This window comes from Poecile atricapillus, chromosome 1 (assembly GCF_030490865.1).
Source record: "Poecile atricapillus isolate bPoeAtr1 chromosome 1, bPoeAtr1.hap1, whole genome shotgun sequence".
NCBI lineage: Eukaryota > Metazoa > Chordata > Aves > Passeriformes > Paridae > Poecile > Poecile atricapillus.
Window position 1 is genome coordinate 98500829 of NC_081249.1, and position 144179 is coordinate 98645007.

Genomic DNA, 144179 nt, shown 5'->3' on the forward strand with positions numbered 1-144179 from the left:
TTATAGCATATAGGAGTGATTTTGGGTCTGTACTGATACACCCAAAAAAGCATGAAAAGACAGCAATTTAGGGAAATGAGCTTGTTCCTTATTATTAATACAGTAAGAATTAAAGCTTATTAGCAAGTAAAAAGAACATTGTTATTACAAATAATATCAAATATAAAATTCCAACTTAGCCAGAAATTAAGTAAGAAGTGCCCAGTCAAAAGGGACAAACCGTTTCCCAAAGATTTATATTACAGCAAAGTATAAATCAGAACTAGTTGTGTATTGCTTACATATATTTATAAATCCTTGATTCTTAGAAGAAACAATACTGAATAAAACCCAACCTATATAAAATTGTTTTATCTGTAGCTGTCCATGAATGCCTCTTGGTGAGCTTTAACCAGAGTCATCGAAGGGATTCATACAATTGGTCTTTCTCATCAGTGTAGCTTAGTTTTCTGTATACCCTAAAGAAAAAAAACCCAAAACCTCTGTTTAAGATGAGGAAGTAAATTACACAAAAATACTGTATTTGCTGAAACTCCAATGAACAGAATGAAATTGAAAAAGCAAGGTATCTGAACATCTTGACTGAATAGCAGCAAGGCTCCTTGTCTGTTTTCCTATGTGCTTTCAGATGGAGAGGAAGCTTTTCATGCTATGTCATTTTAATGCCTCACCAGTGCTACTACATCAATCTAAGTTATGTATATCTATCAAACTTTGAGAAGCAATCTTGGAATGTATTCACAACTAGTTAAAAGTTAAAGACACAAGTGAGAACACCTTGCATATTACTTAAGAAATGGCATAAATTTTCTGTCATATTTTGAACTAATTTGGTTTACATCTGACAAGTATAGCAGTAGAGCTGTAGGACAGCATTCACACAGAGCTGAAGAAAAGTTCATTAGATATGAACATTTCCTTTTCATAAATCTCTTTCATAATCATCTTCTAGATAAAGGCAATCTGGTTTCAGATAGAAAGACAATATTCCTTTTCTTTTCACAATGGCTCATTACAACATACAGCATTTTGCCACATGGCTTAGGCATTAAATTTCTGAGGGATCTGAAGCCATTAAAAGGGTTCACTGCTGGGAACCATAGAAAGCTAAAAATATCACACCACAGGGCCTCAGGAAGCTTTCCAGCTGACAGTCCATTTTGGCTACAAATCAGCAAACATGTCTTTGTGTAATTAAAGAACAAAGAAATAGATTTTACTCCAGATGACTTAGAAGAAAACTCTGAAATCTTGATTTCTCTACTTATATGCATTAAAGAAAGAAAAACCTTTTCCTTTAGAACAATAACTAATCTTACAGGAAAGGCTATTTTATATGGGGAGACAGGATAACAGTGACAAAAACCAAAAGGAAATCTAAGAACTGAGGAGAACTTTGCTCAGCTAAGCATGCATACTCAACATCACAGAAATGTCCTTGCATACTCATCAGCTTGTCTCCAATCTTCCATTATATAAAAAATAATCCAAATATAATCTTTATCAATACTGTATGCATTTGTAATACCAGCCTCTAAATTTCAATTCCATCTTTGCTTAAACTGAAACTTTTTTCTTCACATCATTAAGCTCTTCTTGTTAAATCCTCCATACAAGTAGTTTAAAAATACTTTCAGCCTTCCTTTGAATTTCTAATTCAAACATTGTCAGAAAAAGTTCATATTACCTCCTATGATCATCTCAAGCTTAGTGAAAATTTTTCTTGACTGATTTTGTGAAGCCAGCATAACCTTATATGACAAATTACACTTCTGGCAAAAAAGCACGTCAAAAATGTTTTGGTAAATAAAATTAGGAAATTTTTAGAGAGCTTTTAATGATTTTTAAATCCTTAGAATATTAAATGCTTGTAATTAAAAACCCAAGATATCTGAAGCTTGATAATCCTTTAAAAGTTACATATTTTCTATGAAAAACAGACATATTAGGCCAGTATTCAGGAAACTGGAAAGAGTGTCCTGCTTCCAGAGATCTAAATACACTGCCAGTAGTGATAACAGCAGGAGGAGAAGTCTGTATGTTCCAAGCAGAGCCACTGCTTGTTTACACAGAGCCAAAATGCCCAACTTCAGAGGCCAACTTTTGCAAGTCCTTTTAAATGACAATATGCTGCACTCTCTGAGAGAACTTGCAAGCTTAAACACACAACCACAATCAAAACAATTCCATAGCAGATCTAAAATAATAAATGTCTCTGTAACGAACACCACATAAGGACTACAGTAGGTATTCAGTTAGGTCATCTTATGTTCAGCAGCTCTCTGGCTGGAGTCTGTCTAGTTTTGACCACAGACACTTGCCTCTCAGTGTTCAAATCTGCAGGTGTGATTAGCTTGGGCTCTCCCACACTCATTTTCATTCTGGAGGTATGCATGTCACTTTCATGTCTTTAATACAGGCATAGAGAAGTAAGAATTCATTTTGAAATCTCTTTTTTAAAGAGGCTATTATTATTATTATTATTACCTTGAGTGATACTTCCTCACATTTCTGGGAGAGCTGCAATTCTCCATTGCCCCGGACCACCCATAGTGCTCACTTGCAGTCCTAGATTCTGGTGATGAAAAACAGTGGATGAAAAGGGCAAGAACAATGTTGAATAGCATGAACATTACAGTCTGTTGTTTAAGTATTAGCCTATTTTAACATTGGAAATACTTCAATGGGCAAATTTGCTTTAAGAAAATACTCCTGTGCAAATTGATAAAGTGTCTGAAACTAACCTTGCAGGGAAGTGCCAGGAATACAAAGAAAAGTTTTATCTGAAGAATCATGAGATCCAGAGCCCTGAAAATCAAGCAGCAACATACAACATTCATGAAAAAATATACTGTTTCACAGCTTGCCGCAGAAGAAATGTCTGTCAACTTGGAAATAAGTGTCTGATTTAAATCAACAAATCTAATGATTCCTGTGAAACCCTATAAAGATGAATTTGCTTGCTTCACCTTGTCCATCTATAAAATTAATATAATTTCAGAAGGACAACACCATAACTGAGTCATTATTTGAGACCATTTTAACCAGTGACATTGTCTATTAAAATAGAATCAAATCTTTCATTTAGAACCATTTCAAATTCATTAAGTATAGAGAGCTTCCTCACATGATCCAGGATACCCAAGCCCCCAGAGCTGTAAAACATCCCTACTGACCAAAAAGCACTGGAAGTATGCTATCACTAGTTCCAACAGCTTGCAGCTCTAATCCATTCTTAAGCCCTTCTCCAAATATCCAAAGGTGCATTTTTTTTTTTTTTTAACCCAAGGTTCTTAAATACCTGACAATGATAGCTGTGATCTTTAAAAAAGCTGGAGTTGTTACAGTTGTATGTGCTCAGAAAATCCATGCCAGCTGTTTGAGGACCTGTTTTACTGTGGAAAATCTCCTGATGTTTTCTTGAAGAAAAACAATGTTCTGGTGTAAGTTTCAGTCGCTTTAATGGTGAACAAGGAAGATAGTTTTGAGAACTTCCTGCTCTTTTAACTCTGGAAATTGCAGAATAAGTTCGGACAGGAGAATTAACAAGAGCATTTACAGTTTCAGGCATCTGTATTTCTTCATATTTTCTCAAATTTGAAGCTCTCTGAAACCCAGGAAATTTTGGAAAAAACTCCCTAGACAGTTTTTCATAGAGCCTGTCAAATTCTTTATCACACTGTTTAGTAGACCTCCCAATGTCACTTAAACTACGTTTCACTAAACTTCCTTTCTCTTCAAGGTTCTGAGAGTTTAAAAGAGGTCTCGTCAATGTCAAAGGCTTTTGGAATTCTCCAGAACACACTTTGTAGTAGAATTCCTCAAATGCATCTTTGTATTTATTGGGCATCTTTGAAGGACTCTGTTTCATAAAACAGGAGGAAAACCAGTCTTTGTGTTGGAAAGGAGTTTGTCTTTCAGAAATTATTTTTTCAGGATATTTGAACACAGTATTTGATGATCTTGCAGGAGAACAATTTGTAATAGGTATAGAATTGTTACTATTGCCATGGGAACTAAAAGAACACAATTCTGAGGTACCGACACAAAAGCCAGTTTTCTGAGTCTTACTCTCTTTCACAAGATGAAGCACTCTTGAATCTGAATTGGCAGTGGATGTTATAAAACTGGGTTCTGAGTAAGCAAATTTTTCACTTCCTGTGTATTCTGAATTCTTTGGTGAGGCAGTAGGCTGTAATTCATCTTCAACTAGAAATGTCTCTTCCATTCTACCCATAACATCAGGAAAAGCAGTGTGTTTGCAGACTACTTGGCCCTTGCTAGATGTCAAATGTTGCTCTGAGTCAGAGTAGTTCACTTTGATTTCATTTGTATCAGTGTAAGCATAAGGCACCAGACCAGAAGAATTACTAATGAGGCAATTGTCAAAACAGAATTCTCTGCTCTCATTTCCAAAAGCTGGATTCTTGGTTGTCTTCACTTCTACAGCTAGATGTGCTTGGTTGTCTTCACTTCTACAGCTACATGGGCTGTGAAATGCTCTCTTTAGTTTACAGGGTCTGGACCTTGTCATTTTGTCTACAGTGATATTGAGTTTTGGTCTTCTAAAATGCCATCTCTTGGACCTTAAGTGTCCAAAAATGTGCTTTAACACTCTTCTATGAGACTGCTTTGCCATGAGCTTTGTAAGTATCTCTACCATTGCAGGATACAAGTCTGCGAGAGTTGTATTGCTCCAGGAGCATCCCTCATCTGCAGGCAGGTATTCTCCATGGATGCTATCACACAAAGTCGTGCTCACTTCTGGAAAAGGTTGATGTCTGGGGGATGTTATTGTATTTGATGAAATGGGAACATGAGAATGCTGCAACTGTAGATATTTGGATGAAGAACTTTCATTTGACAACTCTAGCTCCTTTCTGCAAACAGCAGCTTGATTGCCTATTCAAAAAAACACAAACAAAACCCAAACAAAAACCCACGAGTCAAAAAACAAAAACAGAAGTCAGAAAAAAATCCAAACCTCTTAAGGCACTTCCAGTAATATATTGTATGACTTCAAAACAACTGCATATGATCCAGATAGCCTTACAGCAATAGCATATCTCATTAAGTGTTAGTGCCAAGCTAAATGGATGATTAATATGCCATCAACCAGGGAAAAAATTAAAACACTTCCTAACTATATGGAATTCACATATTATAGAGGAAAGAAATTAAATGTATTGGAAAAAACCCCGCTATTCAAAGTAGCATAATATACAGATACTCATTGCAGAGGAAGACTTCTTTGACCTTTGTGACTCCTGATCAGAAGTAATAGCCTGATCCAAAAAGTTTTGTTATTTTTTTCCCATGTTCCTTGAAAGCTTTGTACTTGGCTAATCTAAATGCATCTTTTGCTTCCATAAACCATGATGAAAATAATGCTTTTGGTAGTTGTTAAGCTTAAAATATTTAAACAAGAACTCTTTGGCTTTCCCCAAGTCTGGAAAGCTTATGAAGAAAGTTTACTAGCAAATACCACTTAGACTACCAGTTACCAGCATACCCAATGCCACTGTATAACAACCCTTGAATTTAAAAGAAGCAGCACTAAAATTATTGCTGTCAATGAGCTAGATGCTGCTGAATTTTGTAACTACACATACTTGTTGCTGAGGCTACGTAAGAAAAGCTGGATTTATGTATGCATGTTATTTTCTGTTTTTCAAATCCATTTTGCCATAAGAAAAATCATGTCTCACCTTCCTTTGAAATCCAGCCTCTCAAACTGTACAGTTCGAAAAATAATGCCTTTGAGATTACAAGAAAGGAAATATTTTTTTCTGATGGATTTTAACAAAACCACATTTAGTAACTAATATATGGGACCAACAGAGAAAAGGCTTAACTGTACCCAACAGTTCTTGCAGTGGCGAAGTTAAACGATGACCTTTCGACGGACGTGGAGGTGTTATCTGAAAAACAAATAGACAAAAAACCAATCTAAGGTTCTGAGGGTTTTCCACATTAAAGATTACATCAAAACCATACCTGTGACTCCCTCTTCCCGTGCTATTCTGGGTCATGTCCACTTATGGTCTTTAGGGGCTCAGCCAAGTTAAGACAAAGTGGAAACCATCCAGTCTAAGACCTCAGTAAGAAGTTAGAGGAGTTCATAGTTTAAGCTTGCAAAGCTATTCCTCATTTTTTCAACTGCTACATTATGTATCAGTATTAATCCCTTTCCCAAATATAAGAAATTCTCCATGGATATACACACACACCTGAATAATCTAGACATCTCTGGCAGCCCCAGCACAAAACAGAAGCTGAACTCTGTATTGTAACAGTTCAACTCTGATCTTCCTCACCCCACACAATGAAAACAAAGTTAATTCATTTTTTTTTTTCGCCAACAAAACTCAAACTTAGACTTCTTGGAAAACTTACAGCTCAAAGACCAACCAAAGCACATCAAGGTTCAAAGAAAAAAGCGTAAGAGTAAAAAAAAAAATAAAAAAATCTGTAAATAATTTCCTCTGTTTCTTACATATCATAGCTGTCAAAACCCTAAGATCCTATGATATTTATGCAGACATCAAGAAGAACAATGGGAGAAGCACAGAGAAGTTGTGTTAGAATTCATTGTGCTACCCAGTTAAAGAGCTCTTGTTCTATTCTAACTAGCAAATAACTTTGGGTAGGAGAAACATGTTACCGTTATCCATTTGGGAATATTTCTCTCATCACCTCGTACTATCAAATCCACTTGAACTCTTTCTGGCTTTTGTATTTGTCCATCATCTACATTCAGATTCTTGGAGGAAAAGAAAATTATTAGAACAGATAGAAATTATTGGCACAGACAACTCCAAACAGATTATTCAGACTTACTGCAAACTAATATTCTTCAGATGAGGATATGCAACCAGCATCAGCTTATTTTTAATGTATACATTTTATGCAAAACTCATGCCTCCCCAAAAAACCCCACAAATCCCACAAAGGAACTACATGTGAAGAGTTATCAAAAGGAATAAATAACTAGTTTATTCAGGGAAGAGCACACAACACCTTAAAGGTCCAGTGATAAAAATAAACCAATAAACCACCCAAATAAAGAAGTGAGAAGAAAGGAAAATGGTTGCAAAGCTCTGACAATTGCAGGAGTAAATCTTTCATATATTCTTAACATCCCACAAGAACTCATATACAAATTAAGGTGTACTCTGCAAAGACCCTCTACGTAAAATCAAAGAGTTTTGTAAGATAAGGCAATTCTTTAGTTAAACTGTCACTTCCTTAAGCAGATTATATTAGCTGTTGTCAGAGAGAGGACATAGCACTGTGCTAAACAGGTAAGGAAAGTAAATCCCCTTTTTGGTAATGGTATTTGAGCAAGCAGAACCCAGAATTTAAATGGCTGCACACACAAAAAGTGTGTGTTACACTTTTCTTCAAGAATGGAAATACTCTAGGGGTATCCTGACCATTGTCTAGTTTGAGAAGCAACAGCAGAAGATCCCAGTCTGCTTTCGTTACAGCAGCCATTATTTCACACTTCCCATTTCCTTTAAATCATGTTACCTCTTTCTGCTTGAATCCCAGGTGAATGACCACACCTTTCTAGAAGTGCTTTCACCTCATGATCCACCTGATTACTCTTTTTCCTTACCTATAAAAACCTTTCTCAGAGTTGCCTGTTGATGCAGTACGTTGTGTATGGCTTTCTCTGGCCTACTGGTATGACCAAGACAATAACATCACTCCTGCTTGGTCTTTGGGACACTGTTTTACTGAACCCTTCACTTGCTAAAAACGTGCATTAAGATGCAGACTGGATCAACTGTATCAAGCCTTCTGGACCAACTCATCAGGCATGTGTAAAACTACTCAAATACTTAATAGGTTCTATTGAATACAAAATCATTATGTTTAATTAGACACCCAAAAGTTTTACCTGGAGATCATTTTCTTTAAATTTTCTTCTTACTGAGCCTATATCACCCCTTTCTTCACCTGCAATTTGAAGGTAAATATTAAATATAATATAGTTGAATCCCAAACAGAAATGTCTTAAATATGCAAAGAACTGTGCATGTCATTGGCTAGACTATTTTCATTCTGGAAAATATTTTTCTACACTACAAATTTTAGCTGTATTACATTTCCATTTCATTTCCAATGGAAAAGCATGGTTTGCAGGTTCCTAAGTGACTGGAGTGGAGCAATGAAGTGGAAAGAAAGCTTGTTTGCAGTCCACTCTTTAAGATTTCTAGTAAACATTCAGAGAGTAAAATATTTTTAAAAGCTCTTTCTTTTATTGCTCTGTAAGATTCATTATTCATTAATGCATAATTCCCGCTATGCTACTACATATCCCAACAAAGACAGCAAGGACTTCCTAGCACTTTCTCTTAGAAGCTTCCTGTTGTCAACACCTGCTTACAAAACACCAAGTGAGAAAGAAGGCACACTTGAGAATATAGAAAAGCAAGCCCGAATCTTTTAACTCAGTCTTTAGGTATTTGATGGTTATTTTTGTGAACGACACGCAACAAAACATTTTTTTCCTAGATGTAGGTAGACATTCCAATACTACATTAGCTAAAATCAGCCATCTGTGAGAATAAAATATGTGACTGTACTTTAAGCCCTGATTTCTGAATTGCCCTGGACTCACCAGAGGGAAACAAAAAGGAGAGAATAACTGTGGAAACTGTGAGCGAAAAAAATCTTGGTTATGATACCCACCACATCACGGCCTTGTCATACTATTCTGAAATTCTATTACTCTTTCTGCCATACAAGCTTCTTCCTCCAGTAGAATTGGGCACAAAGCTGTCAGATTGCTTCCTAAATGTTCAGCAAGATGAATGGACTTGACTGCTGCAAAAATTGGCACTTCTTGAGATAAAGACTCCTGTCTCCAAGAAGGGTTGACTCCATCATGCCAATTACAAACTATTAGAAAACTGCTTGTTTCAAATAATGAGCTGATTTGTATACAAGTGGAATATTCTTCTAAGTATGAATTGTCAAAAAGCTAATTTTAGTATCTCTTCAATATGCTGGCAAATATACTTTCAAATCACTGGAACTTCAGTTATTAGCAGAGGGCCATGGCACAAATTGCAAAAATAAAAGTATTTTCTCCAGGGAATCTGAAAGTGTTTTTAAAGGCTAAAAGGGAAAACCAGTAACACCTTTGCACCTCAAAGGCAGAACAGAGAGGAAAAAAGGAAAACTTCCACCTTTCTTTCCCAAAAATATGACCTAAAGAAAGCTGTTTCACAGGAGATGCATCCAAATACCAGTATTACCTAAGTCACGACTTATTTATCCCTTTCTCCAAAGAAAATCATTTTTCTTTGATAGGACCCTGCTAGATGCATGCAATTGTTCAGATATACTCTGCCATGCTACCTCCTATGAAAGTAAAGAGGGTAATCCTAATAACTCTCCCTATGTAGAGCAGACTAATATTTGCAGGTCCAGGTGAGAGCTGTTCCACTTGACCTTTACCTGGTTTTGCATACTTTCAACAAAAAATAGTGTGTAATACCTGGAAGAAACTCTGCATTCACTGAGAAGTGTGAAGTATTCTGTGTGAATACTAAAAATAGAAAAGACCTGCCTAAACTAAAATTTAAGCTAAAAAAGCTAAAGACAGACTTTTTTGTTAAGTTAGTATGCCCTACTGGTAACCCTTTATATATTAAAAAAACCACCAAAACAGAACCAAGAAAAAAAGCCTGAAAAAACCCACCAAAACAACCATAACCCAAAAACCCACACATCCCAAACACCGTGGTGACCTCAATTTTTTGTGTGAGGAATCCCATCCACCATCCCTATGAATGTAATTTCTACATCTTACAGTATTTAGAGATAGATGGAACTCATGAAGGTTTCTACATATCCTCTCCAGTCTCTTCGTACACCGCTCAGAAGACAAAGGTAAGTGGATCATCATTTATTGTATGCTGCTATGAAAACACCATGGTCTGAAGCACTTCACTCATTTATCTCACAAGAGCAGAAGTCAAAGGACACTTAGAAGCAGAACTAAGAGTTATTGCTTTCAGTGAGCTAAATGCTGCTGAATTTTGTAAATATGCATACTTGTTGCTGAGGCTATGTAAGAAAAGCTGGATTTATGTACGTATGTTATTTATTATCTGTTTTTCAAACACATTTTGCCATAAGCAAAACCAAGTCTAACATTCTTCCAGTTTAACTAATTTTTTCTAAAAGATTTTAATAAAACCACATTTAGTAACTAATATATGGGACCAACAGAGAAAAGGCTTAACTGTACCCAACAGTTCTTGCAGTGGCGAAGCTAAACGATGACCTTTCGACGGACGTGGAGGTGTTATCTGAAAAACAAATAGACAAAAAACCAATCTAAGGTTCTGCGGGTCTTCCACATTAAAGATTACATCAAAACCATACTTGTGACTCCCTCTCCTTGTGCTACTCTGGGACATGTCCACTTATGGTCTTTAGGGGCTCAGCCAAGTTAAGACAAAGTGGAAACCATCCAGTCTAAGACCTCAGTAAGAAGTTAGAGGAGTTACTAGTGTAAGCTTGCAAAGCTATTCCTCATTTTTTCAACTGCTACATTATGTATCAGTATTAATCCCTTTCCCAAATATAAGAAATTCTCCATGGATATACACACACACCTGAATAATCTAGACATCTCTGGCAGCCCCAGCACAAGACAGAAGCTGAACTCTGTATTGTAACAGTTCAACTCTGATCCTCCTCTCCCACCATAATGAAAACAAAGTTAATTCATTTTTTTTTTCCCCAACAAAACTCAAACTTAGACTTCTTGGAAAACTTACAGCTCAAAGACCAACCAAAGCACATCAAGGTTCAAAGAAAAAAGCGTAAGAGAAAAAAAAATAAATAAAATAAATCTGTAAATAATTTCCTCTGTTTCTTACATATCCTAGCTGTCAAAACCCTAAGATCCTATGATATTTATGCAGACATCAAGAAGAAGAACAATGGGAGAAGCACAGAGAAGTTGTGTTAGAATTCATTGTGCTACCCAGTTAAAGAGCTCTTGTTCTATTCTAACTAGCAAATAACTTTGGGTAGGAGAAACATGTTACCGTTATCCATTTGGGAATATTTCTCTCATCACCTCGTACTATCAAATCCACTTGAACTCTTTCTGGCTTTTGTATTTGTCCATCATCTACATTCAGATTCTTAGAGGAAAAGAAAATTATTAGAACAGATAGAAATTATTGGCACAGACAACTCCAAACAGATTATTCGGACTTACTGCAAACTAATATTCTTCAGATGAGGATATGCAACCAGCATCAGCTTATTTTTAATGTATACATTTTATGCAAAACTCATGCCTCCCCAAAAAAACCCACAAAGGATGGGACACAGAATTTAAATGTCTGCACACACAAAAAGTGTGTGTTACACTTTTCTTCAAGAATGGAAATACTCTAGGGGTATCCTGACCATTGTCTAGTTTGAGAAGCAACAGCAGAAGATTCCAGTCTGCTTTCGTTACAGCAGCCATTATTTCACATTTCCCATTTCCTTTAAATCATGTTACCTCTTTCTGCTTGAATCCCAGGTGAATGACCACACCTTTCTAGAAGTGCTTTCACCACCTCATGATCCACCTGGTTACTCTTTTTCCTTACCTGCAAAAACCTTTCTCAGAGTTGCCTGTTGATGCAGTACGTTGTGTATGGCTTTCTCTGGCCTACTGGTATGACCAAGACAATAACATCACTCCTGCTTGGTCTTTGGGACACTGTTTTACTGAACCCTTCACTTGCTAAAAACGTGCATTAAGATGCAGACTGGATCAACTGTATCAAGCCTTCTGGACCAACTCATCAGGCATGTGTAAAACTACTCAAATACTTAATAGGTTCTATTGAACACAAAATCATTACTTTATATTAGACACCCAAAAGTTTTACCTGGAGGTCAATTTCTTCAATTTTTCTTCTTACTGAGCCTATATCATCCCTTTCTTCACCTGCAATTTGAAGGTAAATATTAAATATAACATAGTTAAATTCCAAACAGAAATGCTTTAAGTGTTCAAAGAACTTTGCAAGTTATTGACTAGACTGTTTTCATTCTGGAAAATATTCTACTGTACAAATTCTAACCGTATTACATTTCCATTTCAATTCCAATTGAAAAGCATGGTGTGTGTGTTCATAAATGACTGGAGTGAAGGAATGTGAGGAAATCACTGCCCTATCCCTACGAATCTAATTTCTAGATCTTACAGCACTTAGAGGTAACTGGAACTCTTAAAGGTTTCTACAAATCCTCTCCAGTCTCTTTGTGGACCATTCAGAAGAGAAGTGTATCATCATTTTATTGTATGCTGTTATGAAAACACCAGGGTCTGAAGAACTTCACTAGTTTATCCCACAAGTGCAAAAGACAAATGACACAGAAACTAAGCTATAGATGCCACTGAAATATTTTTCCTATGTTTCATTGAGCAGGTAGAAAAAAAAGTCCTGCTTTCTTAATTGGCAGAAACTATTTTATCATTCAAATACTTATTTGAAATTATCCTCTCAAACAATAGTGGGAAACATTTCCCTCAACAGCAAAGTAATTGTCAGATTTAGAGGCAGCTATGTAGATGGGCAAGCTTATTTATTACCAGAATACTTAAACCCCAAGCTAACCATTTACCTTTACTGCAACTTCTCTTTCAGCTATTAATTGCTAGCTACTGCCTAGCTACTGCATAGCGTAATTTTTTAAAAGTAGTAGAAGTTTTTATTTGCTCAAGAATCAAAAATGTTGAGTAATACCAGTTTTAAATATTTGAAAAAAAACCCCAAAGACAGTTGCCACTGATTAATGCAATCAAATAATTACTTGGGAATATAAGGTCAAAACTTCCCCAAAAATCTTCACAAGACTGATGTCAAAACATTTACAAACATTACTGAAGAATTGTTGCAACTGACTGCAAACCTCTGTTTACCACTCCCCTAATATTTAATGTATCTATTTCAACTACTAATAAAACTTCTACTGACACCTAGGCCAAGGTTTTCATTTCACTGTTCCTTTCTTTATTAAAAAAGAACGGTTGAACATATTTCACATTGACTTTCTAATGTATCAGGGAGTCAGGACTGAAATTTCAAAGAGGAATATGAATATTGATTTCACAGAACTACCTGTACCTCACTCTTGCTATTCCTATTCTCTACCTTCTGAAAGGGTACAGAACATGTATAAAAACTAATTTTACTACATTAGAAAGAGATGAAAAACTTATTTGCAATTTTCTCAAAAAGTTAAAAAAAGGATAGATAAGTAGTAAATTAAAAACCCACCTATATCAGATGTATCCACACCAGAGTTCTCAGAAGATTCCTTAAAAGCACATGAAAGGAATTTTAATACCTTGTAGCTTAAGCTATATTAATTAGCAGGTAGAATTTTCTTCTTTTACTACTTGCTCAATTATTTTTGGGGCTGGTGGTAGTAAAACACAGTTACATTCTACAAATTCTGTCCAAATCATACCATCAAATCTATACACAAACTTGCTTTGAGTCAAAAGAAGCTATTCTAGACTACACAGATTTTACAAATAATTTAAAAAGTTAAACCCACATATTGTCTAATGAAAAAGGCACTTGAAACCTGTATCCAACTGCTCTTTCCCTCTTCAAATAAACCTAATAACTCATCCGAAATCCATGACTGATATCGTGGTACAGGACCACCTGCTTCTCAGTAATTTCTTAGCTTTTGACTACATAACTACATTTTCCCATAAAGGCTGGTTGGAGCTGGAATGGACCCTAAAGATCATCTAGTACCAACCCCTCTGTGATGGCCAGATTGCTCCAAGCCTCATCCAGCCTGGCCTGGAACACTCCATAAAAACAATGTGGTGTGTGTATGCAATTGTGGTGCCATACCTGATCTGCTGTTGAGTGTTCATCTTCAAAATCACTGCTCTGTTGCTTTGATGTTTCTTAGCATGAATGGGAGGGAAAAAAAAAAAAAAGTTCTATTACTTTTATAATATTTATCCTCTCTTGTCATTTTTGTTGTAAGTTTCTTTTATTTTTCCCTCTATTTCTATCCTATCACCTGTGGCTCTAGTAATTGGTTTCTTTTCTGACTCACTCTGGTCAATCACACTACTGTGAAACACAAACCAAAGTACTCCAGCAGAATTCTTATCACTGTTGAACAGTGCAGAAAAACTCTTTTGTGTGCTTTATGTTCAAGGCACCTGTGCATATCTTCTAACACTGTGTGTGCTATTTTTACAGCAGAATGTGATATCCTTGGTTGGCTCAAGCAGCTTTCAAAGTTGTCTCTTCAGCATTTGATTATTCCAAAATAAGTTTATTATACTTTGAACTTCTTTGCATGAAATTGAACCAATTTTACTTTATCATCTGAGAGTTAATTAAGGGTATCCCCTCTTCTCTTATTTACTGAAATAAAGTATAAACCAATAATTTGCACAGGACAAATCCTGTAAAAAAACCACCATGTATCCCTCAAGTTTGGACACAGACCACTGATAATTATTCTAAGCAGAGTTTTCCAACCAGTGGCTATAAATCCACACTCTCATAAAATTTGTCAAGCATATAACTAACAGGCTCTGGCTTAAGGTTGTAACCATCTCTGGAAATTCATCTTCGTTATTTTGCAAGACACTACTGTAATACTTCCTTTACAATATAATTTTTTAGAAGCTGAATAATGCATTTTCCAAATATATCTGGGTTGAAAACACAGGAAATCAGAAGAACACAGCAGTGTACAGTTGAAATCCTTTCCTGAGCAGGGTCGATGAAACACCACAGAGGATGTTTTGTTTCAAAAAAATTCTCAAGGAAAGAAACCATTTTAAGCGGCTAATATATGACAGTATCACTTCTCTTGGAGGTTGAAATTTAACATACCTGGTCCTCTCTTATTGAGAGATGCCATTTATTAAACATAAAAAGCTCACCACTCGAAAGATTATCATTTTAATCAGTAAAACTTGATGGGAGTGCTGGACATTCTATCCAAATACTAAAACTTGAATCCAGCAAGATTCAGAACTGTGAGCTGGAAAAACCAACACTGGTTATATTCCAAGGGGAGGGGTTCATTGATAGGTATTTGGTTTAATGTTTACACTTAATGGCACACAACTTTATGTATGTTATTTGAAAACACTTAGGTCTAATTAAGAGTAAATGAGTAAGTAAAATTTGTACATTAGTTTTAATAATTCAGACAGAAATATCTTTTTTGGGTTGAGCGTTTTAGGCGTGTAGGTTTGTTTTCATTTTTTTTTTTTAAGGCTAAGAGCAACCACAACCAGACAGTTCCAATGTTTACTCACATATCTTTGTGTTTCAAATGAAGAAATTCAGAGCAAGATATGGTTTTCTTAAGCTGGATAAATTTGATGAGATTCAATTTTTTATGGAGTATGTAAATATACGTGTATAAATACAAATCTATGCAGGCTTGTTTTCTTATAAGGAAAGCTTTTCACCCAACTTTCATATTTAGTTAGATATTTCTTCCCAAGGATAACTTAAAATAAAATTAAATAATAGTTTTCTCAAGTTACATTAGAAGTTGCAAAAATACATATTACCCATTTTTCTGCTTGTATGTCATCTGTAATGCAGTACACTAAATTTAAAATTAACAAGATCAAGAACTTGTAGCATTAAAGAACTCCAAATAAACTGAGAGCTTGTAAGACATTCAGACCCTGAATTAGTTCAGCAAAGATTAGCAAAATATTTCTTCTAAAAGACTTTAAATACCATAGCTTTGAAAAAAACCCTTTTTTCCAAGTCTTACTATAGCCAAATTTTTGTGCTACTTAGCCCCATCAGCTAAATGTAGTAAGAGAGTCTAGACCATCTGAAACGTTTTGTACCAGACCCTTATTTCCCAGTTCTACATTTAAATTTCTTAGGCTGATTCAAAGCCTGTATCTCACCACTGTATGGACAAATTTTTTTGATACTGTTGTGGAGGAAGAGAGGTGCTAAGCAGGGCTTTGTCCTCTTGTGTTCCAAATAAAAGTTTCTTAGATGAATGTCATAAAAAAACACCGTAAAACCCACACTTCAAAACCTTGAGAGACTAGAGCCCAGCATGCCTTCACAGTACTACACCGGAAAATTTCCCCATCATTTATCCCAGTAGAAATATATATATTTTAGTGGAACATACAGCTCCTTTTTAGAAAAATGTTCAGACATTAGACATCCCTCCTAAGGTGTACGATTTTAGATTTTGGTGTACAGACTTGTTTTCATTTCTATCCTGGGACTTGATTTCCAATGAAGTAACTGGAGGCATCCCGATTCATTGAGTATACTGAATAATTTGCTAAATCTTTGATAGTCCATTATGCAACTTTGTAAGATTTTTTTTTTTAGAACATATTTTTTTTAATATGCCCACTTATCTGGTAATTTTTAAAAAGCTAACAACATTCATTTCTCCACTACATGCACATAAGTCAGGGTTGGAATTTTTAAGATTTGATGATTATCTGACAAAATGGACAAATACAACAAAAAAAAAAATCTTTGATTACTTGATAAGGGGTGGTTATTTTAATCAACTTGTTATGATAGCACCATGAATTATAATGTATTTATTCATCTTAAATATTTTGAATTACATTTCTGAATCCTTATGAACATAAGTACTGCTGATTTAGTAGAGGGTTTCTCACACAAAACCCAATGAGCATCCTAAAGGGTTTAGCATGAACCTGAATATCTTCCTTTAAGTCAAGACTCTTTGGATAAGAATTTATATCTATTTATATATAATATAATATATTTATAATATATTTAATTTTTATATATATATAATAGCAGGGTTTTTTTTAAAACACTTTACCTCTATTCCTTCGTCTATCCTTCTGCAATTAAAAAAAAAACAAAACAAAAAACAAAAGTCAGAATAATCTAGGAACAGCAAAATAACGTTAACCACTGCCTTTATATACTTTGGTACATCCCACAACTACATAACCATTTGATTTCCTCAGGTTTCCCATGGTCTGACCAGAAAAGCCAAAAGTATCTAATAAAACTCACCTATCATTCACTTTTGCCCTTACTGTTTTTGCTAAAATCACTGCAAAAACATACCTTGGTCCACATAAGAGTCTAAGACAGACAATTTCCCTTACAGTCTGTAATGGATTTAGTCGGGAAACTTGTGCAGCAATGCTTAGGAGACTGTGCATGAGGTATTACCAGGAGTAGAAAGGGAACCATAAGTACAGTGTATTTTTGGTCTCCATTAAATCCACTTTTGTTCCCTCAGACTGAATTTCAATCCTTATGCCCTCTGTGGGATTCAGAACAGCTTCTGTGTTAACTACCAAAGCACACCATACAGGCCATGGGTTTACCTGACACAGCTGACTGGTAAGACTGCAAAGATTCTTTCTTTACTTTAGCATTATTTCACAGGGAAAAAAAAAACCTAAAGATGAAACCAAGAAGCCCTGTGGAACTGGAGAGCTGATTACCTGAACCAAGATAAATTGATCCAATGCATTAACTTCAATGAAAATATTCTGATGAGTTCTAAAAATACACATTCCCAACAGACAGCAACTTAAAAAAATTCTCCAAGTTTACAAGTGGTGCTAACCACTGATAAATGGTTATCTACTGTAGTCTAATGCATCTGAAAAATCTTAAACTATGCTAAAACCCTATTTTAAAGCAGATATTGTCCTCATTAATACGTCTGAAAATATATGGCACAGCAAGATTAGAATATAATCCTATCTATCTATCCATACATAAAGAAATATTGCTGCATTATGGTTACATGGTAGGACTGTATTATTAAATACCTTAAATAGTTTCTCCTTCCATTTTTTAACATCCTTCCTTGACACTTGCCCCCATTGTTTTGGTCCTAGAAAAAACAAAGAGTAACAATATTAACACCTTTTCTTTTAACACCACCTATACTGACTATCACTCTAACAAACAAATACTTAGGAAGAACATATTACAGAAAAACAAAGCATTATAAAATCTGAACAGTCTCCACCACATTTGCTGAAATAAAAAATTAGATAAAAACAAACCAGGAGAATATGGTAATTCAAGTTAATTGAGAAGTCAGGCAAGGCAAGAAAACATGCTGAGTCTAACAAGACTGAGCTAAAATCCAAAGAGCACTACAGCCCCATATACTACCAAGAGGGGGGAAAAAAGGACAAATGCTTTTGGTGTTTAGATTTTAGCTGATGAATGCAGAATACATAGTATCTGAGGTAAGTTAAAGGCATAATTAAGGCTCTACAGGACTGAGATCCATATTCATTTCATATTGAACAGAGGTCACTAACCCAAAAGCATAACCACACCTTTACAAATGCAAAGATATCTATTACAGTACTCTATGAATGTTTTCTCCCTCTTCCAAGGGATAATGCATACAAAATGTAAGCCTGCCAGTTTGTAAAAACCTTTGGTGCACAGCTGGTGACTTCTGCTGGGTCTGTCCAGTAAGATATGTTATAAATACAGGTTATAATATTGGCTTTTTGCAAGTAGTAAGATGAATGTTGTATGTATAATGTTAGAATGGCTTTGCTGTGCGAATGCAGTTTTTTTCTCTCCTGCTATTAGCAAAAATTTAGGCATAAGTGGTAATAGTTGATATAGTATGTTTGAACTGCCTGTGGTTAGGATAACCCCAGCTGAACAGATGATGGGGACCCTGCTGCTTATCAACACTCACTGTCTGTGGAAAGGAGCCAAGGCCCAAATTAAAAAGGGGTAAGAAGAGGATTAAAACCACAAGGCAAGAAACACACATGCTCTAAAAAGGTGGACCCAAGAAGTGACCACGCTACACAGTTCCTGGAAAATGCCAACTAGTTAATAGAAAAGCTTGAATATGCATAAAGGTCTATGACTATGCATCAAGTGATGCAATTAGAAATGGTATATAAAGGGTGTTTCCAAGACACCAGGTGTGTGCTCTTAGCAGAGTGCCAAACACCTGGCCATTTTAACCCTTTGCTTTATTGTCTCCTATTGCCTTTTTTTTTTAATTAAACCTTCTAAAATTTACTAGGAAAATGAATGCTGTTTATCACAGAAGAATTCAGCTTTCAGAATTCTCCTTCAGCGAGAGAAAGACAGAGAACCCTGAACCCTTGCTTCCAGAGGCAGAGGAAGATCCTTGCCTTTATACTAGAACAGCTCATCCTTAAAAATTGCACCCCATGAACTAATGGCCCAGGGGGAAAAAAGCAGTTGTAACAAGACTGCTCTGTCCATTGACCCATGTAGACGCAGGTTTCTGGTGAGACCACAACCCATAAAAATTAAAACCCATAAAAATTAAATATTAAAAGAGTTCACAGAAAACTCTCCCATAGAAAGGACTCCATGGCATAACAAAATAGACTCCTTTCCTAAGTGAACTGAAAACAAAAAAAATTAAAAGTGACACACTGACCAAAAACCCCATGTTCTCGTCTTCCTACATTGTCGGTGAGAAATAAAAAAAGGCTGGGGGGAGGAAAATTATTCTAAAGGTTTTAGTTCTCTTTATCACCTTTTTGATTCTGTTAATAAATTTTCCTTCATACCTTTTAAAGTGTTTTATCATCTATAACTGTGTTTTTCTCCTAATCCTTATTACACGAGCTTTTTAATTGTTCTTTCCCCCTCCTGTGCTTAACTATAGCAGAGGAGAATGAATGTTTTTTTTGTAGATGCACTAGCATTTAGCCATTGTAAACCCACAACAAGGTATCATAATCCTCACTTCATTGATAATAAAACCTGCCGAAAACATTTAATTCCCCAGAAAAACCATCAAGATACTAAGTCACAGGTCCCAGTAAAACCCTGAGCAATATATTTTAAAACAACAACTTTTTTTTTCCTCAATAAGCTTATGGAATTAAGCATTGTTGCTCTACAATGGATCAACCATTACAATGAAAAACTGGATAAATATTGTCATGGGCTCACATGGTTTAGATTTATGTTAAGGACATGGGAAGACTCAATAAAAAGTTAAAGAGACTGTCAACCTACTCCACCCTGATGTTTGGCAGAGCAGTGTTCAGAATACTAAGTGGAGATGAAAACACACAATCCATTTATGCGTATCAACTCTTGCTAATGTCTCCATTTCTTCGCTTCCTCTCAGTCTTCTCCATTTTGATTCTTCTTCTTACAAGTCATCCAAACATTACCCATTTTTATCCTGAACTTTGCCAATAACTATTGTCTTGTCTAAAATGGAGCATGCAATAGATGAAAAGTGTACATATAAATAAACTCTTGGTGTTATACCAAAGTCTACACATGAGATATCATACCTAAGTGAATGGAATTCAGCATCTGTTGCACTTAAATATTCTATAGCTGCCAACACTTGCACGCTTTACTAAGTCTAAACATACAGTATATAAATTGTAGCTTTAAGGAGTTCTTACCGTCAGGTGTATCATAAGTGAGAGTATCCATGGAAACAAGTAAGTCATCTACAAAAGGATGATTATACTAAATAAAAAGAAGCATTAAATATTAGAACAAACGATCAAAGCAATATCTTTAACATCTGTTTTACGTATTTTTTTTAGGACAGTTTTATGTTTTACCCTAAGCATGAAGTATGTTGTTTTATTGGCTAAAGCTACAAGTCAGCAATGTGGAGATATTAACTCCGGTTAACAGAAGTGATAAAGGAAACCGCTATGTTTGCATGTGTGCAAGCCATTCAGCCTCAAGGCGCAAGTCAGCCAGCGTCAAAACAGGGTTCCAGAGAGTTTTCAGAAGCAGTTAAGTCGCTCTCTTACAGTTTCACCCAAACTTCCACTGTAAAAGCAGCCGCCACCTAGGGCAAACAGCTCATGACATGTAAAAACATCCAATGTGCCACCAGCCGAGAAAAAGCTTCTGGAGCCACATTTGGCCCGGTGTCAGCACAAAGCATGTCCCGAACGGGAGAGCCCACATCCCGGGATAAACGCGTTTGTCTGTGCAGGGAGAAGGACTATTCCCACACTCTAAACACACAATGGCTTCTCAGGGAGGATTCAGGGAGGGAGCCCCCCACTTTCTGTAGTTTCATTGAAAAGCCCGGGCTAACGCAAGCTAATCGGGGCTAAGGACGCTATCAAGCCAGCTCGCACTTTTGGCTAAGCAGCGTATCCAACGCTGGCAGTCCCAGTTGGTGGCTGCTGTGTGGCTGTATTCCCGGAGCTGGCCCCTGACAGCCCGCTCCCGCTGCTGCCACGGCACCAGAGTGCGCGGCCCAGCACACACGGCACCGCCGCTCCCAGTCCCCGCTTCCCCGCCCGCCTCATGGACGGCTCCCGGAACCCGCGGCCGCCCCGGCCCCGTAGCTCACCTGCTCCAGGATGCGGTTCATGGAGGCCATGAAGCGGGCGTTGCTGCGCCGCAGCCCCTCCCGTACCCCCGTACTCCGCTCCATGGTGCGGGGCGCCCCCGCCGCTGGGACCCCCACGCCGCCCTCAGCGCGGCCGCCGGCTCGCGCCCCGATTCAAACCGCGCGCCGCCTCCCCGTCGCCACCTCCTATTGGCTCCCGCTCAAACCGGGTCTGGCGCCGCAGCCAATCCAAGCGCGCGGTGGGCGAGCTTTGCATTGTGATTGGCTGCTGGCGCTGGTGCGTGCCCGATCAGCCCGCCTCCAGGTCCTGTCCTCGGGCGCCGAGGCGGGGGCGGAGCGGGGTCACTGTTCCCCCGGGCAGCGGGCTCCGCGCACCCGGCCCCACGCACCAGGCCCCGGGCCCACCGGCGGGACGCGCCGCCGCAGGGGACCCAGGTGCCTCGGGGCTCTTTCCGGCCGGGGCAGCTCCTGGCAGAGATTTACAGCGCATTGTGTCTCTGCGGGATTCGCCACAGACGGCCAGAGGAGTCGGGGCTGAGGAATCTGGTGGTCAGTGGCCGGCAGTCAGGCCCTCCTCAGTCCCTCTCCAGCTGGTCCCCTGAGGCTGCAGGCTGGAGTTCTCTGCGGAGGAGTGGAACTAGCAAAGTCAAAGTGTGACCTGCCCACTGACACTGCTATTTTGGATACCATTCCATTCCTTCCCAATATTCTTCAAGTAACCATTGGCTTCTATTCACAGAAACAGAGATTTTTTTAAAAAGCAAAATACCATCAGCACATCAAATTCCCTAGGACCTCCCATTATAAAACCATTTGCCATTTTGGTAATGTAAAGACGTGCATTTTTCATAATTCCTTATTGTTTAAAGATGGTCTGTATTTACTTAGTGGTGTTAATTATTTTTTTTTTTAATGATAGGACTTCAGAAAAAATGCATAATTTCATCCACATTTAAGCATTCTTACTAGTATATGAATGTGAAATTTTCACAGCTGACAAGTTCTGCAATAAGGCCTTACCCTGTTTCTGGCAGGGCTTACCCTTTTTCTGGTTCTTCATTAAGGTCTTACCATTTTTCAAGGTATGATTTTTCTGCCACTGCTGCATGAAATACTGTACTCAGTGGATAAATCATATGTGTGCTGAGCAAGCCTGCTAGAAGAGTACTGAAGTGTCAATTTGCAGGAAGATAAAAGATGAGTGTGGTAATTTCAAGGTGACACAACAGGTCCCACTCCTACATTTGTCACTGTATTTCCACTAGGATGACTGCAGGACAAATAATCTTAAAAAACCCACAATATAAGTGAGGAACATCTAATTCTATAGGAGTTATTTTCCTGATACACACCTGGGAGTAGATTTGTAGAAGCTCTCAATGCTTTCTCTTTATATTCACTTTTATGGAAGCTGTGCTTTGAATATATTAAAGCTTATATAAACTTCCTAAGATTTAAAAATAGGGGAGAAAAAGTGTAACTACCCTGGAATGAATTAGAATCTCTATATCATAGGCTGACAAAATGGATGGGCACTCAGTAGTTTGAAGCAAGTCTCTATAATCTTTCCTTTCCTATCAGTAAATATACTACTAATTTTGCTCCTTGAATAGATGGAATATAATTTCTGTGATACTTTCAGCATGGCCAGATATTGGGATAGTTTGGAATAGTAGTAGGGATTTATTAGTAGACGAGTAAATCCATACATACTCAGGGCAAGCTTTACATGATGTGCAGAGAATGAGACCTGGAGCCGCACATTTAGGGAAGGATAAAAGGAAATAACAGGTAACTAACTGTTCAATACTTCCAACTTTCAAACTGGTAATCATATGGGAAAAAATGCATCATTAAAGTTGATTTTGGGGGAAAAAAAAACATTAGAATATCTCCTGTTTTTCACTGGAAGGTTTAGGGTCATCATGGCCTTCATGGTGGCATTCTGTGGTCCCCTTGAAGTGCTTTTATATAAGTGATAATTTATGGTTGAAATACATTGCACACACAGGATGAGATTAATTACTTTCCTCTGACATTTCCTAACATAGGGCTCACTCACTTTACAGCCTTGATGTCTTTAAATTCCTTAATGAGTAATTTCATACTAGAAATAATAGAAGTATCCTCTGACTTATTTTATATTTGAGGTAATTGCCAACCTAGGAAAACAAGGTTATGATCCAGCTATTTCAGTTTTATACAGAAGTTACTTTTGTCTTTTTTGAATTCATGGTACACCTCAGCAGAGTGACAGGAGCACTCAAGTGCAAAAAAGTTTCTTCTACCACCTGTATGAGAAAATGAGATTGACATTCAGCAGTTGTGCATGAGAACTGTCCTAAACCAGCAGTAACTGGTATATTTGATAAGGTGCAGCCAAAAATTTTTAAACTGCATGGCCTTAAGAACCACAAAATCAACAAAGACTAGCTAACACTTGGGTCAGTTTATGTAGACTGCAAAGCAAGATTGTGGATCAAACTGCTGACAAGCTGAAGAAAATGGCACAATGTTCACTGTTTACTTAGTAATAAGCAAACAGTGAACATTGTGCCATTTTTTACTAGGAAAGAGAATGTATTAATATGATACAGAAATGGACATTTCAACAAGAAAACTTCTTTGGTGCCTGTGTAGCACCAGTAGCTCATCATCTGTTCTGTCCAAGCTCTACATCTTCTGCCTTTCTGTTGAGTAGATCTGTACAGAAATGTTTGACAGAAGATTTAATTTCAACTATTCTTTGATTAGTTTGACTTGTAGAAGAATAGTTTGTGGCTCTGAGTTGAGTGTGTTATTGTTTACACTATGGTTTACTGCTATGCGTAATTTTTTTATTCATGGTGTTTATTCATATTTGGAGAGGCCTGTGTCCTCCCCAGATAATCATTTAGTCCAGCCTCAAGCTGTATTTTATCCCTTTAATCCATTTATAACTTTTTTTAAAAAAATAAATCAAAACAACTGCACTAAGTGATCATTTTTACTATTCTGCTCTGAACTCCCTCCAGTCAGTCAGTATCCTTGACTCCCTAGGCATCTGGAATAACAAATAATTTTCTGAAAGCAACCTGCAAAGAACCATATAAAAAGCAATTTACACACCTATTTTCTGTAAATGTTGATCTTCAGATACAGCCCAAACTTCACATTGACTATTGAAATGACAAACTCCTCTCTCTTCAGTATATTTCTTCTGGATTGCATGCTGTTCTCTCTCTTTGTACAAGGGAGGATGAAAGCATAAAATAACTGCTCTTTTCCAGAAAGCCTTGCACAGCTCAGCTTGTGTCAAGCCAGTGAATATAATTAGAGATTCAAAGACTGAAAAAACACTGAGAGTGGAGGGGGGAGAGCTGTGGAAAAGGGAAGCGTGAGCATCCCAGGAAAACATGGCATTAAGAGTCAGCACAGGCCAGGTGCTGCAGCAGGCACTTTGTATCATTCCCTCTGCAAGGAGCCTTGTCTTCCCTGCTCCCTGAGAGGTGGGAAGGAAAGCACTATTCTACTCCTCCTTACTTACAACTCCATCCAAAGACATAAATTAGTTTCTTCACATAAGGCAGTCCCTGCACGAGTGTCTGTTACACAGACAAATGTTTCCAAACCTTATCGTAATTAAACACACCCAAGCACTCCATAACTCTGCTTATATAAAGCATAAAAGAAAAGAAAACATAAAGACAACCACACTTGGCCATCAGGAAGGCATCAAAAATCTTGCTTGTCAAGTCAAAAATGTTGCTGAGCTTCCAAACACAGTCCTGGGATGAGTAACACTATTTAGGTCCCTATTTCTGAAAATTGTGTGCAGTCCTGATGGAAGCACACTTGGAGCAGGATCTAAGGCTGCACTTGCTGGATCACTTGTTTTCTGAAGGCTTTGTACTGCCCCCAGTTGTCAAGAGCATGTGTAATTTTGCTTGGGAGTAATTTTATTAGTTCCAGTCTAATCATTCCTCTGCCAGAATGGCACTGCACTATTTTCATTTTTTGGTTCTGACCTACTGGATCTGTCCGGGATGAAGCTAACTCTTTATAGCAGCCCTTTGGTGCTAAGTTTTGGGTTTATGGTTAAAGGAAGTGATGTTGGTAAGACAATAATTGTGTGGCTATTGCTAAACAGTGATTGCAAACACAAGGCTTTTGCTTTTTTCCCCACTGTGCTACTCCTCTCCCACTCCAGTGAGAATGAGTAGGCTGGACCTGTGGATAAGTTAGGAGGAGACCCAATAAGACATCTGGCCTGCATTCAGCAGAGGGATGTTCCATGTCATGCTCAGCAATAAAACCTGGGGTAGAGGAGGAAGAAGATGAGTTTTTTTGTTTTTTTTCTTTCATCTTGGCCATTACTTGGAGACTTCTCTTGTGGGAAAGAGTGAGTCATTGCCTTTGCATCATTTAGTTCTCACAGGATTTTTTTCCCCCTTCTGTCACTTACTCAAGTGTCTTTGACTCCTCAGTTTTCTTACATTTTCTCTTCCTGTTCTCTCCTGTCCTGGGGTGCATGAGGGTGCTTGGCTGCTGGCAGGACTCAACATACACCGGGTTATTTCTGCTTTATAACCTGGTTATTTCTGAAGCCTTTTGGTCACTGAAATATATCTGACTACCAGCTCATTTATAAAGACAAGTCCCAAGTTCAGCCACTCTGTGGACAGAGGAATAAGCAATTACTAGGACAGAATTCACCATTGAAATGGTCAATCCTTTTTCCATCACATGAAGGAATGCAGAAGTCAGAACAAAAGAAATTCTTGATCATTTAGAACTAAGGGTACAAAGCTCAGGAATCTGATCTAATAGAACTGTATGACCGTTGAAGCAAAGGATGAGAATTCCCTTAAAAAGGAATGAGCAATTCTTGTCCCTTTCACTACTCACCCTGTCCTCAGTTTTCAGCATCTGTTGAAACTGTCTGGATTGACTTTTGCTCCAATCTCTTCACTCTCTCTGGTGTTTTGTAGAAGTAGCTCTGTAGCTCCTGCTTAGGTTGGCAAAGAACTGTGTCACCAACATGCTGAACAAATGCCACAACGCAATAGTCACATCAGGCCTCTCTTGCATAGATATCAAACTGCTTCACAAAACATGGGAAGAATTATTAACCTTGCCTTGATAGACAGAGAACCCAAGGCACAGAGTTAAGTGATTTGCCCAGAGTTTTTCACATGCTGTGGGCACATCACTGCTGTAAGTGCACCCTAAATTCTGGTCCAGCATCCTCCTGCTTGACAGTATTGACATCTAACTAATCATGGCCAATTCCCCTGGGTGCTCTCACCCATGTAAGTACAGAAGGCTCAGGATCTCCCCGCTGGATGCTGAGGTATGAGGATGTTGGTCCTCCTGAGGCATGCATGGTTGCTTGTGTCCCTTTGAACCTGCTTTTGAAGGAGAGGAAGCAACCACTGTGTGTGACCCCATTTGTTCTTGCCAGCTTGCACAAATGGTGATTGCAGTCGGGTACATTGGAGGTGATATAAAAGCACATTCATCTGTAACAGAGACCACTAAAGGATGTCCTGTAATCTTCACTGCTACCTAACCTCTGTCCTGCATGAGCCAATTAAATTGTTTTAAAATGTTTGAACACAGCACTTATTGTGATCAATGTCATCCTGTTGATCAGATCAGTGGGAATGAAGAATAAAACCCCATTTACTGAACAACAAATATTGGCTGTGTTTCTGAAACAGGCCAAGGGCTTATTGAAAACAATATTGATTGAGCCAAGAAAACATCGAGCAGTTATAAAAGTTTAATCATATTTTCATTCAAGCCTGCCTTCAGTGCCAGGAATTAAAATTCTCCCATCTCCTGAGGATGGAAGGTACATTTCCATAATGTTCTGTAAGCTTCCAATGCTTAGCATCTGTACTAAATGGTGGAATTATTCATTGCAAGCGATTTAGCTGAGATACACGGTGCTTTCTGCACCAAGTGTACAAATTACCCACAAACAAGCCGTGATTTCAAGAATGTTTCTCATTTGCAATTTTTTAACAAAGAGCTGGGGAGGCCCATGTTAGCCCACGAGGTACTTTTGAAGTGGTTAGAATAAATATTTGGTCTTCATGATTGAACAACATATGCCTGGTCCCTCAAATCAGATGAAATTCCAATGATTCCTTAGCTAGAAAATATTGGTTTCATTACAAGGATGTGTCTATGTCTTAATTAGAAAACTGCTCATAAACATTTACAGTTGGCTGAGAGAACTACTGTATGCAGGGAGTGAAAGGCCATGTTCAGAATGGCACAAGTGCTGTGGCAGTGTCTTGTTATAGAGGCTCTATGGGGTTAAAGAGCAGAAGAAGTGCTTGCCAGGAGAAAACTTGTAATTGGAACAGGCTGTTTTTCTGGGTTCTGGTTGTCCCACTGCTGTGGAGAACAAAACTAAAATAGAGCTATGTCTGAGCTACTATTTCCCTTCCCCTTTAAATCCTCTGCTTCTCTTTCATCTATGGCAATCTTTATGGAAGTCAAGTGTTGTTGGGTGTGTCTTGCAAAGGGAGATGTGTATGTAGCCAGGGCAGTGGTGTTTCAGTGGCTTCCAGATAACTGAGGCTGCAGCATTAGCAAGGATGGTAGGGTTACAGAGGTCATGGACACCTTCTCTACACACCAGGAGGTCCTCAAACATGCTGCTGTGTTCTCAGGTATTTTTGTATGGCAGGTACCTGGCAAAGTCAGAGTTATGTGGTATGGATACCTATGTGTTGTAAAATTGACTTATATCCTACACAAAAAAGGGTGTGCTGTGAATCCTTCCCTTTGCAAAGCTTGTAGGAATTCATGGCTACAGGGTTAGGCTACAGCATAGCTTTACAGACCTGTCCCTTGTCTCAGTACTCTGACTCCTGATGACTGTGAACTGCAAAATGAGGAGTTAAACCTGTCTGGGCTCATAGGCTTCAATTTTCTGTCTGGGCTGTCACTTTTGACATGCAAAGGACAGTTGCATTGCTACATGGAATTCTGAATTTCTGTCCTTCCTCTTTCTGCCCCCACCCTTCAGTTGCCTTCTGTGAGACCTTTTCAAGGAAGTGGAAGGAAATTTCATATATGAAGAATACTTTAAAATTAAGATAGTGTCTGTGTGAAGGTGGCTGAAAAACTGGGGTAAAAAAAATAAAATAAAAAAATAATTAAAAAAAATAAATCAAAAGGGTTAAAAGACCTGGCAGCAAGTGCTAGGTAGAAAATAAAAAAGTGTGATGCATTGGTAGGGGTAGCTTGGGTGCAGGTAGCTACAATTAGGAACAAGGTCAAGAGGAACAGGGAAAGCCTTGAAAATCTTGAACCATCAGATGCACACAGGGTGGATGCAAGGAGGCTCTTTTCTCAAGGCAAGAAGAAGGAACAGCGTCTTCCTACTTGAGAAAAAACAGTAAGCAACACAAAACCAACAAGAAGATATAAACTAATTCTTCTTATGATCTATCTGGGAAGGAAAGAATCAAAGTAGCAAGTCCAGAGCACAGGGCTCTGCAGAGCTGGGGTGTCCTGAGGCACCTTGCCTACATTAATTTATCCAATCCTGCGTCTCACACTCATGGATTCATAGTACAGTATCCCTAGCTCCAGCTGTATGCCCTCTGCACAAGCCAGTACAGTGCATCCTAATGGAACCTGTGCTTGGAAATGCTCCATTTGAGGACATGTTCCCAGTCTACACTGTTATACTGTGTTCCTTCACATCATCCAGCAACCCAGTGCCTATTGTGTAACTCTGAGCTGCCTGTGTGTTTATTGTGCTGCTTGGACAAGATGAATGTTGTGCTCCCTGTAACTTAACCCAATATGCTCAGTTAAACATTCAGTTTGCTTTTTGGCACAATTAAATCAAATATTTGAGAAAGAAAACAAAAGTATTGCTTTTTCTGCCTTACTCTTACTCTGCATGAGGTTAACATTAATTTGCTTAGACATTCCTTTGTGATTAGAGGATGTCTGGTAAGGTCAACACTATAGGTCAGACCTACAGAGTGAAGTGGGTTTAAGATTGTCTCAGCAAGGAGATGGGTACTGGGAGGGAGCAAAGGAGCTGCTAGTGAAGGATTACATGTGTTTCAAAGGATTACACGGATTAGCAGTGTGTGGAGAAACAATAGCCAATCAGGAATCATTTACAGATATATAGTAGGATTATTTATAGAGGGGAAATTACAGCTGGATTTATACAGCTCACTGTATCTGGTCCCCAGATTATGGAGGTTGTAGTGATACTGAGTCTCAACAAAATCTCCTTTAAGAAAAATTTTGCTTATTTGGGCTGCTCCATCTCAGTGCTCTCCTTTTTCAGTATCACAGAAATATGTGGAGATAGATTTTTAGCCAAATACTAATCTCACAAACTCCACAGAAGTTAACTAACACCATCTGTGGCAGCTTTTACTGCAAATTGCCACAACGTGTGAAATGCTTCTCAGTGATTAGTAGAGCCTTGTCATGGGAATAGTGTCACAAGGCCTCCTTGCACCATGGCTCTCATTTCCAGATGTCTCTGTTTTAGATATATAGGAAAGGATGCTTGATTATATCTCTTCAGTAAAAAATAAAATTCTTCTTCTCAGCGTGCCTTGAATGTTAATGCAAAGCAGAAATGAAAGAAATTAAACCAAGCAGCATGAGTAGCACATATGTAAGTAAAAAGTTTTCTCTATCACGAAGCTACTCCCCAGATGCTGAAAAGCCATTTTTGTCTGTCTCCTCCTGCTTGTTCTCAGGGTCTGTTTCCCTCTCCCTCCATCTTGCAGTAGTACTTTAGACAAGGAGAAGAAAGCAGAAAGGATTTTGAGGGGGAAAACCCTACCTCAGCAACAAGCAGACCAAAACAGTGAGAACATGAAAAAGGACATGAGCAATCAGTGAGTCCAGAGGAGAAACACCAAGATAATTAAAGGGATAGATCCCATCTTCTAGAGAAAAGGCTAAGAGAATTGGGATTGTTCCTAGCCTAGAGAAGAGAAGGCTTTGAGGTGACTTAGTTGCAGCCTTCCGCTACCTGAAGGGTGCCCTCAAGAAAGATGGAGAGACTTTTTACAAGGGCAGGTAGTGACAGGACAAGGGGGAATGGCTTCAAATCAAAAGAGGGCAAGTTTAGATTGGATATTAGGAAGAATTTTTTTTTCTCTGAGAGTGGTGAGACTCTGGAACATGTTGTCCAGAGAAGCTGTGAACACCCCATCCCTGGAAGTGTTCAAGGCCAGGTTGGGTGGGGCTATGTGCAACCTGGTCTGGTGGGAGGTGTCCCTGCCCATGGCAGAGGGTCTGTAACTAGGTGATCTTTGAAATCCCTTCCATTCCATGATCCTGTGATTCTGTGATTTGTTGGATTGTTACCCCCTAACTTTCATACCTGCAGGACAGTAATTTCTTACACCTCCATCCTCTTTTTGTCTGTTTTAAGACCATTCATTAGCACTTCCCTTTAGTGCTGGCAATTGCTTCTTGCCTATTGTGCATATTTGGCTTCTCTCCAAAGGTGTGGCAGCGTATGGCACTTTTCTAGAGAGGAGGCTGTGAAGGTTACAGCAGAACACATCCTGAATCTGAGTAGGCACAAATGTGACTTCTACAACAATTAAAACCACCAGAAAAGAGCAAATTAAGATTTGCAATGGTGGTCTGCAGAGGTATTTACTAACCTTGGCAGACAGAACACGTTTCTGGGAGCTTCCCTTTTTGGGGAGCAAGACTATGCATTTATTTTGCTTGAGTTTTTTATAATTAAGCTTCTCAAGATGGTGGGTCTCATGTGCTGACCTACCACTACAAGAACTTCCTCTTTCCACTGATTATTTAAGAAAAAAGCAGTTCCTAGCTTGGGTACTTGGGAATCTCACCATCTTAGAAAATGAAAAAAATTGACTGATTCTTTAAAAGCTTGGATTTTTTTGTGTATTTTTTTCATGACTTAGAAAATGACTAAACTATTATATTCTTTCTTAGAAGTAGATTGCTAACTGACATGACCATTAGAGGCTGAGCTGGTAAATAGGATATGAAAGGGAAGACTGACCTAATTAGAAAATAAATGAGGACAAAGGAAAAATGACTCTCTTTTGATATGAGCACCCTTAGTATAATAAGAACAGTAAAAACATGTTTAATTGCAAGTGTTCAACTTTTTCTTCCATTAGCAGCTTTTTAAAAGTGGGCTGTATTTTAAATCTGAGGGGATTTGAAATACTCCAGGATAGAAGCAGTTTGTCAAATATTTGTAGTTTAAATAAAAAGAGAAGAAAAAGTACAAACTCTTCCAATATTGTCCAGAACCATTAAAGCTAAGTGCCAGAGGTATGCTGCAAGTGTAAAAATACAAAAAAAAAAAAGGAAAAACCCACATAATTTTATTGCTTTGGGGATGGTATGTGAATAGATGGTAAGAATGAAAAGCTGTCCCTGAAGCCTGATGGGAGTTTAATCTCTTTTGATACCCTTAAAACTGTGTCAGCCCTTTCCATGAATATTTCATTGGTTTTTAAAAGGAAAATGATCATGATTCTAATACATCACCTGTTTTTAAAAAATGTTTTCAAAATACTTCTTTCATTCCTTCCCTACATCCTTCAGCATTTTCTCACAGAAGTACTTTCAAGGTTAATAAAAGTGCTATAAAGGGTTAATGAGTGCTATACAAAAGGTTAATAAGAGTCTGAATAAATCAAGAATTTGATATATTCTTTAGATGATAGTGGAAAAAAATTCTGTTCTGGTTTGTAATCAGTGGATCATTGCAAAGAACACTGAATTATATGTTCAATGTCACAAATGGACTACAAGTTCATGTATCATTCTGAGTGTATTCTGAGTTTTCCAGGAAAGGTGAAATTTAAAACATCTGTAATTGCTGTGTATATGCAAGTGACTAGATGGCTCATGGGATAGGACAATAAGATAGTAACCATTTTCTCTTTATGTCAGTTGCTCACACTCAGCTGCCAATTGCCATTCAGAGAGCACTTGTGAGGAAGAATTTACTGTGTTTCCTAAATAAATAGCAGTTTTTCACAGCATGGAAAATTCTCCATGCCAACACATCAGTTGCTACCTTACTAACTTGCACAGCTAATGAAAATAATCTAGAGAGGAACAATGAAAAGTATCTTTGTTTTATTGAGCTGTTGAACATTCTCAGTGAATAAACAGAAGATACCTTGAATGGTTAGTTCCCTTGGTATTGGAGAAATCAGGTGCAGTACCGATGCAGAAGAAACTGCTGGGCAGGTTATCACTATTTCAGATTCTTTACTTGTAACGTTCTCATGTTGGAAATCTGATTTCAGAACACTATTTTAGTTTGTACCTTTGCTCAGGAGATGATAAAGAGATGGCAGGCTAATATGTCTGACACCTTTTGAGCTTTACCTTCAGTGCTTTTTTGGAAAAATTTTTTGGCTCTATTAGGGCAGCAAGGAAAGCCAAATTTCAGACAGACCCTCAGATTAAGTACCATATACTTTCTGTTTTAGTTGTGCGCTTCTTGTCAAGTATTGTCTGAGGTACAGAACATGAACATGCCTCTCCATAGCCTCAGCCTCTTCTTTATTTTCCTCTTTTTCCTTTTACTTTGACATTTAGACTTACCTTTAGAATATGTCCCTTAGGGACAGAGATTGTCACATCATGATATTCTTTCGCTGAGGCGTGATCTTTGCTAACTCCTTTTCCCTTTTTAAGGTTTCTTCCCCTGCTTCTTTTCCTTTATGTTTTTTGGGTTTCCTGTGGCTCCATCAAGTCCTCCCTCCCAGGTTCTCCACTATTCTGCACAGCACATGAGTTTCTGTGAACAGTGCAGCTTGAAATGAGACAAAAAACTCAGGCCTTAATTTCAAACTGGAGGCAGATGGTTTAGTAACTCACAAGTTGTTGTTTCAATACAGTGTTGTTTTTAAGCACAGTGAAAACTGCCTAGCAAGATGTCTTGAATTTTCTTATAGGTTGTGGACTCCCCATCCTTGGAGATGTTCAAGACTAGGCTGGATGAGGCTCTAAGTAAACTGGTCTAGTGGAAGATTCCCTAGAATCTTTTCAAGCCAAACACTTCTATTACTCTACTGCAGAGGAAGTGGAAATAAAAGTTGAATAGTGATATAGCAACACGTTTAGAATAACTAAGTTACCTTTGATGGCTGACTCTTCTGTCACATGGCTGCTGTCAGGCAAAAATCAGTGCAGGGCTAAGCAGAAGATGTCACTTTTCAGGTCGATCCACGTAGTCCAACAATGATCCAAGTAGCTGAAGTCTGACTCCTTGCCCTGCACAGCGCCACCCCCAAGAGTCACTCCCTGTGCCTGAGAGCATCATCCAAACACTTCTTGAGCTCTGGCAGCCTTGGAGCTGTGACCAGTGCCCTGGAAAGCCTGTTCCAGTGACCAATCATCTTCTGGGTGAAGAACCTTTTCTCTCTTGTGCAGGGCTCCTAAGCAAAAGCACCCTGTGGGCTCAGGATCATCAGGCCAGCAATGCCCTAAACCACTCAAGAGTTTGCTAAGGTGTGTACATAACATGCACTAACACTGGGCTTTCTTCCTTTTCTGCTGCCCATCCAACCAGCAGCAGGCGTTCTGATAGTCAGGTCAGCTTACAGCATACCTTTGTGACTACAAATCACCTCCAGAATGGTGAGTTGCAGCTTCATGTTGTTTCAGAACAAGATTTTGGGAAGAGGGGTCACACTTGGCAGGTTTTCCATGTGTCACCTGATTTTACTGATACACTTGATGAGCAGCTGACAAGTTTAGATAGAAGTTATGGCCATAATGCATTTATCTCAAGCAGCTGTCTATCAAATTGTGTTTAACTAGTCAAAGGAAATGTATGTTAATCAACTTAAAAAAAAATGTTGGTAGAATCTTATGTATGGTCACAAACTTGTGGAGTTACTGTAGATAAACAATTTTTGAAATGATGTGCCACAGTGTATACATTAAAATACACAGCTACTTGCATCTTAATTACACAGGTTTCTGCTAAATGATTTTAAATTAGTGTAGGAAACGAGCATTTCAGCTACACCTTCCTAATTTAGTCTAAATTACTCTAGTAATTTCCTTACATACATTGTTTTATAATGCAACACAGAACCTTCCCAGAATTGGTAATTCACTCCATATAATTATAGTTTCGCAGAAAAATTAGGCAAATTTAAATGGAAATACTCCTTTTAAAATCCACTTATTAAAAAGTGTCAGTGTATATAGATAATAGTTATTTTTCCAAGTCTATCACTTCATTAGTTTAAAACCAAAAATCACAAATACAGCTGTTTCCATACACCTAAGCTGCTTAGATTGGACCATTTTATTTTAAATATTGTAAAGCCAGATCTGAAGGACACCATCCTCATAGTCTTTAAATACAGAAGCATCAGACTAAGAACAGTGACGTTCTGAAGCCTGAGTGTGAGCAAACTGACAGTAACATATTTATGTGTAAAAAATTAATAAATACAAGAACTTAAAATTCAAAGCACCAGCAATCTCATACATAATTTTATTTTTAATTTTTTTTTATTAAGGATATAAAAGATTCAAATGTCAGAACTATAATGTCAGAACTGTTTATAATGTCAAGTGATCCATATTGCATATTCTTTCTATATTCCACTGATCAACCAGAACCTGGGATAATAATCGTAGATGATGAAGTACATTTCATGTGCAAATGGACACGGATTTGAAGTGAATTTGGAAGAAAAACTATTTTGTATTGAAGTCTTAATAACTGTTTTGTTTAATCTGCACCATTCCTTGAATGAATTATTTTGCTTAATTCTGGTGTTTCTAAGAGTAATTACTGTGATGCCTGCAGGGCATTGTCAGGCAAGGAGAACTTATTCTTATGAAGTAATATAGTAATTTGATAAAACTTGTTACAGACTTGAGAGAGAATCAATCCTGATAGAACCAGAAAGAACTATAGTTTTCCCTTTGCACACATTTCATGCCTTTCCATTTCAGCTCGTGGAGTTAGTCTTGTTATTTACAAAGTAAGGTTTTGCTTTGAGCCTGCTTTTCTAAAAAATGAAGAATATGTGATCATGCCCTCTGCAAATTCCTTCTTTGCTGTCCTGACTACCACCTTCAGAGATGATTGCAAGTCAGTTTGACAGGAGGTAGAGATCTCAGAAAGATTCAGTTGCTAAAAGCTTTTACCCAGGTATTTGGGCAGGGCAAACATACCTAAATTAGTCAGGGAAAGGCTGTCTGTTTTGCAGAAGTGCGAGTTACCTTATACCCCTTACCTTTTGTCTCATGCAGCCATGACAAAGAGCCCAGTAAAAACTTTTTTTTTCAAAGGAGGACATACAAGCCAAAGGACACAAATCTCTGGGAGTGATTACAAAATGATTGGGGTTTTGCTATTCTTTGAACTTCTAATTTCGCTTTACAAAGACAACAGAATTTAATTCCAACACTTTTATAAAAGGTTAATTTGAAAGAAGAGTGTCTGAGCCCTGGAAAAAACATCAAAATATAATATTATTTTAATTAATAAATGTAATAAAATCAAGAGTAGTAGAGAGCTTGTTAAGGAGGATAAACATCTTGGGAATATTAAGATAACTGAAGTGTTTCCCAGAGAACTTAATCCAATTTTGAGTACTGATTAGAGCAAATGTTAGGTTAATACAAAGCGGGCTTTATTCTTAATTCATCCAGATAGAACAGAGTCCTACCTAAAAGTTTGTGCCCACACTTTAGATAGTAGGTTAAAGAACACATTATTAAAAGAAAAAAAAAATTTAACTTTGTGTCTTCTAGAAAAGTTGCAGTTCGCCTTATTTCCATTATTTTATTGATTAGTCTGAACAGAAGAGAACGTGCTGTTTTCAGTTTGGATAGTGGTAATTTTCTTCATGGTAGCTGGTATGAGACTGTGTTTTGGATTTCTGACCAAAACAATATCGATAACACGAAGATGTTTTCATTACTGCTGAGAAGCACTTGCGCAGTGACAAGTCCTTTTCTGCCTCTCACCCCACCTCGCCAGCGGGTGGGCTGGGGGTGCACAAGGAGCTGTGAGGGGACAGAGCCAGGACAGCTGACCCCAGGTGACCACAGGGATGGTCCACAACATGTGGAATCACGCTGTGCATATAAAGCTGGGTGAGAAGAAGGAAGGGAGGGGATGTTCAAAGTGATGGCATTTGTCTTCTCAAGTCACCCTTATGCTCGATGGATCCACATTTTCCATGGAGATGCTGGACATCTGCCTGCCTGTGGGAAATAGTGAATGAATTCCTTGCTTTGCTTTGATTCCATGCATTTTCTTTCCATATTAAACTGTCTTTATCTCAGCCCACACGTTTCACTCTTCCAGTTCTCTTCCCCATCCCACTAGAGTGGAGTGAGCTAGCCAGGGTTTGACCACAACGTGTTCATAGAGATCAAATAAGTTACTTTGCATCAAATACCTTTTCTATTATATGCAGGCAAAAGTTGTTGGGTTTTTTTCTTTTTTCTGTGGCTGCCACAGTCATTAGCAAGGGAAGGAATAAAGAAAATAAAAGGAGATACATGAAGAGTGAAAATTGTTACTTCTGGAGAAGGCGGCTCAGTATTGCCCAGGCAGGCTTTGACAACATTAAGCTCTCTGAATACATCAAATATTATCTTCCTTGAAATGATGAAACAGACACCACCTCCATGACTGGATCCTTCAGACACTGTTTCTCCTGCCGTTCTGTATGACTTTGAGTACGTTGGAAAGGTCAAAACTTTTTGTAATCAATTCCATTAGGTCCTCGTCTTTTTCCACACCATTGATAAACTCTTCTAAAGTCAGTTCCCCTAAAAGAAAGTCAGATGCACTTTAGAAACTGAGAAACCCAGCAATCCCTCTAGTGAACAAAAAACCATTCCTGCCAGATTAAGTCCCTTAGGAAAGTTGCTGATAGGCAAATGCAGGTAGGTATTTGCTAATGTTTTCTCACTTTGCATCTGTCAGATCCTAGAACTCAAACCCGCTTGTTTTTCTGTTAAATCATGTCAAACCCAGCTTTCACTGAAGTCTGAGAGAATTATAACTGCTCATGAGTGTGTGTAAAGTGGCTCTAATGAAGCCTGTATCAGGGCTGAATTTAGATGTACTGGCCACTTCTCACTGAGCTAACTGGAATTTATCTTAGAGCTGGTTTTAGAAGAGATTAGGGTGAGATTTGCTAAGGATTAGTGGGTATAGTCCCTGTGTTGACTACTAGGATTATTTAGAGCCATGATCAGATGTAGCAAAAAAAAAATTAAAAAAATTAGCTAAGTACTTTGGTAGATAAATTCTTCCAAGGAACTGAAATGGCCATTTAGAATGTGGGTTTTTGGGCTCATGTCAAAATCAGCTAATAATTTGCAAGTTTCAAGACAACAATAAAATGTATTTTATTGAAGAGTAGGAATATTGTTTAATGTTCTTCCTCTTTTCCTGCTCTTTTCCCTGTCAGCAAAGGGTAGTTTTAAGCACGTGTCTGTTTGCATAGTACACAGAAGTGTATGCAGTTCTCTTTCTAGGGGTTATTGCAGTGATACTGTTTTACCTTGTGAGGAAAAATAAATATTGGTTTAATAAGAAGAGCCAGATTGTTTCCTCTGAGAATTGTTTAAATTTTCTTGTTAAATTCACAACAGTGAATGATTTCATAATAACATAAGAAATGACAAAGGCCAGGCAAGGAGGAAAATAGATGGATAAGTTAAGACCCTGGGGTGCAGGGGAGCAGCAGTTCAAGTCATGTGTATGTCTGGTGAATGCTTAGCATGCTGACTTTTGGCTGTTTTCAGGTTTAAGTACTCCCTGTAGGTGGTTTAGGTTTTTTTTTGTGTCTTGGTTTTTGTCCATGGCAGTCTTTGAAACTTCATCTGACATGAAAAAGGAAAATGATCGGATTTGAAAAATGTGAAAACCACTTTCTAGCCATAGTCAGTAAAGTTTGCTTTCTGTTTGGTCACATATGTCCTTGCTACACTGGTGACAGGTTCATATGAAGAGGAAAGCCATCATTTGACAGAAATCCTGGGTTTTAGGCTTTGATGAAAGTACTAAAATCCTCTCTAGGAGCTGGCATGCAGAGCTCTGAGGATGTTTGTTGTTCTTTTTTCAATAACAGCCTATATAATCATTCCACAAGCAGAATCAGAACAAGCCATCTCTGTACACTTGCATGCATCATCCTGCTTTGTCACTCCTGCACTCACTTTCTCTGGACTCTCCTATCCCTGGCACTCCTCTGAGTTCCCTTCTCCTTCCCTCTGTATTGCCTTGGACTCAGGTCTGTGCGTGGATGAGATTCCTGGGCTCAGCACATGGACATGCTGCACCATTTTCCTGCTTATTCAGGTCAGCTGCTCTTGGATTCCCTCCTCTTGATCCCAAGCTGTACATTTTGAGGTACCAATAGCAGGCATACAGACCACACTGCAGTTGCCAGATGAGATTGCACTGGCAGGCCCAGACTCACTGCTGCTGTGATGGGCCTCAGATTTCTGTGAGATAATGAACATGAATTGCAAAACCAGCAGGAAATTTAAGAATTGTTCTTTATAACCCATGGGATTATTTATGGTATATTAATGTAAGGAAGGGCTTTGCAATTTATTTGTGTATTTGCACTTTTCTTTAATAAGCTACAGGGAGGTAGCATAGTTGAAGCTTAACTTGATAAAACTTGGCCCATTCCTCAAGTCAAGCTAGTCCTATTGCTTTCCATCAATTTAAAAACTAAGAAACTATGGGAAACAGTTTGAAAAAAAAACACTATGAAGATAATCCTGAATATGTCATGTTCTGGATTTTCCTTGCTAAAATGTATGACACAAATGACGGTCTAGCTCAGATAAAATTATTACTTGCCAGTATGAGTATGGTCAAAGCAGTGAATAATCACAGAATTTGGGTTAGATTTTGACTGTGTTATTTGGACTCCTTTCATAATTTGTCTTCACCCAAAGAGCGGGCCAAGGGGGTGGGTCAAAAAAATCCTCCACTAATGCATCCTCCACATGCATCACAAGATATCTCCTTATACTCTGTTTATATATTGCAAACAACTTTTTTAAAAATAACCTCAATACACTCAATAATACCATAAAAATTCCCCTCCATCTGTTAAACTGCCCAAAATTCCTGTCTGTGACCTGACTTTGCTCTTCTTTTCTTTCCTAATGCTCCTAATTTATCAATGGTCACAGCAACTGTAAAACATGGAAGGAGTGTCTTCATGATTAGAAGTATGAGGGGGGACATTCATCTGTAACAAATTTTCAATTGGAAACAACTCTGAAGCAGTGAAATGAAATTATAGTTTCCAAATGCAAGAAAAATTGGCTTAATCTAGTATCTTGAGGAAAATACAGGAGCACGCATCTTAGCTCGTGTTGACAGTCAGCCTTCAAGGAACATCCAGGATGACACCAGTCTTTAGAACCTGCTAGAGAATGTGCAACCATGCATCCTATTTGGTGTTTTTAAAAGGATTTTAAATAGATGACACCAACACAAATATGTTACTCCCCCACTGCCAATCACACTTTCATTTTGCTGTGCAACCTGAGAACTGGCATTTTGGATGAACGGTGCAGGACCTCTGTTTTAGCCCTTACTGCATGTAATTCCTTTGCCAATTGGCTTACACTTCACTGTAAAGCTGAAGAAAAAAAAGGGCAAAGAAGAACAGATTTGGCCTTTTTGTTGTCTAAACCAGTCATTCTTCAGCTGCATGCTCAAATCCATTCTTGCAGAGGGAGGCCCTTCCAACGCCAACAAAAGCAAGATTCTTACCGTCATTGTTCACATCTATCTTCTGAAATATCATGTTTGTGAACTCTTCAGCAGTCATGTTGGTGTAGCCATTAATAGCCTGGATAGCCTGAGGGCAGAAATACAGGAAGTTCTTTCAGAGTTTTTCCCATCAAGTTGTGAAAACAATACATTGGCAGAAGCAGCACTTGAACTGCAACCCTTTAGTTCACAAATCCTTTCAAAAATCACTAAATAAATAGCTATTTCAAGTAAAACTTCAGTAACGAGGACTGGAAATTTAATTAACATAACACAGCCTGGAGATTACAGACTAATTTACATATCTCTGCAGGTCTGAAGAAACATGTGGCACCTCTGCTCTGTAATACACTTTAGATTCCACATCAGCATTTTTATCTGGCCCTAGAGAGTTCTGTGCCTTCAGAGAGTGCCCTTTGGTCTGTGTGATTTAAATGCAGTATTGTTTTTCCCAGCTGAAAGCACATGCAGAGAAAGCCTAAGCCATTTTTCTATTAAGACATATTTAATTTAGTAATCACCATCAACTGGAAGCTGACAGTTTACTTGTCCTCCAGAGAAGTTAAGAAAATCAAAAAAATACCCTCTACTTTTTTTTTTTTGTTTGTTTGTTTTTTGTTTTTTGTTTTTTGTTTTTTGTTTTTGTGGTAGAAGGACTCAATATTTGGAGTAAAGTGTAAATGTATGTTTTGCAAAATTGTGTCCCATTGACTGGGAAAATATGTGCATATATAAACATGCATATACATTATATATTTGGCACACTATATATTTGGTTTTTCTGCACTTTAATTATGTTGAGGTGAGCTGTGTTATGTAAGATAAGTCACTGTATGTCCCACTTGTTTCTTTTGTTGTCTCTTTCCTAATAGTATATTTATAATATAATATAATATAATATAATATAATATAATATAATATAATATCCTAATATTTTAAAACAATCTAAGTTAAACTTATTTAGCACCGATATGGAATTCTTGAATTCTTGAATGCCCCCTCCAAATGCCCCAAATTCCTGTCTGTTTCAAAAAGCAGCAATGATTTTACAAAAAATTGTTACATAAACCTGTTTCTGTTACTAGTTCGTACTTTTGGTGTTTTATATGTCTGACCCTCCTGCAGTCTTCAGCAGAAAGTTGTTTCCCTTCCACAGTTAAATTTATTGCAGTGTCAAGTGTAAAGCAGTGGTTCCTGAAGTATTTGAGTCACTGACTAACACAGAAGGCCCTTAAATAGTAAAATACTGGGTATTGAAAGGGTGCACGGTTATCTGGAAGGAATTTTGATGGTTGGTAGTGATATGCTGGTCCAGAGTCTGCATAGCTGTAGAGACAGATTTCATTTTAATAGCACTTCTGTGTTTCTAAATTAATGTCTCAGATATGACACGTCTTTTTTCACAAGCTCTTGTTTACTGATGCTTATTTTAAGCTGGGCACTCCTTAATGGCTGCGAGCATGTTTGTTATTTTTTTCTTTTAGGGCCCACCATTTTTAATCTAGTCTAGGTCAATGACAGGTTTAAGTTAAAGTCCTTACACTCCAAAAGAGATGAAAACACACAGAGGTCTAAACTGGTTTTAAAACCATGTAAGTTAAAAAATAAATATTCTTTACATTGAAATGATTTTAATATTAATTCTCATTTTGGATAAAGCCCCAGACAAAACACTGTTGATTCATTGGCTCTGGGAGAAAATTAACGGAGAATATTTGCGAAAGAAAGATTTCATTAGTCTCAAAGGATAAATCTGGAAGATTCAGCCTCTCCTTCTACTTTTAGAAAGCTGCTCTTTATGTGATCAGCTTTATTTGTTTGACCCAGTAGCTCCATCTGGCTGCAGTTCCTTTCAGTTTTGGCAGCAGCTGTTTAAAGTCCCTAACAGTGACTGGTTTGGCACCAGCAGTAATGCAGAATCCAGGAAAAGTAGGTTCCTTGTTATGATATTAAAACTCTACTTAGGTTTGATACTTTCTGCAGGAAAACTTTGATCTGTAGTGAGTCCTGTACATTTAGGGAGCAGTATCGAGTCATATATATTTGTAAGGAACACTAACATTCCTTTTGGATGAAAGCAACTAATGAAGAGCACAAAGTTATTTTATTAGAGCAAGTTGAAAATTATGAACATAATTTTAAAGAAAGAATTGCACTTCTTTGGTTTTATGGGTTAGAAGTGGACCCATTTTCTGCAAAATTTTGAAAGTATTTTTATCCAAATATCACTACATGATTTAATAGTAAAATTATATTTCTATGATTTAGTTTTAAAACAGCGATAATGGTATTTGTAGTAAACAAATCTAAAAGCCTTTCAAAAATTAAAATATTGTAATATTTTGATGACAGCTATATTTTTCTTGCTGCAAGTTCAGTTTGAGAAGCCTGTTTTCCATGATAGACTGGCACGTATATTTGTAACCATCTGTTTTATTCGTGATGCTGCTACAGTTCCACCCTGCCTTATAGTATAGTTTATCACAGTAACGTTTCTACTGTTTCTACAGTACTTCACTATTTTGTCTATAGAACTATGGTTTAAAGTAAAACACTACTTGGATGTGTTCAATAAGGAAAAAACTAATGTCAGGAGTGTCACTACTAGCCACTGTTAATTCTGGTTTTACAACCATAGAACATTAGATAAAGTACTGACAATCCATTTACGGCACATGATGAACCACTGTTTCAGGGGCAGTGCACTATATCAAATGCTCTTGCTACTGATCATAACTTGCTTACCCTGAATATGCTTAATAGTTCTTTTTTGTCAATGCATCCGTTTCCATCAGCATCGTATAGCTTGAAATACCATTTCAATTTTTGGTCAATTTTCCCTCGTATAACCAAATTTATGGCAGCTATGAACTCCAAGAAGTCTATAAATCCGTCCTAAGAGAGAGAGAGAGAGGGAAAGAAGAAACACACTTATTTAACAACATTTGTTTTCTGTTCTTTCTGGCAATTGCACAAAACAGGTCATCAAATTCCCCACAATACACATTGATTTATGAAGCACCTTAACATAGAAATCTTCTGTGGTATTAAAAAAGGATAAAAGGATGCACTCAACTGGAAGAGCTATAGGAAGAGGAGATGTGGAGGAGAGGGGCAAATCTGTTCTGAGAAATTTTTACTGACAGTTTTTAAGAAGTAAAGAAAAAAAATTTGTTTCTTTAAGAAAGTTTAAGAAAAGTTTTTTAAGAGAAGAGTTTCTTTAAGAGACTACCACGTGAAACAGAGGAGTTTGGGATATATGGTTTGGTACTAATGAGATATCTACAGTGGAGTTGTTTACATCTAGACTGCAGAACTGTGTATGATTTCCAGTGCCACAGAGCTGTTCCAGGTGTTATTCATCTGAGAGATCATGTAATAAATGCTTTAAAAATGTAACCAACCCTCTGGCATGAACCCTAAATACTGTGGTTTACCCAAATAAAAATCAAGTCTCTGTGATGAACATTTTGCATGGGATATAAAGCCTTCAAGGTATAAACCAGTCTCTAAATATTGAGGATTAGGGATATTCATAGGAAGAGAGCATTTCAGGTTGATTTGATTCATTATTTTCTTAGTGCTTTGCTCGAGCTACTGATAGAAGCCTGTCAAGGAAAGGTCTCCATAGTCAGGTTCTTCTGTTTCAGTAAAAATGTGGTTAGGATGGAAGAAACAGTTGCTGAATTTGGAGCATACTTGCTCCAACTGTTTCTTATGTGCATACAAAAAGAATTAACAGCTGGTAAATTCAGCCTTGTGATCAGAATCCAATTGGTCAGAATCCAATTGCTCAGAAGACTTTGGAAAGACTTATCAGTTTCAGATGGCCTTTGACTGAAAAGAGAAGGTTGCATGAGTATCCAGTAGCTTTAGCAAGTTACTCAGTTTTATTGTCATATATCAACAGACATCTTGCCAGTTGAGGTTTACAGCAGGCATTAATTGGTCCTCAATATTATACTACAGGAAAAGAAGACCTGTAAGGATGCAGTGTGACTTATTGCCAAAATCAGAATCCTAAAATCATTTAGGCTGGAAAGACAGGTCATCAGGTCCAGCAGTTAACCCAGAACTGCCAAGTCCTGTGTCCCTAAGTGACACACCTTAGGTTTCTTTTGAAGACCTCCTGGCACCATCAGTATATTTTTGTGACAAAGAACCAAACGTGAGCGTGCAAAGAATGATGACAAACAGGAATTTATAAGGGCTAGAAGATACTGACATTGAGAACTCTGCTGACCAGCCTTCCATTGAAAACAAATTAAAATGTCAAAAACCATCCCCACACATCTACCTGCCTAGATTCAATCACAACAGATTGTGGAAGTGAATGTGGGTTATCAAAGACTGGATATATTTCTTTAAATAAGAGATAAGAGTCCATCCTCTTTTTTTTTTTTTTTTTTTTTTTTTTTCATTCTCCTTTTAGATTCCTCACAGTTGTGCCCTCATGATGCTGATCTGGGTCAGAGCTCCTGGGAATCCCTTGTAATACTTGTTTTGATTTCTGTGCAAGGCTGCTCAGCAGAGTGGCACCTAAGAGATAAATCAAATGTATTCAAACACATTGGATTCAGCCTTCACACAGAAATGGTGTGTGCATAAGTCGTGCAGACTGACCATTGCTCCACAGGCCCTCTGCAGGTTCTCTGGTGGTTTCTTGTTTTACTCTAGTTGCAATCACAACCAAATGCAGCAAAGACACCATTCAACCACTGTTTAAGATTAGATTAAATTTGACAGTAACTACATATAATTTTCAAACAAAATTAGGCCCAGTATTAAAAGCAGATGCTTAACCAAAAATGACATATCACGCACTACAAACTTAATCTTCTTTTTGGCACATTGGCTTAAATTTCCATTCTGCAAGTATTATTTCAAGAAGGATCTCATAAAGTATTATACTGGAAGTCAAAATGTATTTTGCTGATTGCATTTCCAATCTGATTTGATATATCTATTAAGAATGTGGTTAAATGCATTTTACATTACTGTTTTTTTACTGCATTTCATACTGCTTATTGCAACTGCAGATTAATTTTAGGATTGCTGGATGTCCATGAACAGATTAATTTTCTTCTTTCTCCCTTACATTTCACTTGGGATTTTGGAAAATATTATTTTGTTTGCTTTCTTTCTGCATCTTGGTGTCACTGTTGTTGGTCTGACAAAACATCAGAAGTTTGGACAATGTAAGTCCAATGTGTTTGGCTATGTAATTCTGATCTGGGGGATTATATGGTCCGTCCCAAATGGGAAGAGATTGAATGCCAGGGTCAAAAGTCTTCCCTCTCTGAAAAAAACCTGGGAGAAATTGTACTTGTCAGGAAAGCTCTTACCACTTTCTGCAGTTGTGCAAAAATTACTGGTGACATGGTAGCCAGCAGCTGGTTTCTGTTTCTCAGGAACAGAAATATTGAGAACGTAGACATGTTTGTCTACATGATGTGGAACTAGAAGCATTTCATAAAAGCATTGATGAGAAATGTTTTTCTTTCTACACCAAAAAAACCCCATTGAAGGTAAAAAAGAAAACATTATTTATGGGATGCAGAAGGCTACAGTGATCTTGTTGTACACATACAGAACTTTCTGAGATAAATATGGCACTTTTTACAGTAGCATCTCAAAACACAACATTAAACAGTGAAAAACATCATAACAGTAACCTAGAAAGATCATCCTGTGGTTCTGTGAGTACAACAAAGAATACAATAAATGTGTTATGATGTTATTAAAAGAATACTGCAGTGCTGATTTACCCATCTGCTGTTCTATAATCATTCTCAATACAAGTATCTAGGTAGGTGTTTTGTGTCTCTGGGCTCTGTAAAACACCTCTCTGCAGCATGCACAGCAATGTATCTGTTGCCTCTTAGGAAGTCATTAATTCACAAGCAAAAGGCTACTGTAAGAATAAAAACATAAATTTTTAAATAATGCCCAACAACATAATAATCAGAGCTGATTATAAGTGGTGGAAGCTATAAATTATTTACTTTTGGTGTTTAACTCTGTAATTGTCAAATATTTGTAGTATTTTTATTAAATGGAATTAATGCTATTGAAATCTTATTCATCAGCTTAGGATACAAGACAAATTTGGGGGTGTGAAGGTTTCTTTTCCATGTCTGTATGGTGCTGGCTCTGCCTTCCTTGTCTGCAGCAGATTGCCATGGGCACATGTGGGATGGTGAAATCCCGCACCCTCCCCTGCCCAAATGAACAGAGGCATGTGGAGTCAGTTCACAGGGTACCCTTCTGGGTATGGTGTAAAACAGAGGGACAGAGCTCTCCTAATGTCTTCTGAGGAGTGGGCTGGAGACATACCAAAAAATGGGTTCAGAACTTACTTTACATGTCCCAAAGTCTTCTGTGTTTCTATACATAGTAAGCTTCATAAAAATGTAGACCCATTTTTATTCTTTTAACAGTTTGACTGGATGAACAAGAAGTTTAAGGACACATTAGGGTCATTCATGTGTTTGTGCCCTTTGATACTGTGCTTTTGCTTTTGCTGATGAGTGGTTTTTTTTAAGCCACTTGCAACAGATTGATTCACACAACAAAGACAAAAGAAGGCTCCAAAAATGGAAGGAGAGCTTGCTGATGGTATGAAATTGGTCCTCAGGGCACTCCCATCTGTGACTGCCTAGGGTCCAGAGCCCATTTCAGTTTTTCATTAGCTACTGGATGTCCTGAGGAGAAAGAAATTTAATTTTGTCCTTTTATGAGAGGTTTTTGCTTCAGGCTGTCAGTCCACGTACCTTTACTGGAGGCTGCTCACCATTATTTGGTGAGGACAGAGATGTGTGTCCCCTGGGGCAAAGCTGGGCAGTGAGGGACTGCCACATTATACAATGGCCATTAATACCCCAGCCCTGGAGCTGTAGGAGGGCATTATCCTTTGGCTCCCAGAACAGCGCTGCTAATCTTCACAGATCCTTAAAAAACTCTTAGGACTTCAAACTATAGAGATTAAAAATAATTGACTTGTCAGCTATGAATACACAGCTCATCTGAAACAGCATCGTTATCCAAGGTTGTGCCAGAGTGATCTGAACTTGGTTTTTTTGTCTGCCTAGCTCTTCCCTGGGAGTGATTTCCTGGAGTGACAGGGATCCCTTACAGGGATAGTCAGCCACCTCACACCACATGCTGTGGCCACACATGTGGAAAGGGACAATTTCTGGCCCTGAAAACCCTGTGGTGAATAAACTCATCATCTTACGTGGACCACTGTGGGCTCTACCAAGACTCTATACACAATAAGCAGTGCTTTGTTTCCAAAATTTGCTCATTAAAAATTTCTAAACTCAATCTAACTGCAGAAGAACAGATCAAATTGTTTATCAGGATTAATAAGTGTTCAAACATAGATGGTCCAGGTATTTCAAACCTAGGGCTTAGGTCATTAAGCCACCTTCTTTCCCAACTGCCTGTCTTTCAGAATAGTCCTTAAACCTCTTAAGGCAGAGGGAGGAGGCATGGGTCCAACAGCTCAGAATAACTGTGAAATTTATAGCTAATCCTATGTGCTTCTTTCTTTCCTTCTCTCTGGGTCCAATTTCAAATATAGCACTGCTTTCTCTGTCCTCAGATACCTAAAGGAGGATTCATTTCACTCCGTTTCTTCTTCCCCCATTTCATGGAATCAGAGAATGACAGAATCATGTAGATTGGAAAAGGCCTCAAAGATCATCAGGTCTAATCACCCTTGGTTTGTTTTTGCTTCTGAGTATTTCCATCAGTTCCTCAAAGGTTGCATATGCAATTATTGAAGAAATAAAGAGCTACTTGTAACTCTTACTTTGATACTTCCCTAGGATCTTATATTGGAGTCTGGGCTTGGACAGAGCTCCAGGTACCCCACAGGCTATGGCCAGACTCACAGGTTTCATAAGTAAACAGAGCTGGCATTTGTCATGGGGCGGGGGAGACCTCAGCAAGCAAAGATTATTAAATAAGGATGAAGAACTAAGCAGGGAATTAGGAGCTGCAGATCGTTAAGTGGTTTTGTAATCGTTGCATTCTCACTGTTACATAAAGGGATGAGGCTGTATTGACCAGACTGTTACACAAGGTTCTGCTTTGCCCAGATGAAGAGGACTTGCTAGGTTTGGGGAGTCAGAAATTACCAGGACCTTTGTGTTGGAGGACTTGGAAATGCAGAGCCAGCTACGTGTCCTGGCTCTCAGACTTGCAGGCTACCCTGGTAAAACCTGGTGAAATCCAAAATATCAAGATGACAATTTTGCTTCCTTAAAATTAACAACTACCCCCTTACTCCCTGCCATCGACAATTTTCTTTCAAGACTACTGGAGAAGACAGGGAAGTCACCAGGCTGGGGCTTTTGGTCAGGAAGGCTGTACTGAAAAGACCTAGCCTTCTGCTCTCTGCCATCCTCTCCTGGATGTTGGGGTTTCAGCACTCCTTATTTTCAGCCTTTGCATGTTCTTTTAGATACATCTTTCCCAACTTAAAGCAGTAGGCAAGAGAGGAAAAACACTAAAAAACACAGCCATGACATCACATTTCCCAGCAAATTTGTTGCTGACAATCCTAGCAAATTTTTCTTGTTTGACAAATTCAAAAGCATAGCAGGACAAACCTCCAGGAAAAGTTGTCTTGGTTTGAAAGAAAGATGTTTGCCAAGGAAGGCAGGAAAAAATATGAGCCCCTTCCCTCTGAATTATTATAACTTTGAAATTAAGGGGCTTTCAGGCAGAGATATGGGAAAAGGAATAACAGTTCTTTACTCGTGTGCATAACAAGGCAAACAAACAACAACAGCAGCAACAACAGAGCAGGAATCCCAACTGCAGCCTTCTCTGGGCTGTCAGGCCCTTTCCCTTGGGTGCAGTTCTGGGCACAGCCAGCAGGGGCGCTGGTGGCTCCGGGCTGGGCAGGTGCGCTGATTCCCCCACAGCCACAGGGGGTGCTGTGGCGTGAGTGCGGTCAAGTCTTCCTCACGTGGGCTAAAACTTTTAGATCATGACTCAAAATTCATAACATTAAATCCTACAGTCAAGAATTCAACTGTACTTGCAGTAAGCAAGTGATGATTTTAATGATAATGTGGGCTTATAGTTGGTAATGACAAATTATTTCAGCATTACTATCACAGCAGTGTTGGCTTCAGACTTAGGCTCCAGCATCCCAGTGACCCTGGGTTTTACCAGGCACCTTCTTGCCAAAGGCTCCAGGACAGACCGTGGCTCCCGGCTGCAGAGTAGAGCACATTCCTCACCTCTGGTCCCGTCCTGACTGGGCCAAGGGCTATTGCATGAGTGATCTCCTGCTTGATCTGGGCAAAGGCTTGCTGCTGGAAAGTGGGCTCCACTGCAAATTGTTCTTCCTGCAGATAACCTGGTAAAGAGGGCCCACAATCTGGCTGTACTCAAGAATGTGCATCCTCCAAAAACCTATGGCTCCTAGGAAAGCTTGCATTTCCTTCTTGCTGGATGGTGGAGACATTGCAGTGATCTTATTGATGATCTCAGTGGGAATCTGATGCTGTCTGTCTTTACCTCCAGATCTTTTGACTTTGTTCTTGATGGTGAGGCCGGATTCCAGCAGAATCCGGATGATCTTTTCTCCTTTCTCAAATACTTCCACTGCTGTGTTCCCCCACACAATGATGTCATCAATGTACTGCAGATGTTCTGGAGCCTCACCCTTTTCCAGGGCAGCCTGGATCAGTCCATGGCAGACGGTGGGGCTGTGCTTCCACCCCTGGGGCAGTCGGTTCCAGGTGTACTGCACTCCCCTCCATGTGAAGGCAAACTGAGGCCTGCATTCTGCTGCCAGGGGAATGGAGAAAAGTGCATTACCAATGTCAGTAGTGGTGTACCACTTCGCTGCCCTGGACTCCAGCTCATACTGGAGCTCCAGCATGTCCGGCACGGCAGCGCTCAGCGGTGGAGTCACTTCATTCAATGCACGATAGTCCACAGTCAATCTCCATTCTCCTTCAGATTTACGCACAGGCCAGATGGGGCTGTTGAAGGGTGAGTGGGTTTTGCTGACCACCCCTTGGCTCTCCAGTTCTCGGATCATCTTGTGGATGGGGATCACAGCATCTCGAGTTGTTCTATACTGCCGGCGATGCACCGTCGAGGTGGCAATTGGTACTCACTGTTCTTCCACTTTCAGGAGTCCTACTGCAGATGGGTTCTCTGATAGTCCAGGCAAGGTGTTCAATTGCTGAATGTCCTCTGCCTCCACAGCAGCTATTCCAAAAGCCCACCTAAGTCCCTTTGGGTCTTTATTAGCCATTTCGAAGGAAGTTCATGCCCAGAATACACGGGGCCTCTGGGCCAGTCACAATAGGATGTTTCTGCCACTCTTTCCCAGTCAGGCTCACCTCAGCTTCCAACAGAGTCAATTGCTGTGATCCCCCCGTCACCCCAGCAATGGAAACAGGTTCTGCCCCCACATGTCCTGATGGCATTAGGGTACACTGTGCACCAGTATCAACTAAAGCTTCGTATTTTTGTGGCTCTGATGTGCCAGGCCATCGGATCTGCACCATCCAAAAGACCCGGTTTTCCCGTGCCTCTTCCTGGCTAGAGGCAGGGCCCCTCTAGCACTGATCAACCTCTCCTCCTCCCTGGCCATACATGCTAGAGGTTCCTGCAAGGGATCTGGCAGATCATCCTCCCTTCTGTAATATCTGGCAGTTTGGTCATGGGAGGTTGAGGCTACCTTCACTTTACTGGAACTTTTCTGGTTAGTGTTTCCCTCCCTGAGTTGATTCACCCGTGCTGCCAGGGCAGAAGTGGGTTTCCCATCCCACTTTCCCATGTCTTCCCCATGGTCATGCAGAAAGAACCACAGCTCAGCTCATGGGGAGTACCCCGTCTCCCTAGATAGGGGACATCAGGCTCTGATGTTGGGGTCTGTGACTCGCACTGGTGCCAGACCTTACCTGCACCCTCACCTCCACAATCTCCTCTCTAAACTCCTCCTCGAGGTCCTAAACCAAAGCAGACACATGAGCCTGCACTGGGCCGTTGCTCATACTCTCATAATTTCTGATCCTGTTGGTGACAGAACCCACCATCTCTCGGTTGTCCATGGCATTAATCATTGCAATGATGGTGGTATATTGGGATGGGTCACCATAGGACACAGAATGATTCACACTGGCATGGTTCACTGTATGATAGGAAAAACGATGATTTTAATTTTCCAACTCCAGTATTTATATATTCTTGACAATGACCAGGGATTGGATAGTCAGGTTACCACCTTCCCAATCACACTGGTCGTGCGAAACATCCATTAAAAGACGTTTCTTAGAAAGAATGTATAAACATCTATGTTTTTAGTTACTTGCCTGGGAAAGTGGCAAGAAACTATGAAAACAAGATCAGAAGGTTTCATTTTCAGGGCGACAGGGATGGCCCTGGCTTTGCCATGTTCCACAACATCTGCCCTGTGCACCTGGCCCTCTCAGGGTCATTACTCTACTGTCCATCCCTTCCATGAATTCCCCCACCTTGGCCATTTCTTTTGTCTCTCTTAGGTACCAGTCATTAGTGTCTCTTACCAACAGATGGGACAAAATTCCATGAGAAAGAAACAAAAGGAAAAATCCTAACCCCCAACAAAAGTACATTGAAGGCATACATATTTTCTAGAGGCAAAGATGTTCTATTTGGCAGATTTGGACGCTTCTGTATAATGCTCTGTGAATCTCAAGGGATGTATGAAAGAGCTCCTAAAAGATACATGCATATACTGTCATTGCCTAAACTACTTGTATTATTATGGTAGACTATTAATAAAATAACTGGTATATTCTTAATTAATATATAAATAAATAGAAAAAAAAGACAGTTATACCTTAAAAGAAATCTTAAACTTAAAATTTCTTTAAACAAAAGAAGCACCTTCCTGAACTGTTTCACATCAAAATTACTTTCCCTGTTATCTTCATCAAAATTCAACCAATAGTGCTTAAAAATAATTATGATTAATTGTCCAAAGTTAATCTCCATTGCCTATTCATATAATGTGACAAAATTACAGTGTTACCTGATAATGGTATGCTCCAAATGCTTTTTAAACTCAGTGAAAGCTGCAGAATGCAAGCTAATTTGTTTACACTTAAATAAACTTTTCAAAGAAACCCTAACCTAATCCAGACTAGCAATGTGTCAAGGCTGTGTGATGCAAGGAAAATTCAACTGGAGTATGAATCTGTAACACTTATCTACTCAAATATTTTAAAATTTAGATTTTAAAGAGAAACATTTTTTTGTATATTCAGGTTACCCTTTTGGAAATGCAAAAAACCTCACCAAAAACAAAAACAAAGAAGGCCACTGAATTCTGCAGTGCTGTAATAGAGATCTGAGACAAGCATTTCCTTAATATCCCATGTAAAGTACTGGCTTTTCATGCTTGACCGTTCTATGCCATTACTTGGGAATTACCTCTGGTCTAAAACTTATAGATCATAACTCAAAACTCACAGCATTAAATCCTACAGTCAAGAATTCAACTGTACTTGCATTAAGCAAGTGATGATTTTAATGATAATGTAGGCTTTTAGCTGGTAATGACACATTATTATACCATAAGTTTTTATTATCACAGCAGTGGGTCCTGTGACAAAACAAGACACACTAGAAAACAAGACTATGAAATTGCACAAATACCTGTGTGAAGTACTTATAATATTACAGAATCCTTTTTTATTTTGTTATTTTTTGGAACCAATGCATAAAATTGAATGTAAAAAATTTGGGAGGGAGTTTAGAAGGAGAAAAAAATGCATTCTTTATTATAATCTGTAAATAAAGAAAGTAGTATTTGCAAACAGGTGAAATATACGTAGAACATGGAATTTTTTATCAGGACACTGTACCTTTCAAAGGCATTTAAACATACTGAGAAAAATTAGGTAACTATACTGCCTTGAACACAGCAAAGCATAATTTAACCTCCTCATTTACAGTAATCAGGCTAGTTACTTTACATTTGAGATAATTTTATGCAACATTACTCCAAATTAAGGAGAAGCAAATGATCTGGCTTTGTTGTTTTTGTTGCTTTTGTTGGATTGTGTCTGAAACTAATGGGAACAGGATTTTCACGTCACCTTCAAAAAGTCCAAGTTTATCAGGAAGTAAGAGCTGTAGATTTTTGTTAATTCTGACAGAAGAATTCTTTCTAAGATATATCTAGAGCCTTATTTTCTTCAAGCCCTTGGTTTAGAAGCTGATTAATTTTTCGACATACAGGCTTTTATTGCTGACTGCAATGTGATAGCAACGACTATCATAAAACAAAAATAAGCTTTCTAGGCTTTTCTTGTTGTGGGGACATTTATGAGAGTGACAAAGCCTTCAAAATCAGAAAAAAGCAAGAGTTAGACTTCTCTGGGTGAAGGGGAAGTGCTGGGCCAATACAAGAACCATGGAAAAGAATAATGTAAAACATCCCGCCTCTATACAATATCAGTTTATATGGTTCTTGTCCCCATAGTGTAAAGCAAATGTTGCTGCTGCAACCTTGTTGCCTTGGCTAAGCTGGTTGGTTTAGAGTAGGGTAAGAAAAGTGTCCATTTCAAGCTGAAGGTATCCCTAAAGTTAGGTGTGTTGCTGAACTTGTGTTTGCTCAATTATTCAGAGGCTTACAACACAAAAGTGAAAGTAGTTCAGGAAAGTTTGGGAAAATATTTCTCTGATTATCCTCCTTACTTTCTATTAACTATTATACCAAATTTTATTGTGTCAGCTTTGGTAATGCCTGCAAATATGTAAGGATCTAGCAAAGGGGCTAAGTGGTTCGTTAGGCAGCCTGACAATTCATATCACAGCTGCTATGCCCAGTTCTGTGGACACAGCAGAGCAAGACAGTCTGGGAAAGGAAGTCCAAAATTATAGTTTCCATGAAAGTTAGCAAAGTTGTCCTGAGCCATCCCACAAGAAGTGGAAATGCTTAAGATTTAGGTTCCAGGTAGTTTCAAAGCATTTCTCTCTAGCACCCATATTTTTCATCCTTTAAGAGCTCTCCATACCTTCTGTGATCATGTGGAAGGCAGCTAACACATAGTGCTAGGTAACAATTGCTCAGTTGGGCCCTGCAGTCTTTAACAAAATAATATCTTCACCAGAATCTCTAGATGCTTCATAGAGGTGAAAATAGCATTCCTCTCTCTCTCACAAGTCTTAAAGTGGAAAAAGTGGAAGGAAAAAAAACAACTGAAAATCAAATGAAGACTAAATGACAATAAGCAGCAAAAGACCTCTGAAAAATATGACATCTTTCTGTGGACATTTGTATGCTTTTCATGGTATATGATGTGCAACCACTGCTTTGAAAGAGGATTTCATGGCCAAATGATTCTCATTTCCTTCTACTACAATACCAAAGATGGTGCACTTGGCTAACCACATTCGTGTCCCTATAACCAAAAGAAGATAACATCTATTTATATCCAGAACACAAAATCAGATGCTGAAAAGTCTACACGAAAATTTGAATTATAAAGACACAGCAGAACAGTGGGGAAGGAGCTAGGATGAGAAAAAAAGGAAAGGTAGTCTGCCTCCCAACACTTCTTAAGCTTTGTTCAAAATACAGGGAGTGAAGGGAAACAGTTATTCCTCAGGAAGAGAAAAGGAAAATAAAGAAGATTTGACTTGAGATTTAGTTTACATTGCTACTATGTAGTCATCCCTACACACAACAAAGTTCTATTGAAATAACATTTTTGCATTTATTATGCGTTCTACATCAAACATCCCTTTAAAACTTTCTTCTTTATATTTTAAATGGATTCATTTTAAAATCTTTTTTTTATCATTCTAATCTGCATAATGATGTCAGATGAACTCTATCAGAGAACTACTTTACATTTTAAACGAAAAACACAAAGTAGAAAAATGATTAAAGATTGACATCAGTTGGTGGCTCCTTATCTAAAGATTTATAAAACTGCTGTGGAGTGTCCATTTTTGTGCATCTACCAACTTTATCTTTGCATAAGAAGGAGCAGAAAATAGTGTTCTCTGACGTGGTCTGTCCAATGCTTTATAAATTTTAACAGAAAATCCTTGAACTTGCATAATTTTCCTTCGGTGCCACATACCTATTAATCTTCTTCACTCTTCACAGTAACCCTACCTTTTAAAATCCAATTTTCTTACAAAGCAACAGACACTTATTCCTGTAGCTAGTTTCAATTAATGCCAAAAGAAGTAAGAGAACTACAACAGCAGCATCCTATTTTCAGTCCATTGCTTCACGTGTTAAATGGCTATGCAAATTTTGTCCTTCAGCGGTCATAAGAACTCAATCAAACAATCAATCAGTCAATCAATTAATAAATCACAGTGTTCAATTTTTATTTTTAGTGGTGGCATAACCTATCTGCAAGCTAATGGGAAATGAATGACAGTGATCTGGGTTTCTGATTTAAAGAAAGAAGATATTTCAGAATAAGTGATAAATAGTAGCAATTTTTCCTTATTTCTACCTAAGAGCAAATAACACTTCCAATGTATTATGGATACACCAGACATTATTTTTCTAGATATGTTTTCTGCTTTAATATCGATGAAACCTCGTTTTGACTTATATAATAGCACTGAAATATGATACACATTCTCACTGAAAACCAAATACACACCACTATGCCTGGCAATTGCTGAGATATTGTAGGAGAACATTACTGTTTTGTCTCTAAAATTCATAATTAGGGAACATGAACTAGGACTGCCAGTTATGTTTGGACTGAGATGCAGGGGAAGGAAAACAAGTAGGAAGAATTAAATGTGTTAGTATGTGCTTGCAGATTTATCCTTTTTGTATTACAAATAGCTTAAGGGTGAAGAAGACTGAGATAATTTTTCCCTAAGAAGGAACTCTTTAAATCTAAGAAAAGGAATTCTTTAAAAAATTAATTTGGCTCCACTTGTATTTTAATAAACACATTATTTTTAAGTTTTCATTGGAAAGCTGTGGCAAAAGATAAACCTACCACTTATTATCCTGCCAATGTCATTATATAAATAATGCTTACAAGTATTAATGTATGAGTCATCAATAAAACATTTGCTGCAATGCTACCTTCTGCACTCCTTGTGATAATCTCAAGGAAATTTGCAATTACAGTTCTGAATGTTCAGAACCTTTATTTTTCAATGGTGTTAAGAATGATGAAGAACAGCTTTCAAACTTCACTAGCACACTTATTTGTTTGCTTGTTTGTATGTTTAATTATTAGCAAAGCATCCCACAAAGGGCAAGGAAAACCTTCACATGACAGTCCCTGTTTTTAAGAAACTTAAAAAATTAAGCAGACATCTGTGTTCTTGGGGTATAGGGTAATTTAGTTATGAAACCACTGGTGGTCTGCACAAGAGACACCCTAGGAAGGGTTTGTGTTTGTTTAGTGTGTTCCTGAGAAGAAAAGTTTTCAGACACAGCCTTTGCCACTAACCTTGCACAGAAACAGGCCCTGCCTGGAAATGGCCTTTGTGCATTGAACAGGTGCACTCTGCTGAGCCAGAGTCACAAATACCTGTACAGTGCTGACAGGTTCACCTGTACCTTACAGCTGTACCTGTACATCACAGGTGTGCCTGTACCTCACAGAGGTACCTGTACCTGTACCTCACAGCTGTACCTGTATCTCACAGAGGTACCTGTACCTCACAGCTGTACCCATATCTCACAGCTGTATTTGTACCTCACAGCTGTACCTGTACCTCACAGCTGTACCTGTACCTCACAGCTGTATTTGTACCTCCCAGCTGTATTTGTACCTCACAGCTGTACCTGTATCTCACAGCTGTATTTGTACCTCACAGCTGTACCTGTACACACATCAACACGAGATAACTGCACCCAAGAAGCCAAACAGCCACAGCACCATTGCCTGTTTGGCATGAAATGATCTGCCTGCTGTTGAGAGCAGAGGAGACCACAATCTACACTTGGCATTAAATTGCTCTGTGAAGATTTCCCTTTCCGTGTCATTTGTCCACTGGCCATTAATTTTCATGAGTGGGGAGGTGAGGTACTTTTTTATCTCCAGAGAATGATAAAGTTGGTCATTGAATTCCTGTTACTATTTGTATTGATGACTTGAGTGAAACGAGTTTTGACTGGGCTTTCAATCTATCACAAATTGACAAAAATTGTTACCATGCTGCTATTATTCCTTCTAAACTATTTTCGGTTTACTGGAAATTTAGGGTTTTTACTGGAAATCCTAAGAGGGAGAAGAGTGTCTGTAACTGGCTTCAGCTGGAAGCAGCAAAGCTGATGAGAAGGTGAAATTCATAACTTTAATTACATCCCACAGTCCCACTGGCAGCCTCTGAGCCTATCCCACACCTTACATGCTAGAGGTTTTAAACTGGGCACACATGAAACAGAGAGGAGAAAATCTACGCACCTTTCAAGAGGGTTTTACCATCTTGTTCTATGTTCTATACCTCCAAACATGGATGTCCTCAGATTAACTCAAGGCATTAGGCTGCTATAATTGGAATTGTAGATTAATCACAGGACTAACTCTTTAGCAGAGCTTTATGAGCAGATTCCTATTTTGAGAAAACGGAAGCCTACATGTGAAAAATATATTTTATGCCGAGAAGACCGTATTAAATGGCTCAAGTTTTCCATAATGGGTTTCTCTAGATTTAGATCAACTGTAATCTAGTCCCTAAACTATATGATTTTTATAAGCTTCAGCAATAGAAGTCATAACAATTTTTAAATGTAAAATTCCGCTATTAAGCCATGGTTAGAGCAGGAAAAAATCAGGTCATATATCTATAAAAAGTCACTGGGGGAAACATGGGAGAAGGTTCAAGTTTGCCAACCATCTAATTATAACAGCACTTATATATGAAGGCACTTTTAAGATAAAGGAAATAATTTCTCTCAAGAAGTTTAGTATACTCCACCAATCACTGAGATAGTGACCCCTTTATTAGAAAACAAAAACCAGAAAAGAATGTGGTGGATAAGGAAACAAAATTTTGATCTTCATGCCTCAGAAGCTGTTAAAGCACTGAAGGAACTGAATGCAAGCAAAAATGACCAAATTATTTCTGAATTTGTGCATTATGCACTTACATCCACTAACTTCTGTGCCTTGGAGATGAAAGATTCTCATCTGTTTAATACAGCCTAAATGTTCTACATAATGTTGCAGACCCCATATTTGACAATAATAGCTGCCATTTGAGAGCCCACAGTGTGATAGCGCTAGTCAGCCATCCATTGACCATTCTTCATGCATCTTAACTAAAAACTTTTCAGGATAAAATCCTACATTTTTCCCAAAAATCCTGGGGCAGACAAAAATCTGTAGAAAGGTTATAGGGAAAAAAGCAAGTATATGGAATAAAGAGATCGTCTTATTTTACCCCATCAAAAATATACAACATTCCTTTCTTCCCAACCTAAGAAGCTGGCTGTTGCCACTTTATTCTCATCTTAATCCCCTAAAAAACATCACAGCCATGTACTTGAAAAGCATGTGATAGATGCTTCTTGTTTCTAAAAGTATTCCTTAAACATAGTGGCCATTCATCTTGGTAATAAATGAAAATAAAATAAATTTATGAAAACAGAGTGGTTTTAACAATGCTAGAAAAAGAAAAGGATTACAATCATTATACTGAATAGAGATTAAAATACAGCAAAACTGTAAAGCTCTATAAAAAGTTTCTATGGGCACAGGATATAAATTTTGCATCTTAAATTGCTCTTTTGCATTTTTTCCTGAACAGAAATATCTTTGGTCTCAAATATGCCAGTTTTAGTTTTGTTTGCCTGACATCCTTCCCTAGCAAGGTTGATCCTCTCAATGTCTAACATACCTTTACAAATGCTTACAAGCTATTGATCAGCACAGATTTCTGAGCTTTTCTGCACTTTAGCTTGATTCCCAGCTGCTCTATTGTTTAATACCTATTGCTCTACTCTGTTTTTCTGGCGGTTTATTTCCTCATTTTTATTTTAGCTTGGAAACTAAAAAGCTTGCAAATCTGCAGGTTGGGGTGTCCTTGCTGTAACCATGGTTCAACGCCACAGCACATGGAAAGCTAAAATTTTTAGTAAAACTAGTTATGAAACACATGAAAAAAAGGATATCCATAGGGACTGGAAGACACCATTTGGACACACATGACATTCTCTGGTGAATTTAATCAACAGGACACTCCTCACTGGTCTGGTATCTGTGACCCCAAGGATTACAAAATACAGACAAGGGAAATAGCAGTAGAAATGCTTTCTCCTATGTTGACTATACAGCCATACCCTGCAGTCCCTCAAGGATTGTGCTCCTGAAACTTGTGATGGTCAGCAATAGGATGAGTGATGAATGAGTTTTCCTGCAAGACTGAATTCCTGATCATTACCCTGGTCATTGCCTCATTCTCTAGCCTGTATTGATCTCAGCTCATCTGAGGAAGATGACAAAAGTCCAGAAGCATGCAGCAAGGAAGTTCCTGGTAAAAGAGGGAGTTCAGTCACACAGATGAGGGAGCTGAGATATTTCAGGACAGTGATCCTGAAAGCTGTTCTGAAAAGGCAGTCTGTTCTCCAGCTGACAGCCCTGGTGCAGCTCTTCATGCCCCTCTGTTTTTGATGCCACCCATATCTCCCATCTACATTAAAAATGCATATTAAGTGCCCCCAAGCATCTGTCCTCTGCTTCTCATAAAAGCAGCTGTTTTAGTGTCTGTCAGCTTAACCACCTCACGTACTAGCGATGATAGCCCTCAGAGCAGAGTTACACAACTCTGTAACACCAGATAGAGAAGCAACAATTAGCAGATGACTCCTGTTTTAATTGTCTTTGGTCACAGCCATAGCAAAGGGTGAGAAAATGCTCTTTCTGCAACCTGCTTCGATTCCACTCTCCTCACTTTTACATTAATCCATAACCTGAAGGTCTCAACAAACCTGAAGGTTTCACAGTACTGCAGAGCATGTGCCCCAGGCCACTCAGCATTGCAATGACTGGAGGGCTTAAGGTGGTCAGCTCCAGGACCTTACAAACACGAGGCAGTGCTCAAGACAGACCTAGAAAAGGATGCTAGACAGAAGTACCAGATGACTCTGTCTTCAGCCTTGTCTGTACTACTAAGGAAAATATATCTTGTCTGTCTGGGAGCCAGTTACATCACAGACAGCTGATTGCAATCATAAGCAGTTATTGCAGCAGAAAGGAGGATGAATTAGAAGTATAGCCTGGAGAAACTGCTTGACCTCTTTATTCAGTAACATTTGGTCTTGTGGCTTGTACGCTGAGTGTGAACTCCTCATCTGAGCTGTTTTCCCCTCTGCCACATGTTCAGTATAGTACTCTGAGAAAATCCATTTAAATCCATTTATATACAATGCACTTTATCTTCAGTTAAGTGCAGACCATATTTCCCCTTTGTCTAACATTGTTGTTAGAGCTTACTAACTTTGAGCACACCAACATTTTAATATGCTTATATACAAGCACCGCATAAGCAATAAATAGAAGAATAACCAGTGAACTGGAAATTACATCTCTTTAAGAATTGTTCCCTGATATTTTCTGAAGTGTCCTCAGAAAGTACTAACAAAAGTCCTAATCCAAACGATCAAAGCACAGTCTCACTTCTTCACCTCAAGTACACCTTAATGGCAAACCTGTCCACAAGAGCAGTTTTGGGAGGATAGCACAAGGAAGAGCCTGCAGGGTACAACTCGCAAACAAAACAATAGTATGAGATTAAAGAAAATAAGGTTTACCTGGTTCAGATCAAAGATATCAAACACTCGTTTAATGTATAGGTCTCCCTGTGGATCCAGCCCTTGAAGATCCAAAAGTTTCTTGAATTCATGCAGACTAAGCAGCCCAGATGGACATTCTCTCATGAATTTGCTGTAATAATGGTGCATCTGTGCAGGGGGATCTGGTAATGATTCTTGGGAGCCCATGTTGCTACCCAGCAAGCAACCCTTTTCATCTGTTCACATTTCTATCTCCCAGGTCCAAAGTCTTGCTCATGACCACACCTCGGGTTAATATGGCTTTTAAATGACTACGTTAAACATCTTACAGCGTTTCTATTTTTGTGTAGTGCATATCTCTACTCATGAGATTACCTTTAATGCCCAGGTCTAAAATAGACGGGATTTCAAATTGTGGCTAAAGTAGAAGCAAAGAGCACCATGGTCAAATTATAGTTCATCACTCTTCCTTTGACTACAAACACACCTGTTATTAAAAAAATAAAGAGGATATTGTGAAAGTGATTGATTTAGAATTATATGCAAACCATTAGCAACACACAAGAGTCTAATTCTGGAATAGTTGTAAGGAATAGATGTAATTTTTGCTGCAAATAAGGATGGAAAAGCTGAGCGTGCAAACAGCAATGCCTGTTATTACATCTTCTTTGCTGTAAGTGGATTAAGCCTTTCTAAAAATTGAGCCCTTTGGACTCCTCCTTGATGTACTTTTTTATCATAAATATATTTTGTGGGATCTTGTATTTATGTGCAAATTGCATCCTATTTTTTCCCTCTCAGCATGGATTTCCAGATATAACCCACAGTTTTGGTCACCAGCCTTGTCACAGAATTTGAGTGGAAGAGGAATCTTTTATAGTAACTTCCTTAACAGGAACCAACTTAGTTTGGTAAGTAAATTAAAAACAGGTTTGCTCTTGGTCAGTACTGTAGCCCTGCTTTTTATTTTATAGCTTTCAGGAGCTGAATTCCTTCTTCCTCCATAAGCTCAGGGAAGGGGTTAGGTATCGGTAATACTTCTGTACTGATTAGCTTTTATACAAGGAGATGAGCAGCTCAGGAGCAGTACTATAGGAAAAAGAAATGAGGAGCTATAAATACCAGTACAAACATACAGGATGTTAGTAACGCAGAAATGAGACACTGCCACTCATCCTTTTAATTTATAATCACACAGTGGAGTTAAAGAGCACAGTCCTGTGAGGTGGTGAGTGCCCGTGAAAAATGACAACCATCCTCCAGCCTGACTTCAGCCAGAGAGCAATCAACATTTTAAGATCAGGTCAGTTTTTGAGAAGGACTCCCATACTCCTTATGGCCTGTGCTTTAGCTCTCTGCACAAGGACATCAACAAGATTATTATCATATACTTCAAAATATGGCATACGAGTAAGAAAGCTTGAACACTTCTCAGGTGCCGATGAACCTCTGAAGATCAAACAGAAAGATACAGACATTGCCATCAGTTTAGCCAAAACTGGTTCAGCAGGCAAAGAACACAGAGCAGAGTGGATAGTTGGCGTGTTGCCTTTCCTCCTGAGACCACGTCCCAGCCCTAGATCTGCTGTGTGTTCCCAGTGACAGAGAATGGGAACACACCCTGTGCCGGCGTTTCATCTGCAGGTGTGTGCTGGCTGGCTAGAATGCTGGGGATGAATGAAAGGTGATGCAAGGACAAGGGACATGAATGGAAAGCAGACAAACCTCTTGGGGATGCACAGTCTGATGACAATTCTGAACTTTTTTGTTCAGCACTCATGCCCTGCTCCTAAAAGGAATGACCAGTGATGGTGTCAAACCACAAAGACAGGTATTGTGGTTTAACCCCAAGTGGCAATGAGAGTACTGTAGATAGCTGGCTCTCACTCTCCCACCCTGCCCCGGCTGGGATGGGGAGGAGAATAGGAAAAAACTGGCAGAACTAGTGAGTTTAGATAAAAATTGTTCACAAATTGAAATAAAATAAGTATAGTAACTAATAATAATAATTCAGGAGAGGAATAAAACCCAAGAAAAACCAGTGTTATACAATACAATTACTCACTACCCTCTGAGTGATGCCCAACCCGTCCCTGAGCAACAACTGGCCCTTCCCAGCCAGCTCCCCTTAGTTTATATATTGAGCATGACATTCTGTGGTATGAAGTATCCCTTTGGCCAGTTTGTGTCAGCTGTCCTGGCTGTGCTCCCTCCCAGCTTCTTGTGCACCTCCTCGGTGGCAGAGCATGAGACACTTGAAAAGTCCTTGACTTAGGATAAACACTACACAGCAACAACCAGAACATCCATGTGTTGTCAATATTACTCCTACTAAATCCATAACACAGCATGGTACCAGGCACTAGGAAGAACATGAACTCTATCCCAGTTGAAACCAAGGCAACAGAGTATCAGGAACAAGACTTAAGAAGGCTGAAAATTTGACATGATATGGTTAGGTTAAGTGCTATCCATCAATAAGGCACCCAGTGCTAGTCATCCTTCCTCTTTTCTCTCTTGGGCAGTAAGAGCCCCCTCTCATCTCTTCACAAGACCTTGTGCAGACACTGGATTTCATTCTAGGCACAGGGAACCTGGGCATTGCTCACATATAATGTTCCCTCTCCCCTCCCTCCTTTTTTCTCCCCCTCAAAAAACCGAACATTACTTCTGCTTGTTGCTTCCAAATAGCAAGTCTTGGGGAAGTGTGCCCACACTGACTGAGGCACACAAGAGACTGCTGCAATGCCTTTAAGAAGAGCCTTAGAGGTCTGATTTCTTGTCATATTTTGTACATTCTGGAGAAAGACTTAAAAGAGAATGTTAAATTAAAGTTGGTATGCTTTTAAAGTAATACCTATTTTCTGAATCCCTTTGGTTTAATAAGAATAACTAAAACACCTGTAAAGACAGCAAAAATGCCTGGGTAAAAAATGATCTGATTTATAGTTCAGTCTCACAGCATCCCTCACCACTAGCAGGGGGCTAGAATGGTGTAATTTAGCTGATGTAACACCTGACATAAAACGAAAGGTGAGTTTTATGGGGCACAAAAAGACTAAATTTATAACCCTCTGCATAGTCTGATGGCTCTTAATGAGCTGCAGACAAAGCATGTGCTGAGATAGTAGAAATTCTGTAGAAATCACCTGTTCCAAAAACCAAAGGCATTGGAGCATTTCTATTTATAAATAAAAATAGAAAAATTGATAACATGGAGCTGAATGGAATAAATTAATATAGCAAATACATATATAAATATGCATTATGTATATAAATATAAATAAAAGAATGCTGAAACGATGGGTGTAGAGACTAGTTGGTATACGGAAAACCCAGTGAAACAATTCTTAATGAGCTATCTGTACCAAATAAAGCTGATTATAAAAGGTGAAGATAAAATTACAGTATCTATTGAGATGCCAAGAAACTTCCTGGAATCTGTACAATATTCTAGGAATCAAAAAACCCATACAAACAGGCAACAGTGGGACTATGCACTTACACTGAAAATGATAGTCCCATAATAAAGATTGCTGGTTCAAGGACAATCAATGCAACAAAATGGGCAGACAGAAAATGCACATTGCGGGTAAAGCAAAACTGTCTCTGTAGGGAACCATTAGAAAAAAAAGATCAGATTCCTCAGTTCTGCTCTAAAAATGGTATAAAAGCTTAGTTTTAGAAGGGATCATGTAATTTAGATTTCTTTACAAGTGAAAAAAGGTAGTTTTTTGACAGAGGTTGAAAATAGAGGTTGAGCCTTTTAAAAAAAATACACATCACAATAAAACAAAACTTCCCAGCAGAGCGATCAGGAACTAACTTGAAATATAAAAAAGCAGAAACGTAAAATAATAAAGATGACTTTCTCTTGGGTATTGTTAAAACAGTGGTACCTTGGCAGTAGGCAGCCCATACTACATCCCTGTGTTGTGAAACAAGGAGGACACACATCTTTCCCCTCTGATGCTTGCAGCTGAGCGCTACCTCTTTGAAGTGTCATACAAAAAAGAGAACTGCTATTGCAGTGGCAAATGCCAAGTTTTACATGTATTTGAATAAAAAAAGCTTATCTACAGATTTTTGTCTAAATTCATGTAATCTTTGCCAATTAACTTTTTGCATCTGCTCCAGCTCAATCCAGCTCCACTTTCTGTTTCTATCCTTGGCAATTTCTGTGTGGCATTTTCTCTGAAAAAAGCCACACCTCTTGCCTGTGTGACTCAGTTCATGCTTCTATACTTTGCTGCATTTCTCTCTTTCACCATCCCTTTCTTTCCAGCACTATCAGATGCTGGATCCTACCAGTGCTGTGGGCATATGGAGATCTGCCACTGCTCATTTCAGTGGCAGAGGGGAGCTGTGTGAGCAGGACCAGAGGAAGCACCATTGCAGGCATTCCCATGTCCCTGACTTTAAAGCATGGTTCCCTTCCCCCTGTCCTGCCATCTCCCTGTAGTACCTTCCAGCTCCCCAAAGGCATATGCCACTCATCATCTGTAGCCAGCTTCAGAGGCCATTCACGTCCATGTCTTAGGGTAGATGCAACCCACCTCCCAGCTCAAGCAGATCTGGGTGAGGTGTTTTCAGAGAGACAACCAAGACAGCCCAAATGAGAGACATCTGGACAAGGCACAAAATTTTGGAAAGAGAAGACTGTCCTCCCAGAAGAGGTGGTATGGCCTATCGTAGTCAGAAAATTTACCTATGGAAGTTTTCAGTGTTAAAAGTTTTTGCTTTTTTGTTGTTTGCTTATTTTGATTTTTAAGATGCAAACTTAGGTCCCAACCATCATCACCTTCTCCATATGGACCACTCTACAGTTTTCTAACTATTTGAATGGGTGTTTAACTTCTCAATTCTACATATCTTCTATGCATTGTACAAGGAAGAAGACCAAGTTGACCTTTCCTTCTTTTATCTTCATCAGAATGTAGCTTGCTTTTAAGGGCTGTACTTCTCTCCTTTATAAATCAGAAAGATTTTGCCCCAGTGAGACTAGTGAGAATTTCTACTGGAACATAACCCCCTAATCTGAGGTAAGAGGACTCAAAAATTCTTTCTAACTCAAGCGTGAGGATGGGGAAAAGAGAGGTCATTGCTGCTTTCTGTGGTGTTTAAACCCTGGCACCACTGTGGGACACACAATTGCTGAATTAGCCTCTCACTGATCAAGCACTGGACCAACTTTGCTAGTTCATAGCCACATTCCTTGTGTGTCTGCTGCTATAGTTGTACAAAGAATTAACTTCTTGAGTTTTGTATAGCTTTAAAACTGAAAAAGAAGCCAGTGATCATTAAAACAGTACATCTATAAGAGCCTATTATATCCAATTTCTTTTTGTAGTACTGCTTCATTATTCCTGACATGGAAATTATGAGTATAGCTCAATGATACACATCTTGGTGATGAGAAGATGAACTGTGCTTATCTTAGTTTTGCAGAGCCCAGTCTAGGAGGGTTTTTTTTGTCATTAAACCAATTACAGATGTAATTTTGTGGGTGTTGTTAGCCACGCATGCTATAGCGCGCCCGTATCTATAAATAACCAGCACACCGTGCATAACGAAATAACAAGTCTTATCCTTCCCACAGAACCATTTGTAGTGCCATTCCTTTAGTTTTAATGATTATGGGAAGTGCTCTGAGATACAATTTTACATTTTCCATTTGGAGTTCATGACTTAAAACGCAGACCCACTGCTGAAGCTGTTATATTCATCACAGTTTCTAGCTGCTGAAGAGGTGCATCCTCCTTTGTCAGGAGGATAAGTCAGGAATACTTTCTTTTAGTAGCTCTTGTGAATTCACTGATTTTCCTAAACTCAGGATGGGCAAGAGCTTGGGCTGCACCTTGTCTGGTGCACCAGGGCACTGCAAGTGGGACTAACAATCCCTGCTACCGCTGCTTTTCAATGTTTCATTTATTAGAAATGAAGGGAGAGAGTCCCCTCATCCAGGGAAAATCTGAGAGGCCAATGAAATGTCCTGGCTCCAACTGGGAGAACTAAGAAGAAAAAAAATCACCGAATTTTTCCATGCTGATGAACTAAATGTGGGGGGGGTCTCCAGAAATCTTCATGTTAATGGTAATAGATCCAAATTAATGCTCACCCCAACAATGTTTTGATGCCACAAGCTGTTTTCATGAAGGATTTCAGCTTAGACAAATTGGATTTTTCCACTTAATAATGCTACATATAGATCCTTTAACAACTCTAAATCCTGGCTTCCTGTTTTTATCTGCCCACACAGCACAGCTATTTGGAAGAAATTTGAATTTTATTTTTTTTTCCTACTAGCAATAGAATCCCCAGAGTTAAGCACTTTGGAAAAAGGAAAGCCAAGCCAATAGAGTCATCAGCAAACATCTAATTAAAAGAGGAGGCTGTCTTCCCTAATTAGGTGCCGTTGTTTTGATTGGAGACGTTTTCCTTCCTGGTGCCTGAAGTCTTTCCCAAGGTGAGCAGACACTGAGCCACTGGCATCTCCTAGTGGCCTGGGCTCGCAAGACAGGGGCTCGTGTTCTTCCTAAAGAGCGTGGTGATATTTCTGTCCAGTAATCCCTCTTCCAGTGCTTTTCTGGGACACTGGAGAGGCTTTGTGGAGACACCTCCAGGGGTTGGATCTTGCGGCTGCCACTGCCAGCCCCCTCTCCCTCTCGCTGCAGTGGGCAAACAACCCCGTTTATTCCTGCGTGTGGTTTCCGTCCAACTCAGCTCTGTTTCTGGTGGAGCATTAATCTCTCCTCTTGTTAAGGTCTTAACTGTCTTCTCAACACTTTGTCTCCATAGCTGGCATTTCAGTTTCACAAGGGCTTCAATTAATGTACAAAGAAGGGATGAGGTGCTGTTTCCTCCTTCCACTCCTTGAACACTTATTCCTATCTCTTTATACTTGTGCTAAATATGAAAATTTTGTAAATTTTGCTTTTTCTTTTGCATTTCGGTTGTTTCTTCCCTCTCCTCAAAAGCTGTTATCTACTTATTCCTGTCTATTCCTGTTTTTTGGACTGCACTTTTTCCACTCCATTTATCAAATCTTTCCATTTATCTTCTTGAAATGACAAAATCTTTTTTCTGATCTATGCAAAAGCTGGAGCCTGCCTTCCTTCCACTACCTAGTTTAAAAAGTTGTTTTTTTATAAGAGGTGAATAGAGAAGTAAAACATCTGTATAACTCTTTTACAGGATTTCCAAATAAGAATAAAAATGGCAATGATAAAGAAGAAAACCAGAAAAGTTTCATTGTAACTGTCTGAAAATTCAGCTCTGATCAGAAAGTTCAGTTACTTTAGAATGGTGGAGGAATTAATTTTTGAAAAAGAGAGTGAAGACAAAAATATTCACACAACCTACCAGCAGTGAAAGGGGAAAACCTGAGGGTCTTAAGGCTCTCATCCAGCCCCACCTACAAGGAAACCAACTCATTTAGGAGATTTTTGAAGAGATTGTCAATAGATGGGTCCTTCTTTGTCTGGAGTGACCTTGACATGTTCTCAGGTGCTTCTGCAGGGACTCTCTTGAAGACAAAACATGACATTTATGCTCATGTTGTGTAAGAGCTTGTGTCAGGTTTGTGGCCTTGGTACTCTTGCTAAATTTCAAATAGATCACACAGCATCATTAGCATTGGGAAAAAATCATTCAGATCTCACAGAAATCTCTCACAGACAATATCAGGTTATTTGAATACAAACATGGGTGAAATTCACAAAAGAGCACCTGAAGAAAGGGTGGAAATCAGAGCTAGTAAAATTTGGGAAGGGGACTTTTACTGAAAACAGACTCTTAATGACTCTCCAATTAAAAACACACACTTTGATTTAACATGATATCCACACCAAGCATGGTATAAGTAATTTTCCTAATATAATCCTAAGGTTAAAAAGAACTAGCAACATGTTTTTATTTATATAATTTTGAAACAGCAAGAGCATGGAGAGACACTAAAAAGGAGACATATTGTCTTATTTGAATAATCCACTTAACACACATGTTCTGTTCACAGGCTCAGGGATGGGTTTTCAGATAATAAAGTGATAAAAATTTGAAAATTTAAAGCATAGCACTTTTGTTATCGTAGAAACTGACAGAGTCATCTTCAGCAATTTCAGGTTCAGGGAGAAGCTTACAGACACCTAAGTTTGTTGTTTGCTTGGAATCTCACTTCCTAAAATCTATACACATGCATGCTGCAAGAAATTTCATCTCAATTTCTTTTCTTCAACCACTAATGTCACAGATCTGGCAGTGATTTTTACCACCATGGCAGCAGAGAAAATACGATCCTCTTTCAGAGAAAATTAACATGCAGAATTTGTGGCAGAGTGTGTTTGGAGGGGACAGGGTGAAGAAAGCAAAAGAAAACTAATGCTGCAGTTTTCAACGTCAAAATAAAATGGCATTATGGCTTTTTGCATCTGTACATGTTATGCCACTTCAGAATCTTGATTTATGTGAAGGATTTTTTTCATAAACTGATTTTAAAAAATGTCTTCTGTTAAGAAAGAATTAGTTTCCACTGACTCAGGTAAGTCGTTTTTCCCTTGATGTATAGGGCAGGGCAGAGAGACTCGTTCATCTAACTTGGAAAGAGCTGAGTCATCTTGAAGTAAGATCCTTTGTCTCAGCTAAGCATGGAAAGGAGTCTTGAGTTGGCTTTCTGCATTAAGACCAGAAGACAAATGCTTTTCCATTGTACTCTGCCTGAGCCATGCTCTTGTTAGAAGTGTTGATGCAGTTGGAATGACCAAGAATACTATGAGGATACTGTTATTGAGCAAGCCATGCCAAGCCATAAAACTCCCAAATGCATTTCTCTTGGCAAGCTGCTATGGCCACAGTTCCTTCTGCTTGTTTTGGAAATCAGTCCCCTCAGCCAGCCTGAAGCCACACAAAATGACTTCACAGGAAAGATAAAATGCAACAGAGAAATATACACATCATGTTTAACTAAACAGATGCAGTGTAAATGCCAAAGAGGAAACTTATCAAATCCTGGCACGTAGTTGGAGAGGTCCTGGTTCCCGTTTGCCACAGGGGTTTCAATGAGGCTTTCACAAGACTCCATTCAAGGCAGGAGAAGAATAAAACTGATCTACAGCTTATCTTGATACTATGTGTTGTATCTGTATAATGTCGCTATACTGTTGCCATTTAATCAAAAATAGATTTTTTTATTAGTATTTAAAGGGAAAAAATAAAACATTCAGATAAAATATTCTGGTTCACTTGATGTATTTCTGTAAGTGTTTAAGCCTTTCCAACTACTAAATTATACAAATAGATTGGGCAGGGATTAAAACTTGCCAGCTGCTTTTCTGGGAATGGAAACCCCATTCTTCATCTTATTTCCACCTCCAAATGGATATAGACTATACAATCTTATGTAATTGACAATTGTAAATGTGCCACTCCTGTTCTGCCTTCTAAATAACTTTGTCTGGTCCTATTGCTGCAGCTGAGCAACAGCTCAATTAAGAAAGTGCACAACAAAATCTATGCCTCAGATTAGTAGTGGCTAGTGGAGGATTGTTACAGCATCTTGCAGAATAGGAAATGGATATCAGATATTTAGTGGGAGCACATTATTAAATAATGAGGTTTTAAGCTTAGCGTACGTAGTGGATTTTATGAAGCCCTAAAGGCGAAATCATTGTTAAATTTCATCAAAATGGGGGGAAGACTTCCAAACTGATAAAAACCTGAAGCATCTTTTCCTGTCTAACATGGAACATTAATTAAACAAGCCCTTCTGGGAACTGCAAAACAAAAGCCTAGACCCATACAAACTATGTCTTTTGTCCCCTAAAACACCAAATGCTGGTACCCCAGTTCCATCCTGTATTTTGTCTGGCAAAAGGAAAGAAGTTCCTGATAATCTTCTCAGCCAACTGTTGCCTTAAGCAATGAATAAAACCTTAATTCTGCATGAATGGGGCATTCATTCTGTGTGTGTCCCTGCTCCCAGCTGCCAAATTTTATGAAAATATTAGGAACTGATTAACTGAAATGCCTACTCTTTGAAACTTGGTGGAAATATACCAACTGATTAAAAAGTTCAGGGGACATCAGAGAAGGGGATGAGAGATTGATTAGCAGTAAGACTCAAACTGATATGTATGCAACCTGACAAGTTTAAGGCATACATCTTAATATTCCTCAGATAACTTGAGCAAACTACTCCATGGGTGATAAGCTACTTGTAGTGGGAGAAAGGCAGCTAAAATACCAACAAACCAAAATACGTTCTTCCATAAAATAAGAAGCCAAAATCCCCAACACCCTACACTTTTCAAGAGCACTGAGGTGTCAAGAACTTTTTGCAGTACACATTAGTGCTAAACTGGAAAAGCTCTTAGGTGAGCTCGGACACTGTCCGGGTGCACTGTCCAGGAAGGTTTGCATTAATAAAGCTTTTCTGGGGAACATAATGCTTTTCTGGGAAACTTAATGCAAATTTTTAATTGAAAAGAACACTGGAAATTAACAATTTCTGCCAGTCAGGTTTCATGTTTGTAGACTGGAAATTTGTTCATCATCTGTAATTAATACATTTATTGAGTTCGGTGATACTACTTAATCAAATTTCAGTATGTTTAACCACCTGGTAATTAGCAGTGGGAAGAAAAAAGCATGCAAGGAGCCTGATTTTATAGGAAGAGTCCTTGAGGGTTATGGAAGAAAGAATTACATAATTTCAGAAAAAGAAAGCTGAATTGGGAGTGGAGATGTGTACGGAAACACAAGAAAACATTGTAATAGAGGTACTGTTGCATGTAAAAGCACACAAGGTATCTTTTATGAAACAAGTATAATTAATGCCATAATGAAGAACAGAAAGGCAGTTTCTAGAAAAGGAAAATGTCGGGAGCAGTTATGGCTATTTGGACCAGTTTTAACCTGCTGTTAATTTGTGCAATGCAATAACAAATTTTTCATTACATCTCTGAACTCATTGAGATAAATAATGTGGGTAGAGAACACTAATGCTTTATTGTTTTTTTAAAACATTTTTTTAATTCCAAGACGGGCCCATCTGTTCTATTAGGCGATATCTGAGTTCATACTATTGACAATTCAGCCTAAGCCTAATTTCTGTGACGTGTTTAGGAATTACAGATGACTCTTCACTCCTTTTGTCACATTTGGTAGAAAGCATTACCTTGGCTTAAGTGGAAAATAAATTTGGATGAGTCTCGTGGCTGAAGGAGCCTGTATGAACACTGCATTGGGATAACATAAGATAATAACAAAAGACAACATAAGCAATGCGTCCAACAGCCTCTGGATGTGTCCTTAGGAGGAGCAAGGATGTTAAGCAATAAAATTGGGATGACGGATCAGAACCAAACAGACGTGCCTTTGGAAAAGAGGGATTGACTTCTACCGAATTAGGCCACAGAAGGTGTTCAGAATGAATCCCGTGACAGAAGGAATCTTATTGTTCCTATGTTGCATAATCTGAACGTATTAATACCTATAGATCCCGCTGAACACTCACTGCCTTACAAAGATTTTTCAAGCAGCTGTATAAATAAAAATTTCGGTTATTAGTGCACACTGAAAATAATAATAAAAGTCTCGTTTTCAAAGCCATCAACACATATTAGAATGGCTGTATGAAACTTTCAAATTGGAAAAATGTACTGGGAACAGAGCATTCAACATTGTTTGCCAGCCACTCTTGTTTATCTTCTCAGAGTTTGCTATTGAATCACTTCCATCACCTCTGAGTAGGGAGCTTGCAGCTCTCTGAGACACGTGCACCAAATGATACAGCCATAAGAAAGCGGGGAAGTCAAGAATGAATTCTTACCTTATTCATGTCAAATGTGTGAAATACTTGTTCAACATAGTTGTTAGCTTCAGGAGTAAGTCCGTGTAGATCCAGGACATGTTTAAATTCATGCAGGCAAAGCTGTCCGGATGGGCACTCCTTCATAAACTTTGTGTACCAGTGGTGAATTTCCATAGCATTAATGTCATCTGCTGATCCAGCAGCACCCATTGCATCAATCATACCAGGTAACCTTTTTCAGTATTTATTCATCCAAATGTTGATTCTTGCTTCCCAACAATGATCATTCAAACACCAACTCTGCCTTTGAGAGCAACTTTAAACCTCTTACAGATCACTACCAAGATAGACTCAGTAAATATAGCACCCTAGCAAGATTACTGGCACCCAGTTTTAGTCCCTCATGGCTTTACATGGCTAATTACAGTCTTTGTGCACAGTCAGTCTGCAGAGCCTCAGATGAACTGATTATACCGGTTCTCATCTTGCACTTGCATCTGTGGTGCTAAAGGTATTTAAACTGGGTGAATATTGAAAAAGCAACCTGCAGGAACTTTGAGGGCAGTTTCTAAACCTTAATATTAATAATTTATAAAGTTTTAGCTAAAACTTAGAACCATTTTAATACTTGGACACATTTTGTGCAGCTGCCTTGGAGTAAGTGACTTTTCATTTTTGTTATTTATGTATATATGGTAATCCAAATCTTACCTTACAGGTCAAAACTGCAACACAGTTTGACTTGGATAACCTGGAAACACTGAAAGTGGCCATACACTAACCACAAAAAACTTGTGTTTAGACAGCAGTTGTACAAGCATCTGAGTCTCCTGTAAGACAATGTTGTCCTGAAAATTGCTTCCCCACTGCCATTGCTCTTTCCATCCTATCCTATCCTATCCCTTAGGCCAGCAGAAGTGTTTCCAGTTGCACTTGGGAACAAGTGCTAAAACACATCCAGGCAAAATCTTGCAGTAAGACTGAATACCAATAAATATAGTTAGCTTTAGAAAACATTGCTTACATTTTTGCATTGTCTGATGACACAATACTGTGTTCTACAAGAGAACAGATAAAGTGAGGGTGGAAAAGGGTGGCCAGCAGCATGGGGGGTGCAGGACTCCTGTTTCTGTGTTTCAAGTTGTTAGTGGAAATTTGTAGTGTCATGATGTCTGTGCTGTATTGCAGTACACAGCAGTGCACAGTTTCACAGCATTTAAGCCCTCCAGCAGACACTATGGCACACAGTAGTTAGAGACTAACCTGGCAGAATGTAAAAATACAGCTGTTACACCTAAGGCTACTGCAAAGGTGGGTCCCAGCAGTGGCACTGCAGCGATGTCTCACCAGAGGGAGGTGAGCACCGCTCCAGCAGCTTTGCTCTGCAGAGCAGGGTGCAGCCCTTTGCCCTCCAGTGCTGTGCAGCTGCATGGGATGAATTTTCTTCTGGGCCAAGGCTCCTGCTTGCTCAGCTGCAAAAGCAGTGTCAACAGCCAGCAGACAAAGGCAAATTCAGTCTCAAGACAGTGAAGGAACTTCATGCTACTGTTGGACATGTCATGAGCCCTGTTTTTCAGCTGCCAGAAGTGATGGGCACTGTGCTGGTGCATCCATGGGCTGTGCACTGCTGGCAGGGCCAGCTGGGCAAGCTGCCCCAGTTCATAAGGTTTAGGGTCATGGCACGCAAGTTCCCGTGGTCCTCCAGTATTTTTGGGCAAATAAAGAGCTGTGACCTGCTAATCATGTAAGATCAGAATTGCAAGATATTTTTCAGAAACGGGTACAAGCCTTCAGTGTGAAAATGCAACAAGCTGGGCTGCTGCTGGAACAGACTTTCAGCACGTATTTGCACCTGCATTGCATAAACCAGGGTCTGCAGCCAGGTAGGGCAATGCTGCTGAGGAGGGAGAGAAGGGGAAAAGGTTCACATGGATGCCTGGAGGACTTCAACAGAGATATATACTGTAGTTATCATTAAAAGGTGATTTTCCCCTGATCTCTACCCACTTCTTGCATCACTTTGAACAGTTTCCCCAAAGCAAAAATAGCTGCCCACTAACATCCTGTTAGTTCCAAGATCAAGACCTTCAATACTGAGAAGCAGCAGGGATTTTCTTCATGAAATAATGAATAAAATCAAATCTGAAACATGTGAAGTGGTATTTGAAAATATGTCTCTTCAAAATATCCTAGCAGGCAAAGAATGCCATATTTTTAATAACAAAGAACAGCAAGCAAAAGAAAGGTAGCTTAAAATGGCAATCTTCAGTCTTTTATTGTTTTTCATGAAATTTAAATTTTCAATAGTTAGGAATTGGAAATGTCAACAACAGAATTTCCAAGTGTATATCTACCAGATTTCTTGTTCAATGAAAAGAGGAAGTTTTAAAAAACTAAAATGTTCCTCAGAATTCCTCTCCCCCCACCCCTCCTGCCCTCCTGAAATAACAGCAGTGCTCAAAGGAAAAAAAATCAAAGGTTTGAACCACAGGTTTCAGAAGATGTAGACAATTTTTTTTTAGTAAATAAGGAGGCCTGCAATTGGTTTTGTACATTTGCATTTTCAAACCTTCTGAAAAAAGCAACAGCACAAATGGGAATATTAAAAAGTAAGCTACCTCAGTCCTTGAAATGTGCATATTTCTTTCATATGGCATGGAAGACTCTCTGAACTCTGTTGTTATTGTCCTTCTGGAAGACAAGGTTAAAATGTCAGAAAAATCTACATTTTATTTAAATAACTCTTCAAGATAATCATCAAGCTATTCTAAATTATTTATTTGATGAATCTGAAAAAAACTCATCAAATTTTAAGGTGGAGCATTTGAAAAAATAAGCGTATGAACAAGCATGACATGCTTATTAGCAAAGGTCATTATTTAAAAAGAATTAAGAGAAAACATGAGAAGACTTGAAGAAGCAGTGCAATAAACAAGACTAAAATGGAAACATGCAAGCTAGAATTAGGTGCAAGTAGGAGAAGAAGCTGCTTTTCAAGGAGTTCTTGGCCATGCTCCTGCTAGAATAGCTTTACTGAGGGATTACAGTGATAAAATGCACACAGATTAGAAGGGCTATGTTGGCAACACTGTTCTTTTTAGCCATTTAATAGCCTCACTTTCACTCTGAGGAAAAGTTGCATCTCTATTTAAAGCATATTTTTCTCAGACTTACTGCATGTCCACATCCATTTTAGCTGGGGAGTACATTTTTTCATGGGTCTTACCCTCCAACAAAGTCCAGAAGTAGAATGAGGAAGAAAGTAGAAGCAGAGAACTCTCATTGGAGGTCTGCAAGCAATGTAATACAAAAGGGAGGAAAGGCAGATGGAAAAGAAAAGCAACACCTATTAGAGGGACTGACAGGACTTTGCAAATGCAAGGTGAAAGAGCAGATGAATCAATTATGTATTAAATAAAGAGCAGATGAAAAAATTATGTATTAAATTTTGCCATAAATGTGAGCCCTGGAAAGAAACAACTGAATTTATGCATAACACTAAAAAACAAAATTTAGGTCCAATGACTTAAATCCAGCATCAGCAGTTATACACACAGAAACCCACTGCCTGAGCAGTGTCTCTGTCAAAGAGGCATGTGCTTATTTGACTCTGAATATGATTGTAAAGAGCCACCCAGGTCACCCAGCCCTGTTCCAGATGGCATTTAAATAAAAACCCTTAAGGGTGTGATAGACTGTATCTAGGAAATTTCAAGTTTTCTATGCATGATGCTATAAAATATAGGGAAAAGTTTAATGAAACATTTGAAAATTAATTAAACTGCTTAACTGCAGACAGTGAGAACAACAATATCAGGACAGAGACACACATCTATTATAGGGAGAAGCTTCAAGAGACTAAACTCTGAGCCCAGCTTTTCCCCAAAGCAAAGTTCACACTGAGTCTCTCTCATTGTCATATATTAGCACCACCTTCCTCTGCAAGCCACAGGAATAGAATATTTGGACTTAAAGATGTAGGAAGACAGCACCATTTCAAAGTTTTATCTGATCCATTTACTACAGTGACAGGCAATGCTCTTATCTGTAGACATAAAAACCACAGGTCACTGAAATGAAAAGTCATTTTCCTTTAACCTCAAGGCAGCCTTTCTGGAATTCTTTGAAACATTCCTGTAAAATAATTTGAGGATGAAAGGAGAATGTTTGTGCAATTATAATATGGAACTGATTAGCACAAGGTGGTAAGGAGGCTAAAAGTAAATATAAGTTTAAAAAAAGCAGGTCATTTTGGGGAGGAAAAGCCCATTGAACCCATCTGTTGAAGCTCTTTGAATGAGCAGCCATAAGCTGCTGGAGGCAGAGAGGGTGACAGGGGTGCCTGTTCCCTAGGCATGTGCTCCTGGATTTTGCCAGAGACAGCAGAGTGGAGACAGGAGAGTGAACCTGAGTATCTTAGACCTGTCTAGTGAAGTGTGGCTATTTTTATACCAGACATGACCCAGAGAGCATTTAACTGGCTTACCTTTATCCAACTGCTGGTCAGACTGACTGACTGAAGATCAATCATTTTGGAAAAATTATGGTGCCCTGAAGGTCCTGTCTTAGATGGATGTCTGGGTACAATGCAGGAAAACCTGGTTTATTTGTAAATTGCATATTTCTTATAAAAGCATTCAAGTAAATTATATTTTCTCTACAGTTTCTATTGGCATCCTCCTATATTTTTTTCACACAGTTTTAATGCTTCTTTATTAGGACATTTTATAATTTAATTTGTTTGTAAGCTTCTCAGTGTGCTTGCTTGTGAAAATATACAATTCTGAATACACAATAATTAACCTGTAAATTAGTGCCTTGTTATTGTTTTAGGTCCCATATCTGTTTTCTTACATGACAAAAATATTTATGCAGAAATCTGTCTGCTACCAGGTCATGAAGCATTAAAGGACAAGGTTCTACTGATATCAACTAATAAGAGAACAAATTGTGATAGCCTACACTGAGGAGATGACTAGATGGAAATTAAACTTTTAATTCTTCCTCTTCTCTTTTTATAACTCATAATAATTTCTTGTGGTTCTCAAACTTCATTAGATGCCGTTTAAAATTAGTTTTGTAAGTGGGTTCTGAATTGTTGTTAAGGTTACTTAAGTAATATTCTAATGCTACTAAAGCCCTTTATAAAGTATTAAGGTGACACCATAATCTTTCTGGGACTCTTACGCAACACACACTACTCTATATAAAAAACAACAACAGCAACAACAACACAAAAAAACCAACCATCCCCTTTCCTCTCCCTAAGTAGGAAAAAGAGATAGGACAAATAAAACTTATTTCTTCTTCAGAAGCACAGTAAATATAATAAAATTCACCAAAAGGAATTAATGAAACAATTTAAATAATATTTAGTAAACTATTTCATAAACTCAATTTGAAGAACATCTATAACATGCTTACACCACCTCTAAAAGAATTCTTACATTTAATAAGTCACAATTTAATTTGATAGAAATAATTGCATGTAATCTGTCAGTCCCTCCCTGGCACAGAGTCTGGGATTATCTAAGTGGGAAGATTTAGTGCAATGTGAACAGGCAGAGGAATTCATGGCACACAAAGCATCATGAACCAGAGAGACTCGGTGGGAGACACGAGCATGCTCATGCTCAGTGCAGCAGGGGATGTCTCCCTATGAAAAATCCAAAGATGGATATCTGTGCTATCTGTGTGCATTTGTGCCTAATAGCTGAGCTATTACAGCTTAATGGCTACTAGCTCTGGAAGCCCAGAACCAGCCACATTTTGCTTCTTTTGTTAAATAACAAGAAATACTTAAAAATTAAATATAATTTAATGTAATTTACCCTGTGAAGGGATTTCAGTAATTTTGCCATCTTTCCCCTCAGACTACTAAATTTTCCTTGAAAATCTATGTTTGCAGTTGGCAGCTTTGCTGAAGTTTGCAAGCATAGTCTGCTTTGTGGATATGGCAATGGATAGAATTTTTCTCTTTCATTTTTAAACAGTATGAGATCTTTTAAATCTAAACAGACTGTTTCATTTTATATCCTGAATATAGGCAATCTGAAAATCCCTTCAGAATATATTTCCAATGAGAACTACTGAGAACTCCTATAAACATTCATCAGCATGTAGAGAATTACAAGCTAACAAGCTAATAAGTAACTGACCATGGTTAATAATCCCTAACAGAGGACATGCAAAGAGTGGCCTGTAAGGTCCATCCATGTTTCGTGCCTGGTCAGCAGCAACTGATGTAGAATGAACTTGTGTGATTCCAGTAACTTACTTTGTACCACATCCAGAACCTTTGGCCAGCCCCAAAGCCAATTTTTTACGTTAGTGAGTTCAGACTGAAAAAACCTGGTAACTTTTGTTACTCCTGTATTTTTCTGTCAGAAGGATCCTGAGAAGTTGAGAGAAAGATATAATAATGGGATAGGACAAAGAAAACAAAAAGGAAAATAATATCTATTTATCTTACTTTCAGCATTTGATATTATGTCCTGCGAGGCAATGCACAAAAATAAAACCAGCATGGAATTTAATTTAAAAGAAAGATGCATGAAGGTCTTTCAACATTTTATAGTTTATATTTCTCAAGAGGAATTTCATCACCACTGTGTTATGCAGCTCTGATTGTGCTCTAAAGCTGTCTCACGCTGCCACAGCAATCTCAAGGTAGCTCTTGGCTGCTGTAATTCTTGACAAACTTTTAAGATATGAAAAAACACCAGCAGGCACAACATTTATTCAAGTGTTTTTAAACTGTGTATTGACAAAGAGTATTGCTTTGTGTTTTAGTCTGAAAAACTGATCAAAATACACATAGAGAACTTAGACTGAGAAGCTGCACTCTATGAGTAAGAAGGCACAACTCCAGTGTATTTAGAGGAGGAATGCACATGCTTACTCAGCACATGCAATTAAAATAATGGCAAGGAAATCTGCTAGAGTTTAGAAAGCGAAGACCATTGTTTCCAGACATTTTTGCTGATCTATTGCAGACCTCTTTTTTGCATTTTCAAAGTGTTTTCATCATCATTGAACAGGTCATAATACCAGCATTCACTATTAGGAGTAAATCACTTGAACTCTAAGCCCTGAAAAATTTGACTCAGGCTTGTAATCACAATTTGAAAAGAAACTGAGGAGAAAAAAACAGATTGGGGTTCCAAAGCTGTCTGAAGGTTTAATTTAATGAAAAGAAATGTGCTCTTTAGCTTAAGAAGTGGGAGTTTAATATTCTGTTAGTGAAAACAGGTAGGTGTTTGTGGAGGCCAGGGGTCTGCCAGCAGGGTGGTCATACCTCAGCCCTGGAGGGACAGAGGCAGAAGGGGAGAGACGCCCCTCTAGAATGGAGTAAGAAAAGGTTCCCAAGGGGCTTTTGCAGCCACATGTTGGTGCCTTTTGGGTTCTGGTGCTCTGACAGTGTGTGGGGATTGATGTCACCCTTGTTCAGACCCCATTTACCATTCATGTACCCTTCCTAGAAAGTTCTTCCTTCCCTTTGCCCTCATTGGCTCTGTTTTGCTGCATTGTTCCACCCCTGTTATCCCCTTGGCCTGTAGCCACTCCCCTGCACCACTTTCCTTTGTCCCTGTTGGACCTCAACCCTCAGATCCGCCCCTTTTGTTCCTCATTTAACCCTGTGCCCTGAGCCTGAGTTGTGTTCTCATCCCTGAACTCGTTTGGGGCTGTGTTCTGCAATAATCCAGCTGTTGGTTACCAAAGGGGAGCCCATCCCTTTGCCTTTATTGTCAGCAATCTCCAGCGGTGCTCTCCAGGCCCCGAGAACGCTGCTCACTCTCTGGGATCTCCTTGTGGCACACACCGTAACAGGAGGTTCCTCTCAGGGGCTGGACTAGGACTCTTCAATAGACTGGTTTTCCTTCTATCACAATTCTTAAAAATCACCATGTTGATATGATTGGTATAAAACATAAGATATACAGAGCAATTCCTCTCAGTCTGAAGAATTACTCAAAATTAATCCTTGCTTTTGCATTAATGAGTCTGAGACCAATTTTCCAGGCTGTTAGCAAAAAAATTAATGCATTTACTCCTCCCTCAAAAAACCCACAACAAAACAATTATGTGAAATACATTCTGTCTTCATTAATCTTTTGCTAGTTTCGACTGCCAAAATATTTTGCAACAATAACTGAAAGGTAAAGCCATGTTCAGGTTTTCTGAATTGGGCTTGACCTGTTTGTCTACTTCACATAATTTAAGAAACCTCTTTGAAGTATTAAACATACTTTTGTTAATAAATTAAAGAATATAAATAAAATAATGTTATTTTTCTTGCTAAGAGCATCCACAAAGCATTGTAACATCTATTCAGTAGTCTTTAAAGAAGATTTTTTACCTGGACATAGCATGATTTCAATTGTGTAGGAGGAATCTTATTTAGAAAGAAAAATAATTAGTATTTAAATTCACAAGGTATTGTGTGTGTATAAAAGGAGTCAAAAATTTTTGGAAAGAAGAAACAACTGAACAAAAGCTAATAGAGAAAGGAGAGGACAGTAATTAAATTCAGGAGGGTATAGAAGCCCTATCTGAGCAAATTAACTCTTTATCATCAGCAGGTATATAACAATAGTTGATTTGTCCTCTTATGCCTTAAAGGTGACCTTGGAGTATTTAAAAATAAGAAGTCTGCAGTACTGGAGTAAAAGGCCAGGACAATAGATAAATATGTCCTCTAATACTATTACAAGTTTCATATTATTTGATCTGAAAGGAAACTCAAAAGAAGAAGGGTAAAATGCTGTTTAATACTTCAGACCAGTTCCTGGAAAAGTTTAAAAGCCTGAAGTTTTTTTTCTGTGAAAAATCTCCAAGAATGTGAATGTGCACTTTGGACAAGCAGCTACTGACATCTCCCAGTAACATAAGCTCCCAGTAAGCACACACAGGTAGTAAACATTTTTTTAAGTCAGCATAGACAAAATATGGAAAGGTGTCTGTAAAAAAATTCCTGGGTCCTTGATGGGGAAGCAATTCAAACTTTTCATGCAAATATCTGATCTTTACTTTTCACCTTAAAGGTGAAAGTACTTTTCACCTTAAAGGTATCTGAAGGCTTTTAATTCTAAATCAAATTAGCAGTTTGCAGAAGCTGCAGGAAAGCAACTTATTAATGGGAACAGAGTGAGCTGCAGCTTCTCTGAGCGGTGCTGTAGCGCTGTCTTCCGAATTCATTGTACATCTGCACAGTTGTAGAAACTATTGGGTGGCAATTTGTCCACAGAGGCAAAACATGGCAACAAAGCACATGCAACTTGGGTGGTAAAAATAATCAAGCTGAGTAGCTTGAGTAGCAGCCTGGCTCCTCAAGTGTAACAATTTCTGTTGTGATTGTGGTGGGTTGTTTGAGGCCAGCTGCCAGCTGCCCACCCAACTGCTCTCATTCCACTTCCTCAGCAGGACAGAGGATGAAAAAGCTCAAGGGTCAAATTAAAGAGAGGGAACTCTCATGAGGGAAAGACTTGATTTGGAGAAAATGAATTTAGTTTATTCTCCATTAAAACAGAGTACCGACCTAAGAAGGAAAGACAAAAAGAAAGAAAGACCTTCCCCAAAGTACCTCTTCTTGGCATACTCAACTTCACTCTCTCATTCCTGACTCCTCTTCTCCCTCCTTCCAAGCAGTGCAGGGAATGGGGGCTGTGGTAAGTCCTTAACAGCTCCTCTTTGCCTCTCCTTCTTCTGCATTCTTTTCCTCTTCTGCAGGGTGGTTCCTTCCCATGGGCTACAGCACTTCAGGGATCAACCTGCTCCAGCATGGGCTGTTCATGGACCATGGCTCCTTCAGGGCACATTCACCTGCCAAGGTGTGGTCCTTTCCACAGGCTGCAGTGTGGATACCTGCTCCAGTGTGATGATCTCCTGAAGAGAGAAACTCTGCTTGGACACCTGGAATATCTTCTCCTCCTTTGACCTCGGTGTCTGCAGGGCTGCTTTTCACACCCTCCCCTCACTCCTCACTGAGTGGGCTGCATTTTGTCCTTTCTCACACAGACTGTTCCTGAGGCACTGCCACTGTGGCTGCAGGGTTCAGCTGTACCTTGTGGTCAGTCCTGTGGAATGAGCTGAAATGGCTGTGCTCAGCATGGGGCAGTCCCCACCACTCCTCACCAAGGCCACTCTGCAGCCCCCCACCAGCACCCTGGACATTGCTTCAATCACAATTTCAGTGCAGCTGAGGATGGGGACAGAAGCAGAACCAGTCTGCATGGAAAAACAGAAGAAACCAATCACTTCCCATAAAAAACTCACTGGAAAAATTGTGACAATACCACAGTCAGGGTCACCATGGTTTCCCATGAAACTGGGACTCTGCATTTTGAGTGAATACAATCAGACACTGTCAGTTCCCCGACTACAAACATAAGATCTCCTCCAGGTGTGCAGGAAAACTGTTCTCTTCATAGCCCGTGTTTGGAAAAAAACAGCAGCAGATCTCTGAGAAGTTCCATGACAATAAAAGCAAATACACATCAGTGATGAAGATTTCCAAAGCACCAAGGCCAGGAAAGCCATGTCTTGGTCACTCAGTCAGGGCATCTTACTAAGAACCTTGTAATGCAGCTATCCCCTCATAAAGGGCACTGAAACTGTGCAACAAATGAAACCAATGCCTTCAAATGCCTCAAGGCTTTAACTTGGAGCTCGGTCAGGGCTTTTATGGAGAAAAAATAGAATCACACATACAAAGTGTGCTTGCACGACTTCAATGCACACCATTCCACTAGAAGAAGTAGCAGAAAATGCCCTTAATGGGCAGTTTTTATTTAGTACACTTTTAAGTAGCTGAAAACTTCTCAGTTTTATGATAATTAATTCTGGGTTCTTTCAACCAGCTGTATAAAGTGGAACCAAACCATCTGGCCACCATAGTGTATAATTTGCTGTGATTAAAATGAAAGAACTGGACTGCAGGCCAACTCTTTTTGCTATCCCAGTCTTCACACTGTATCTGTACTATCTGACACTATCAATGTGTCTTCCACACAGTGCCAGTAGTAGCAAAGACAGCTTTTTTAATTTTAATCCAATGATGGAAAGAGTCTGTGTTTTAAAAAAATAATTCCTTTATTTCAGATAGGAAGCTGCAGCACAGAAAGAGATTTGCCTTAGAGCTGCAGTAAAACCATGCTGGTGCCAGTGTGTGTGCAGATCTGACACCTGACTTAGTCACTTGTCATCTTGGGGATGAGGTCCCCTGTCACGACTGTCTCCATCTGTGGAAGGGCTGATGAAGAGCTGCCTTCTGATGTGATGCTGCTGTGAGGCTGCAGCAGCTCCCACTGGACATTTTAGGCTGTTTTTACTCAAGGCTCTGCCTGCACAGTGGTTGTGAGTTTGGCAAGGAGAGTAGCAGAGAAAAGGGGTGAAGGAGGAACTTCTCTCAGTCAGAATATCCATGTTGCCCAATCCACATTGCCTAATCACTCTGCTTGAATTACTGAATGTCTTAAGATGGATGCAAAGCAATCAAGGTTGTCATTTCAATAAATGAAGTGCAACCAAAATCACAAAGAGAGGTTAAACACAGCTAGAAACTGTACTGCAAGCTTGTGTGAGAGCTTGCCTTACACACTGAATTATTATGGCACGGCACTCAGAGAGCAAGGGGAAGTCAGCTTTGTGCAAGCTTAGTGTTACCTGCAACAAGTCTGGCACTGGTGGCACTTCAGATGCCTGTGCTTCTGGCCTTAAGGCTCTTGTCTTTTCCCACAGAACTGTGTTGAAAGGCTGGATTGAGTGTATTTCTCCCTATTGGCAGAAAAAGCCACCTTAGGGAACTGCTGGTACTTCTGGCAATTTTATTGGACATCTGCTCAGTTTCAGGCACATAATAATGATAAGCCTGCTATATCATGATTATAACACACATTTGAAGAGACTGCTTAATACATGAACTAAAATCTGACAGTTCAATTGCAGTGTGGTCTTGCTCATCTACAAACTGCATTTACTGAATAAAAGATTAACAAAACAAACCAGCAGTTTTTACTCTGTCAAAATCAATAAAATGTTTTTGAGTGACTTCAACATTTTTTATAATTAAGAAACTGTTTTTCTCTCTCAGCAAATAACTTAGAGTCATATATTAACAATCCTAATTGGCCACAGCAGCTATATTCACTGGAACAGAAATATCACCATTTTGTTAATAATTACCTTCAAAACTTCTTCATATCTCCACTTTTTTATTTCAAAATTTGATAATCCTTAAATAAGAAGCCTGGTAAAGTTTTAACATTTTAATCTTAGTTCCTGACTATATTTTTTTTCTTTACTTGAAGAAAAATCTACTAAACTCTACTTTATCCAGTGGTTCAATGTAAAAGACTCCTAGAGGGCAGAAACCTATTGTGAGACCAGGTGCTCTTTAGACCTGACTCAAAGGCCTGACATGAGTTAACAGGAGTGTGGAATATACCTCTGATTCTGTCATTTGGTTAGTATACCACTCCTTTTTTTTTCAGGGGTCTGCTGGGTTTGCTGATAAATGGGCTGAATGTATCTAAAACTATTACTGCTTCTGTCTTTAGAACCTGACTTAACACTTTGATTTTTACTACAGACAAGACAGTTTTGTGAGACAAATCTGCCAAGTGAGTAAATTTGTTATTTTATCCCTATGTAAAACATGTAGTGCATCACAAGCCAAATTAAAAATGCAGTAAAAAGTAAAAGAGAGTTAGAAAGACTGTTTAGATAACACTGCTGCCACAATGCATCCATTTTAAATTCTCAGTGCAATGTTTCAAAGCTATGCTCTCAAATCCTCATTCCTCCTCCAAACCTGGTAGAAACACATCTGCCAAAAACTTACATATTCAACTTATAAAATTTCCTGAGCGCTGAGTTCAGCACTAAACAAAAGATTTCCTCCCTCATCCAAGGACAAACTGCTTGCAGCTTATTCAACTCACTATCCAGGAAAAGGAACAGTCTCTTGGCCCCTAAACACCAGTCCTGAGCACCCACAGGAGGCATGACTATTACTGGCTTCAGAGACAGTCATAAGAGGCAGTAAGGGATGAAAATCCTCACTTCACCCTGCTAATTCCACCATTACACTGTGCTGATGTGACAGGAAAAGAGCCAAATACCTGCCACTTTCATCCTGCTGAAGTGCTGAAACAGGGATTAGAGTTATATAATGTTGTAAAATAGGAATTCAGCGTGCGAAAGGAGGAATCTCTCAGTTCCTTTCCTTATTAAAATCACTGCTCATATGGATGAACAGCACTGCCCTTATAGAAACAAACAACAGCTGAGCCCTCAAAACTAACTCTCACCCAAGCATAGTGTTACAAAATCATATTCCAGAGTGATCACTGAGTGCCTGAGAACTTCTGCTTAGTATAAAATTGTAGGGCACATGCCCTAGACTGTTGGAAACAGAGGTTTATTATCTTCCGGGTATTTTTCACAGTGCTCAAATTTTGTTTATAGTTGCCCATAAGGCTCTGAAACAGACTGAAAAAGATTGAAAACAATCTGTACACAAGGTGAGCACAGCAGAATTTCTAAAATATTTGCATAGGAAAGCTTGTCCTGGATGAGAGGTTGGCAGTTCCAGTGTTGTCCTACAAATGCACAAGGAAGACCCCAAGATCCCATGAATGCTGTCACTGCACCAGCTTCCATGTGATGCTACAGACTTCTTCAATACATTAAATTAGCAGAGAGCAGAAGAAGAAGAACTTAAAAGCTTCAAGAAAGTTAGAGGTCCTCTTCCTCAGCAGCTCTTATGGCTTCTTAGCTGTCAACATGCTAAAGATACCACAGTTGGTGTCAAACTAAAACTTGAAATTAGAAAGACCACACTGTCCTTGTTTTTGAATCAGGGCTCTGGAATCAGGTGAAACTTCCAGTGGGTTGAGAACGCTGTTCCCTGGGCTCTGGGCTGGGGAACTCTGGTTTTCTCCAACCCTGCAGCACAATCCTAAAGCCCACTTGGTCCAGAAAGCAGGGAGCAAGGGATGACTATCCCAGGCACTACAGCCAGGCAGAACAAAGTTAGGCATAACAGCAAAATGATAGCAAAGAGCTGACAGAAAACTTGCTAAGTTCAAGAAGGTTTGAGCCTTTTCAAATGATGGTGGTACTAATACTTCTCCAGAAGAAAAAGGGTTGGAAGAGTTTGGAGGAAGTAGAGTGAAAACAGCTCAGGTAGTAAATGTCTGCTTGTGCTTTGGGAACAAGAGTATATGTTTCTTGGAAAAGCATGGAATCCTTGACAGCCTGGCTGTGCAGGGTAGAGTGTAATACTCACAGTGCAAGCCAGATAAATGTTGATTAAATTGTTTGTTTTGCCTACTGGACTTCAATAGTATCAGTCAGGGATGAACAGAAGTCATCCTTCAACATATTCTTTCATCCAGCAGGAGACAGATGCTTTTTTAGCAGGGAGACAAGTGAATTAGAGTTGTAAATTTTATTAAAGAGCAAATAAGAAGTGTTTGGTGGAGTAAAACCTTAGAAATTAATTAACCTAAATGTGGAAAAACAAATAATTAACAGATGAATAGGCACTTTTGCACAAAAATAAACAGACTAAAACTTTTAAGAAACACCTAGTGTTCTGTATTTTGGATTTTAAAAAAGTGTTGGATATTTTACACTGAAATATCTAGTATCTAGTAGCGCGCCTATATTCTGACTGTTTCCATCTTCAGAAATATTACATTATTTGAGAAATATGCTAAAACAAAACTTTATTTGGCAGACTTCCTTTCACTGAGCTTTGAGAGAAGCACATGAAAAAAATTTCCCAGGTTTGATACATGCTGTAAAGTGCAGAAATTGGTGCTGCACACAGCAGCAGTTCAAGATACTACATAAAGATAAATGATTGAGGTACTGCAGGAAAATTATTTGTCCAGATACTACCTCATTCTGATATAATATTATTTTAGTACCTGCATTAGTGTTACTGAAGTGCCTTTCCCATTTATCTTACCTCTGCACAGTCACAGTCTACATGTCTTTACACTCATCCATCCAAAAGAGAACAAGATAGTTGGCTGAATGCAACTTTGAATTTAACCACCCTGACAAGAGTAGGGTCAGACATCCAACACTCTGGCCTAGGGAGTCTTATTATAGCAAATTTATGAGAGCAGATGTTGCTCCAAGCCTTGCAAGACTACATGTTGTGTTTGGCACACTGGAGTTAAGCAGCTACATTTTCTTGCAGCTGCATAAAGTAGCAATTATATTATTCTAACTACATGCTAAAAATACACCACTGAAACTAAGCTAGCATGATTAAGGGATCTGAAGCCTTGGACAAGTCCTAGACTTTAATACTCTGGGTGAATAGCAGAGTCTTAGAAATCCCCCCCTTTTTTTTCTTTTGCCCTGTTTTTTGGCAGTTTAGAGAATAGGTATTTAATCACTGCTTTTCAAGTCTTCTTTCTGAAAAAAGCTGAGGCTGTTTTCATCAACAATGTCATATTTATTGTCTTAACCCTATATTTATAAAATAAATCACCAGCAAGTGAAGAAGAATAAGAATAAACAAGAATTCTGTAAATATAATTTACATCAAAAGGCATTTATTTACAGAAAAATGTAGCTGGAAAAATTATTGTTAGTTTTTCAAAATTGACTGCACTTGTGATTTAAATCTTTAAAAGAATAAAATAATCTTTTCAGTGGATATGGAAGGCAAAATCCCATGCCTAATTAATTGAGAAGACTCAATTAAGATCACACTCACATCTAGGAAAAGTCTCATTCCAAAGTAAGTCTTCAGACACCTCTTGAAGCAAAGTTTATAAAATGCCATGTACAATAAATTCAGGTTTTTTATGTGTTAACCTACCTTACTTTTGATTAAAAATAAGGCTGTAGCTAACAAAAGTCAGATGCTGCTGGTTCATCAGGTACAACTGCATTCTACTTTACTTTTGCTTCTGTTTTCATCAGGAGGAAGTCCACTGATGTTAATGGGTTTAAAATGGTGGAGCTGAGCTATAAATATTTCCTTATTAGTTATTTCCCATTTCATTCCAGTACAGTTTCAAACACCAGCTCATCGTTATTATAAAACAGATTATGACACTGTCTTTATCTTGAACCACAAATTTTTCTCATTTTTTCTCTTCCTATTATCTCCTCCAGCTCCTGGGGGATGGAAGTGGTGAGGGTGTGAGAGAGTGGCTGACCACAATATAGAACAGACACACAAACACACACACACACACACACACACATATATGTGTGTATATAAATATATATAGATATGTGTATATATATATATGCATGTATGTAAGTAAGCACACACAAAGCATTTTACTAGGTCAGGTGAAAAAGTTTAAGCTGTTTGCAAGTGTGATGGTTGCTAAATAACATCCTATTGATACAGAGACCTCTAAGAGAAGTGGTTGAAGTAATGAGGGTGTTCACAGCTGCTGTGAAAATCTGACAGAAGCAGCTTCAACCTCCCAGGGCAGTGCCAGGTCAGTCACTTTGCTCATTCTGCCCTTGGACACACAAAGTCCAAAAGGAAGAAGCAGAAACAAGACTGGTTTTGCCAGGAAAGCACTCAGTGGAGTGCAGGCTGTCTACTGGAGACAGAAACTGAAAACCCTGTTTGATCAGGGGTACAGATTCCTACTGGCCTACATTTTCCCATCATTTATGTATAGCACAGAACTGCTCCAGTTGCCCTGTTTAATTGCCTGCTGAAAAGTGAGTGGGTAATTTCACACTTGCTCTTGGATATTTGGTTTATTATACAAAGCTTTATCTTAGAGAACTGTTATATATTTCAGAAGACAAGGGATTTGTAATAGAGCTAGTAGCAGGCCTTTATTATAGAGGTGATAGGAGTTACCATCTGAGAATAGCAGATTCTTTTTCACAGTGTAATTGGCATTGATTATCTTCTGTCCATGTGCACTGTTCCTTATCAGTAGAGATGCCCCAGAAAGATGGTTTCATGTAGTGTCTTTGTACAGTACTGATATTTCTTTGCCATAACAGAAAGTTGATTCTCAGCCACAATGAAATCAGTCTGGCTATAAAGGTTCATCATGGAGCTAGATGTCTGGTGTAGAAGTCAAATAAAGTCAAGGATTATTAGTTCAAAAAACAAGACAGGCAAACTTCTAACTTAAAGCAAAAAAACCCCTCAGAACCACCCCCCCCCCCCAAAAAAAAAAACCCAAACTCCAAACACAATAGAAAACCAGAGCCAACACTAAAACTCACCTCAAATCCTCCAGAATTAAGGAAAATAAAACAATGAGTTCCTGAAGAGCAGAGTGCTGCTGTCAGAGCATGAAAAGGACCCAGCATGAGGAAGAGCAATTAGTGCTCTTGTTTCTTGTGGCCACAGTGAGTTTTCAGTCCAGTTTTGCCAAGGCTGAGCTATGCCATTTCCTCAAGTGTGTTGATGCAGCTATTGCCAACAAGGCCCAACAGATGATTAAAGGGATAAGGAAAGGAAGCAATGTCATGCTTTCCAAGGAAGGAAAGGATCAGGACAGACGTAACTTACTCCAGTTCTTAACAACACGTGCCTGGAAATAGAAAGCAATACTGAAGCTATTACTGTCACCACTCAGGCATGATGAGAAGTGTTAAAAGTAATGAACTTCCTACCTGAACACATAAAAATGAGGTAAAGCATAGTATAATGATTATCAGACATTTCAGCTAGTTCTGAAATGAGGATAAATACGTGTTCTGCAAACTATCCATCAAAACTATCCTACATTATGCCATATGACAGATTAAATGGCTGATCTCAGTGCATGTGAAATTGCCAGATATCCAGGAACTTGAGAAAACCCAGACCAGTTTTCACAAAGAGCCTGGGTTTAGTAGTAGTAAAAATACCTTCTTTTATTCTGCCAAAATGCCAGAGTTTGCATGGCTTAAAATATAAAAATGAGAGAATGACTCTGTGCAGAGAACCAGGCAAGGAAAGGCAAATCACAGTGTAAGACAGGTGTAACAAACTCTTGTTTGAGACAGTGATAATGGGCTAAAAGAAACTCCTCTGGAGTCACAGAACATAAGCATTGTGGGGGTGGCATACCTGGAGAGAATTATGCAGTAATTTTGAGAAATTAATGTTTAAAGCATAACCATTTGGGATGAGTTTATAATTATTTACCATTTATAGGACAACCAGAATAGTATCTAAGCAGGAATTAAAGACAGATTGGGATTGAATAATGCAGGGTGGGTAGAACTTGTGTTAGGGTAAATGCTTGCTCAAAAAAAAAAAAAAAAAAAAAATTAGTACAACACAAAAAGTGTCCTCAGGATGCCTTGGTGCTGTCCACAGCACCAAGTACTGTGAATAAATTCAACTTTTGTTTGCACATCAGGAGAAAAGGGCATCAATTACCAGATACAGCTGGTGGGAAATTTCATATGTAACATTTGGTACGATCTGTGAAAATCAGGCCAGATGATACTAATTTATTCTGCAATTCTATCATGCATGTTACCTCTTAAAAATGAGTTTATTTGCATACAGACAGGTATTCAATTGCAGGAGAAACATGGAACAAAATGGAAACAAAAGTAACATAACAATGGCTCATCTTGACAAAATGGATTAATTCCAAGGTCTGATAATAGATGTAACACACCCTTAGAGACTTGCTCAGTGCCAAACTTTGTATCTCTTTTGAGAAACAGTTGTGTGATATAAGCACTCAAAACTTTACTGATATTTACCTTAATTGATTAATTTTACTTTCAATCAACTGAGGAATGTTCTGCTCTTAAATTAATTGCTAATTCCTAATGCAAACCTACTATCCATACATATTGCTATTACTCCTTGATTTGAAAGTCCTTCTCTTTCTCCACCAAAGCTGCTAGAAATTGCTGCAGATTCCTTTTGCTCAATTAAAAAATTACATTAGGTTTTTTTTTTAAATACTCTTTATGCTCTAAAAATCCTATTCTGTACTGTGGTGAAATGTTACAACAAATCAATGAACATAACCTGCTAATACCATCTAAGCTTTGATTTAGCTTCTTATGCTTTTCCCTCTTGATTCTGAAGAGTTAAACTCTTAAGTATTTTCAATAAATTACTTTTGTAGCATTTCTTCATAATTTTGGAAATTGGCCTCTGGCTATCAAATTTCCATTTCTGAAAGTTAATAAGTATTATTAACTCATATATACTGTATATACTCATATACTGTATCAATAGCTTTTCTATTTCTGGTTTTTAAAATTTTTTCTTTGATTTTCTTTTTTTTCCTTTTGTTTGGAAAGGAGGGTAAAGAGAGAGAGGAAAAGACAAACCTTCTATTTAGAGGGTTTGATATTTTTCTAAGTTGTTTATATTTGTATAACTACTTTTAAGAAAATATTAATTGAAGTCATATACAAGATTTGTTGGTTGACTTTTACCACACCACCAACCTTATGTTTTCAAGAACAAGTCAGCACTTTGAGACAGATGATCCACAAGTAATTAAGGCAAATGTTATCCCAAGCCAGAGATTAGAGTGCTCAGTCACCATATTAAGAGTATTACTGACTTTAAGACATTGAAAGTCTATCCATGTAACTTTTCCTGCCACAGCGCAGCCTTTTGTCATGGTTTACAAGAGCCATGGTAAATTCATATTTTTGCACAAATGTTTTCAACCTGCAGTGGTAGTACAGCACTGTAAGACACCAGTTTAAAAGATACTTCTTTAAGCAGCAGGATATTTAGCATCACCCCTGTGTTCAATTTTGATACAATTTGTTACCATAGAACAGCTCTGGCATTTTAAAGAAATTCCTCACACAGATAATTTCTGGACCACCGTTTTTCACATCAATTTTAGCAGCATCTGTGGTTCAAAAAACAGGTGATTTCCTTGAGATTGGGAAGAGGTTCCTGCAAAATTACATAGGAACCAAGAGAGGCTGGAAGTATTTTTACCTTAAAAACATGCATGTTGAATGCCTTCACAATCTGAAATAAATCTCTTGGATGTCTCCTTTTCTGTGTCACATTGCAGAATATGTTTCCTTTTGAAAAAGTCTTGAGATTGTTAGAGGACATTCCAGATGTGACTTGCACTTCTGTGCCTGGAGTACATGGAGGAGATCTTAAATCACATTTCTGGGTAATGAATGAGTGCTAAAAATCCCAGTTCTGATTTAAGTGACAAGCTTGCAGGAGAGAGTTGTCTCTTTAAAGCACCATTTTCTTATGCAACATCCTGCTTGCAGTTTCTGTAGGAAAATATGAGTGAAACTGGATGCTTTTACATTTAACTGGTTGACTGCTACAGGAAAAAAAGTTTTCAATTAACAGCTTATTGGCTGGCAAGTCTTTATCTTCTTCCTAGCACTTAGGTTAATGAAAGGTTAATCTTCCTAAGACAGATCTGACACACCTCTTTTTCAGGAAATCAGAAAACCAATAAAAGCCTAAACAGTTCACATGTGGCCACATAATGCCTCTCTACTATTTGCTGCTAATATGACCAGGAGTTATTTTAATATGTTAAATCAGTATTTAATGCAATTTTTAGCTGGAGTCAACAACAGGGAAAAGCAAACAAACCAGAATGCAAACAGTCATGCTTATACTCAATAAAGGTGCAATGAAAGGAGGAGGAATGGGCTTAGGGGGATGAGGGGATAAATTTTTCCCCAACTTTTTTGAGTGACCAATGTGCATCCTAAAGCATGAAGACTGACAGCACCAATAAGTTTTTATCCCAGCCAGTTTAACTAAAAGCATTACTCATGCCATGCCTTATAATTTAGACTTGTATTAACATACAGCTTTATTTACTACTCTCTGACATTCTGTTTGTTCTTGCACAACACAGAAATGTGGGGCAAGGTGAATTATAGGAGCTGTAACACCACATTATTTTTCAGTTGTATATACATTAACATTATGATCCCTTTCTTTCAAGAATGAAATCTGTAGTGAGAGAGGCCTGGTGTCTGTCCAAGGCAAAGACATTTTCTAAGTTCACACATACACTCTTCTCCTTTCAAGGTGTGTGTGTGTGTGGAGTCTTTAGCCATCTGAAATAAAAATGGTTCTATCTTTTTGATACTTGAGGGAATGTGAGAACAATCTAATTGAAGAAAAGTTAATTTTTTGTTCTAAATAAAAAAAAGTAACAAAGTACAATGAGCTGTCTCCAAAATGGTTTAAGAGCTATTCTGGCATAAATATAATCAAGGCTTCACAGAAGTAATACAAGTAGTCCCCTTGTCAAAAGCATGACCTGCAGTAGTGTAAGAGGTTGTTGCCAAATCTAAGAAGCTAGAATCCTGAGTTGATCCAATCCCCATAATAAAATTACCATTGCTCATCATCATCTGTGAGCTAAAAGATGAGTGGAAATATTTGTGGTTCAGCAAATTAATGCCCTTTTCCAGAGCACTTGCTAACTATACAGTATATATCAAAATGTGCTCCTGAATTTGGTATTTCACATAGCCTCTGTCAACAGCAGTAAAATAAATCCACATTTTGAAACCAACTGGTTTCAAAATGAAGATGTTAAAACATATAGCCAGCATCTATAATTACAAGAAAACTTTTCACTGAGAAATGTGATACGGTAAAATTTAATCACCATGTTTGCTATTTTAAGATCAGTGTGCAGGGTAAAGGTCCTAGGAGAGAAATTTTTTTAATAGACACCAAATTCTGTGTGCTTGAGGGAAAAATATTAATGGTTCCCTGAACAACCTGTAAGATAAAAGCAACTGGAGCTAAACTTACATCTGTGTTTTGATATGTAGCAAATGTGAGTGAAACTGTAGAGAGTTACATGAAAATAGGTGTGTGACAACAGCAAAAGGATCACAAACTTATTTCTGGGAGATTTGGAGATTGTTCCAGGGAAGATGATATCCATTAAAGTGCTAAGGAATGTCATAATTTATACATTAAAACCTAACCAAACCAGCTCAATATTAATTGTATTAATTCTTCCTATAAAATCAAATACCCCTTACCGAGTACAGAAGTTCCTGCAACTGCACCATAGGCCGCCCTTTGTTTGATCTGATCTTTTGGTCTTCCCTATGTGGTATTTAACAGAAGAGATTTTTTAATTTTATTTTATTTTACTGTGTTTCCTCTTCCATGTGCCTCTGTCTGTCATATGACAAAAGGAAAAACTTGTGTTTCAGGGGCACTCTGGCCCTGGCCTGTGCACACCAATGATCCCCTGGGAAAAATCAGTGGTTCTTTAATTATATTAAAAGTATCTCAGAATTTGAAATGAGGTTTTTCATGTTCTTGGAAAAGAAAGCACAAAAGCATTTATGATACACACTCCAGCAGCATTTTCAGCCCAGAGTTTGTTTTGTTTGTGCAAGAACCCTTTTAAAAATACTCAGAACAATTCCTCCTTCAAGAAACCCACTCTTCAATGAGTCTAAAACAAGCAAGATTCAGTACTTGGGGCTGTGTTACATCAGCCCCTGCTTTGTGACAAATGCCTTTTGGAGGTTTGCCTTGCCTTAATCTCTTGGTGTTTGTTGCACAGAGCTTTGGTGAAGGAAGTGAGTGTTCCCAGGGTGTCCCAGCAGCTCGAGAGCTGCCCAAGCCCAGCTCAGGACACGGCCGCGGTGGGGAGACCGCGCGGCGCCCACCTGCGCGCCTCTCCCACGAGGAGCCCGCCAGCCAGGGCTCACAAAGAAGGAATAAATATTCCACTTCCAGTCAGGCCACGTTTGACAGCATTTGCACAATCTTCAGCGTTTCTGAAAGCACGTTTGAACCTGCTTGTTTATAAAAGAGACACTTTGCAGAGCTAAAGGCGAGAATGAGAGACTGCAATACTGTATCTCAGGGGCATGGGGATGATCTTCATGGTTCCAAAAGAAAAGAAAACATACTCATCATCCAGCTGATCTAGTTTTCTTTGGAGAAGGAAGTTCATTATCCTGAGTACAGCACCTTTTAGAGCCCACTTTTTGCATGTGGCCCTTTCCCCCTGCAGTTCTCTGTGTAGAGAAATGACAGAACTGATCCCTCAAGGAAAATTAATTTTGGTGCTTGCTTTTGTGAGCATTCATGTACTCTTCAGAGAAAGGAAGAGGCCACCTATGCTGAGACCTGCACCACTTCTGCATAGTTAATCTGCTTAAGAATTATCCATGTTTGATTTTACAGGGTAATTCATGAGTAAGTGTAGAGTTTGACCTTTTCTAGTTCCCTGCTAACACTAAGTGGGTTTTCAATGAGGTGGACTATCCCTGTGAGACACAGCATGACTTTTCTGGGGACGAGTTTCTGTTTTGCACAATGTAAAGCCAAAAGCTGACTGTGTGCATGGAGTATTTTCATTTTCATTCTAGCACTGTTTCATAAGTATTTCTCAGAAGCATGAAACCAAACAAAGGAACATTTGTTCCTGGGGCTCTGCTGCCTCCAGAATGAAGAGCTGGCTGTTTGTGGTCCTAATGAAAAGCCCTCTAGGAAAAAGGTGCATGAAATTTTGGCACTTAATTATATATGCCTGTCATTAAATGGTAAAGACTCACAGAATGACTGCTCAAAAGGTTAGGTGCTGACATTTTAAGTTAATGCTCAGATGCAGCATGCCCCCTGATGTAGCAGCACAAAGAAACAGCTACAGAAATAAGCTGCAACCCCCCTTTCCAAATGTGTAACCACCCTTACAAGCAGGTGGGAAAAAAAAGGTCACTTCAGCACACCTCCTTTCTCAGAGATCACTCAGCCTGGGCATGTCTTGGTGATATCAAACCACCTCTCCCTACTCCCATGCAGGGCAAACACACAAACTGCAGGCATAAAACTTCCTGGGCATTACCACCTGAACTCAGCATTTTCTGTTTTTAGGAAAATTAGGAAATGAGAATATTAAATGTCTCTTCATTTTTTCTTCTCAAAGGTCTTGAGGCTGGGAGTTAACTAGACTCTCCAGAAGTCTGGAGGATGAGCAGAATGCAAATTTATTAAATAAAACTGCTTATCAAAAACTGAAATCAGAATATGTTTTAATATGAGCAGTTTGCATGGTAAATTTTCATAGATCACACTAGTTCAACACTAAATTATATCTCACCTTGGGATTCCCTAAGAGCTATTTTGCATATATTTTCAACACATACAAAACATGTTAGGTGCAGAATTTTTTTCCATAATATTCTTTGCACAAAGAATACTGGCTTTGTTAGAGTAAAATAATAATAAAATTATATTTGGAGTTTCTTGATGGAAAAAAGTGGGATGGATGGAATATCAATTTCATAAGTGCGAGGCCAAAATACTACAGGTAAGTTTGTGATCGGGTTCAGCTCAAGGGCTCTTCTCACCATCTAGTCTGTTCCCAGAAATGTTATAAGAAAATTCTAAAGGGAGAACAGGAACAGGGCAAGCCATATGTAATACTGCTGCAACAGCATTCAGCTACTTTCAGCTGAAATTTTTTACATGAAATTTCCGTTCTTTTTGTAGAAGATAGCTAAAGTATGTTTATACATGAAAACAAACACAAATTCTCAAAAATATAAATGCATTTATATTTCCTTTTTGGGAAAAAAATTGTCCTACTTAAACCATGTGCAATAATGCCTATTTTATCTTCTTTTTTCTTTTACTTTCCTAGGAATAAAAGTTTGCATTGCATTTTGAAATGGTATATTAAGTATCACTTTTCTGCATTGTGTTATCATGAAATTTTAGGAATTAATTTACTATTCTTTGATAACTGACTTAATTTCAAGAAGCATGCAATAAAGAGCTTAACCCCTCTTTACTTGGAAATTCTCAAAAGGTTTTGTAGTTTGAGAGAGAATTTAGAAAAAAGGGACTCTAGTGAAATCAATGGTGCTTTACTTGAAAAGGCCATGGCATAAAGAGTTAGTATAAAGCCAACATAATAAAATGCACACATTTGTCAAAATTCCTTTAGATCCATGCACAACTGAAGTGTTATTCCTTATTCATTTGTACAATGGAAAAAAACATTTATCTTAACTGCAAGGGCCCTTTGAAGGTATTACCACTAAGATAAAGGCAATTCAGAGGATTGAGTTATATTTAGATTTTTCAAGAGCAATTGGCAAGGGATTTCAATCAAAGAAGGTACAATAGAATATGGAATAAAAAAGCTGTCCAAAGAAAATAGCAGGAAGCTTTCAGTTCAGCAGAGGCGGCTCCAATGCCTGCACCCTTTCTGCTCTCTGGAGAGGCAGTACTAGGACCTAGAGACTGAAAAGCCAATAGTTTATATAGTTTAGATAAATGTGAGGTGTTCTAAGGAAAAAAGTAGTCAGTATGGCAGTAACACAATTGTATAAAATTAAATTTTAAAGTAAAGTTTCAGCATTTCTATGATAGCTGGTGCATGGTGACTCATGAAACCTTTATTTGCCTCATTTATGGACCATCCCTTTATTCTATATGCTCTAAACTCTTTACTAAATCCTTATAATTATAATCTTATAATTCTTTTGAGAGAGCTAACAACTTGGCATAAATTAAGCAGGATTAAGTAAGAACTGAAAACATTGGCCTAAATAGAACACAGAGATTATGCTACCAGGCAATTAAATCCCAAGATATAGAAGATATGTACAACAAAAACAAAGATAACCAATGCTGGAATAGACAAGCATCAGAAGAAAAGAACCCAAAAAATAAAACTCTAGAAAGAAAGAAAACTAGATGAAGTCAAGAGTAATTCAATTAGTTAACTTGGTGAGAAGCAACATTCTCAAAAGAAGTTTTAAGGATATAATACTAAGAAGACAAGTGCATTTTGCAAACTGAAGGAGAAATTCTGCAATACAAAGGATTTGACTTGTAACTTTATTGATTGGTAATTTCTGATCAAAGTATCAACTACATAGGGAGATGTAATTTGTTCTAGAGAAGAAATATGAATAGGAACTCTGATATTTGATAATGAGGAACTTGTTTGAAAATCCCTTAAGAGCAGAAAAATTATCAAATATATAGATGAGCTGAAGGGATGAAAATGAAGGGTATTACCAGCCTTGCAAAGAGCATCATGAGAGGTGGAGTCAATGTGCTTTCCTGTAGCTGGAGTCTTTTCAGTTTTTCTGTTAAAAACAGATCCAAAGGTAATCCACACAACTACTGACCATCCTTCTGTGAGCATATTTCTGGCTGGCAACTTTTGCAAGACTTGAGATATGTCCAAGCATCTGATCCTTATATAAACTGTGGTCAGAAATCTTTAATCAACCAAACAGATATTGCCCAGAGCACAGTGGTGAAACCCTGAACAGAACTGACTTCCCTGAAATGGAGTGACTTGAATGGAAAATCTGATGAAGCAACAGGTGGATAGATGTCACTATGGAGATAAAAACCACATGGACTGTGAGAAGGAGGACAGGCAAAAAGGGATAATTTGAGAAATCAGGATAGCCAAAGATGTGGTTAGCAGTGAGGCAGCGAGAAGGCTCCATGCTGTAGAAGGAGAGCCTGATCTTCTGAAGTGATACCCAATAGACTGAATGGAGATGGGAAAGAAAATGAGCGTGAGAAGACATCAAACCATACCCTGCAGAGCATTGAAGAATGGCAGAATGGTGCACTCTTTAATTCCCACTTTACCAAAGAGCTGGAAAGAAAGCAAACATTTAATAAATGATGTGCAAAATCCACCTTCAACTCCCACACATGTTCAAAGAGACAAAACACAGAGGAGTCCCAGCAATGGAACAGAGAAAAGAGAGTGCTTACCACTCTGGAAACCTTAGGGTGAAGAAGTGACACTTGCTGCAGGAAGCTCCAATAGCTGTTTCTCTGTCACAGAGCAGGCTGTGGTGCTGAGACCCAGGCTCGGGAAGTGCTCCCTGTGCAGCTGAAGAGCAGCTGGTGCCACGGCACAAACACTGCAGCTCCAGCTGCTGCACGGGGCAGAAGGGTTTGTGTGACATTGCACTGCCTGTGAGCAGACAGCACAATGGATGCAGGAGAACTGATTTAATAAGAATTAACAAAACCAGCTTAACATACACCTGTGCGGCTATAAAGACAAAGTATGAAGCAATTTCTTGTATGTTTATCACTACCTAGCAAAGGGCAGAAATTACCTGAGGTGCTGTGCCTTCATCTCTAATTATTAATTACAGCTGTGTTGGCCATCTTCTTGGAAAATAGTGGAATAGTTTGAAAAAGTGCATAGTGTGACAGAAAGATGGAATGAGGTAGTCTAAAAATGAACATTCCAAGTAATTTTTAGAACTATGCAACCACTGCATATCTAGTCGATAAGGAAAATTTCAACTGTTAAGACAGCAATTAGACATTAAATATATTTAAGGAAAGTCTTATGATCTCTTTTTCTCTCAAGAAAAGATAGATTCAGAAATCAGGATTAAAAGAATGGTATTGTGCATTGCAAAATGATAATTTGACCAAACAGTAATTTTCTGTTCCCTAAATATGGCAGAAACAAGCAGATGTCCTAGTTCACACTATTAGAAGTTTGTTTCTGGGAACAAGAACTTTGTCATCTGAAGAAACACTAAACTATACAGTTTTGTGATGCAAATAACTGTGAACATCAAATGTGTGCCCCTTGATCTAATGTAACAGTTCTTAATGCAAGATTTCTCCTTGGAAGCCATATTCTGGGCTTAGGCTCAAGATCCTGAAAGACACACTTGTATTTGAACTACTTTTGACCTCTCCTTCCATGGACTAAGGAAAACAATTCCTTAACAGCATTTAGGAAACAACTTGGCTGTAAACTACCCATATATCCTCTTCCTTACAACCTAAATTCCCTAAATGTATTACTACATTAAAGCAAACACCGATTTCTGTATTTCAGGTTTAGGAAGAAGAAGGTCCACGTCCTTCAAACTTGTCAACATCTGTTTCATTCCCAGAAAACTTGGTGTTTGGCAATAATGTATAATTATTTCAGATGTTATTAACATCTGCACTGGGATGAGAGGTTACAGCAGCTGATTGCAGATTCCTAATGCCCATATGAGAACCCAAGTTAAGAAAAACTTAAAAAAATTCATACATTAAATGTAGTATTATTGTTTTAATATTTGTACAGTCAGAATATTTTTTGTGGAAAACAGATGGATTTACTGATTTTTTGTATTTTTTTTTTTTTTTTACAAAAAATGTGTTCAAAGAAATAATCTTAACTAGGCAATGGTGCCCCATAGCTGCCATGGGACAAGTACCTGTGGCCCACAATGTCTTTAACGATGCTGATTTTTCATCTTTTCTTCTTAGGAGATAGGGAGGGAAAAGAGCCCAGAAAACAAACCAAAAATATCCACTGCTCAGTTCTCCAATCCAGGCTGAGTTCAGCAGAACTTTTCAAAGACAAAACACAAATGAGTTGAAAGCCAGATAATATTCAAGTAACAGCTCACCTGCGATGATTTTCGAGTTGCTTTTGATGCCTCTCAATTGACTCTCTTAAGATGATTTTTTTTGGTCATTTGACAAATGTAGTAGTTTCTTCAAAGTGCTCAGAGGAATAGAGGGTAAGCACCCTGGTCTATCACACCTACAGGATAGAGCCAATCAATACATGAGAAAGAAGCAGCAAGAGAAGAATATTATGTGCTATCATTATCTCGCATTACCTGGCAAGAAGTTATCTTTAATGATTTAAAGCGCAGCACTGTTCTCACACAGTGTTGTTCTCCAGAGTGACTGGAAGAAAGGCTTTGTTTTATACAATAGATCCTCCTCTGAATGCACTCCACATCATTCCTGTTAACATCAAATGATAAAATAGGCATTTTTAATTTTAGCTGTCAGCTCTAGGAAGTGTACACTTCTCAGACACAGGCACTGCATGCACAATACCACTGCTCACTAGATCTGCAAGAAAGGCTAATTGTTAATTGCACTGAAGGCAGGTAAAAGCCACTTTTTTGTAAAGATGGTGCTAAAATTATATAGCCAGAACAGAGCACTGGTGTGAAGAGACTGGCTGAGCATCACAGGGACAACAGCTTCTCCTTGTCACTTAATTTCTTTTAGTAGAACAACCAGAAGCAAGGTTTCATTTGAAATTTTGTTTGCAATATTTAATTTAATTTAATTTTCAGACTAGACCTACACCATGCATGCAGGTCTCCAACATGACTTTGTACCCTCTCCCCAAAGAAAAGGGTCCCCAACTCTCTCCATGGAATGTGTGTCTCCTCCACTTCCCACACAGAACAGTTTTTTGATAAGATCCCACAAAGCTGCCTGGTTTTCAGTCACATAACCATTTACCCTCACCAGGATGAGGCCCTAGGAAGTGAAACTATGAACATGAGAGAAAGAATTGGGTGACTCAAATGTTTAAGTTCACTGTTAGGCTGGGTCCAACAGGAGCCATCAATATTTGATGTAGGTTGGCAGAGATGGAGCAAAACCATGCCCCACTATTAGGTCATGAGATTGAGTTTATCTGAGGGAATTTGCTGTCTGTCAGCTGTGCCTTGTCAAAGGATGCTATGTATTTTATTCCCTATAGCTACATTTGGACATGTATAGCAATATATTTATGCAATAACAGAGCAAATCATAAACACAAAAGGTCACTTAGCATTTAGTTTCTACACGTACTTTTACTGGGTGTGATTTATTACCATAACAACGCTGAAGGTAGCTAATGGAGGCACAACAGCATCAAAAGGACTCAAGTGATGAATAGAAAGATTATTTTCCTACAAAGCCCTGGGGATTTTTGCACAAGTCCTTGGAGCCTCTACCTTCTACACTAGAGTATGTTTGTAGTCTCCATATAAGACACAAATCAGGGGACAACCAGAGAGAGCAAACCAAAGCAGTTACCAAATTACTGTAAATGTGGGACCTAACCCTGTTCCCCATTTTTCCATTTCTTCTGAATAATTTGCTTAACTGCATCCTTCATGACCAATCATTTCTTGGAGCTTGTATTAATTTAATGTATCAAGATGAATGTAAGCAAGCAGTTAAAAACAAAAGCATACCTCCAGAGCAGCCCATCACAGCCTACTTTTCATACTCCCTGGCCTACTGCCACATCCCAGAATGGGTAACACTCAGGGTAGATGAAGTGCCATGACTTGAAGTGTGAGAGATGATGGCCCATCCAGGAGTAGGAATGACTGAAACCTGCTGTCAGCCTTCTCATTAAGAAGTCAGGAACTGGGACCATAAATCCTTCAAGGAAAGAAAATATGGTGCCATAGAAATGACATACCATATAAAAAACTAGCTGAAGTAGTTACAAAATGTTTCCAAGAGTGATGCCCCTAACAGGAATTGCATTACTAACGAAGACAACATATATAATTTCATAGCTGGTGCAGTGTAGCCCTGGTGCACAGTACATGGTGTATTGCCATGCTAGCAGCAGCATTGAGTTTGCAAGGTCTCAGGACAGCAGCTTTTCAGGTTTACTTTGTCTAAGCTTCCCTTGAGCTACCTACAATATCCCAGTTTAACTATAACAGAAATTTTTCTAAAGACCATGTGATTATGTATAATTTGCTTTATTTTTGCTTATCTTTGCATGGTACGAGAGTTTTATCCAGACAGTCTCTGTAAAAAACATGGATGATAGCACCTTGGAAAGCTGGGACACAGGAGAAGTGTGTGCATGACACGGTAAGAGATAGGTCAGTCTCACACAGGAGCCCCAGCACTATCCATAACTCAGCAATGGTCAGCTGAAGAAATGCACACTGAGAGCTGAGCAGCACCTCATGCAGAGGTACAAAGAGAATGGAGAACAAACATGCAGCTTGTGTGAAATAGACTGTGGATAGGAAATTCAGCTGCACCATGAGCTACTCAGGAAGGAGCAAACAGGGTGCCATGACACATTAGCAAACACAGAAATATTACTCAAGAGACTCCCAAGATGAGACAGGAGAAATCAAAAAGATCATATTATTCATGGCTAAAGATTTGAGCTGCATGATCCCCTCTTATTTCTGAAAGCTTCAATTCCCAAGGGGCACAGGAAGGCTGAGCATAATATCAGAAGTAGCAGATACTAGGAAGCATGTATATGACAGCTCTATAGTATTATACTTTTTCTTTTAAAGTACTTATTTTTTTCCATGATGACTTCAGTGGGACAATAAACATTATTTAATTAGACACTTAATTTTCCATTTGAACTTAAAATAAATTCTTGGCATTGAACATAACATGCTTCTTCTTTTGCCCTTAATAAAAATGTGAGGGTAATGATATGTAGGTATGATTTTGCTTACATAGGCCATTCCATGCCAGGATTTTGCATAATTAGTATGTGTTATTCAAAATAATAATAATTTCCTTCCTTCACCCATCCAAATTTAAAAACTAAGCTGCTCAACTATGTGATTTGTTTCTCCTGGCAGAATTTTTGTAAGTTCATTGATATCTGTCAGTAGTTTAAATGCTCATGCTCTTTTGGTTCCTACGCTCAAAACTGATTTAGTCTGTTGTTGTACACAGTCTTTTTGTGTGACTTAAACAGTTATAAAGGGAGCAGAATATTTTCTAAATGTTGCTCCCTATGTGAGAGAAATAAATATTTTTCTTATTATCAGTCCAACATCTTAAAAGATACTTGAGAAATGACTAACCAGTAAATCTGCTGTCATAATTTCATATTGCAATTCACACTGCTGGCTTTCATTTCCACTCTACTGAATTCCAACACTCTCAGAGTCACAGAAGTCACAGAAATGCACAGAGGATTGTGCTACCGTTGTGGAAGCAGCAGCTCGACAGCTTCGGCTCAGGCTAACTTCCTGCTCTGGTTTTTCTGCAGAAGGTGATCAATTACATATGAATTCAAGTGCTTTGGGAAAATCAGACAGATATTAAATTTTAGGACTTGTAATTTATTATTCAAGTCACCATGTCTTTCTGAATCTGAAAATGAGTACCTTGCATGCCACTTTGAGGTTGAGCAGTGTGTGGTTCTGATGATCTAAGGCAAATTTTGCTGAGTCCTGTTCATTTAATGTTTATCAATAGTTTTTCTGTGTCACAGCAGAGGCTTTTCTGCCACTGACATAGGCTGAGCATTAAGTGCAAGTACAAGTCAAATATTCAGTCTTCTTCAACAATTCTTCAATCTTCAGTGGATGAAAATATATGTATCTAATGGATAAAGAAAATAATCTTATATTTTTGACTCTACAGTGAAGCAGAGGAACATATATAAAATAGAGAAACTTAAACTTTCGTACACCATCTGTGTCTTTTTAACTGTAAAGGCAATTTAAATGTCACGTTCTTCCACTCTTACTGCTATTACAGTAGTCTCCTTCATGAAAACAGACAACCTAAACAAGAAAATACTATATTTCAGACATATTGAGGGGAAAGAATTCACACTCTGTTACAGGAGGTTTTCCTTGAAGACACCTCTTATTAAACATTTGACTTGGAACATCTGTCTCCTCAGTTCTTCAGGGTGGCTTGTGCTGCACTTGTTTAACTGTGTTGTTATAAACTGAGACACAGGAATAGTTTCCTATTAGAAAGTCAGTAGGCCAAGCTGACCATCTTTAAAATAAACATTTCCATGGGATGGCTGGAAGCTGTGAGGAAAAAAGGTTGAAAATTCAACCTGAACTAAACTGGCAAGGTCCTGCTCACAGTGTGTTGCTGATATGAAGAATCCAGCCTCACATGCCTCTGGTACTCAAGGAAGAGTGAGACAACATTAAAAGGAGCACACTTCTCTAAGGCAATACTTGTAAGAAGAGTTTAGAATGGTCATTAGTGTTAGATTTTGCCTCCATTCTTTTCTTGAGGTAATGAGTCCTGGTATACCGCGATGCTCTGAACAGTCTCTCGTGTGTCTTCAGAAATGACCAAACAAAAACTGGCAAAAATGAAATCAGCAAATCAGCCATTACAAAATGTTAACACAATTTTTAGGCAGAGATGAAAAATGAAGAAAGAGGGCATTAAGAAATAAAACATATGTAGAAAGGATCAAATGAGAGAGCCGTGTATTCTTGAGGTGCTGGGAAGAGCCGAAGTAAGGTGTTTTATTTTTATGACTTTTTAGGGGTACTACATTGCTAAATTCTAACTCTGTTTCACTTTATATAGTTCCAACTACATTGACTCAGCACACTGAGTGACAATGGGGACTTATGCTGCCTCATTAACACTGAGTTGCCCCTGAGGCTTTCACAGACCATTTGTCACTTACAAATTAAACATGTTCCAGAATGAAGCTACCCTCTTTGTGCTTTAAAAAACCCCAAACAAACCAAACCAAAACCTCAGCCAGTTATCCTGTGCACCAGCAACGTTTGCATAGTTTTAAGAGTTTATGGCTGAAGAATGTACATGTGGGAAGCAAATGTTATCCATATCTGGACAAGAAGCTAAGTGAAGCAAGAAGCAAGAAGCTGCTGGGACACAAGCCTGTGTGACATTATGCTGCACTTCAAGGGCTTGCTTCCAGAGGCCACAGAAGCATCAGGGCTGTCTTTCTTTCAATTAACTACCTAGCTGACATAAGGGTTGCAGCATTTCCTCATTTCTGAAAATTCTTCAATGCACAGGAAGCATCTCTTCATCATTAAACTTCACTAGGTAAGTTGCGAACTCCTGCATATCTATAATTTGAAGACGTGCTTTAAGTGCCTAGTGCGAAATAGAAGTGGAGATGTATGGAGAGTAGAGCATTCTCCAGAGATGTGTTGTTATTTCTTTTCAAAATGAAAGCCATTCTCACCTGCCCAAACCCCAAGACACAAATGTAAGCAAAAGAAGATACTTTAGCATCAATTTGTAAAATACATTCCCTAAAAAATTCCCAGCGCCTTGGGAGCTTTCAAACTACATTTTAACTAAATCATTTTTCTTGAAGCTAAGTGTATTCCAGTCCCCTGTGATGAAAAACTGTGGCAGACCAGGCAAGGTTTCTGAACACATATGCATTTAAGTTCTGGAAAACTTTACAGGGGCATTCAAAATAAAATTTTGAGGAGTTTTCATAAATTTAATAGGAATGTCTGTATCAAAGCAATTAATAATAATGGAGTTCTAAATTATGTAAATGTGTATATTTAATTTTAGGGCTTAAATTCTACATATTTTAACTCCAAAAAATTTATCAACCAACCCATGGGCATTTAGGTTGGAAAATAAATTGTTGATAATCTCAAGATCACAGGAAACAAAGGAAGATTTACTGTCCAAAAATACGGAGCTGAGTAAACTTCCAGAAAATATTTCTCATGCTCTCATTGTGTCCAACAGAATGTGTTTCAGAAGAATGAGACAATTTTGTTTTGATGAAGCATGTGGAGCACACAGTACAGGAAGTGTTGATAAGTGTACATGGCATACATGGGTGTAATTTATTTTCTTACTTCAGGTTTAAAGCTCACTGAGAACTGCTGAAAATTCTGCCCTGCTCCCAGGTGAATTGACTTGACTGCTCAGTTATCTGGGTGTCCAGACAGTTCTGTCAGTTTGTTTTCTGCACAAAAAGTCCACAGCTTTGCTGTGCAGCATAATGGGGTGAAGACAGGCAGGAAAAGTTAATGACAGCACACTCTGTGTGGCTGTTTCCCCTGCAATTACCATCCTTGCTCCTTGTGACAGCAGAACTGGTAGTTAGCTCATCGCCTCAGTCCAGCTCCTCTCCTCTTAAAACATCCCTGGGTGCTGAACATCTGACCAGGCTAGCTATGGGCCTCTGTGCATCTCTTGAAGCAGGGACTTTTGCTTAATTTTATGCTTTACCAAAGCCAAATTGCTTTTGAGGTGATCCATATGACTCAGCAACTATCACCAGTTTTCTAAATCTCATGATCAACAAGCAAAGAGGCCATAATGCTGCACCCAGAGGTATTGGCAGCCTAAAAAGATGAGTAGCACCTTCTCCTCCACTCCACATGACTGTCCCTGAAACCCCAGCGTGTGCTCAGCACAGGTGCCTGGGCTCTCAGAGCCATGGGGAAGTCACCAGAAGTGGGTTCTGATACACTGGGAGGAAGTAAGCAGGTACTCCACTTCAGCTTTTATGATTTATACACTGGAGCACTGAAAGTATTTCACTCTTTCACTCCCTTTTTTTCTAGCTACTGTCAAGGCCATGGCAGTGATGATTTTTTTTTCTTTTTCTCCATAGTCAAACTAACAGATGAAAGTGGACAAGAAGAAAAAGCCAGAGTGGGGCTGTGCTTAGTGGGTGGAATCAGAAATAGGAAGACTTAAGCTTGTTAATACATTTTTAGAGTCTTGTGTAATAATAGCAATTGAGAGCTTTTATAGCTACACAAATCTGTGAAACAACCACTTCAGTGATATTTCAGGAGGGAACTGGGCAAAAAACTTTTTACAGAGGTTTTAGGGAGTTCTGTCACAGCTGATCTATTAGATACTGCTATTAAGTATTGCAACAGCACCTCTGTGCCCAGGGTCAAAGAGGGAGGTGTACAAGGGAAGCCTAAGCCGAAACAGAAAAGACAGCAACTCTTGTGAGGCAGCCAAAAGCTCCTACCCAAAAGAACACTTTCAATGGTAGTGAAGGATGAGGAAACTAGACTTGGCAAGAAACAGAGCTAGGTGATGCAAGAGGCCCAAACTATGAAAAAAATATTATCTGAAACAGAAGAAAGCTCCTTTTTAAAAGTGGCAAATTCATCCTTAGCTTGAAAAAAAAAATCACAACCTCAAAAACAGAACCTGATTATTCCAGTCACCAGCATAGCACTGAGGACTTAAGACCCTAAACAAAACATAGTAGCATGTTTTATTTATAAGAAAGTCATACTAAGATTGTTCATTACTTTCACTCCTGAGTTGTTATGAGAAAGCTCAGCTTTTATTCATACTGCATAAATTTGTAATACACACAGGAATTAAGAAATACTACAAAAAACATATTACCGTCTTTAAAACATTGCTTTTACTAGGACACACCAAGGGTTTCAGATAATTTGCATGCATACATAGGCAGATTTTATTTAAAATTTACGTCTTTCTCTGTTTGCCTTTCCTTTATTTTTTCCTTGCTATTGGAACAGAAATGGCTTGATTTCACTGATACCAAAGCACCATATGGGCAGGGAGGGTGTTCTATCTCTTGTTCTTGTTTTCACCTTTCTCCTCTCTTGATTGAGGGTACAAATGGGCTGCCCTTTAGGGTGACTCAGCTTCAACACACTCCAGCAGCCAGCTGCCCATTTAGGTTTGTACTTGCTTATCCCAATCCTTCTGCTTCTTAAATTAAACACTGCTTAGGTCAAAAATAAACTGGCTGACCAGACAATGACCTTTCTTAGATCCCAGTTTAGCTTTTGAATTGCTAATATCCTTCTACATAAAATATGCCTCTTAAGAGGTGTCAGGGCATTTACTGGTCTTTGTTTCTACATATATTCCCAGACAAGGTGACAGCTGTGCAGCAAGTGCATCAGTTATCTGTCTACCATTTATACTCAGCATGCAAAAATTATCCAGAAATTGCCATAGGTACCATTTTTGGCTTATGCCCTCTTCCTGTGTTTCCCTTCTACTTTACCAAGTATATTTAATGGATTAGCAGTGACATCCAGAGAAAAAAAAAAAAACAAACATGAAAAACAAGAATCTAAGAAACCCTCCTGTCTGGGCCAAGTGGTCAGACTTGTTTGTGGCTGTGTCCTCCCAGTGTTCCACCTGCACACATGGTGAGGATGACTCTGAAGGGCTTCATTCCCAGTAAAAGCTGGTGTATCAGGAGTTGCTCACAGTACATCCAAAGGCACACTCATCATAACCATTACTGGAGCTCCAAGCCCAAAGAAAGCCAGCTGGAACCCAAAGCACTTGGAGCAGTGAATAAAGCAAAACCAAGAAAATGTGTTGCAGATGAGAGAAAGGAAGAGCCTTTGGAGCCCGAGGGAGTAACAAAGACATTGCTTCTGCTTTTATCTTGCCCCAGCAAAAAACCCCAACTTGAAACAGCATAATCAGGAGTAACAACTTGTAGGCAGGATGACTTGGAAGAAAGCAGGAAGCAGTTGGTTCTTTTTTAGCTCTCCTACAATAGATTTTATCCTGGCATAATTTTAGATATCACAGATTTCAGATATTAAAAATTTTGGTAAATGTCTCACCAACTAAAAATTACTGTTTCCTGGGAAGGTACATGTAAGTTTTTAAGCAAGGTCTTATGATTTAAAAACCTCCCAAATATAAACCTTGCTAAGATTTTGGTTTATTTTTGGGTTGTAATTTTTCATGCCTTCTGATCTCACAGATGTTGTTACAATTTAAATATCTGCCCTAAATTCTGTTTTCCACATGTATTCCAAATATTTGATAGCAGTTCTTTGACTTACATAATTTTCTAGATAGTGAAAAATGAACAGGCTGTTACTTTTTAATTTTTTTACAATGCTTTACATATTTCCTGTTTAATGGCAATTGCCAAGCTGTGTTTGGAAAGAATTTGTTCACTGACATTGAATAGCTGTCAATGTGTTAGAGGGAATAATGGCAAAAGCAGGAAAAAGATTATTAATTTACTCTTATAGCAAGAAAAGTCAGAGGTTTCTGAGTAACTGATAACTGGTATATTTCTGGTAACTGATACAGAGAATATGAACCACCAAAGAATTCCTACTGCAATCTCGATGGAAAATCAAAACGCTTGGCTGAGAGGGAAGATAAGTAGAGTTTTTAACAGATAACTGAGATAGCTTTAGATTTCAGTTGTTCTTCCAGAGATCACAAAGTCACAGCTCTGCTGAGAAGGAGATAAAAAGGCTCTAAGTACCTACAGAATACTGGTGTCCTCATGTGGCATTCCCAAGGATATCCGAGATCTACTCTGAAGATGACCTGGCCAAGGAAAACAATACAGGCTCTCTATTTCCTTCATGCTTTCCAAAAGAACACACTAAATGAATAAAAATATTCCTAAGCATTAGAGATTACGAGCCAAGCTTATAATAATAAAAATATTTTAATTTTTTTTTAGCAGGACGTTGCAGAGAAGCACCAGGCTGCACCTGCAGAAGCCAGTACAGGAATAACCAGCTGGACTCTAACAGCAGAATATTCCTCTCAAAACCCCCAGCTTTATAAACTACCAGCAGCCTTGCCTGTTGCATACTTGCTGTCCTGAGTGGCTCAGCTGCACTTGGGGGCTCCAGAACCCACTATGTCAAAGTGGGTACAGAGGAAAAATTTCCAGGCACAGAGGAAAAATTTCCCCTGAACTTCTAACAAAGGGAACCAGAATGTTAGACATTGCTTCCTTTATGCATTACAATTATTCCTGAGCATTTTTTTTCTCTGTCCCTTAGATGGAGGAAACAATCTTTTAATATTTTGCATGCTGTCCTTGTCTCTTCAAGTTCCTAACACATTCTTTCTACGTTTTCCTGTACAGATACTAGTACAGCTGAGCAGGCTATTTTTTTCAGGGGCAGAAGGAAGGAAATAAATCTAATTTTGTGTCAAGTAAAACAGAGCAAGTTACATCCTCGTGTAAAAAAGAATACAATTTGGATCTCATGCTGGTTGTAAAGCTACCCCTTATTCTGAAAGCTGACTTGGTGCTTCTTCCTAATGTTTTTATGCTGGAAACTGAATCAAAACAAGTTTAAAAGGCTGCCAAGCCTTTGCTCCCGCCTTTCAGTAGAGAAGATGGAGCTGAAAGCAACAGCAGGATACATTGACGTTGACCTCTTGAAGGAGTTTTCTCTCCACAAAAAAAAAAAAAAGAAAAAGCAAAAACAGTCCTGTGAGCTGAGAAGATGAGAAAAAAATTGCAAAACTGAAAGTAATGGCTTTGACAAGTAGATACGAAGTAAAACCAATGGCTTTGACAAGTAAATATAAAATAAACTGTAAAACACAGGTAGAAATGGCAGACTCTTTCCAAATACTGAAAAGTGTGAATACTGTGGAAAAAAATTTAGAAAGTAATTTAGTTCAATGGTTAGTAATTGTTTACCTACCTGAATCCTGGTCCTCCTTTTCCATATTTCTATTAATTCAGCAAAGTCGTATATGTTTGCAGAGGGAAAAAGCCTTGCTGTTATCATCCCTAGAGAAATTGCAGAGAGAATTCTAGTCTGTGTGCATACAGAACCAGGAGACCGTGGAAAGTAGTAAATGGGAAAAAACCATTTATTTGCTATCTCCCACAATACAATTGATTTAAACATAAGGAAATATAAAAAATTCAGTACATGTAAACTTAGGGAATTATAATCAGCCCAATTGCTTAAGATCTTATCTTGGAGGATTGACAGAATTTGATCCCAAAGCTACTAAATACTTCCAGCTTGGTAACAGTAAATATGTAATTAACAGCAAACTGTTCTGTTGATCTTCTCCATCATTTAAGTCTACCAGAGGGATAATGTCAGGAACCTTTTCTTCAGCTTGTTCTTTGCATGGTTTGGAACAATTAGATTAAAAATAAACAGAGTGTTTTTCCAAAAGCATGCCACTGTTGATTTTCCACAGGAACGTCCTGGGTCCTAGAAGCCAGGTGTTGCTGCAATGTATTAGAAATGAAAGGCAGCAATTCAGGATTTGTATAAGCGATATTATGCACACCATAGTGTCTTGCTGGCTTCGTGCAAAAGAGCTGCTTCCCAAAGCTTTAATTGGCACTTAGCTTCTTTTACAGCCTGTTCACCCAGACAACCTGCACCATGTAGCCAGTTAAAGTGTAGCTGCGAGTATTATAAAGCACATCTTTACAGGAAATAGGAACATTCATTTGATAATTGGCATGAAAACTTGGCCATATTAGATTTAAAAGTCATTAGTTTCGCATCTGTGAGATGCTGAGTGTTTTTTCACCTCCGGGCATGCAGAGCCACCAGGAGGCCCCTGTTCCACTCGAGCTGCCTGGTGTGGAGTGTGGCTACAGCCACTGGGGATGACAGAAGGGCATCTCCGCCCCCCAGCCCCAGCCATATGCACAACCCCAACAACAATTATCCAGAGGTTTCTGAGCTGTGTATTCCCCCACTCACGTTTCAGGATATCTCACAATAACCCAAGGATGAGTGAGAAAGTGCAGCTTGGTTGCAGAACTAGAGATGGTCTAGGTCTAAGAGTAGCAAATAATGCAACCTGAAACAATCAGAAAACGCTTGTTCAGTAAACCCAAAATATTCATTAGGAGCATGCTGACTATTTTTTACAAAAGCAAGAGGGGAAGTGCAGAGGTATGGGATGGCAGACTTGGGTACGTACAGATGAAAAGATGTCTGTCTCCCAGAGATGGGATTTCATGGCTTTCATGGTGAGGGATTAACTACAATGTGTTTTGGTTCCCTGAGAACTATTGCTTCCCAATTCTTTCTTCTAAGAAACTTGGAATTCAATTCTTTATTATAATTATGATAATGTAATAACATGTTTGGTATTTGTAATTCATACATGTGCATATATACATATATATATATACAGTTAAACACATTTCATAGAAAGGTACTTTTGGTTTTACTGTGGTTTTGGTTTGTTGGGGGTTTGTTTGTTTGTTTGTTTTTTTAAAAGGATGAGAAAAGTGATGGGGAAAGAGAAAAGAAAATTAATGTGCTCTCACAGAAAAAGCAGTTGTTAATTGCTGCTATTAAAATTCAGGTCCATTGCCATGGAGAAATCAGTTAATTAAAGTGAAAATTTGCTTTTACCTTTTTAACTGAAAATATAAAGAAGAACTCTATGCGTTAACAAACTGGTATATTTTGTAAATCTTCATTTTTCTGTTTATACTTTACACTGGACCTTTCTCTTCTCCTCTTGCACTTACCAGTTCCGAGAACAATCACTAAGTCTCACTTGGTAGGCCAGATTCTTCTCCAAAATAAGGTATCCCTAAGTAGTGATCACTTATCACTGTTGATGCTGTTTTTAAACAGTCTGGAAGTACAGGGGTCTATGAACAAAGTGTGAAGATTCACAAGAAAACGTTACTGAGTTTTAATGTCAGTTAAGCTTAGCTCACCTTTGTAAGCCACAAGCACGCACTGAACAGCAATGGGAGAATGCAACAAAACAGTGCCAGCAGGTTGATACTGCATGTCAGTCTTCAGCCATGTTCCTGCCTTTGAACTTCATTCACTGCAGCCTTTTTTATTCATGATTGAGGTGAAGGGATACACGTTTCTTTAAGGTCTGTGTAATGGATGACCATGGTTTTGACTAATTTACCTTCTGACAAAGCAATAAAGCATGGCTCTACAATGCACAGCACCTATTAGCTATAATGTTAAACAAGTTCCTCAAAATGTGGTCTTCCACCCAACTCCAATGTAGAATCCACAAGTTTTTCTCATCTCTGCAGTACTATTTTCACAGGGATTTTCAGAAGTATTTGCGTATGATGGATCATATAAGACAGTGGCAAAGGAATCGTAATTTTTGTATCCAAACTATCCAGCACACGTTCCTAATAAATATCATAAACAAATACACCAGGGCTGCAAGCTTCTCTATGATTCATACAAATGGATTTGCTAACTCAACCTGACAACTCAGCTGATTAAACATATAAAGTGTCTTGGATAACACCAGTGTTGATAATTACATTTTCCAAATGGGACAGCTATATTTTAAGCTGAAAATGAATGTTCAATTGCTGTTACAGATCATGAAAATTCTTGTACAAGAGCTAACAAGAAAAAGCAGGTATTTTATTAAAGACTGGCTCTTTTCTAGTCCTTGTTTATACTAGAGGTTTCTAGGGGATAAATACCTTAATCAAGAGATATGTCAATGTACAAGCTGCTGAGCTCTGCTGGGCATATGAGCCCTGGATCTGGCAACACAGGCTAGCCAAGAGAGACACAAAATTTGCAAATGAATCCTCCTTTTTCCATTCCTCTGACCCACTCCCTTAAATTTCTCCTTCCCCTGGGAAACGCAGCATGCCCAAGAGGACAGGGATGAGGGGCCAAGGCTGGAGACACTCACTGCAGCAGCCTCACCGTGCATCGATGGATGGGGGAGTGCATGGGCAGGGCAGTGAAGTGGCAGAGAAACTCATGGACCTCAGAAAATCCTAGAAAAAATTAAAATGTACAGAAAAATGGTAGGAACAGCTGGGTTATATGGTGCACCAAGAAGAGATGTGAATAGCCAGCCCCCACTAGAGAAGCTCTTGGAATTCAAAGGAAGGAAGCCAAAATCTGTAATGTTTCTGATGCCGTCTTGAAATATTGAGCTGCAAGCAAAGAGAGCTAGAAAGCACTCAAACTGCTCAAGGGAGAATACTAAGATGAAAGAAGATACCATTAAGATAATTTTGCATACAGGAGATCTGTAGAAGACAGCTCTTCCTCTAAAAGGAAGTAGCAATTTTGTGATCTTTAAAATTAATTTGGATACCCTCATTGCTTCTGCAGAAAGCTTTCCAGAGGAAATTGAAATGGAAAGGGTTTTTAGAATTAAGAATGATTTGAGATGATGTGACAATGTTCAAATGATGCTGTAACATTTGAAGAGTGAATTAGTCTCATTACCAGGCTCTTCTCTTTTTTTCACTAGCGCTGAATTTTTAAGAGCAATTTTGCAAAAATTATCAGAAACGTCCATTTATACAATAGTGTCCTGTTATTTAAAGAGCTTTCATTTGCAATATAAAAAGTAAACTGCTTGAGAAGATGAAAACTAACAATTGTCAGTGGATTTGATATGATTCTAAAACTGAAAAAAAAATTAATGAGATGATTTCATGAATTCTCAATTGTCCCAAAGAGTCTGTTTCAAACCAGCAACCGGCAAAATAAGCAAAATGTACTGTGCTAGAGATTATTTTTCCCTAAAATCCAAAGTATTAAAACTGAGCCTAGACATGTTTTGTGTTCTTTTGAACAATAGAAAACAGCCATCAAAGAGCTGATAGCTGCATACTAGAAACAGAGACTGACTGCTTTTCCCAACGAGCAGAATGAGAGCAGAACTTGAATTTCCTTTTTATGTGCAACTTCAATTTGATGCAAAATGCCAACATGTATGAAAGGGATAAACACGTGCAGTGCTGGGAAGTGGAAGCTGTGCTTCTCAGTGAACCAGCAATGGCATAACTTGGCCAAGGGAAAATCTCAATGTGTTACAGCTCCACCTACTGAAACAAGAAGAAATGATTGGAAGGGGTATAATTAGTGTAATGAACTGGAGCAACTGAGGGTCTGTGTAGGCCCTGGAACAGACTTACCACAAATGTCTGATCAGCACTTGTACTGAAGATCAGGTAGTATCAGGTACAGTAAGCCATACTAAAGCCATGGAAGTCAATCAACTTGCTGGAAACAACAGATTGATTTTGAAACTCCCAGGAATTTTATGGAGTTCATTTCTGCCTTTTCTTATAGCTATTGACTAGCACAAAAGTCAAGGTTTGTCACTTCAGAAGGATGCTGCTACTCTGGCATTTTTGATGAAGCAACAGATACTCTGTTCAAGAATCATGAAGTGAAAAAGCATTTGCTCACCCATTTGGCATACTTTTTTGTGTACGACAAAAGCTAAAGAAAAGATTGGCCAATGTGATGTTCATTTTGAGCAGGAGGAATACCAGGTAGGTTAAAAATTATCTTTGTAAAGAAATATAATAATGTAGCTATGCTTTTAGCAAAAGATTAATCTCTTTAAGTACAGTAAGCATGAGTCAAATGCGCTATTTCAATGAATGCTGGTTTTAGATATCTATCTATCATCTATCTATCTATCTATCTATCTATCTATCTATCTATCTATCTATCTATCTATCTATCTATCTATCTATCATCTACCTATCTACCTACCTACCTACCTACCTACCTACCTACCTACCTACCTACCTACCTATGCCTTGTGGGTTCATAGGGTGGCTCAGAGCCAGAAATTCTGCTTATTGCAGAAACCTTTAAGACAACAGGAATTCAGACAAGTGTTTCCTGCACCTTGAGACCATATTGATAGGGGAGAAATAAATGAAAGATGTTGCAGCAAAAGTTCTTAATCAATAACAAGTGTTTAGCACTTACTAAGAAAAGCATGTGGCAGCACAAGAGTATGAATACCATAAATGTTTCATTCTACCTGAAAAATTCTTATAGTTAATCAGAATGATTCTCCCTGAGTCTGAAAGCAGGGAGGTCTAAATATTGGGCCTGAAGCAATGCAGTGTTCAAGAACATGTCAGATATCAAATGTGAATGATGAGGCATTTATTTAGTCCAGAGGGTTCCCAGAGTCCAAACACCCACAGAGCACTAGCAAAAGCACTGCTTAAAATATGCAGAACCTGGAATGTCAAAACAAAATGATATTTTTTTAAAAAAGAACCTTTATGGCTCATAAGCCAAACAAGAAATGACACTGATAATAACTGGAAATAGAACATATGCCTAATGTTTTCATGCTGTAATTAAACAACTTAAGTTATGCTAAAAAGAAAACATTTACATCAGTGGGTAGGGAATGTGGAGTCATACTCCTTGAAAGGTAGACACAATTGTGAGCATCTTGGTCCTGCATGTAAAGTGTTTTCCTTGCCACTTGTCTGTGTGCAGGAATTTTCTTAACAAACAGTCTGAAGTGCAGATTTGGATCCCAAGGCAGCAGGAATGTCAGGAGTGGGAGGAACGTAGCTCAAAGGAAGCCAGTCCTGAAAGAGCCAAGAATGGATGAAGATGGCAATTTCTGTGGACACAGAGAAACAAGACTTATAAATTTGATATTAATTATTGGATATAAATAGCATGAGCCACTCCTTTTTCATCTTTGATTCTTATGGACACAGTGAATGAAGATAAAGAGATATAAAAGCCAGGAGCTCAAACCTCAGTGTCTTGGCTGTTGAACACTAATGACAGCATTCAGAACAGACTCTTCTGAACTGAAATGTTTTGTGAAGGAGCTGAAGAACATGGAAAGCAGACTGGATTTAGCTGATATGAACAACCAATGCAACTCTGTGGCATTTCCACTACTGAGCAAATTATAAAAACAATTTATGAATTAAAGACAATCAAAAATCAGTTGGATTGATATTTTTTCACCTTACAGCTGCCTCTCCCCACGAAATAAAAAGATTTTGAAATAACACACATGCCGGAGGGAAAAAAAGGGGCAGGTAAAGACCAACTGAACAAAGCTCTAAACTCTTGGGTGATGGAGGTAATATATGGAGTTGATTAGAACTAATTTCATTCTAATACCACTTTCTCAATTTGTAATAAATGTAAGAATATAGTAGCACATTATAAGATCTGAAGAGATTCTTATTTCATACTAAAATGAAGTAAAAAAGGGGAAAATCAAATATGATACATATAAAAGAGAGCCGGCAATACGTACTTAAAATAGAACAAATCACTGAAAAGTCCATTAAATGTGACTGAGAACCAAGATAATGGGCTTAATATTTAAAAAGTGGTTGAACAAAGAAGGAACATGCAAATGAAATTAATACTGCTCTGAAAACTGATACGACTCAAAAAATGATGGGAAAAGTGAATATCATCACTATTCCACATATTTAGAACAGAAGAATAGTCAGTTTATTTTCAGCAGGAATGAATTTTTGGTCCCTTAAAAAGAATTTTAATATTACCTACCATCTGCAGCGAGGGTGGCTCTGGATGATTATTGTTCCAGGAGACTCAGATCGCAACAAGGTGTGAGCTGCTGTGGCATTGCAGCAGGGGCTCCAGCCTGCTGAAGAATTGCAAGTGACTTTCAGAGGTCACCTAGAAGACATCAGTTAACTTGCTTTATGCTGAAGAAACTGAAAGGCTTAGGTTCCTGCAATCCTTTCTGATCCAGAGTGCTTTCCAATTCAAAGCAGGAAACCTGCAGCGACTCATTTTTTGACACTACTTAACAGGCAGCCACCTTGAGACTTCAAGCAATGAAAAGCAACTCCTCAGGGCAGGAGCTAAAGATTTCACTATGTTAATACCACAACTCTTGAACATTCACTTTCTTCAAGCCAGGAGTCTTTATTGTACCTCTTTATCCCAGTAAGTTTGTGCTCAGCATTTTTCAAAATGTCACCCACACTTTGATAATTCCCCCGACCAAGTGTACCTTTCAGGTTTTATGTGTTCTGCTTTCTACTGGGCTCAGCAGTTGATTTTAGATATCTATTTTCAGCTTAAATTCTTAAAAAATTCACACAAATACTTGGATAAGTTCTGAATTTACCCAAAAAATGGTAGCAACTGTACAAGTTGTTTGCAACTTGGATTAGAAAACTTTGCCTAGCAGGAACAATTACTTTATTATTCTTAAGCAGTTATTATAAATAAGCAGTTATCACAATTAGAAAAATAAGGAGGAGAAATGCTAACACTGCTAGATAGAAAATCATTATATGAAGCCAAATATTTAAATTTATATATCTCAAGCAAAAGAATTCCTTGAAAGAGCCCTTAGTCAAGCTCAGCAGGGAACAAAAATAAAGGCACAGAGCAAGAATTTTGTGACAGTAAATCCACTGGGAAAACATGAGACAAGAAAGAGGAAAGTCACGAGTCTGCGATCCAGTTTCAGAAGTTTGAGCTGGAAAGGCAGGTTTTGTGTTTGAAATCTAGGTTTAAGGACAGGCAAGGTCATCATCCAAAAAAAACCGCAGAGCCTTGGTCTTTTCCGATTGTTGGAGTGGTTTGGCTTGCTGAGTTTATAAAACACCTACTACAAGGACTTTTATGAAAAGTGCACTTGTTTGAAAATAGGTGTGAATCATTTATGAAATCCAGCTGTGTATATGACAGGTACAATCTGCACCTCACCCTGCAGCAAACAGGCAAATTACAAGCAGCGGGCAGGGAAAGAGCCCTGGCCAAATACCATTAACTTGAAAAGACAGAAATAAGGTCAAGGTTAAACACTGAAAAATTTACTGCTGGACTTCACAGCTACAAAGGATGCAAGAAAATGTGCATCTAAACAGCAGTAAACTTAATCCTGATAAAAATCAACAACCAGATCAAAATAAAAATCAAGTCTGTTCATACATCAGACAGGGAAAAGCATGCCAACACTTGTCATTTATCACAAAGAGGACTGGCACAAGTCTTCCTAAAGATTTACTCAAAGCTCTTACAGAAGCTGTGCTGCCAGCACTTACGTGTGTTGGGCCTGAGTATATCTGACATAGGCTGAACACCCAGAAAACCCAGGACCACACTGCACCACTTGTCTGGGTTTTGAAATTCCAATTTTATTCTTTTAGCTGGGCTGCATTTCACACAATGTAAGCATTAGCAGAAGCTTTAGCAGAGCCCTTTTACTCAGATCTCCTCGACAAGACTCAGCAACATTTTACATACCTGTGGTACAGACTGATAGGGCCAATGATCATTTTTTCCATTAAGAACCTGAATTAACAACTTAGCTGCTAAATAATGGATTACTTCAGCTTGTACAGTTAGTCAGAGTTTCTATGCTAAGAGAGCTGGATCAGGTCCCAGCAGGAGTGGGAATCTGTCCACTAATTAGCTATAAAAAGATTTACTTCAGGAGCTATTCTGTGCAAATGATGTGCTAAAAGATTAAGGGTCCCTTTTAAAAGATAGTGACCCTTAGTGTATAAGTGACCTATATTCTTATGTGGCAACATTTATACACTTTGGAGACAAGGAAATAAAAAAAAAAAGGCCATATTAAGGTGATATTTTGTACCGTGTTTGCTGCCTTAGGTTGCCGTGATTGCCAAGCTTTTTTTTTTTATCACAGATGGTTCCGCTTAAACACACTTGCCTGCCAACGTGATTTGAACTTCACTTAAATTATAAGTCACCCCACCATCTAGAGTCGATTCTCACCATGACAAAAAAGGTTATTTAAGCTTTCAAGTGCATTGGTTTGAAAATTAAAATATCCAAGAGTGCAACAATAATGCAAATCTTCTCACCTGAGTCTAGAGTAAAAAAAAAGGCAAGTGATTTGCAACTGCCTTCTCAGCTTGAAGAAATGTTCTCATTTGTGGGTCAAAACACAATAATAGCTACCTAGTCTTCCAGTGATTGTCATCCTGGAAGGCTGAAATATTTAACATGTAAATAAGTTTATTTGCAGATCACAAAGTGAAAACTCTATTATATAGTGAATATGAAGTGCATAATAAGCAAAGACACAATCATCACACAGTTATTAGACTGAAGTGTGTCCTAGGTAACCTCCACAAGCTTTGTGTAAATTTGGAGGATTTTGTGAATTTTCTTTGCACTAAGTTTCTCAAATCCTTGCAAGGAAGCTTCAGCTGAGCATTTTAACTAGAATTGAATCTCACAGAAAGAAACAGTCACTATGCTTGGCTAGAAACAAGTTCTATAATGGAACACTGGGGCTATGCTACATGAAAATTTACCAGTTGGAGGGATTTAATGATAGATGGGCAGGTACAAGGCATGGCTGTCCTGCAGAGTTACTAAATCAGCAGGAACTGCTTTCAGTGTGAAAAGAGTTGTAGTGAAAAGCAAGCTGGAAACAACCATGGGTTGCTGGAGATACAAAGGCAGACTTGCTCTTCTGCCCTGCTGGTGTTGTGTTAGCCCTTTCCTGGTCACAGTTCTTGTTCAAATGCTTTGGGAGACTCACCACAAAGGACAAGGTTGTGTTTTCTGCCCACTACGTGTGGCTTCAGGGAGTTCTTTGCCCATTATCAGGGCACTCTGCTCCAGGATCAAAGAAAGATTCAGCCCCTCTTTTCTCCCTTTCTGTGTGCTCACTGTTGCTCCCTGCTGAAACCTGCAATAAAGCATGGGAGATTAGCATGGAGACTGTGCACAGGGAACACCAGCAGCTGCCACAGCTTTTCCACAGATTTGTCTTTCACAGCCTCAATTCCTTCTGTTTTTTCACAGCTTCCTTGGTCACCAGGTACAACCTTTCTGTTTAGTCTATTTACTCTCCCTCTAGGCTCAAGATTTCTAAGAAATTCCTTCCAAGAATTGAGAATCAGGATTTATTGCCATATCTCTAAAGAAATGCTCTCTAAAGAAAAAAAGGCCAGCAATTTTGAACTTTCCTCTAAAAGCATCACTGGATGATGGCACTTTAAAAAGCTGTCTGAAACTACACTTATGGGTCTGAAGACGTAAAAGTACCACCAAATTAAATACAAAGATTAAGCACTAAATAAAGCATTCCCCATTCCTAGGTAGTTCTTGTTAAAAAATCCGAACTAACATGGGCAGTAGATTTATTTATTTATTTTTAACATTTTCTCTAGTGTTCATCCAACCTCACTGAAAAATGTCTGAGTCTTGCCATAACGCTGTCCCGTTTATTTTCCACAACAAAGCCTTGTTACTGCCTCCATACTTAATTTGCACAACCAAGCCTCTGTATTCCTTTCTATTAAAAAATAGCACCATTTCCATGTTATTCTTCACCTCCAGAGGTGTTATTAGCTTGCTGTAATAACAGACCATGCTCCTGCTGTGTCTGCTGAAGAAATCATCCCAGTAGCTCAAGGAAGCTGTGCCACCTTCCCAGCAGCCCAGCATTCAAAGTGTTTCTGTACAGCTGGGGTGTACAGATGGGCTCTCTACTGCCCCAAAGTTTAAGAAATAGAAAAAAATTAAAGGTCCTAGAGAAAAATATTTATTTTTCAAACACACACAAAGAAGGCTATTGTTTTCTAAGGTCTGCTTCAGTTCAGACAAAACTGTGGAAGTAAAGCTCATAGTTTTAGGTCCCAGTCCTGCTAGGAAAGCCAGTAGTGATGTAAATACATGTTTACTGCTGCAGAAATAGAGCTGGAGGGGGAAGATGCACTCTGATCTCTCTTCCCAAATCTTGCCTCTTTTAGATGCCTGGAACACCATAACTAGGATAGCACTCTGTGATGATCCAGGGCAAAGCAATGAGAGAAGAAATTGAGAGAAATCATGGAGAACTTCAAAGTGTTTTTAAAATCAGAACTGTAAAGGTGAGGAAAAAAAACCCCAAGAATTTCTGTCACTTGTGTAAGGCACAAGCTAAAACCAAATGTTCTTTCACCCATGTGAAAACATTAAAAATACCACAGCCCCAAAGGCAAGTAAAGGACAAAAAAAGCCCCCCTTAAATGTCTGCATAGCATCTACATGAATTTTTCTCAAAATTTAATAGGTCTGGCTGACTTCTGTTGTAGTAGCCTGAGTCACTTAGCACGGCTTTTGTTGGAAGTATTTTAACAATGATAAATCTGGCCAAAGAGAAAATTAAGGAACTGAACACTATAAAAAGCAATGATTACATGGCATCATAAATGATACTTCATTGTTACTGCACATTAAAATGTCTTCACATAAATGATATTTTAAGATCATTATAAAGCTATCACCATTAAAATGGGAGCTTTGTGTACTCTTTACACCACAGAGGGCACCAAGCCATTGCATCAATTCAGCTTCAGTATTTAAAAGGTTATTTAAAGGCATCTCCACAACATGAAGAAACATAATCTTTGATTTGTTCTTTGGCACTTGGTCACTCTAAAGGCATTAGGACAACTATCTAAAATGATTAAAAATATACCCCATGCCTTAGTTTTTCAAGAATAGAAAATAAACGTTCTTACTCTTGAACTTTAAATTTCTTTAAGAAATCACAAATGAAAGAATTATTCTCAAGATATTTAACCTCACAAAAGAAAGGATGAGAAGAGTGGCATTTGTAATGAGCTTTTGTTCAGGAAAATATAAACATAGAGAAATCTGATAATAGTTTTAATTTAATTTTCAAGATATGTGATTAACAGTTCTGAAATATATGTTGCTGACTACTGTTTCAGAGGAGATCTTTTCAAGGACTACCCCTGAAAAAGGTAAAAAATAGATTCCAACCTGTGGATATCAGCTATAAACAGTGGAATGCCTGAAGCACTTAGTTGTAACCTTGAGCCTAAAGAACTCGGTTCAGATATGTTCTCTACCAAACATTCATTGAATGACTGCAAATAAGAAATCAAGTGCATGACTAGAGATCAGCTGACAGCACTGTCCTTCTCACAGGGGTGCTGTCTTGGAAAGTTCTTCTAAAATTTTTGATACACTCTAACTGCTATTTGGACTTCACTGCCAAATTCTCAAAATCTGTAAAGCATTAACTAAGATAATGACATCTGGAATGCTTGAAGCAGCTGCACTACTTCATTAACTCAAGGAGAAATGACTAAACAGCTGAGAGAGACAATTTACTTTTCCAGTAAAATAAACCTTTTTCTCTTACAAAAAAAAAATCCCAAACCAAACCAAAATTGAAAGAACAAAACCAAAACCAAACAAAACCAAAATCAAGGAAGACAACTACGGCATGCTTCCAGGAAAAGAACAACCCCAAATGGAACTTGTACAACATTCCTTATCTTTTTTGGCTCTCAGTGCTGTCATCACAAACTCTTATTATAAATATTAATAAAAAAAAATTTTATGGAACACTCCAGATCACACTTGCTGCTAGCCACAGTGCTTTCTCATAAGAGTTTATCAGCACCCTTGTTATTGAGTCATATATTTGGAGTGGGAAAGTTACCAAAGGCAACACAAAACATGTGAAAAGCACATCTGAAATTAGATCCAGGCTTTAGTGTGTTGTAACATGAGACATGAAGCAGGACAGAAAAAGAACATTGAAAAAGACATTGTTCTCCTTCAGTCACAGTTTCCTACCCTTGGTAACTGTTTTACAGAAGTATGATGTTTATTTTGGTGTTTCTGGCTTACCACTTTTTCCTCTAACACACCTGAAATGTTTTTGAAGGTTTTTTTTATTTTTGCATGAAGATGTTTTTCCTTTTTTTTTTTATTGTTGTGCTGGTATCACATCTCTCCTTAGCAGATGCAAATCCTCTCTTTAGCAGATGCTAATCTGCATTTACAGATGGAGAGCACATGCTGAAAATTTCTTGGGTTTCTTACTTGAGGCCTTGACCATATGAGAAAATATCCAACAGCTGTTGTTGGTGGCCACTACTTATTCACAGGCATTTAAACACACCAGCATGTGAACTGCAAGGATGTTGAGTCTCATCTATGGAGAGATTGAATTATTTTTCAGATTTCTGCTCCTCAGGAGTTTTCACAGGGACACAGACCCACACTCTCCTGTCTTTGCCAGAAATATAAAGAAATTCTTGTGAAAGTATGTCCTAGTTTAGAGCAAATTTGGGAGAGAACCTCCAAATGGGGTTCCCCCAGAAAAGCAAAATTCAAATGGCCCCTCCCCCACAACTGGTTCAGGAAAAAAGAGAAAAGAGATTTCCCTGGAGAGAAGTGGAAAAAACCAGTTTATTTAACAAAAAATGAATAATATTAAACAATAAAACCTCTTGCTGTTGGATGAGATGGCAGATCCAGGAAGAAAAAGTCCTTTTCATGTGGTGTAGCTCGGCTCGCTCAGTTTCTTATCAGTCCCTCTGGCGCTGGAAAGTGCCGAGGCCCAGGCCCCGGTGGGCCACAGGCCTGAGCTCCCGGGGTTTGGCTGGGTGTTCAGTCCAGAGCAGGCTTGAACAGATCCAAGGATAAAGGAAAAAAAGTCCAGGGAACTGCTCTGCCTCAGCTAGCTAAAACTAACTAAAAGCCAGAGAGAAGCTCTGTCCCGCTGTCTGTGTGTGCTGCAGACAACACAGTCCAGGAGTGGGATGTGTGGGAGTGATGTTTTTCTTCAACACAAACTGCGGCTTCTTCTTCACCCCCTTCACTCTCAGAGCCAGTCTTAAAGGTGCAGAACTTAATATGTAACATAAACAAGGTGACTGGGGATACCGGTATCATAAAGTCATCTCAGGACATTCTTCCCTTTATCCCCATATTGTCCACTTATTACCAAAATTAATATATATTTTAACTCTACAACACATACATTATATACAGACAAGGGCATTCATTCGTGATTTTCACCCATCAATCAGATCTCCCTGAGGTACACATTGTGTTGTTCTAACTTTCTGCATTATCTACCATGTGCAACCCGGTCCCTGAGCAAAGACAGCCCCACAAATGGGTTTGTCTGCACTCGAGGTAGAATTGATCCAAACTGTCTTTCCTAACAAACCTCTGACATGTACCACTGGGACTTTGTCTCTGTCTACTGTATGCAGGGGCTCAGATTGGGCAGGGCCTGCTTGGTTGTGGAACCTCTGATGTTGACTATCCAGGTGGCCTTTGCTAGATGCTGCTTCCAATTTTTGAAAGATCCCCCACCCAACGCTTTCAAGGTAGTCTTTAACAGTCCATTGTACCTCTCCACTTTCCCAGCAGCGGATGCATGGTAGGGGATATGGTACACCCACTCAATGCCATGTTCCCTAGCCCAGGTGTTTATAAGGCTGTTCTTGAAATGAGTCCCATTGTCTGACTCAATCCTCTCAGGGGTGCCATGCCTCCAAAGGACCTGCTTTTCAAGTCTCAGGATGGTGTTACGGGCAGTGGCATGAGGCACAGGGTAGGTTTCCAACCATCCTGTGGTGGCTTCTACCATGGTGAGCACATAGCGCTTGCCTTGGCGGGTTTGGGGCAGTGTGATGTAGTCAATCTGCCAGGCCTCCCCATACTTGTATCTGGACCACCGCCCACCATACCAGAGGGGCTTCAACTGCTTGGCCTGCTTGATCGTGGCACACGTCTCACAGTCATGGATAACCTGAGAAATACTGTCCATGGTTAGATCCACCCCTTGGTCTCGTGCCCACTTATAGGTGGCATCTCTACCCTGATGACCTGAGGCATCATGGGCCCATCGAGCTAGGAACAGCACTCCCTTATGTTGCCAATCTAGGTCAATCTTTGACATCTTTATCTTTGCAGCCTGATCCACCTGTTAATTGTTTCAGTGCTCCTCATTAGCCTGACTCTTGCGGACATGGGCATCCACGTGATGGACTTTGACAGATAGTTTCCCTGATAGCAATGTTTTTCCACTCATCAGCAGCCCAAATTGGTTTTCCTCTGCGCTGCCAATTAGCCTTTTTCCACTTGTCCAGCCATCCCCACAGAGCATTGGCTACCATCCATGCATCAGTGTAGAGATAGACCTTTGGCCACTTCTCTCTTTCAGCAAGGTCCAGGGCCAGTTGAACAGCTTTGAGTTCAGCAAGTTGGCTTGATCCACCTTCTCCTTCAGTAGCTTCTGTGACCTGTCGTGTGGGGCTCCATACAGCTGCTTTCCACTTCTGGTTCATCCCTACGATGCGACAGGAACCATCAGTGAACAGAGCATAGCATGTTTCTTCTGCTGGCAGTTGGTTGTACAGTGGAGCTTCTTCAGCCCGTGTCACTTGTTCCTGCTCCTCTTCATCAGTGAGACCAAAGTTTTCACCTTCCAGCCAGTTTGTAATTATCTCCAAAATCCCAGGGTGATTCACTTTTCCAATACAGGTGTGCTGTGTGATGAGGGGAATCCACTTGCTCCATGTAGTGTTGGTGGCATGGTGGGTAGCAGGAACATTTCCTTTGAACATCCACCCCAGCACTGGTAGTTGAGGTGCCAGGAGGAGGCAGCTTGAAATCCTTCATAGGCGGCTAAAATTTCCTTCTCTGTGGGAGTGTAGTTGGCTTCAGACCCTCTGTAGCTTCGGCTCCAGAATCCCAGTGGTCGGCCTCGAGTCTCCCCAGGCACTTTCTGCCAAAGGCTCCAGGACAGACCATGGCTCCCGGCTGCAGAGTAAAGCACGTTCTTCACATCTGGTCCTGTCCTGACTGGGCCAAGGGCTACTGCATGAGCGATCTCCTGTTTGATTTGGGCAAAGGCTTGCTGCTGTTCAGGGACCCAGCAGAAATCGTTCTTCTTGTGGGTGATCCGGCAGAGAGGGCTCACAATCTGGCTGTGTTCAGGAATGCACATTCTCTAAAACCTATGGCACCTAAGAAAGCTTGTGTTTCCTTCTTGCTGGTTGGTGGAGACATTACTATGATCATGTTGATGACATCAGTAGGAATCTGACGCCGTCCTTCTTGCCACTTTACTCCCAGGAACTGAATCTCTCAAGCAAGTCCCTTAACTTTGCTCTTCTGGATGGCGAAACTGGCTTTCAGGAGAATCTGAATGATTTTTTCTCCTTTCTCAAAGACCTCTGCAGCCGTGTTCCCCCACACAATGATGTCATCAATGTACTGCAGATGTTCTGGAGCCTCACCCTTTTCCAGGGCAGCCTGGACCAGTCCATGTCAGATGGTGGGGCTGTGCTTCCACCCCTGGGACAGTCGGTTCCAGGTGTACTGCACTCCCCTCCACGTGAAAGCAAACTGAGGCCTGCATTCTGCTGCCAAGGGAATGGAGAAAAGTGCATTACCAATGTCAATAGTGGCGTACCACTTCGCTGCCTTGGACTCCAGCTCGTACTGGAGCTCCAGCATGTCCGGCACGGCAGCGCTCAGCGGTGGAGTCACTTCATTCAATGCACGATAGTCCACAGTCAGTCTCCATTCTCTGTCAGACTGGCACACAGGCCAAATGGGGCTGTTGAAGGGTGAGTGGGTTTTGCTGACCACCCCTTGGCTCTGCAGGTCACAGATCATCTTGTGGAGGAGAATCACAGCATCTTGATTTGTCCTATATTGTCGGCAGTGCACCGTCGAGGTGGCAATTGGTACTCGCTGTTCTTCCACCTCTAGTAGTCCTACTGCAGATGGATTCTCTGGTAGTCCAGGCAAGGTGTTCAATTGTTGAATGTCCTTTGCCTCCACAGCAGCTATTCCAAAAGCTCACCTGAGTCCCTTTGGGTCCTTAAAATACCCGCTTCAGAGGTAGTCTATGCCCAAAATGCATGGGGCCTCTGGGCCAGTCACAATGGGGTGTTTCTTCCACTCATTTCCAGTCAGGCTCACATCAGCTTTCACTAAAGTAAAGTCCTGTGATCCCCCTGTCACACCAGCAATAGAAACAGATTCTGCCCCTACATATCTTGATGGGATTAATGTGCACTGTACACCAGTGTCAACCAAGGCCTCATATTTTCATGGTTCTGATGTGCCAGGCCAACGAATCCACACAGTCCAAAAAACACAATTTTCCCTAGCCTCTACCTGGCTAGAGGCAGGGTCCCTCTAAGCCTGGTAATCCTTCTGTCCGTGCACATCTGTCTTGGAGGTTCCTTCAAGGGGATCAGACATGGTGTCATCATCATCATACCTGCCAGTCTGGCTACGGACTACTGGAGCGGCTTTCTTTTTGGTGGAGCTTCCCCTCTGAGTCTTGCTGTCTTCCAATTCACGCACCCGTTTTGCCAGAGCAGCAGTAGATTTTCCATCCCATCTTTTCATGTTTTCTCCACAGTCACGCAGGAAGAACCACAGCTCAGCTCATAGCTTTTTCTCCTTATCTGGAGAACTTCTGCGTTGAGTCCCGGGGCTCTTGGTCTGTACTGCCGAGACTGGAAGAAGGTCCTCCCTGAGTTTCTTGAAATTCTCCTCCATTTTGTCTTGGAAGTTTTGCAAACATGTTTCCACAGCTGCAATTGTTGCCTGCATGGGGCCATGCACAGTATCTGCATATGTTCGAAGCTTCTTCGCCATATTCAGCACAGTCTCCTCCCGGTCATCCCGCTTCATTGTTGCTAAAGCAGAAGCGTATTCTTGTGGCCCAAGTCGAACAAGTTTTCGCCACATCACAGATGTACATGGCACCAAGTCTGGATTTCTAGTACCTAAATCATCCACGAAGACAATCTCTACTATTGCTATTTCTCTCAAGCGCTGAATCCCTTGTTCTATGGTTTTCCAACGAGTTTGCTGTATATAGAGATCATCTGCACACAGATATCTTTGTGCCACACTTCTCAGGACCCGTTCCCAGAGACTATAAGGGTCAGCCCCCCTCATCATCTCCTGGTCAATAACCGGATCGTGTGACAGGGATCCCAGAAGCCTCGCTTCAGTGCCATCCAGAACTGTAGCCTCACCTGCAGCATCCCACAGACGGACTAACCAACTAATTATAGATTCATCAGGTCGTCGAGTGTAATCCTTTCTCAGGCCACGAAGGTCCTTCAGGGAGAAGGGTTCACCAGCGCCTTCTGATTTTTGATCAGTTGCTGGTCTTGAGGGTCCTTCCCCTGCATCGCCATTATCATCATCCACTGGCTGATCGGTTTTGGTTTTGAATTTCATGCCTCTCATGGTAGGAACAATAGACACTGGCTTAGGCTCACTGTCTGGTTTGGCTGCAGCCGGAGTGACTGGGGTAGCTGCTGATTTATCTGCCTGCCCTACAGTATCTAGCACCGTGCGATAAGCATACGCTAGGGCCCAGCTTATTGCAATGATATTTTTCTCCTTAGAATCACCACAGCAATTCTCTTCCAGATATTTCCCCACTTCATCTGGGTTCTGAATTTGTTCAGGTGAAAATTCCCAGGCTGGGGGATCAGAAAATTCCTTCAGAGCCCGGCCCATTCTCTCCCATTCTCTACACCACTCAGGATTTCCTACACCTGGGTTTACTTCTGGGGCAGGTGTCTCATTGGCTCCTCTGGCTCTCTCAGCCCTCACTCTAGAGAATCGGCAAATTATATACAGGAAGCCTACCAGAGGAAACACTAGGAAAGTGATATCTTTAACACTCAGGGGAAACTGAATATTCTCAAAAGGGGACATAACAGATTCAAAGGAGAAGGAAAGGGAAGGCTGAAAAGCCTCATCCCCTGCTCTTCCTCTGACAAACTGGGTACAATTACCAATAAACTCCCAAAATGTGCTACTGGGACTGGGAGGCAGGGTCGGGCGAAGAAACCATAAGCCAAACATACCTGACAGAAACTTCAGTAGTTCTATAAACTTCCTATAAATAATTATCACCAAGCCCAGCACAATAACTATTCTAATCCATGCCCCTCTACTGTGAAAGAGGGAAAAGACAAGTATTAAAACCTCAAAAAATTCTAGGGACCAGATCCACATGAAGGCTTCCACCCCGAGAGATATTATGTATCCAAACAACATGGCTACTGACTGCTTTATCCCAATACAGAATAAATACAACCAAAAGACAATTAGTAACCAGTACAGGTTTTTTCCACCTTCTCAAGCCCAACACTGGGTGCCAAGAACTGTATTTGTCCTAGTTTAGGGCAAATTTGGAAGAGAACCTCCAAATGGGGTTCCCCCAGAAAAGCAAAATTCCCTACCCCCACAACTGGTTTGGGGAAAAAAGAGATTTCCTTGGAGAGAAGTGGAAAAAACTGTTTATTTAACAGAAATTGAATAATATTAAACAATAAAACCTCTTGCTGTTCGATGAGATGGCAGATCCAGGAAGAAAAGTCCTTTTCATGTGGTGTAGCTCGGCTCGCTCAGGTTCTTATCAGTCCCTCCGGCGCTGGAAAGTGCTGAGGCCCAGGCCCTGGTGGGCCACAGGTCTGAGCTCCCGGGTTTGGCTGGGTGTTCAGTCCAGAGCAGGTTTGCACAGATCCAAGAAAAAGGAAAAAAAAAGTCCAGGGAACTACTCTGCCTCAGCTAGCTAAAACTAACTAAAAGCAAAGGAGTGCTCTGTCCCGCTGTCTGTGCGTGCTGCAGACACCACAGTCCAGCAGCGAGATGTGTGGGAGTGATGTTTTCTTTCAACACAAACTGCGGCTTCTTCTTCACCCCCTTCACTCTCAGAGCCAGTCTTAAAGGTGCAGAACTTAATATGTAACATAAACTGGGTGACTGGGGATACCAGTATCATAAAGTCACCCCAGGACAAAGTATAAGACTTTATACTACTGTATAACTACTACCTTCCTCCATCTTTTCTTTTGCAGAGAGGTCAGGCATAGCCTGTTACATCCATTTGATTTTCACTCCTCAAACAGCAGACAGTGAGCCAGCCTTTGAGCAAGAGGGGTAATTGGCGAGAGCACTTCTCAAAACAATATAAACTGTTAATTTAGAACCATCACTCACTTAAATACCCATGAGTTTTAAGTTTGATCATATTGAAGAGATAGTTAACTGGAAGCTTTACCCAAAATGCTTATGTGGCAAATAAGGAAAATCAATTTGCCTCATTAAGACCTGCTTTCTGAGAAAATAGTTGAAGTTATGTCATTGTCTCTTCTTTTTCAGAGAATAATATTCACATGCAATAAATTTAAGAAAGAGCTGATTTCTCTCAAAAGCTTGTTATCAAGATACTACTCTATTTTAAAAAGTGAGGAAATACATCTGATGAACTTACTCTAATATGTCAAGGTTAAATTTGAAGTTCTAGTGCTGTTGTGCTCCTTATAACTCAAACATAGCCAAGGTTTCTGGAGAAGGGAACAACAATTTAAATCCCAGGCTGCCCTGAAGAATTTGTGTACCAAGGAAATTGTCTGTTTTTTCCTACCTAGATTAGTTAGAAGCTCCATCCATACAAAGTGAGAATATAAATAACAGTTGACATCGTTCTTCTGAACACCTGTAAGACAATGGGAACAAGAATTATTAGAAAATATACATTTCTGAAAGATTCTTTAGAGATAAGCAGAAAATAATTACTCCAGAGCTTCATCTGCATTATTAGCCACACCTGTAATCTAAACACTGAGTTAGATAACTCATTAGCTTTTGACAACTCACAGTCATATACTTCATTCTGCCCGGTTTTTGGAATTTGTCACTAAATGAACAACTTTCTAAGATCAGTGACAATTGTAGCTAATAATGCTGTAGCCTCAGGTCCATTTAGAAAACTTTCCAGGATAAATGAAATAATTTGCTTTGTCTGAAGCACAAACAGGCTTTTCATTTACTGAGTTGTGCCTATGAGGCATTCATCAGATAATACATAAAATTTCATTTGCAATACAGAGTTTCAAAAACATAAAGTAATTTTCTTAGCTCTATTATCATTCATCATTCCAAACAAAGCAGTTATCAAAGCTCATGTGTATATTATTATCAGTTCAGCTTGGTGGAAATCTGGCACATTTTTGCCCTGCTCAGCAAACACAGAACAGCCAACACGTGCACCCTTCCACCTGTCCCAACTCACTGACAGAAGCCAGAGAAGAATTTCAGACACAAGAGGCCAAATTCCAATGGCTGGACCCACTCTCTAATAATATAAAACCGTAAATGTTATATTAATATTATACTATGCATAATATTTAATTACAGGTTAGCCAATGTTTGCATTATATTTGACACAGTGCTCTGGGTACTTCAGGAACATGAGTGCACTGATCTGAATTCAGAAGAGGTAAGGGCAGTGCTCCCATTTCTAACATAAGGTGAAACACTGTTAACAGCAAGTCTCTTATACCTGAAATCAGAGAGCTGAGTGGCCTCACAGAGACCAGCCTGATTTACTGTCCTGTGGCAAGGGGAACATGAACATGCACATTCAGGAGCTATGGGAGGCACTGGTACCTGCTGAAGCTAATAAAGGACTCTATTTCTTAGAAAAATCCACATCCTTGATGTCTTTTAAAGGCTTAAATACAAGGAGCTGGCTCGCAAGAATACCTGGCAACACCATGTTAGGAACAGCTTATTTGCAGCCTGTGTCAAATTTTAAAGATAGCAGGAGACAGATTTTGCATTATTTACTTGACAGTGGTACAAAACAACAGAGATATCAAATAAAAAAAGATTTTTTTTGATTAAAACACTATTTGGCTACTAGAAAAAGGACAAATGTTATCTTAAAAATAAAGACGCAGGAAGAGAAAGCCAGAAAACACTTTTAAGACAGCCAAGGACTCCCCACTACAACAACGTGTAGCTTTTTCCCCAGAGAGAGAAATTCATCTGTAAATGAGAGCACTGTCATACCAGAACGCTTTAACGGTAATCATATGTCAGTTTTCAAAACACAGCGGCAAAATTATGCACATTTTCACCACAGAGCCTCCAAACCAATGGAAGTTACCACCATTACAGCCATTTGTAATAAAGAACTTTAGGAAACTGCTTGGGACTGTGTGGAAAATTAGAATATGCAGTGATGCAAGTTTGTGTTGACTCTTTTCTCACAAAGAGATGATGTTGATGGCAGTTTCCTTGAAAGTATTGGATTTAGGTCATATATAGCCTTGTCCATATAGCTGACCTTCAATGGTTACATTTTACCTGGTTTAAGCAAAATACAAGGACTGGAATTCAGGTGCCAGCCATACCTCAGTAACAATTAAGCACATTAATTAATGCTCAGATCATGTTTCAATTAAAGTTCTACATATTTTTCAGAAAATAAATGAGAATCCCTTGCAAGTTTCTTCCCTCACTAACTTCAGAGCAAAAGGTCGTATACATTCATTTATGTCATAATTTTTTTTGCTGATCTAACTGCGCTGCTGTAGGTCAGCTTTCCATAGCTGTACAGCACTAGAGGTGGAGAATTCAGAGCAAAAAGCCTTCTCAAGTGCTTTTGATTTCTCACTGTTGCTCCATCTCCAAGAGAGTGTGAGAATCCCAGACTTAATTCTTACACATCTGTGGGTTTTGACTAGATTTTCACTTTACTTCTTCTGCCAGAGGATCCCAAAGTGCAGAGATAAACCTAAAGGACAACACAGCAAGGGCTGCAGCAGACAAGTCATGAAATATGGGTTCTGGAGAGAGGGCAATACAACAATCAGGGAGGACTCTCTGCCACCTTATACAATTGAGCCACAGTAAAAGGAATTAAAACTGAGAAAAGAAGGAAGAAAAATCATAAGAAAGATATTTAGATGGAAAATTATTCTGACTTGCAAATAGGGAGTAATATCCTGTTTTATAGAATTAACAAGAACTACTGAATATTTTCCTTATAACATACTTTTATGGCTTTTTATTTCCTGATCAGAGGATTAAGAGTTAATACGGTATTTTGCACCTCTGACCACTTCCTGACATGTGGTGGTGCTACTGTTTAAAGCAAGTCAGAGAGGCTTCTCTAAAGATCAATCTGACATTCCATTCCTTTAAAATAAAGCAGTCATCCTAGAAACAATAAAAAGCAATCCCCCCAGTCTCATATTAATTTTTTTCTTCTAATAAAAATAATGTACATGCATTTATTGATCTAGAAATATTATTCCTTTTAGAATAAATTACTCTATGTGCATGGTACTCCATTAATTTAAATAAATTTATCTCTCAGCATCAGAGAATAATTTACCTATGCAGCTCATGACTTATGTAACTACCTTGCATGATAGCTATTGTTTTTAGCTCAACTCTACATATTTGAAAAAAAACAAAAAACAAACCAAAACACTCAGGAAATTAACACTCTATTGGTGAAAAGTTTTCCCTTTCACCCAAAGAACAGAAATGTTAAAATATTCTGATGTGCTGTTCTAGTTCCCCTTTTTGCTGTTTACTGCAGTTGTGTTTTACATATGGGCATATTTCATTTTGTTGCAAGCTGTGAAGAAAGGAAACTTTTCATGGCATCCCTTTCAAACCTGACGAGAGCTACGCAAGCGCTGGCCTCCATTCAAGGCCACATCTGATGCTCCTGGCAGCATGAGAAGGAAATGACACACATGGTGGAAGAAGGGAGGAGCACAAGTGAAGGCTGGCTTCTGAGACATCACAGAACTATAAAAAGAGTTATTCTATAAGTCTCCTGTGTAGTAATAATGATTATAGTAATAATATTTATAATAGTAATAATAATAACAACAAAAAAATTATGGTTGGATCTTTATTGCCAGAAACTGGTGCTGTTGGGGTAATCAATCAGATCAGCTCAACTCCAGTTTCTAGCAAGAAAACTGGCAGAACATGTCAGCTCTGTGTAGCTGACATTCCTTTCTACCAATGACAAAGAGTAGAAAGGTCAGTGGAAAACAGCTCACCTGGAAATAGTACTTTCACAGGCTCATTGATGTCCATAATAACAAGAAATAGAGTTTGCACACAAATGCAAAGCATGCAGTTTTACTTGCCTTCTATTTGAAGCCTAAAAACAGTTTAGAGGAAAAAAAGGGGGAAAAAAAATCTTCCTAAGAGGCAAGATCCATATGACTGTGGGATAGTTTTCAAAGGGAAATGAAAATGTCATCACCTGACATTTCTGAAGCTGAGCTTTCAACTCCTGAGACAGAGTGCCAGCAGGAGTGTTAAAGAGAAGAGCTGGTCACAGACCAGTACACTCTCCATATGTTTCCTTGGGGTAATTAGTGTCACTTCTCCTATGAAGGGGCTGACTGTGCTTACCAGTGAATATGTCAAGTCTGGTCACTCTGAAAATAAACACTACAAAGTCACTGACAGGACCTTTAGGTTGAAAAATGAATCCTTCCATGTTCTCAAAAAAAACAACAAACCCAAACAAAAGAAACACACCCCCCCAACCCAAAAATAAAACAAAAATAAAACACCAAAAAACAAAACAAAAACCCTCACAAAAAGAACAACACAAACCACAAAAAAGCCACAAAAAAACCAAACAGGAAACACCCTGAAAAACCCAAAAAACAAAACAAAAACAAAAAAACCCCACCAAACCAAAACACCACCAAACAATTTTATTGAATGTTCATTTGAGAGAAAGTTCTCTGCACTCCCCTGTGACATCCCCCAGAGAAGCGAACCAGAACATATTTAACCAAAAACCTCCCTCAAGGAAACTTTTGGGCTGCCTAATCTATCCATTCCTTTCTTGTTGCACAGGTGGATTTTGATGCAGGGGCAGGAGTTTCCCCTCCCTGCAAACACACAGGCACCATGTCTTAGAAACCTCTCCTGTGGAATCTGGAAGCACCAACCCAACACCGAGGTGCCCCAGCCAGCAGGATGCCAGGAACTGCCCCTTCTTCACCCCAGAGTGCCTGAGGACCACACCAGGCTGCCTGGGGGAGCTGTGAGACAGGTACTGGTACATGGCTTCAAAGGCCTTAAAATTCTCAGCAATCCACAGAACTATTTAAAATTATTTGTATTTAGAAATCCTTCTATGACTTATGGAAAACATCACCTCTGAGGAGCTGTGTCGATGTCAACACTAACAGAGTGTTAGCAAGGCGAGCTGGAGCTGCAGGTCTCTCCCACACGGGAGTAATCAGAGCAAACTCTTTCCCCTTTCACTCCCTCCTCCTGAGATGCAAACAGTGAGTGGGGGAAAGGGAGCTATTTCTTCCTTCCAGTTCTGATACTGATGATTGGCTCACTCCCCTTTGAGGAGGAGGGAAGCAGCAGTGAAGGCAGGCTGGGTTTCCTTCCAAGTGCACCACTCTGGGGCTGTCCTCAGTAAATTGATGGCATGGCTGGTACAAGCAGGACTGGCCCAGCTGTGTCCAGGGGCAGCAGCAGGAGGGAGCAGCTGGGATGCACATGGATGTCTGGCACATCAAACCAGCCTGCAACATGGCACTGTCAGCAACATGGCACTGGTGGCCACTGACTGAGGGCAGCAGTGCCAGAAAGCTCTGTGGCTGGCTCTTCCAGGTGGGGACAGATTCCTGAATAAAAGTTCACATTAAAAGGAAAAAAAGCATTAAGAAAGCAGAACAAAAAGGCAAAAAAAGCTTTAGCTTTAATTTTAACAAGTCATCTGCAGGAATGGAATAGAGCCAGACCAAGGAATAAATATAATTTAAACTTTAAAGCCGTTACTACCCATCTGTGGGAAGCTGAGGAATGCTGAACGCTTCTAAGCAAGAGGTACTGACCAAGAGCTGTGAGTACTGTGTGTCCTCAGCAAGATTTGTAGAAGTAAGTTGTCATTCAGGCAGTAGGTTGCTAGGATTTTTTTTTTTTTTTTAACTCTGAGTAGCAAGGTCTTAATGAAATATCTGTTTACTACAATTCTCCAAGAGGCAGGATGTTTCTTGGCTTTTATCCAAATCATTTAGTTCACATATATATATATTAGAAAGAGCTGTCACATCAGCAGCTAAGGTTGATATCAAGAGAGACAATGAGAGGATTAAGAGGTGCCTTTAGAAGGCAAGCTACTGAATATTTCACGAGAAATGGAGAGAATGCCACTGATGCAAGGGGAAGGTCAGAAAATTTAAACATCTCAGGGACACTTAAGAAATAATAAAATAACCCTTAGGCCTTCCAGATGTTGCTATGCAGCTTTTAGGATCCTGATATTTTAATCTGATTTTCATACCAAAGCAAGTGCTTCACTAAATATGCATCAGCAACATCCAGTACTTGCCAAGGGAATTTTCCAGGACACATCTACAGCATCACAGGAATGATGTGAGGTTTGAGGGTGCCTTTGAGAGATGATACTTTGTCATTTTATTGATCATTTTTATTAACACCTGAATGCTGCTGATGTGGGTGGAGTTTCACATTTCCAGCTGCAAGAGTCTGGTCAGATCCAAATGGGAGGAGATTTCACAAAGATGGACTCATCACAGTTACCTTCTCCAATCACATCCCCTAATGATATATTTTAATAGCTCTTCTCCCTTATGTCTCACCATCATCAAGACCACATAGTCTGGGGGAAAAGTGGCCAGTAGAAGAATTTTACAAGGTATATTTATTTCTTAGGAAAGGGACAAGGCAGAGGTAAGCCCAAGTGTCTTCTGTAGACTTGTCAGTGACAAGAGGAAAGACACAGCAGGGAACTCTCTCCAGTTGCTTTATTCGATAGTCTCATGAACTTCAAGACACAGCCTGACAATGGGCAAGTTGAACACTAGCTTTTACAAAGCAGAGAAGTATTCAAGTATAACATTATTTGTATTGCCCTTTATTACACAAATACATCTAAAACGAACCTTGTTTCCCTCCCCTGACTCCAGAACACCAGGAAGGCATTAAGAAGCTGGGACAATGTTTTCAATCTTTGCTCATGGAGCACACTGATGAATTAACACCTTGTCAAAACACTGTTTCTGTTTACCATGTTTTCATGGCACGTTTACTTAATGATTTTCTGGAAATAGTTATAAGAAATTTCTCTCCCACCTCCTGTTTAAATGCGGATCCTCTACTGTGAAAGTTAAATAATACTCGCTACTTCCTTTTATCTTGACATGATATTTCAGTCTTTCATCCAGGCACTTTGCACTTTCAAAGTGCTTAAAATATAAAGAATAAATTTCTAGAACTTATGACTTAAAAAAATATTGTTTTACTTCTTGAAGATGAGTTGTTTTTTGATTAAAAAGAAAATGGATATAATTAAATTGAGAACTATTTTTGTTGCTTTTTTAACTTACATTAAAATTTATTTTAAAATTACAATGTCCCCTATGTATTACTATGTACTGCTACTGAGTTATTGTGCTCTCACAGTATGAAGTAACTTCAGCTAGTAACTTGCACACTGTAGAGTTTTTCATGTATTCTCCGTAGTTACGTTAAAGAATTCATCTCTCAAAATAACAAATTCATCTCTCATAATAACAAAATGGAAAACAATAAATTGGCACAGACGATAAAGGAATTTAGAGGTGTGTGCTGTTTGGTCATTATAGACAGGAAACATGTTAGACAGAACTGCTTCTTTGAGGAACTGTGCTAAAAGGGCAAGTCAACATGAACTAGCAACTAACAATGGTGTCTCCTGTACATGAGTTGAAATGACTGGTGGCCACTTCTTAGTGAAAAAATCAAAAGAGATTATAGATAAACCTTGATTTCTGTGTTCCAGTTTGTTGTGTATGTGTAGGAAATTAAGATATGAGGCTCAGAGACTTCAACCTGCATCTCCATCATGCCAAAGTAAATGATACCTTCCCAGATTTAGTGCTGATAATTACTGTAATTTTAATCAATCAGACAAATTATAATAAAATTGCAACAGTTACTTTTCCTGTGAAATGCAGAGAATTTAGTATTTTCCTGAGAAGAGTAGCCACAGACACCAGTCATTGCTGAAATAGCAAAGGCAACACAATCATGAAGGTTGTGACCCAATAAAATATTTTTTTCTCATTAGAAAACAGAGAAATAAAACCCCAAACCTGAAATCAAAAACATTTGAATTATATTACTTTGTTCAGATCATTAACCTTTCCTGTACCACTTTTGTAGGGAATGGTTGATTTTGTCAAATCTTTTATCAACCAGCTGACAATTGATATTTTCCTCACTCTGATGGTCACTTCAGACCCCACAAATATGAAATATGTATTATCCTTAAAAATATAATTGTAGCTAATTATTGAACATCTCTGCAGTCAGTATGGAAGTAACGCGTAGAGATAAAATATTTAATTGTGAATATTTTTAAGAATTAGAAGTAATTAGCAGTACTAAATAACTGTGCCATATTAATGGACAGGAGCAATATCCTCAGTTTTGGATGTACTGAGTCAGGTAAAAGCTGCTTTTTGTGGTGATTCAAACACAGAATTCAAAGGGTTCTGTTAAGGATTTCTAAACAGCAAAATGCCGACCAAGATATTTAACCCTCTATCTCAAACTGAATTTTTGCCTGGTTTTTTATATTGCTCTCTGTACATCCATTTACAACCCTTTTAATGGTGCTGAAATTGCCTGGGCTGTTCTCTACTGAGTTGTAAGGCTAATATAAATTTTTTGGATCTAGTAGAATACTTCCTTCCTTTTGTGATAGTGTGACAGAATGATCTATGAAGAGCTGGAGCTATGCAGACTTGTGTTATTATAATTAGAAAGATCTAACCATGTTTCATACCTGTATAGCTCCATTCTTAGGGCATCTATCCCTGTTTTACCAGCATAATGAGATTCAAACTCAAGTCCTATCTTCCAAGTGCACATAAGGATCAGTTCATCCCACATTCAGCAACAGCAGGTGACAGGAGGATCGAAGCCAGATTAACAGACACACTTCACAGAACAAGAATTTAGCTTGACTGTGTTAAATACACCTGTGGCATAAATCACACCAATAGCAGTTAATTCCTACTGTAGTTTTTGACAGTGCTAAAATGCTCCTTATATTGCTCTAGCTATATAAATTTTCTTATTTCTCATTGGAACACTAATTTTCCCAGTTGTATGACAGGACTGTGAGGATGCAGGCTACGGTTTGATGCTCTGTCCTATACATCAAAGTCAATTCTTCTGGCTGCATGTTATTCAGCTTTTAAGAAATAATAAAAATTGACTCTATGACAAGCTAAAACATTTGTTTATTTATAGCTGTTAGAATTGCTGCACTGCGTAAGTAAAAAGGGGTGACAGCACAAGACACTCCCAACAGCTTTATTTGTTTAGCTGAGAAATGGTATCCACATGCTTTGCCTCCAAGGAATCATGTTAGAGGGAGCATATTCATCAGGTCCTGCCCTGCCTAGATCATCTTGACTTCATAAACACCATCCCAAATCTGTTCAGGGGAAGCAATATATATTAATTTCCAGAAGAGGGGGGGTTTAAAAAGTTATGTATTTAAAGTTGTTTCAAGTTGCAGCTACCACAGTTCCTACATCACTGCTGGCAGAAAGGCAAGAAAAACATACAGAAGATTCTGGATGTTGCTTTAAGCTACATCAAGAGGATCATGGGGTGTGTGTTTTGTCCATTGAATTGTTCCATTGTGGATCAGGAGTGATGGATTAGAATTGCTCCAAGAGCTGTCAGCTAATATCTACACTGCAGCAAGATCAGACGGTAGCAACCTCTCTGGAATGCTGTGACAATTTCTGGCTTCTGCCTTGAGAACTACAGGTCATGCTTCCATGAGGGGTTTTAAAGTAGTAACCTCAAGTTTAAATAGAAAAAGGCACCCAGACTGCATAATCTTCTGCAGAATAGGAAGAAAGCGTTCAGATGATAAAGCACTGACAGCCTCTTGGAGATTTTGCAGACTGCTCTACTTTCCTGGGCACTCATGCCACTGTATTTTCTTGTTACATTGGAACAGTTGCATTCAGATGCACTGAGAACAAGGCCAGAGTCTGAGTTATCAGTGAGGGTGACTAAGCAGGTCACTTGGTTACACCTTGGGACCTGTACTTGAGTTCAGCGGTTAATCTAGGCAATCCACATACTTGTTGCTCCTCGAACTTCACTCTACATTGAAGACACCTATTATCCCATGAAAATAAGGCACTCAACAGGTACCAAATCAGTCATATTGTGAAGCATAATGAAGTTGCTGAACTTCTAGAAAACCACTGTTTGTACCATAAGAAATGTTCTGCGAAGAATATTAGAAGTTCAGACATTAAAATCTCAGCAACAAGAAACGTACTTCTTAGGCATTACAAAGGTCATGACTTTGGGAACTAGATGACCATTTAAAGCTGTGTTTAGCTTTCTAGTCAACTTATCTGGATGTTAGCATCCTTTCTTAAACTTTGCACCAACTGGAGGATGGAAACCACAATCAGTAGTTGTGCTTGCTGGTCACTCAACACATGTTAAGAAAAGGACAAGATCTGAGCCTGTGGGTGATACTTGTAGGGGGCTTGAAATGCCTGTGGCCATGGAAAGAACAAGACATTATTAAAGTATTATCCACACCCAGAAACCCAGAGGGAGTGCAGACCAGTGTGGGGATTCTGCCTCAGACATGGCTGTGATGCACAAATACCAGGGCACAATCTGCTCCTGGAACTGGTAAACTGAGGAGTACGTGCCATTGCAAGGTAAGAGTTTTACACAGCGCCGTTCTGGGAAGACAAGTCAAGATAAAGCATTCATGCCTTCTCCCACCATGAAGAGAAAGTTACTTGTGCCCTTGGGAGTTGTAACTGTAAGAGGAACGAAAGTGCTTAAGCACAAGAGCAGCAGGATGGGACTGGTGGTGCTGTTCATCATAGGCATATATGGGCTTACCAAGAGTTGTAGCTGGTTGGAAGAAAAAAGTGAACTAAAGCACACCTCCAAGTTAGAAGGTGCACAGTCCTGCTGTGCTAAATACCTCACTATGTGCCAGTAGGCTTACTTCAAAGCATGACAGATATTTGAAGTAGTGGCTAATAAAAGATCCATTAACTTGCTCACATTAGACCTGCCTTTGGGTCATAGCTCAATTCCACAGCACACAGATTTATACAAACTGCCTTTACACCATCAGCTTGGTACCTTCTGTAAGGGGGGAATATTTTCTAAAGGTAGATCAGTCAGCAGTGGTGACTCTGGGCAGGCATCCTCTCCTGCACTACTTGCTGTGGCTGGAAGCAAAGTGCTGCCCCAAATTCATGTGTGGATACATGCCTTCAGTGCCAGGCTGACTGCAGGTGTCTTTCAAGGCTTGCACTGCTCAGAGGCTCTGGGACAGAATATAGAAAACATTCACTGGAATCAGTGGCTGACCCAAAATGCTGAAAATCACAGAGCGCATTCTCAAAACTCCTGCCAAGGATCATCCTTTCTACTGAACTGCAGCAGCTGCCACACCACAAACAGGTCAAACTCTAGCCTTCCTGCCTTTCCACCAAGCAAGAAACAGGATGTAGAATTGTGCCAGGCTCTTCCCATGAGACAAAAGTAACAGAAGAAATGTTGGCCAAATAATGATCAGGGGCAGGGTTCAGCAGTGCACCTAGTTCATCAATGGATGTTAGAAATGGTTACACAACTAAGGTGTTGAGAATCAGTGAAGAAACACTAAACACTAAGCTACTGCCTCTGATTTCAAGTCCTGAGCTACGTGGTGGTTGTACAGGTCACGGTGTGCTGCTCACAACAGCAATGGTCACTATTTTCTTCTCCCTCTCCCTAGTCCTTTTTTTGAGAGAGGTTTTCCCATATATTTTATGTTCCTTTAAATATTACCTAGTGCTTGTTTCGTCTCTACTCCAAAAAGATACCACAGCAACACAACAGGTGTTTTCAGATACAAAAAACCTGAAGTTAAACATTGGTGTTGGCATATCTACTTAAATCAGATGTTTTAGAGATGAACAAAGAGAACTGGCAAGTGTTAGACAAGTTAAAACAAATGAGGAATTTCATATTAAATATATCAGAAGATTACATTTCTCAATAGTTACATAGTGGTTTACAAAATCTTAAAGACTGGCATTATACTTAGCTGGTAAAATTGAACCAAAAGAATTAAGCTTTCTAGGGAGATGAGAAGCTCATACCAAAGAAGAGAGAGAATATGGATTTTCCAGCTTAAGTTGTTCAGCTTTTTGTTCCCACTCTAACTAAGATTTCCTACCTGCCTTCTCCTTCCCAATAACTTTCTATGTTACCTGCTTTCAATCAACTTGAAGAATCAAGTAATATTAAGGGTATTCAGCTACCCTCTCAAATATTTTACTACTACTCCACCTGTGAAAAATACATAAAAAGTAGTTCAAGGAGCTGGAGACTTTATTGTATTGCCAGTCACCATCAGCTTCCTCAGGATGTTTTTAAGATGAGTCCAACCTCTTTTTATCCTTTTCTTGTTAAAACAGTTTCATTTATAATCAGCTAAGGTTTGGAGTTTTACTCTTTTTCCTTAAAGAAAAATAATGGATACCATTAGGGGAAGAACACAGATCTTTCTTCTGAAATGGTGATTTATTGTCTAAGGTTATGAAATGTAAAAGGAAAAATGGTCAGATCTTTCCCTAACAGAGTTCTGCTGTTTGAAGTCTGCCTCACACCTTATTGGAAAGTCTGGTAGCATTGTAGATTGCCTAAAATAACCCTTCAGCTAGTCCTACTTTCACTCACCAATATAACTCATTTAAACTTTTATAATTTGGTATGAGTTTTTAATTTATTTTTTTTTTACAATGTCAGGTATCTGCATC

At 38.9% G+C, this 144179-nt stretch overlaps 2 protein-coding genes across 2 annotated transcripts; both read right to left on the reverse strand.

The window, feature by feature from the left end:
* Positions 1 to 1084: 1084 nt before the first annotated feature.
* Positions 1085 to 21465, reverse strand: HJURP (Holliday junction recognition protein). The gene is given in 13 exon segments (XM_058841464.1): positions 1085 to 1164; positions 2745 to 2808; positions 3302 to 4443; positions 4480 to 4902; positions 5861 to 5921; positions 11076 to 11174; positions 11919 to 11977; positions 13314 to 13353; positions 13908 to 13963; positions 16876 to 16897; positions 17849 to 17913; positions 20465 to 20531; positions 21382 to 21465. Coding segments are annotated over 13 exon segments (2262 nt in total).
* Positions 21466 to 37057: 15592 nt separating this feature from the next.
* GUCA1C (guanylate cyclase activator 1C) lies at positions 37058 to 72939 on the reverse strand. Its single transcript, XM_058859346.1, has 4 exons — positions 72748 to 72939; positions 42914 to 43063; positions 40169 to 40256; positions 37058 to 37188 (listed from the first exon to the last, which is right to left on the reverse strand). Exons 1-4 carry the CDS (start codon positions 72937 to 72939, stop codon positions 37058 to 37060), a joined length of 561 nt encoding a protein of 186 aa, XP_058715329.1.
* Positions 72940 to 144179: the final 71240 nt, after the last annotated feature.

Bases quoted from the DNA above. Each gene is read 5' to 3' on its own strand.
- GUCA1C (XM_058859346.1), bottom strand. From the start codon at position 72,939: ATGGGTGCTGCTGGATCAGCAGATGACATTAATGCTATGGAAATTCAC. The intron at 43,064-72,747 runs GTAAGAATTCAT...TCTCTCTCTTAG, and splicing joins ACACATTTGACATGAATAAG to GACGGATTTATAGACTTCTT. The intron at 37,189-40,168 runs GTAAGAATCTTG...ACTTTCTTTTAG, and splicing joins GATAGATGTGAACAATGACG to GGGAACTGACTTTAGAAGAG.